General features: G+C 43.0%; 2 protein-coding genes and 1 non-coding gene across 6 annotated transcripts in view; all 3 read left to right on the forward strand.

Annotated features, from left to right (window-relative positions):
- Positions 1–4,811, forward strand: part of cyldl (cylindromatosis (turban tumor syndrome), like) — a 12,016-nt gene extending 7,205 nt beyond the window's left edge. For 3 of the 4 annotated variants that reach the window (XM_029707858.1, XM_029707860.1, XM_029707862.1), the window contains exons 14-15: positions 1–134; positions 1,469–1,735. The exon at positions 1–134 is cut by the window's left edge and continues 92 nt beyond it. In XM_029707858.1, the coding sequence (XP_029563718.1) occupies positions 1–134; positions 1,469–1,653 (319 nt within the window). In that variant the 3' untranslated portion in view covers positions 1,654–1,735. Of the gene's footprint in view, positions 135–1,468; positions 1,736–4,222 lie in introns of those variants that run through there. The other variant, XM_029707859.1, reaches the window with a different exon arrangement.
- A 14,598-nt stretch (positions 4,812–19,409) lies between these two features.
- On the forward strand, positions 19,410–19,462 carry LOC115159024 (U7 small nuclear RNA). Its single transcript, XR_003868819.1, has one exon. It is a non-coding gene; the product is annotated as a U7 small nuclear RNA (small nuclear RNA).
- A 26,576-nt stretch (positions 19,463–46,038) lies between these two features.
- On the forward strand, positions 46,039–109,738 carry LOC115158669 (pituitary adenylate cyclase-activating polypeptide type I receptor). Its single transcript, XM_029707865.1, has 13 exons — positions 46,039–46,428; positions 52,537–52,645; positions 87,324–87,428; positions 98,897–98,997; positions 100,277–100,374; positions 100,565–100,697; positions 106,765–106,918; positions 107,067–107,127; positions 107,270–107,339; positions 107,582–107,673; positions 107,958–108,087; positions 108,297–108,338; positions 108,678–109,738. The coding sequence occupies exons 1-13, from the start codon at positions 46,348–46,350 to the stop codon at positions 109,011–109,013; spliced, it is 1,512 nt and encodes a 503-aa protein (XP_029563725.1). The 5' UTR covers positions 46,039–46,347; the 3' UTR covers positions 109,014–109,738.
- The last annotated feature ends 9,711 nt before the right edge of the window (positions 109,739–119,449 follow it).

The raw sequence follows: 119,449 nt of genomic DNA on the forward strand, positions 1-119,449 counted from the left end.
CCCTGCCCCACCCAGAGAGAGACTGGAGCTGTTTGCAGTGCTGTGCATAGAGACCAGTCACTATGTCTCCTTCATCAAACACGGCCCAAACAGCACAGACTGGATCTTCTTTGACAGCATGGCTGACCGACACGGTGAGGTTGTGTGGAATATGCTGTAAACCGTCCTTGTTTCCTCCAATCCTTTCAAAACTCATTGGAGGTCAGAAGGAAGCACCTTGGATCCGTTCCTCCAATATGCATTGAGAGGAATAGAGGAAACAAGGATGGCGGAAGCAAGGATTTGACGGCTAGTAAAGTTTTCAGACACCAACAGTGGGTTTGTATTTTCTCTGTCTCATTCTCTGTCTCATTCTGTATCATTCTCTCTCATTCTGTCTCATTCTCTCTCTGTCTTTGTCTCATTCTCTGTCTCATTCTCTCATTCTCTGTCTCATTCTCTGTCTCATTCCATCTCTGTCTTTGTCTCATTCTGTCTCATTCTCTGTCTCATTCCATCTGTCTTTGTCTCATTCTCTGTCTCATTCTTTGTCTTATTCTCTGTCTCATTCTGTCTCATTTTCTGTCTGTCTTTGTCTCATTCTCTGTCTCATTCCATCTCTGTCTTTGTCTCATTCTCTGTCTCATTCTGTCTCATTCTCTGTCTCATTCCATCTCTGTCTTTGTCTCATTCTCTGTCTCATTCTCTGTCTCATTCTCTCTCTGTCTTTGTCTCATTCTCTGTCTCATTCTCTCATTCTCTGTCTCATTCTCTGTCTCATTCTCTGTCTCATTCCATCTGTCTTTGTCTCATTCTCTGTCTCATTCTTTGTCTTATTCTCTGTCTCATTCTGTCTCATTCTCTGTCTGTCTTTGTCTCATTCTCTGTCTCATTCTCTGTCTCATTCTCTGTCTCTGTCTCATTCTTTGTCTTATTCTCTGTCTCATTCTTTCTCATTCTCTGTCTCATTCTGTCTCATTCTCTCTCTGTCTTTGTCTCATTCTCTGTCTCATTCCATCTCTGTCTTTGTCTCATTCTCTGTCTCATTCTGTCTCATTCTCTCTCTGTCTCTGTCTCATTCTCTGTCTCATTCTCTGTCTCATTCTCTTTCTCATTCTCTCTCTGTCTTTGTCTCATTCTCTGTCTCATTCTCTGTCTCTGCCTCATTCTCTGTCTCATTCTCTCTCTGTCTCTCTCATTCTCTGTCTCATTCTCTCTCTGTCTTTGTCTCATTCTCTGTCTCATTCTCTCTCTGTCTTTGTCTCATTCTCTGTCTCATTCTCTGTCTTTGTCTCATTCTCTGTCTCATTCTCTGTCTCTCTCATTCTTTGTCTTATTCTCTGTCTCATTCTTTCTCGTTCTCTCGCTCTCTCTGTCTCATTCTCTCTCTGTCTCATTCTCTCTCTGTCTCATTCTCTCTCTGTCTCATTCTTACTCTCATTCTCTGTCTTTCTTTCTCTCTCTTTCTCTCTTTCTGTGTGTGTTTCAGGAGAGAGGGATGGCTTCAACATTCCCCAGGTGCAGGCATGTCCAGAGGTTGGCATGTACCTGGTCATGTCACCCGCCGAGCTGGCCAACCAGGTGCCTCGGGACATGAAGGGCGTGGCTAAGCGTCTGTTCTGTGATGCCTACATGTACCTGTACCAGAGTACCAGCATGAGCCTCTACCGCTGACAGAAGCGGGACCACATGGGTAATTCCACACCTAAAATTTGAGAGTTGTACAAGTATTGTACTACTTGTCTGTAAGTAAAAATGGATGGGACCTCTGTTCAATGCTTATACTGTCCAAATGGCCCAAATGTTATAGTGCCTTATGATATTGTGTGTGTGTGTGTGTGTGTGTGTGTGTGTGTGTGTGTGTGTGTGTGTGTGTGTGTGTGTGTGTGATATATATATGTGTGTGTGTTTGGACAAACCTACTCATTCAAGGGTTTTTATTTTTTATGTTCTACATTGTAGAATAATAGTGAAGACATCAACACAATAAAATAACACATGGAATCATGTAGTAACCAAAAAAGTGTTAAACAAATCAAAATATATTTGAGATTCTTAAAAGTAGCCACCCTTTGCCTTGATGAAAGCATTCACCTGGAATGCTTTTCCAACAGTCTTGAAGGAGTTCCCTGCTTTTCCTTCACTCTGCGGTCCACCTCATCCCAAACCATCTCAATAGGGTTGAGGTCGGGTGATTGTAGAGGCCAGGTCATCTGATGCAGCACTCCATCACACTACTTCTTGGTCAAAACGTCCTTACACAGCCTGGAGGTGTGTTGGGTTATTGTCCCGTTGAAAAACAATTGATAGTCCCACTGAGCGCAAACCAGATGGGATGGCGTATCGCTGCAGAATGCTGTGGTAGCTTTGCTGGTTAAGTGTGCCTTGAATTCTAAATAAATCACTGACAGTGTCACCAGCAAAGCACCCCCACACCATCATCATACCACCTCCTCCATGCTTCACGGTGGGAACCACACATGCGGAGATCATCCGTTCACCTACTCTGCGTCTCACAATGACACGGCGGTTGGAACCAAAAATCTCAAATTTGGACTCATCAGACCAAAGGACTGATTTTCACCGGTCTAATGTCCATTGCTCATGTTTCTTGGCCCAAGCCAGTCTCTTCTTATTATTGGTGTCCTTTAGTAGTGGTTTCTTCGCAGCAATTCGACCATGAAGGCCTGATTCACACAGTCTCCTCTGAACAGTTGATGTTGAGATGTGTCTATTACTTGAACTCTGAAGCATTTATTTGGGCTGCAATCTGAGGTGTTGTTAACTCTAAAGAACTTATCCTCTGCAGCAGAGGTAACTCTGGGTCTTCCTTTCCTGTGGCGGTCCTCATGAGAGCCAGTTTCATCATAGCGCTTGATGGTTTTTGCGACTGCACTTGAAGAAACTTTCAAAGTTCTTAAATGTCCGTGTTGACTGACCTTCATGTCTTAAAGTAATGATGGACTGTTGTTTCTCTTTGCTTATTTGAGCTGTTCTTGCCATAATATGGACTTGGTCTTTTACCAAATAGGGCTGTCTTCTGTATACCACCCCTACCTTGTCACAACACAACTGATTGGCTCAAATGCATTAAGAATTCCACAATTTAAATTTTAACAAGGCACACCTGTTAATTGAAATGCATTCCAGGTGACTACCTCATAAAGCTGGTTGAAAGAATGCCAAGAGTTTGCAAAGCGGTCATCGAGGCAAAGGGTGGCTACTTTGAAGAATCTAAAATATATTTTGATTTGTTTAACACTTTTTTTGGTTACTACATGATTCCATATGTGTTATTTCATAGTTTTGATGTCTTCACTATTATTCTACAATGTAGAAAATTGTAAAAATAAAGAAAAACCCTTGAATGAGTAGGTGTGTCTAAACTGGTACTGTATATATAAAAAAATGGAAACGTATGACTTCCAGAGGCCTTCTAAAAGCCAAAGATATGTTCACTTTATGTAAAAAGTCTTGGGGTGAATTAGTGCCCTTTCTCCTCTTGTAAATGCATCCAAATAATCAGAAAATATATAATGATTTGTACTTTCTGATAAAGTGCCTTATCAAAGTCAAGAATTCCAACTTTTTTCAAATAAATGTGTACCTCACCCCTCTGTACTTTTGTTATACTGTACAATATCATGGGGATCCAGGGTTAATGGGTAGGACTACTGATCAGATAGGGAAAGGGGGTTGCAGCTGGTCAGTTAGATTACTTTTGACCTCTCTGCGTTTGTTTTTATTTGCACTGGGTGACTTGTTTTGGATGTAGAACGTTTGACTTTATAATTTTTTTGACGTTACTATTCCAGGGGAGGTTATGCTGTTTATACAATCATTTGGATAATTGTAAATGTAATACTTGGAAGTTGGAATGTATAGGAATCTATCTTAATATTTACCGCTGACTGTCTTTAAGAAGGAAAAGGTTGGATCCTTTTGTAGAACTTGACAATGTGATTATTTGCACTTTACTGACTTTATTTGTTGTTTTACTATAATTTTTTGAACTATGCCTTCGTATTGGTAGCTATGCGTAATATTTGCAAAAAAGGCTAAAATAAATGAGAATGAATTTGAATATTTGCATGTGTACGCTATGAAATGCTACACTATATGCAAGTGTGTTAGTGCAAGTATGTCCTTACATATGTATGTTTGTAGGTCACTGTCCCTTTCACTATCTGAATGGGCACAGAATTATTCTCTCATCCTTTTCTCTTTTCCATCTTTCACTTAGCATCGGGCAGAAAAGGGCGCGCCTCAAAGCTGAATAAATCAACAGTGATAACATCTTCTCACCACTTCATATTCCTAATGTGATCAGAGGGAGATGAGACAGGGTCAGAGAGAGAATCGCATAGAGGTAGAGTCAGAGGGACAGAGGCTGGGGGCATTGCTTTTTCTTTAGGAAGTGGGTTAACTAAGGAGAGAATTTGGTCTCATAAACATTAACACAGGAGCAGCATACTATTTAGCCTCGATCTATATGAAATAATAAACATGTTTGTTACATCTCTGTGCTCAAAAGTTTATTCTGAGGTGAGCCTCTGGCGTACGACTGGGCTACATCCCAAATGGCTCCCTGTTTCGTATATAGTGCACTACTTTTGACCAGAGCACTACATACTGTAGGGAATGGGGTGTGATTTGGGATACATCTGGGCTTACACAAGGCAGGTATTGATGTACAGAAAATCACATCTCTGTGACATTTATAGAGCCAATTTATATGAAATTGCCAATTTTCTAACTTCCCCCTTTTCTACTTTGTCTGTGAGGTCATTATGGTGCAAACTGAAAGAAATTAAACCTTTTTTTTCAAAAAATTTTGTAACTCTTCTGACTGCACAGGCTTCTTCTATTTGCTTCCTATTTCCTTGTGTTCTCTCTCTTTTCCTATCTCGGTAAACTTTGATAGACCTGTCTATTAGTTGGCAGCGTTTATCTTCGTAGGGCACATGCCAACTCTCCCCCACCCCCTCACCTTCAGAACAAACAGAACAGCATTTGGACTGCACTCAAATCCTCAATTCCTGACCTGAAAATTGTTTTCTGTGCCCAGTTCAGACATATCACATGATGGGTCCTGGTGTTTTACTTGACTATTTATATTTTTGACAACTTTTACTTTTACTCCACTACATTCCTAAAGAAAATAATGTTCTTTCTACCCAAAAGTATTCGTTACATTTTGAATGCTTAGCAGGACAGGAAAATGGTCTAATTCACGCACTTAAAGAGAAAATCCCTGATCATCCCTACTGCTTCTGATCTTGCGGACTCACTCAACACAAATGCTTTGTTTGTAAATTATGTCTGAATGTTGGAGTGTGCCCCTGGCTGTCCATAAATTAAAACAAGAAGAAAGTCATGCCGTCTGGTTTGCTTACTATAAGGAACTTTAAATGATTACTACTTTTACTTTTGATACTTAAGAATAGTTTAGCAATTACATTTACTTTTGCTATTTAAGTATATTTAAAACCAAATAATTTCTGACTTTTACTCAAGTAGGATTTTACTGGGTGACTTTTCACTTTTACATGAGTCATTTTCTATTAAGGTATCTTTACTTTTACTCAAGTATGACAATTGGGTACTTTTTATACCACTGGATGTGGCTGACCCTGAGCAAGTAGTTAGTACAGTAGGTCTCCATAGCTCATATGAACCCTCTGATGCTATTGAGTTCTGACAGGTAAGGCCTTTCAGCTTTCATACAGTTTCTCTAACTTGGTCCCAGATCCATTTGTGGTATCGCCAACTCCTTTTCACTCATTGACACATCAAACATAAATCAAATCAAATTTTATTTGTCACATACACATCGTTAGCAGATGTTAATGCGAGTGTAGCGAAATGCTTGTGCTTCTAGTTCCGACCATGCAGTAATATCTAACAAGTAATCTAACAATTCCACAACAACTACCTTTTACACACAAGTGTAAAGGAATGAATAAGAATAGGTACATATAAATATATGGATGAGCGATGGCTGAACGGCATAGGCAAGATGCAGTAGATGGTATAGAGTACAGTATATACATATGAGATGAGTAATGTGGGGTATGTAAACATTATATAAAGTGGCATTGTTTAAAGTGACTAGTGATACATTTATTACATCCAATTTGTATTATTAAAGTGGCTAGGGATGAGTCAGTATGTTGGCAGCAGCCACTCGGTGTTAGTGATGGCTGTTTAACAGTCTGATGGCCTTGAGATCGAGGCCATCAGGGGTCTCTCGGTCCCCACTTTGATGTACCTGTACTGACCTGGATGATAGCGGGGTGAACAGGCAGTGGCTCGGGTGGTTGTTGTCCTTGATTATCTTTTTGGCCTTCCTGTGACATCGGGTGGTGTAGGTGACCTGGAGGGCAGGTAGTTTGCACCCGGTGATGCGTTGTGCAAACCTCACTACCCTCTGGAGAGCCTTACGGTTATGGGCGGAGCAGTTGCCGTACCAGGCGGTGATACAGCCCGACAGGATGCTCTCAATTGTGCATCTGTAAAAGTGTGTGAGTGTTTTTGGTGACAAGCTGAATTTCTTCAGCCTCCTGAGGTTGAAGAGGCGCTGCTGCGCCTTCTTCACTACGCTGTCTGTGTGGGTGGACCATTTCAGTTTGTCCGTGATGTGTACGCCGAGGAACTTAAAACTTTCCACCTTCTCCACTACTGTCCCATTGATGTGGATTGGGGGGTGCTCACTCTGCTGTTTCCTGAAGTCCACGATCATCTCCTTTGTTTTGCTGACGTTGAGTGTGAGGTTATTTTCCTGAATACCACACTCCGAGAACCCTCACCACCTCCCTGTAGGCCGTCTTGTCGTTGTTGGTAATCAAGCCTACCACTGTAGTGCCGTCTGCAAACTTGATGATTGAGTTGGAGGCGTGCATGGCCACGCAGTCATGGGTGAACAGGGAGTACAGGAGAGGGCTGAGAACGCACCCTTGTGGGGCCCCAGTGTTGAGGATCAGCGGGGTGGAGATGTTGTTTCCTACCCTCACCACCTGTGTGCGGCCCGTCAGAAAGTCCAGGACTCAGTTGCACCGGGCGGGGTCAAGACCCAGGGTCTCGAGCTTAATGACAAGTTTGGAGGGTACCGTAGTGTTAAATGCTGAGCTGTAGTCAATGAACAGCATTCTTACCAAGTTATTCTTCTTGTCCAGATGGGATAGTGCAGTGTGATTGCGATTGTGTCGTCTATGGACCTATTGGGGCGGTAAGCAAATTGGAGTGGGTCTAGGGTGTCAGGTAGGGTGGAGGTGATATTGTCCTTGACTAGTCTCTCAAAGCACTTCATGATGACGGAAGTGAGTGCTACGGGGCGATAGTCATTTAGCTCAGTTACCTTAGCTTTCTTGGGAACAGGAACAATGGTGGCCCTCTTGAAACATGTGGGAACAGCAGACTGGGATAAGGATTGATTGAATATGTCCGTAAACACACCAGCCAGCTGGTCTGCGCATGCTCTGAGGACGTGGCTAGGGATGCCGTCTGGGCCGGCAGCCTTGCTAATGTTTTACTCACGTTGGCTGCAGTGAAGGAGAGCCCGCAGGTTTTGGTAGCCGGCCGTGTCGGGGGCACTGTATTGTCCTCAAAGCGAGCAAAGAAGTTGTTTAGTTTGTCTGGGAGCAAGACATCGGTGTCCACGACACGGGGCTCATTTTCTTTTTGTAGTCTGTTATTGACTGTAGACCCTGCCACATACCTCTCGTGTCTGTGCCGTTGCATTGCGACTCTACTTTGTCTCTATACTGACGCTTAGCTTGTTTGATTGCCTTGCGGAGGGAATAGCTTCACTGTTTGTATTTGGTCATGTTTCCGGTCGCCTTGCCCTGATTAAAAGCAGTGGTTTACGCTTTCAGTTATGCGTGAATGCTGCCATCAATCCACGGTTTCTGGTTGGGGAAGGTTTTAATAGTCGCTGTGGGTACAACATCACCGATGCACTTGCTAATAAACTCGCTCACTGAATCAGTGTATTCTTCAATGTTATTGTCCGATGCTATGCGGAACATATCCCAGTCCACGGGATCGAAGCAATCTTGAAGCGTGGAATCAGATTGGTCGGACCAGCGTTGAACAGACCTGAGCACGAGCGTTTCCTGTTTTAGTTTCTGTCTATAGGCTGGGAGCAACAAAATGGAGTCATGGTCAGATTTTCCGAAATGAGGGCGGGGGAGGGCTTTGTATGCATTGCAGAAGTTAGAATAACAATGATCCAGGGTTTTGCCAGCCCGGGTCGCGCATTCCATGTTTCCGTGAAACAGAGAATGTTACAATCTCTGATGTCTCTCTGGAAGGCAACCCTTGCTCGGATTTCGTCTACCTTGTTGTCAAGAGACTGGACATTGGCGAGTAGTATGCTCGGGAGCGGTGTGCGATGTGCCCGTCTACGGAGCCTGACCAGAAGACCGCTCTGTCTGCCCCTTCTGCGGCGCCGTTGTTTTGGGTCGCCTGCTGGGATCCAATCCATTGTCCTGGGTGGTGGACCAAACAGAGGGTCCGCTTCGGGAAAGTCATATTCCTGGTCGTAATGTTGGTAAGTTGACGTCGCTCTTATATCCAATAGTTCTTCCCGGCTGTATGTAATAAGACTTAAGATTTCCTGGAGTAACAATGTAAGAAATAACACATAAAAAACTAAATACTGCATAGTTTCCTAGGAACGCAAAGCGGCTATCTCTGTCAGCGCCGGAAGTTTACAATTCCATAATGAGTTGGCATGAGAGACTGGCACCCAAACTAGATTTATTCTCTTTTCTTCAATCTCTCTCTTAATCTGAGCTCGAACAGGCACTCTTATTAATCAGCCAATCAATGAATCAATAGGACCTTGTCCGTTTTCACAAACAGTACTAACAGTCTTGAATGAACCAATCTACTCTGGGACATTTGTTGTCGTCATGTAGGTATTGGCAAATGAGGGTTGCATCCCAAACAACACCCTATTCCCTACATAGTGCACTACTTTTGACCAGGGCCAAGTCAAAATAAATGCACTATGTAGGGAATAGGGTGCCATTTGGTACAAATACCCAGTTCTCTCTCCTGCTTCTCCGGGTACAGATGCTGCTCTTCAAGGGCCTGAAGATCTGATACACACAGAGACAGAAAGACAGAGATGGAGTGATGAAAGGAGGTTGTGAGTCGTGATGGAAGAGAAGAAAAGAGGAGATTAGAGAAGGGTATGAGAACTGTAGAGGGAGAGCAAACCGAGAGATTTCAGATATGCTGTGCCCCCCTATTCATACTTCTTGACTTATTCCAGATTTAGTTGTTACAGCCTGAATTTAAAATGGATTAAAACTTTGTTTTTACTCACCCATCCACACACAATACCTCATAATGACAAAGTGCAAACATGGTTTTAGACATTTTTGCAAATGTATTGAAAATTAGATACAGAAAAATCTAATTTACATAAGTATTTACAACCCTGAGTCAATAGATGTTAGAATCACCTTTGGCAGTGACTACAGCTGTGAGTCTTTTTGGGTAAGTCTCTTAAGAGCTTTGCACACCTGGATTCTACAATATTTGCACATTATTCTTTTTAAAATTCATTAAGTTAATTGTTGATCATTGCTAGACAGCCATTTTCAAGTTTTGCTATAGATTTTGAACCCAAATTATGTCAAAAGTGTAACCAGGCCATTCAGGATCATTCAATGCCGTCTTGGTAAGCAACTCCAGTGTTTATTTGGCCTTGTGTTTTACGTAATTTTCCTGCTGAAAGGTGAATATGTCTCCCAGTTTCTGTTGGAAAGCAGACTGAACCAGGGTTTCCTCTAGCATTGTGCCTGTGCTTAGCTCTATTCCGTTTACTTTTATCCCAAAAGACTCCCTAGACCCATAACATGGTGCGGCCACCACCATGCTCCCGAGTGGCTTAGTGGTCTAAGACACTGCATCTCAGTGCAAGAGGTATCACTGCAGTACCTGGTTCGAATCCAGGCTGATTCCCGTAGGGCAGTTTTGGCCGGGGTAGGCCGTCATTGTAAATAAGAATTTGTTCTTAACTGACTTGACTAGTTAAATAAAGATTCAATAAAAAAGAAATGAAGAGTGGTACTCAGTGATGTATTGTGTTGGATTTGCCCTAAACATAACGCTTTGTATTCAGGACATAAAGTTAATTTCTTTCAGTTTTACTTTAATGCCTTATTACAAACAGGATGATGATGCATGTTTTGGAATATTTTATAGGCTTCCTTCTTTTCACAATGTTGTTGATCCATCCTCAGTTTTCTCCTATCACAGCCATTTAACTCTGTAACTGTTAAAAAGTGACCTTTGGCCTCATGGTGAAATCTCTGAGCGGTTTCCTTCCTCTCTGGCAACTGAGTCTGGAAGGACACCTGTATCTTTGTAGTGACTGGGTGTATTGATACACCATCCAAAGTGTAATGCATAACTTCGCCATGCTCAAAGGTATATTTAATGTCTGCTTTAAAAAAAATTTGCCCATCTACCAATAGGTGCCCTTTTTTGCGAGGCATTGGAAAACTTCCCTGGTCTTTGTGGTTGAATCTTTGTTTGAAATTCACTGCTCGACTAAGGGACCTTACAGATAATTGTATGTGTGGGGTACAGAGATGAGGTAGTCATTATAAAATCATGTTAAACACTGTTATTGTACACAGAGTGAGTCCATGCAACTCATTATATGACTTGTTAAGATCATTTTGACCTCTGAACTTATTTAGGCTTGCCATAACAAAGGGGTTGAATACTTATTGACTCAAGACATTTCAGTTTTTCATTTTTAATTAATTTGTAAATAATTAAATGTTGACATTATGGGGTATTGTGTGTAGGCCAGTGACACATATTTTCAATTTAATCAATTTTAAATTCAGGCTGTAACATAGCAAAATGTGGAAAGAGTCAAGGGGTGTGAATACTTTCTGAAGGCTCTGTAGACAGCAGTGGAGGCTGCTCAGGGAAGGACGGCTCATAATAATGGTTGGAATGGAGTCAATGGAATGGTATTAACCACATGGAAACAATGTGTTTGATGTGTTTGATACCAATCCATTGTCTCCATTCCAGCCATTAATATGAGCCGTCCTCCCCTCAGCAGCCTCCACTGGTAGACCACTATCAGAAGGGAGCAGATGGGAAAACGATCAGGGTTGGATTGCTGTGTGCACATGCGTTTTGTGAACCCAGAATGGCTCTTTGACCTTCATCATTATTTACATTGTGGAGATGGAGGTCGTGCCATTCACGTTCTAGCTATGCTGCTACCGATCAACTGTAAAGGAGAAAAGAGACAAATTGGTTTCAAATGTGGTAAACTCATGAACTGATGAGATTATAGAATGTTTTACTAAATGGGGCGGTTTCCCGGACACAGATTAAGCCTGGGCTCATAAGAAATTCCATTGAGCTAGCTTTTTAGTCCTGGACTAGGCTTAATCTGTGTCCTGGAAACCGCCCCTATGTGTCTGTGACGTGGCGCTCTTGGCGGTGGAGTTTTCAATTAGGTGGCACTCGCAGACGAGTTACTAGCAGTGCAATGTCCAGGATGAGAATTTTCATTTACCGGGAGGGTGGAAATATGCAGCAGAAGGTGTGTACAAAGTACAGCTGAAGTCAGAAGTTTACATACACTTAGGTTGGAGTCATTAAAACTCGTTTTTCAACCACTCCACACATTTCTTGTCAATAAACTATAGTTTTGGCAAGCCTGTTAGGACATCTACTTTGTCCATGACACAAGTCATTTTTCCAACAGTTGTTTACAGACAGATTATTTCACGTATAATTCACTGTATCACAATTCCAGTGGGTCAGAAGTTTACATACACTAAGTTGACTGTGCCTTTAAACAGCTTATAAAGTTCCAGAAAATGATGTCATGGCTTTAGAAGCTTCTGATAGGCTAATTGACATAATTTGAGTCAATTGGAGGTGTACCTGTGGATGTATTTCAAGGCCTACCTTCAAACTCAGTGCCTCTTTGCTTGACATCATGGGAAAATCAAAATAAATCAGCCAAGCCCTCAGAAAAGAGATTGTAGACCTCCACAAGTCTGGTTCATCCTTGGGAGCAATTTCCACCTGAAAGTACCACGTTCATCTGTACAAACAATAGTACGCAAGTGTTACGGATACAAGTGTGTATCCTGTGTATTTCTTTTCTCTCCTTCTCCCCTCACAGATGACAATCATCACTCCCCAATCAGTCATCAATCAGTCCCCAATCAGAAGACACCTATTCCTTTTCCCTCAACCTATCACAGTCCCTTTCCCTTGGTTTAAAACCCTAGTCAGTTGCAATCTCTCGCTAGCTCATTCTCACTCTGTGATCAATCTTTGTGCTCATTCTTTCTCAATCTCGCTCTATGTTCCCAGCTCTCTTTCTGTATTGATCTCTCTTTTGGTTTGCAACTACATGTCACTTTGTCCATCCCACCTGTGAGTATTGTTTTTGTTAAAGTGTTGACTGTTTGTTTGTTGGTGAGAAAAGGGGGTACCAAGACAAGTCGCCCATGGGCATACATTACCCGTAGGAATACTTTGTTTAAGTACCCTAGTTAGAACTGGGCGGACCACCCACTGTATTTTTGGTTAGTTAGCTAGCTGTTATTGAGGTAGGCTAGTCTAGCTTAGGGGTGTTTTTGGATTATTGTTTCTTTGCTTGGGTCCAGCTCAGCCCCTTTTCTCACACCCCATTACCGTGTGTTTATAAATAAACCATTAGAGTTTGACGGTAGATTGTAGTTGTCTGTGGTTATTGGTTCTCACTTTCTTATCACTATTATAATTTGCATGATTTATGTTACGGTCTCGTTGCCATCCCCCCCTAGACTGCAGGGCCAAAGGGATTCGTAACAGCAAGTATAAACACCATGGGACCACGCAGCCGTCATACCGCTCAGGAAGGAGACGCGTTCTGTCTCCTAGATATGAACGTACTTTGGTGCGAAAAGTGCAAATCAATCCCAAAACAACAGCAAAGGACTTTGTGAATATGCTGGAGGAAACAGGTACAAAAGTATCTATGTCCACAGTAAAATAAGTCCGATATCAACATAACCTGAAAGGCCACTCAGCAAGGAAGAAGCCACTGCTCCAAAACTGTCCTAAAAAAGCCAGACTACAGTTTGCAACTGCACATGGGGACAAAGATCGTACTTTTTGGAGAAATGCCCTCTGGTCTCATGAAACAAAAATAGAACTGTTTGGCCATAATGACCATCGTTATGTTTGGAGGAAAAAGGGAGGCATGCAAGCCAAAGACCACCATCCCAACCGTGAAGCATGGGGGTGGCAGCATCATGTTGTGGGGGTGCTTTGCTGCAGGAGGGACTGGTGCACTTCACAAAATAGATGGCATCATGAGGAAAAATTATGTGGATATATTGAAGCAACATCTCAAGACATCAGTCAGGAAGTTAAAGCTTGGTCGCAAATGGGTCTTCCAAATGGACAGTGACCCCAAGCATACTTCCAAAGCTGTGTCAAATTGGCTTAAGGACAACAAAGTCAAGGTATTGCAGTGGCCATCACAAAGCCCTGACCTCAATCACATAGAAAATGTGTGGGCAGAACTGAAAAAGCGTGTGCGAGCAAGGAGGCCTACAACCTGACTCAGTTACACCAGCTCTGTCAGGGGGAATGGGCCAAAATTTACCTAACTTATTTTGGGAAGCTTGTGGAAGTCTACCCAAAACGTTTGACCCAAGTTAAACAATTTAAAGGCAATGCTACCAAATACTAATTGAGTGTATGTAAACTTCTGACCCACTGGGAATGTGATGAAAGAAATAAAACATGAAATAAGTCATTCTCTCTACTATTATTCTGATAAAGTGGTGATCCTAACTGACCTAAGGAATTTTTACTAGGATTAAATGTCAGGAATTGAGAAACTGAGTTTTTAAATGTATTTGGCTAAGGTGTATGTGTAACGATTGGCGTCGGGTGATGAAGAAGCGGACCAAAACGCAGCTGGGAGCGAACACGTGTTTATTCTTACACTGAATAAAACACGTACACAAAACCAAGAAAATGCCTGATCATTAACTGCTCAACAAAAAGAGACAACAACCCACAAACATCGTGGGGGGAAAGGAACTTAAATGTGATTCCCAATCAGACATAACTAGCGACAGCTGTCTGATTGGAAATCACCCCCGAGCCCAACATAGAAATAAACCACAAAGAAAGGCTTTAACAAAACATAGAAAATAAACCATAGAAATACCACACCCTGACCAAAATAGCAGAGTTCCCCTGGTCAGGGCGTGACAGTACCCCCCCCCCCTCCAACGGTGCGTACTCCCGGCGCACCAACCTAAAGTCTATTAGGGGGGGGACCCGGGTGGGCGCCTCACCCTCGGTGGAGGCTCTGGCCCCGGGCGTGTTTCTCCCCCTGCCTCCACCCTAGCCCTACCCCTCTGGCCCGGACTGGACCACGGTGGAGCGGCATGCTCAGGCTCCGGAGCGGAGCCGCCGACCGGAACAGGACTGGTCACCGGTGGACCGGACACAGGCCGTGCCGGACTGTGGACACGCGCCGTGGGCCTGGTGCGGGGAACAGGGACGGGCCGGACAGGACTGGGGACACGCACCACCAACCTGGTGCGGGGAGCAGGGACGGGCCGGACTGGCCTGGGGACACGCACCAGCAACCTGGTGCGGGTAGCAGGGACGGGCCGGACTGGACTAGGGACACGCACCCCCGGCTTGGTGCGGGGAGCAGGGATGGGCCGGACAGGACTGGGGACACGCACCACTAACCTGGTGCGGGGAGCAGGGACGGGACGGACTGGACTGGGGACACGCACCACTGGCTTGGTGCGGGGAGCAGGGATGGGCTAGACAGGACTGGGGACACGCACCACTGGCTTGGTGCGGGGAGCAGGGATGGGCCGGACAGGACTGGGGACACGCACCACTGGCTTGGTGCGGGGAGCAGGGATGGGCCGGACAGGACTGGGGACACGCACCACTAACCTGGTGCGGGGAGCAGGGACGGGCTGGACTGGACTGGGGACACGCACCACTGGCTTGGTGCGGGGAGCAGGGATGGGCCGGACAGGACTGGGGACACGCACCACTGGCTTGGTGCGGGGAGCAGGGATGGACCGGACTGGACTGTGGACACGCACCACATTCGCCCGGCAAGGGCGAGGTGCTGGCACAGGACGTGCTGGACCGTGACCGCACACCGGCGACACAGTGCGCATAAGTGGCGCCGGATATCCTGGACCGAGGAGGCGCACTGGAGGTCTGGAGTGCACAGCTGACATCACCCGTTCTGGCTCAACGCCCACCTTAGCCTGGCAAGTGTGGAGCGCTGGCACAGAACGCACTGGGCTGTGCAGCCGTACCGGAGACACAGTGCGCGTCCTCGGCGCAGGATACATCGGACCGAGAAGGGGCACCGGAGGCCAGGAGCGCTGAGCCGGCACAACACATCCTCGCTGAACACTCCCCCTAGCCCGGCAAATGCGGGGCGCTGGCACAGAGCGCACTGGGCTGTGCAGGCGCACTGGCGATACCGTGCGCACCTCTGCCACCCAAGGCTCTTCCTCCACGCTGTCCCTACGCAGGTCCTCCAGGACCTGCCACATCTCTGCCTCCTCCTTTGCCGTTATCCCCCACGAGAGCAGTGGTCTGGGCTCTTCCTCTGCCCTTCCGGACCACCCCATTAGCCCCCCCAAAAACATTTCTTGGGGGTGTCTTCCGGGCCTCCTCGACCGCCGCCTGCGACTCCTTCAACCGGCTGGCATCACCTCCTCGACCTGGGAATCCTTCCGCCAGGGTCCTTTCCCCGACATGATCTCCTCCCAGGTCCAGAACTCCTTTCCCTCGCGAGCTCATCTCTCGCGCTCCTTTTCCTCCCGCTGCTTGGTCCTGGTTCGGTGGGTTGTTCTGTAACGATTGGCGTCGGGTGATGAAGAAGCGGACCAAAACGCAGCTGGGAGCGAACACATGTTTATTCTTACACTGAATAAAACACGTACACAAAACCAAGAAAATGCCTGATCATTAACTGCTCAACAAAAAGAGACAACAACCCACAAACATCATGGGGGGAAAGGAACTTAAATGTGATTCCCAATCAGACATAACTAGCGACAGCTGTCTGATTGGAAATCACCCCCGAGCCCAACATAGAAATAAACCACAAAGAAAGGCTATAACAAAACATAGAAAATAAACCATAGAAATACCACACCCTGACCAAAATAGCAGAGTTCCCCTGGTCAGGGCGTGACAGTATGTAAACTTCCGATTTCAACTGTATATCATAGTTTGACTAAAACGATGACTTATTGACTTACATCGCTGTGCAACATCAGGGGTAACCTCTGGTCATCCTCTTTCAGCTCTAAATTTGTTATTTTTTTCCTGGTGTGGGAGTAATGACCTCATAAACATTTATGCGCCATGTTGGTGGACTATGACTGGAAGTGGCATTTCTGGCAGCGTGAAAAAGGCCATATGCCCAGTGAGTGTTAAATAAACCTCGCAATAATGTGACAAGGCAGCATTGATAACTGATGCAGTATCTGTCAGTAATCAGTTCTTGACTTGGACTGAAATATGTGCCAGTACTCATTTTGGGTGCCATTACTGTTTATATTTAGGTGAGGAACTTTTGAGCTAATATTCTGTAAGAGTTGCGGAAACTCAAGCAGTAGAACATTTGAGGTGTCGGTACTCAGTTCTGGTGTGCTCCTGCCCAAGTCGACTGGCAGTAGGGTTGCTTAGTATCTGAAAATAGATATGAACAGATACTTCACTCTGGCCTTATTCTCATTTAGTATACAACGCTGCATACTTGGATCAGGCACACTCCACTGACCAGGCCATATGTGGAATTAAAAGATGTTAGGGATTTAGAACTGTTTCAATAATGCTTGTCAATGCCAGTGGAAAGCTTCACCTCACCATGCAATGTTCAATGGCACTCCAGACTGCTGTGACACAGAGCAGACACAGCAAGAGCAGTGCACTTGGCACACTGGGAAGCTTAGCTTAGCTTTCTCCCCTATAAAACCTCACTGTCACACTGTTATACAGTCTGCCTAAACAAAGCATGCGAGAGGAACAAATGATTAGATAGAACAGACATCTATGACCACGGGAACAATTGAAGCCTTCACTGAAGTGATGGAGACACAAAACAACACAGAGGGTGTTTCAGTTCAGACCCTGTTCTTTTTTAAATATCATGAATACAATAGTGGCTTATGAATAAAAGATCAATGGTGGCGTGGGATTTGCTGGTCGGAGAAAATGTCATGTTGGTTTAATGGTGGAGGGAGAAAGGTCTGACTGGCTGCACAGGGCTACGGAAGACCTGTGTGTGTGTCTGTGTGTGCATGTGTGCTTTCATTTTAGTGAGGAGCTTAAAAGCCAGTTCCATTTCCTCATCTGAAATGTTACCCTTCACCCTGTTATGAGAAGTTGCCATTTTAACTTTCTTTCGGAGGCGACTGGAAAATGTAAAAACGTCATCGGACCAGACCACAAGCACATCAAAAAATACTACAGTTTACTATATCATTCTACAGTACTTACTATATAATTCTGTAGTGATTTTTATTTTACCTTTATTTAACTCGGCAAGTCAGTTAAGAACACATTCTTATTTTTAATGACGGCCTAGGAACAGTGGGTTAACTGCCTTGTTCAGGGGCAGAACGACAGATTTTTACCTCGTCAACTCAGGGATTTGATCTTGCAACCTTTCAGTTACCCGTCCAATGCTCTAACCACTAGGCTACCTGCCGCCCCAGTAAACTGTAGTATGCTGTAGAATACCGTATTACACACTGTAGTATCCCTCGATCATGTGTATTACTTACTATAGAATGTTGTAGTATACCATAGTAAATACTACAGTATTATCCGTTTTTTTTATTTTTATGAATACTACAGTACATTGCCGTGGGAAGATGTGTGGGGGTGCTTTGATAAAAAAAGTAAACACTACAGTCCGCAGAAACATGACACTTTACCATACTAAATAAATATTTACTACAGTATTTAATTTGCATATACAGTGCCTTCAGAAAGTATTCACACGCCTTGACTTTTTCAAAATTTTGCTGTGATACAGCCTGAATTTAAAATGTGTTTTTGTCACTTCTACACAAAATACCTCAATGTAAAATTAGAATTGTTTTTCGAAATATTACAAATTGATTAAAAGCTGAAATGTCTTGAGTCAATATGTATTCAATGCCTTTGTTATGCCAAGCCTAAATAAGTTCAGAAGATAACATTTCTTAACAAGTCACAGAAGTTGCATGGACTCTGTGTGCAATAATAGTGTTTAACATGATTTTTGGATGACTACCTCATCTCTGTACCACACACATACGATTATCTGTAAGGTCTCTCAGTCGAGCAGTAAATTTCAAACACAGATTCAACCACAAAGACCAGGCCTCGCAAAGAAGGGCACCTATTGGTCGATGGGTAACAACAAAGCAGTAATTGAATATCCCTTTGAGCATGGTGAAGTTATTAACTACACTTTAGATGGTGTATCAATACACCCAGTCACTACAAAGAGACAGCTGTAAAAAATGTGGCAAAGCAATTCACGTTTTTGTCCTGAATAGAGTGTAATGCTTGGGACAAATTCTATACAACACATTATGGTTATGCTTGTAATCCTTAACAACGGGGGAGTTTTTCAGGATAAAAAAGAAACGGTATGGAACTAAGCACAGGCAAAATCCTAAAGAAAACCTGGTTCAATTTGCTTTCAACCAGACAATGGAAGAGAAAATCATCTTTCAGCAGGAATATAACCTAAAACACAAGGCCAAATCCACGCTGGAATGAGTGACTGAGTTAGTTTGGATTTAAATCTACTTGAAAATCTATGGCAAGACCTGAAAATGGTTGTCTAGCAATGATCAACAACCAATTTCACATTGCTTGAAGAATTTTGAAAAGATAATGGTCAAATGTTGTACAATCCAGGTGTGGAAAGCTCTTTGCGACTTTTTCAGAAAGACACAGCTGTAATCGCTGCCAAAAGTCCTTCTACAAAATATTGATTTAGAGGTGTGAATACTTATGTAAATGCGATATTTCTCTATTTAATTTTCGAGAAATTTGCAAAAATTTCTAAAAACACAGTTTTACTCATTACTCATTATGGAGTATTGTGTGTAGATGGGTGAGAATTGCATTTTATTTAATCAATTTTGAATTCAGGCTATAACACAACAAAATGCGGAATAAGTCAAGGGGTATGAATATTTTCTGAAGGCACTGTACCCTTCCCATTCCCCTCCCCCATATCCCAATTTGTGCCACACATATGTGAAAAACCTACATGTCAGGTATAGAACATATTGTCTTCCATACAGGTTATAGAAAAGAGCATGAGCTCTGAACTATCTGTTCAGACCCCAGTCCTACCTACAGGTTATGGAAAATGTTATCTTTTAGTGTTTCTCCAGTAGGTTTCCTCAGGGAGAAAGCCTCCACATGGAAAAGATAATAAAACAAAACACAAGTGTAAATACTACGGTAATGTCCTCAAAAACACTACAGTAAATATTACAGTATATACTACAGTTTTCTTTCACTATAGTATTTATACCCTGCTCAAAAAAATAAAAGGAACACTTAATAAACAACACAATGTAACTCCAAGTCAATCACACTTCTGTGAAATCAAACTGTCCACTTAGGAAGCAACACTGATTGACAATAAATTTCACATGCTGTTGTGTAAATGGAATAGACAACAGGTGGAAATTATAGGCAATTAGCAAGACACCCCCAATAAAGGGGTGGTTCTGCAGGTGGGGACCACAGACCACTTCTCAGTTCCTATGCTTCCTGGCTGATGTTTTGGTCACTTTTGAATGCTGGCGGTGCTTTCACTCAAGTGGCTCAGGTAGTGCAGCTCATCCAGGATGGCACATCAATGCGAGCTGTGGCAAGAAGGTTTGCTGTGTCTGTCAGCGTAGTGTCCAGAGCATGGAGGCGCTACCAGGAGACAGGCCAGTACATCAGGAGACGTGGAGGAGGCCGTAGGAGGGCAACAACCCAGCAGCAGGACCACTACCTCCGCCTTTGTGCAAGGAGGAGCAGGAGAAGCACTGCCAGAGCCCTGCAAAATGACCTCCAGCAGGCCACAAATGTGCATGTGTCTGCTCAAACGGTCAGAAACAGACTCCATGAGGGTGGTATGAGGGCCCGACGTCCACAGGTGGGGGTTGTGCTTACAGCCCAACACCGTGCAGGACGTTTGGCATTTGCCAGAGAACACCAAGATTGGCAAATTTGCCACTGGCGCCCTGTGCTCTTCACAGATGAAAGCAGGTTCACACTGAGCACGTGACAGAGGTGACAGAGTCTGGAGACGCTGTGGAGAACGTTCTGCTGCCTGCAACATCCTCCAGCATGACCGGTTTGGCGGTGGGTCAGTCATGGTGTGGGGTGGCATTTCTTTGGGGGGCCGCACAGCCCTCCATGTGCTCGCCAGAGGTAGCCTGACTGCCATTAGGTACCGAGATGAGATCCTCAGACCCCTTGTGAGACCATATGCTGGTGCGGTTGGTCCTGGGTTCCTCCTAATGCAAGACAATGCAAGACAATGCTAGACCTCATGTGGCTGGAGTGTGTCAGCAGTTCCTGCAAGAGGAAGGCATTGATGCTATGGACTGGCCCGCCCGTTCCCCAGACCTGAATCCAATTGAGCACATCTGGGACATCATGTCTCGCTCCATCCACCAACGCCACGTTGCACCACAGACTGTCCAGGAGTTGGCGGATGCTTTAGTCCAGGTCTGGGAGGAGATCCCTCAGGAGACCATCCGCCACCTCATCAGGAGCATGCCCAGGCGTTGTAGGGAGGTCATACAGGCACGTGGAGGCCACACACACTACTGAGCCTCATTTTGACTTGTTTTAAGGACATTACATCAAAGTTGGATCAGCCTGTAGTGTGGTTTTCCACTTTAATTTTGAGTGTGACTCCAAATCCAGACCTCCATGGGTTGATAAATTGGATTTCCATTGATTATTTTTGTGTGATTTTGTTGTCAGCACATTCAACTATGTAAAGAAAAAAGTATTTAATAAGATTATTTCTTTCATTCAGATCTAGGATGTGTTGTTTAAGTGTTCCCTTTATTTTTTTGAGCAGTATACTATAGTTCAGTTTAAATACTACACTCAGGGTTGGGTAGGTTACTTTCTAAATGTAATCCATTACAGTTACTAGCTAACTGTCCAAAAACGTAATCAGTAATGTAACTTTTGGATTACATAAACTCAGTAACGAGGCATTAGAAGACAAAAATATATGTTACCAATTGATCGACATCTATTGCAGGATAAATCAATGTTAAAGTTTACATAGCTGGCCATATATGGCTGTTACATTTTACTTTATGGGTTGGTTATGTAGGCTTCTTCTAACCCATCACTTCTACTACATATAATAATACGATTAAATTATATCTTTACATTAATATATCTAATTTCTAAGTCCAAAAATGTATGTAGCAACTACAGATTGCCCCTTTAACTGTATCAAAAGTGTGCAAGTTTGAGCATGTGTCAATTTTTTTTATTTTTATAAGCATTAATTAGATTGAGCAATAAAAGCCCCACTCTTATTCCATAGGCTGTGATCTGCACTATTCAGCTGTTGCAAGAGAGCATTTTTCACTGGCTGTCCACCAGTTTCAAAAATAATGATTGATGGGCAGCTTAAACTTCTTGAATTCAAAAATATTTGGGTTCAAATACACATTTAGATTTGTGAACAGCCATCCACAACAACCACAATCTGTAAGGTGCAAATATTTAAATGAGAGAGCAGCAGTGTGATTCACATCAATGCGCTATGTAGATATCAATAATAAGTGATATGCGTATCGCCGTAGACTACACCACTGCTGCCATCCTTACCTCCAAGTATTTATTGAAGTTGTATAATCTTTGGATGTCGACAGCAGTCGCACCTTTGGAAGACATAGCTTGGACTGTAGCCTACAAAAGCTTATTCCTGCTCTTTTCCCACGATACATCAAACACATCTGGTGTGTCATCATAGTGGTCTCTGACTTGTGGTGAGACACGCTCAGGTGAAACAAATTTAAACATGCAACTTTTTGCGAACAACCTATATGAATTTAAAAGTAATCATCTAAGTAATCATCTATTTTTTCAAAAGTATCAGTAATCTGATTACAATATTTTTGCTGGTAACGTAATGGATTACAGTTAACGGTTTTGTAATCCCTTACATGTAATGGATTACATGTAATCTGTTACTCTCAACCCTGACTACAGTATATTACAGTAAATACAACAGTAAAGTTTGCAAAAAACCTGCAGTGAATACTATAGTATATAAATATAGTAATACTACAGCATTTAGACCATAGTATAATATAGTATTTTTTTGGTTTGGGATATAATTTGTGTACAGTTATAAAATAGGAATGAAGATGTTTCAGGGCATCCAAACCTACATCTCCATACATACCTCTAATGATGGTGGTAGCCTACAATCCATCAGATTCCTCATGATACAGACCAGACCATTATAAAAACAACAACTATTCAGAACCATGTTGTAAAAATGTTCTCAGGAGTAGGCTACGTTATAAATCAGGAGGAGAGAGTTTGGAAGCGAATGGAAAGGTATTTTATTACCTCTTGTCTTCTTCCCTTTTGAGAGAGAGAGAGAGAGAGAGAGAGAGAGAGAGAGAGAGAGAGAGAGAGAGAGAGAGAGAGAGAGAGAGAGAGAGAGAGAGAGAGAGAGAGACGCTAGCTGCTTTGAGTCTGAGACACGATCCACTCCCTACACTAATATCTGTGATAGGTCAACATTCTGAATGACGTCATCATGGCCCAACAATTACACAGTGACATCATGGGAACAGAACATATAGTGAGTCAGACAATCCATAGACTAGTATCAACACGGCCTCATTAGAATATGTCAAAGTGACATTTAACCACCTATGCTGACATATTAGTTATGCGACATATAGTAATTACAATGGTTAAATGTCAACAGTCTGACACATTTCTAATAAGAAATCAATTCTAGCTACTGTAGATGGTAGAGGCTACTTACAAAGCAAAAACTCAGGTCCCTCAGTTGACCAAAGATACAGATACAAACAGATCATAGATACAGGCCATTCAAGTGACGTGCAGTTCTGTAGGTTCTATCCATGCCCTTGACCGATTTATTTCATATTCTGTTTTATAATGCACACTGGATCAGAGCAAAACGTGAGCATGGGACTGGGCTTTGAGGTAAGACATCAACCATAACTTTGTTAACCTGGTATCGTCACTCTTTCTTTCTCTTTCTTTCATCTGTTTTTATAGCGGGGATTTCTAGGAGATTTTGTATTCTTCTATGATGGGGTTCTTTTGATCTTGCTGTCCGTTCTGTCGTGTCCCTCTCTCCTCTCCTCACCCTTTCTGTGATCAGCTCTACCACTGACCTCTACACTGGGGCTGCATCCCAAATAGCACCCTATTCCCTGTGTAGTGCACTATACTTTTGACCACGGCCCATAGTGCTTTGGTCAAACGTAGTGTACTATATAGGGAATAGGGTGCCATTTGGGATGTAACCTGGTGGTTGTGCTCTGGATGGGGATGTTTCCTCTCTCTGATGAGTGAGCACTAACTCATGGTTCTTTCATGTGCCTTACAGTCATGAGTCTTTCTTAATACACAGAACAGCACACTGCTGCTGCTCAACAAAGGAGCAAGAAGATACAGTGAGTGTTGGGAGGGGGGACTTTGTGTGTGTGTGCACTATTGGTGTGTCTGTGTCCTAAAGTTTGAATACACACAGACACACTACTAGCTCCTCCATACCCAATAAGCAGCCAATGACACCTTTCTCTCTCTGACTAAACCAGTGGTTCCCAAACTAGGGGTCGCGACCCCATGTGCGGTCTCCTGATATGAAAAAATGGGGTCGAGGGAGAATTTCCATAATCCTATAAAAAATAATAATTATACAATTTACAGTACCAGTCAAAAGTTTGGCCACACCTACTCATTCAAGGATTTTTCTTTATTTGTACTATTTTCTACATTGTACAATAATAGTGAAGACATCAAAACTATGAAATAACACATATGGAATCACATATTAACCAAAAAAGTGTTAATCAAATCAAAATATATTTGAGATTCTTAAAGTAGCCACCCTTTGTCTTGATGACAGCTTTGCATACTCTTGGAATGCATTTCAACTAACAGGTGTGCCTTGTTAAAAGTTAATTTGTGGAATTTCTTTCCTTCTTAATGCATTTGAGTTTGTGTTGTGACAATGTAGGGATAGCATACAGAAGATTGTCATATTTGGTAAAAGACCAAGTCCATATTATGGCAAGAACAGCTCAAATAAGCAAAGCCAAATGACAGTCCATCATTACTTTAAGACATGAAGGTCAGTCAATCCTGGAAATTTTCAAGAACTTTTAACGTTTATTGAAGTGCTGTTGCAAAAACCATCAAGCGCTATGATGAAACTGGCTCTCATGAGGACCACCACAGGAACGGAAGACCCAGAGTTACCCCTGCTGCAGAGGATAAGTTCATTAGAGTTACCAGCCTCAGAAATTGCAGCCCAAATAAATGCTTCACAGAGTTCAAGTGACAGACACATTTCAACATCAACTGTTCAATTGAGACTGTGAATCAGGCCTTCATGGTCAAATTGCTGCAAAGAAACCACTACTAAAGGACACCAATAATAAGAAGAGACTTGCTTGGGACAAGGAACATGAGCAATGAACATTAGACCAGTGGAAATCTGTCCTTTGGTCTGATGAGTCCAAATTTGAGATTTTTGGTTCCAACCGCTGTGTCTTTGTGAGACGCAGAGCAGGTAAACAGATGATCTACGCATGTGTGGTTCCCACCGTGAAGCATGGAGGAGGAGGTGTGATGATGGTGTGGCGGTGCTTTGCTGGTGACACTGTCTGTGATTTATTTAGAATTCAAGGCACACTTAACCAGCATGGCTACCACAGCATTCTGCAGCGATATGCAATCCCATCTGGTTTGCGCTTAGTGGGACAATCATTTGTTTTTCAACAGGACAATGACCCAACACACCTCCAGGCTATGAAAAGGCTATTTGACCAAGAAGTAGTGTGATGGAGTGCTGCATCAGACGACCTGGCCTCTACAATCACCTGACCTCAACCCAATTGAGATGGTTTGGGGTGAGTTGGACCGTAGAGTGAGGGAAATGCCTCCAACAAGTGCTCAGCATATGTGGGAACTCCTTTATTAAGACTCTTGGAAAAGCATTCCAGGTGAAGCTGGTTGAGATAATGCCTAGAGTGTGCAAAGCTGTCATCAAGGTAAAGGGTGGCTACTTTGAAGAATCTAAAATATATTTTGATTTGTTGAGCAGTTTTTTGGTTACTACATGATTCCATATGTGTTATTTCATAGTTTTGATGTCTTCATTATTATTCTACGATGTAGAAGATAGTAAAAATAAAAAACACCCTTGAATGAGTAGGTGTGTCCAAACGTTTGACTGGTATTGTATTTATTATAATATCGTCTTTGTATCTCAAAATCATTGTAATGTGGTTAACCTTAAAAATCTAAATGAAAATTATTCAAATCTAAAAGATAAAATTCAATCAGTGAGCGCCCTTTGATCATGGCAAAATGCCACCGTTGCACTTGAATCATTCCCACGGTGAATGGCTAGGCCCACTACACTATGAAACCACACGCTATTGAAGAGACTGATATTACTGGCCACCAAATATATAGTGAAAACAATGTGTGGGGTGGCAGAGGCACGGAAACTCACGTCAATACCTTTGTCAGATGACACTGTTAAACAAAGGACTCATGCTGTTGCTAGCAATCAAGAGGAAACTCTGACTGACTCAAAAACTCCCCAGCTTATGCTCTCCAAAGGGATGTTAGCTGTGAAGGGCGAGATACTCATGCATTGACTTTTGTTCGCTATCATGTCAGGGGATGCTATTCACGATGACATATTGTTCTGTCTCACGATTCCCGAGCATGAAACAGCATAGGGGATGTTCAGTGTGCTGCATGGCGACATTGACAAACTGATTCCATGGGATTGAATGGTGGGCTTTTGCACAGATGGGGCTCCATCTACTGTGCATTCGGAAAATATTCATACCTCATGACTTTTTCTACATTTTGTTACATTACAGCCTTATTCCAAAATGAATAAAAAAATGAATCTACACACAATACTCCCTAATGACAAAGCAAAAACATGTTTTTAGACATTTTAGCACATTTATATAAAATTCAAAAACAGAAATACCTTATTTACATAAGTATTCAGACCCTTTGTTATGAGATTTGAAATTGAGCTCAGGTGCATCCTGTTTCCATTGATCATCCTTAAGATGTTTCTACAACTTGATTGGAGTCCACCTCTGGTAAATTAAATTGATTGGACATGGAAATGTGCACACCTGTCTATAGAACATCCCATAGTTGACAGTGCATGTCCAAGCCATGAGGTCAAAGGAATTGTCAGTAGAGTCCCGAGACAGGATTGTGTCGAGGCACAGATCTGGGGAAGGGTACCGAAACAATTCTGCAGCATTGAAGGTCCCCAAGAACACAGTTTTCTTCATCATTCTTAAATGGAAGAAGTCTGGAACCACCAAGAATCTTCATAGAACTGTCCGCCCGGCCAAACTGAGCAATCAGGGGAGAATGGCCTTGGTCAGGGAGGTGACCAAGAACCAGATGGCCATTCTGACAGATCTCCAGAGTTCCTCTGTGGAGATGGGAGAACCTTCCATAAGGACAAACATCTCTGCAGCACTCCACCTATCAGACCTTTATGGTGGAGTGGCCAGGCGGAAGCAACTCCTGGGTAAAAGTCACATGGCATCCTGGTTGGCGTTTGCCAAAATGCACCTACAGTGGCAAGAAAAAGTATGTGAACTCTTTGGAATTACCTGGATTTCTGCATAAATTGGTCATCAAATTTGATCTGATCTTAATCTAAGTCACAACGATAGACAAACAGAGTGTACTTAAACTAATAACACAGAAATTATTGTATTTTTCTTGTCTATATTGAATACATCATTTAAACATTCACTGTGTAGGTTGGAAAAAGTATGTGAACCCCTAGGCTAATGACTCCTCCAAAAACGAATTGGAGTCAGGAGTCAGCTAACCTGGAGTCCAATCAATGAGACCAGATTGGAGATGTTGGTTAGAGCTGCCTTGCCCTATAAAAAACTGTCACAAAATTTGAGTTTGCTATTCACAAGAAGCATTGCCTGATGTGAACCATGCCTCGAACAAAAGAGATCTCAGAAGACCTAAGATTAAGACTAGTTGACTTGCATAAAGCTGGAAAGGGTTACAAAAGTATCTCTAAAAGCCTTGATGCTTATCAGTCCACGCTAAGACAAACTGTCTATAAATGGAGAAAGTTCAGCGCTGTTGCTACTCTCCCTAGGAGTGGCCGCCCTGCAAAGATGACTGCAAGAGCATAGCGCAGAATGCTCAATGAGGTTAAGAAGAATCCTAGAGTGTCAGCTAAAGACTTACAGAAATCTCTGGGACATGCTAACACTTCTGTTGACGAGTCTACGATACGTAAAACACGGGAGGACACCACGGAAGAAGTCACTGCTGTCCAAAAAAACATTGCGCAAATCTGTAGTTTGCCAAAGTGCACCTGGATGTTCTACAGCGCTACTGGCAAAATATTCTGTGGACAGATGAATCTACAATTGAGTTGTTTGGAAGGAACACACAACACTATGTGTCGAGAGAAAAAGGCACAACACACCAACATCAAAACCTCATCGCAACTGTACGTATGGTGGAGGGAGCATTATGGTTTGGGGCTGCTTTGATGCCCCAGGGCCTGGACAGCTTGCTATCATCGACGGAAAAATGAATTCCCAAGTTTATCAAGACATTTTGCAGGAGAATGTTAGGCTATCTGTCCTCCAATTGAAGCTCAACAGAAGTTGGGTGATGCAACAGGACAACGACCCAAAACACAGAAGTAAATCAACAACAAAATGGCTTCAACAGAAGAAAATACACCTTCTGGAGTGGCCCAGTCAGAGTCCTGACCAATTGAGATGCTTTGGCATGACCTCAAGTGAGCAGTTCACACCAGACATACCAAGAATATTGCTGAACTGAAACAGTTTTGTAAAGAGGAATGGTCCAAACCGTTGGGCAGGTCTTGCTGCCAAAGGAGGGTCAACCAGTTATTAAATCCAAGGGTTCACATACTTTTCCCACCCTGCACTGTGAATGTTTACACGGTGTGTTCAATAAAGACATGAAAACATATAATTGTTTGTGTGTTATTAGTTTAAGCAGACTGTGTTTGTCTATTGTTGTGACCTAGATGAAGATCAGATCAAATTTTATGACCAATGTATGCAGAAATTCAGGTATTTCCAAAGGGTTCACATACTTTTTCTTGCCAAGATTATCTTGTCTGATGAAACCAAGATTTAACTCTTTAGCCTGAATGCCAAGCGTCACATCTGGGGGAAACCTGACACCATTCCTACGGTGAAGCATGGTGCTGGCAGCATCATGCGGTGAGGATGTTTTTCTGCGGCAGAGACTGGGAGACTAGTCAGGATCAAGGGAAAGATGGAGCAAAGTACAGAGAGATCCGTAATGAAAACCTTTTCCAGAGCACTCAGGACCTCAGACTGGTGGTTCCCCTTCCAACAGGACAACGACCCTAAGCACACAGTCATGACAACGCAGGAGTGGCTTCGGGACAAGTCTTTGAACGTCCTTGAGTGGCCCAGCCAGAGCCCAAACTTAACTTGAACCCGATCTAACATCTCTGGAGAGACCTGAAAATAACTGTGCAGTGACACTTCCCATCCAACCTGACAGAGCTTGAGAGAATCTACAGAGAAGAATGGGAGAAACTCCCCAAATACAGGTGTGCCAATCTTGTAGCGTCATACCCAAGAAGACTCAAGGCTGTAATCGCTGCCAAAGGTGCTTCAACAAAGTACTAAGTAATACATTTACAAAAAAAAAACGTTTTTTGCTTTATTATTATGGGGTATTGTGTGTAGATTGAGGAGGGGAAAAACAATGTAATACATTCTATAATAAGGCTCTAACGTAACAAAATGTGGAAAAAGTCAAGGGGTCTGAATAATTTCCGCATGCACTGTGTGTATATATATATAAATATATTTGATTAAAAAAATGTCAGTCAATTTGATCAGTTTTATTCTTTGCCTTTCATATAAAAGCCGTGTGAACTGCAGAGGTTATTTAAGGGTGGCCCAACCAAGTGCTCAGACCAGCCACATAGCAGACATCTGTCCAACAATAAGTCAACGAACCTGGCATGCTGTAGTTTAGATAAATCCTCTGCCTTATTCAGGCCAAGCACATTACAGGTTGATGAAATAATCTCACAACAGCTCGCATTAAAACTCTTGATCTTTTCGCTCATTGTTTTTTTATTCACTTCATAAAAATTGAGGGATTATGTCTCGTTGTGGATTGAAAGAGCAAAGCTCAGGGTGATTTTGTTTGGGAGATTTCTCAATAATCTCATCCCCTATTTCCCATAGGAATGTTTTAACATTAGTTTTGCTCCGTCTCTACTCATGACATTGCAACAGCCTTTGATTGCAAGAAATGTAACTATGACCGTATTATGGGGATTTCTACTGTTTTACACTGATCCGAATGTGTGTGTGTTTGTGTGTGTGTCTGCATGTGTGTCTGTCTGTGTGTGTGTCTGTCTGTGCGTGTATGTCTGTGTGTGTGTCTGTGTTCTTTCTGTGCCTGTCTGTGTCTTTGTTGCGCCCTGACCTGAGAGAGCCATTTTTCACTGTTTGGTTAGGTCAGGGTGTGACATGGGGTGGGCATTCTATGTTTTCTATTCCTTTGTGTTTAGCCGAGTATGGTTCCTAATCAGAGGCAGCTGTCTATTGTTGTCTCTGATTGGGAATCATACTTAGGCAGCCCTTTTTCCCTCCTTCAGTTGTGGGATCTGGTTTTTGTACAGCTCAGTAAAGCCTGCAGAACGTGACGTTCGTTTTCCTTTGTTTGGTGTTCTGAGTTATAATAAATATTAATCATGAGCACTTACCACGCTGCACCTTGGTCTCCTCTCTACGACGATCGTCGCAATCTATGTACACTGTCCTTTTCAGCACTTTTATGTTTAACACTGCTCAGAGACAGTCCACTATGAAAATGTATTTTTGTAGGGAGACCAAAATGAGACAGAAAGGAACACTGTTTAGACAGTATGGACACATCATAATACAGTATATTTAAGCAATAAGGCCCAATGAGGTGTGGTATATGGCGAATATACAGTGAGGGAAAAAAGTATTTGATCCCCTGCTGATTTTGTACGTTTGCCCACTGACAAAGAAATGATCAGTCTATAATTTTAATGGTAGGTTTATTTGAACAGTGAGAGACAGAATAACAACAACAAAAAATCCAGAAAAACGCATGTCAAAAATGTTATAAAATGATTTGCATTTTAATGAGGGAAATAAGTATTTGACCCCTCTGCAAAACATGACTTAGTACATGGTGGCAAAACCCTTGTTAGCAATCACAGAGGTCAGACGTTTCTTGTAGTTGGCCACCAGGTTTGCACACATCTCAGAAGGGATTTTGTCCCACTCCTCTTTGCAGATCTTCTCCAAGTCATTAAGGTTTCGAGGCTGACGTTTGGCAACTCGAACCTTGAGCTCCCTCCACAGATTTTCTATGGGATTAAGGTCTGGAGACTGGCTAGCCACTCCAGGACCTTAATGTGCTTCTTCTTGAGCCACTCCTTTGTTGCCTTGGCCGTGTGTTTTGGGTCATTGTCATGCTGGAATACTCATCCACGACCCATTTTCAATGCCCTGGCTGAGGGAAGGAGGTTCTCACCCAAGATTTGACGGTACATGGCCCCATCCATCGTCCCTTTGATGCGGTGAAGTTGTCTTGTCCCCTTAGCAGAAAAAAAAACCCCAAAGCATAATGTTTCCACCTCCATGTTTGACAGTGGGGATATTGTTCTTGGGGTCATAGGCAGCATTCCTCCTCCTCCAAACACGGCGAGTTGAGTTGATGCCAAAGAGCTCCATTTTGGTCTCATCTGACCACAACACTTTCACCCAGTTGTCCTCTGAATCATTCAGATGTTCATTGGCAAACTTCAGACGGGCATGTATATGTGTTTTCTTGAGCAGGGGGACCTTGCGGGCGCTGCAGGATTTCAGTCCTTCACGGCGTAGTGTGTTACCAATTGTTTTCTTGGTGACTATGGTCCCAGCTGCCTTGAGATCATTGACAAGATCCTCCCGTGTAGTTCTGGGCTGATTCCTTACCGTTCTCATGATCATTGGAACTCCACGAGGTGAGATCTTGCATGGAGCCCCAGGCCGAGGGAGATTGACAGTTATTTTGTGTTTCTTCCATTTGCGAATAATCGCACCAACTGTTGTCACCTTCTCACCAAGCTGCTTGGCGATGGTCTTGTAGCCCATTCCAGCCTTGTGTAGGTCTACAATCTTGTCCCTGACATCCTTGGAGAGCTCTTTGGTCTTGGCCATGGTGGAGAGTTTGGAATCTGATTGATTGATTGCTTCTGTGGACAGGTGTCTTTTATACAGGTAACAAACTGAGATTAGGAGCACTCCCTTTAAGAGTGTGCTCCTAATCTCAGCTCGTTACCTGTATAAAAGACACCTGGGAGCCAGAAATCTTTCTGATTGAGAGGGGGTCAAATACTTATTTCCCTCATTAAAATGCAAATCAATTTATGACATTTTTGACATGCGTTTTTCTGGATTTTTTTGTTGTTTTTCTGTCTCTCACTGTTCAAATAAACCTACCATTAAAATTATAGACTGATCCTTTCTTTGTCAGTGGGCAAACATAGAAAATCAGCAGGGGATCAAATACTTTTTTCACTCACTGTACCACGGCTAAGGGCTGTTCTTATGCTTGACGCAATGCGGAGTGCTAGAACACAGCCCTTAGCCATGGTATATTGGCCACATATCACAAACCCCCGAGGTGCCTTATTGCTATTATAAACTGGTTACCAACGTAATTAGAGCAGTACAAATAAATGTTTTGTCATACCCGTGGTATACGGTCTGATACACCACGGCTGTGAGCCAATCAGCACTCAGGGCTGGAACCACCCAGTTTATAAAGACTTATTAATTCCTTTATTACACGGGTCCAGAGAAAGCATGGAAGGGTTCTCTTTTCCCACAAGTATACCTGTTGGGATTATTTAGGACTTTCATGTGACCCTCTGTCTTTTAATAACTTATCATTATTAGCATCCATAAATACATAATTAAAGCACTTGCACTGTCCAGCTGATACAGAGTCTTATCGTTATGTGTGTGGATGTGCTTGGTGTTCTTGTCTGTTGTAACTGCCATTGACAATGCAGTAATGGTCTGACATTGTTTATAGTGTGTGTGTGTGTGTGTGTGTGTGTGTGTGTGTGTGTGTGTGTGTGTGTGTGTGTGTGACCGCTACGCCTCCGTCTCACAAGTAATACAGTCATTCATAATCATGACTTTGCTGTGAACAGCCTTTGATATTGCTGTGAGTGCTCAGACTGATCCCTATCATGCAACCCCTATGGGAGAACAGAACACATCTGTCTGTCAACCTTCAGTCTATTTTAATACATAGAACAGAACAGCAGAGTGCTGCTGCAGCTCAACAATGGAGCTACACTTAAACGTAGCATGCTTCGCTCTGCAATCTGTAGAATATATGCATACTTATGAAAGAAAGTACAGTGTTTGTGTGTGTGTGCTTGTGCCACGTTGGAAAGACATATTAACCTCTGTCAGCTACGATAAACACAGGGAGAATATTCCTGCTTGGTCTTGATGACACAGCTGCATAATTTAACAGTATTAGGTCAAGCAAACTCCTTCATGTGAGCTCCCTTGAAATGACCTTCCAATTCAGCGTCCTTGTGTGGTACTGACATACGTGTTTTCAGCAGGCAAACTGACATGATGCCATCTCATTTACATGGTTTGTCTTACCTGTTGTTCAGTGAGACCCCAAGACTGTAATGAAAAATAGAAAATCTAATCTTATTTTTCATCTTCTTCTTTTGCCGAAAACATCTAGCTTTTAAGGTTAAAGTTTGTTTGATAGGAGCTATCTGAGGAGACTACCAGTGATTTCTCCATCTCAATAAACAGACAACTCTGTAGTCCCTTCAGAGGACTGTGTGACTTGGCTTTTAACTCACTCTTACAATCAATCCCCCACAGATGTTTATAATCACCACATCTCCCATTCATCGATATGAGATATACAAGACCTACTAAACCTATACAAGAGTGATTACCCACTGGGAACAGCCGTCAATTTAGCATCTATTCCATGTTGGTTCAAAGTCATTTCATTAAACAATGTTGATTTAACCAGTGTGTGCCCAGTGGGTAGGGATTCAGGGAGTACTTTAATATGAATCAGTATTTACTTGATAACTGTTAGTGCTGTCATTTTACATGACAGTGTTAAGACAAAAACTTCACTTCATCAAACAACAACTTGTTTTGGATCAAATAAAGTAAAGAGGAACAAACAAGCATAATAATGCAGATAAAATATTCTCAGGTGAATTCACCGTAGTAGATGGTACAAACACTACCACAGCGACAGTATCCATCCATACATACCGTAGCAGCATTATCCACATTACATAATAAAGACATGCACTTGAATCTGAAATCTCACCTGCGGCATCTGCTAAAAAATTAAAAGGCATCCTAATTGACTCCCATCCACCTTGCATGTCAAACAGTTTGTTTGTGGATTTGTTCTGGTATATTCCAGTAAAAATGATAGCTCATTAACACAGGGCTTGGATCGATCAATTAGAAACAGTCATTAGAGAAGCATGAAGTGCAGACTGCTTGGCACTCTGCTCATCAGATTAAAATGAGATCTTTCTGTACATACATACACACACACGCACACACGACACACATACACGACACACATACACACACGCACACCACACACGCACACCACACACACACACACACACACACACACACACACACACACACACACACACACACACACACACACACACACGGAGAGAGACACTGGACACCAGACTAAATGATTACAATATAATTCGGTGTCTGAATGACCTCCCTGGTTTCAAATGTGCTCATTAGATATAATATGGCAGAGGGAAGACAATATGTCACCTTGAAAGGATAAAGACAAGAGCAGGGACCCTTAGCTTAGATCAATACCTCAGCAACCAGCATCCAATAGGAATGTACTGACATTTGACACATTCTGTATCACCTTCCTGTCCACCAAGATGCTGTCCCATACATAAACACAACACAGACTACAGACCAATTCGTCTACAGTAACTCCTTAACAATGTGTAGGTTTGACATTCAAAAATTGTTGGTGCAGTTTGACATCGTACAACAAAAGGCTAACAAATAATTTATAGGTTAATTGCTTCTGAAGGGAACGTTCTTGTCCATTCTGTACATTCTAGTTCTATACATCTACACACGTCTTTGTGTTGTTTCCCATAAACAAAAGCCGTGGTTGTTCCTAGTTAGTACGCCCTCCACATGTTCACCTCTGACCCCTGCATAGCACAACATAACCACACTCCTGACCTGTACAGGTTGTCACCATACCTAGTTGTATGAGCCCGGACTGACCTCATTATGATTCTGACAGGTTTACATACATAACTGCTTTAGCTCTATTGACTACAGACCAATCACAAACACACTGATGAGAGAGGGAGAGAGAGAAATGGCGGGAGGGATAGAGAGAGAGGGGGGGAGAGGGAGAGAGAGAGAGGGGGAGAGAGAAAGAAACAGAGGGAGAGAGAGAGAGAGGGGGAGTGCGATTGTGAAAAAGAGCAAAAGAGAGATATTAGGAAAAAGGGAGAGAGAGACATAATGAGAGACAGAACAAGAGAACAAGAGAGATACAATTAATATTCTGACAGGATCACATCATGCTCCTGGGGACAGACAGAGGTCTGTTGTGTTGTGTCTCTGATTCATCCTTGTAAAACCGTCTAATCATACCTCTGTTAAATGATGTTGTTGAGGAAGTAATCGCATCATGGTCATAGGAGAGCTGTTATATTACAGCAGCTCTCACTGCAGAACAATGCAAGTATGAAAACGCATGGAGAAAGATTGATGGTTACATTAACCGTATAATAGAACCAGATTCAAATGTCCATGAATTTGGTATTCTGATCTTCTGTTAATGAATTCCAAATCATTTTTATGTACTGAATTGAATCCTAATTCAAAATCCACTCCTGCCCAGCCCCAACCCTATCTCTAGTACACACAGCATGCAGGGGGTTAGCACGGGGATATGGGGAGCATAGAGACGTTATTAGAAATACATCTTTGCTCTTTTTCCCCTCCCTCTGACTGTGTCTGGGTGTCAGGAGTTAGGCTACCTTCCTAGGAGGTCGAAGGTCAAACTCATTCCTACTCCTCACTGAGACGATGTAATGATTGTTGTTGAACAGAAACTACTCTGTGTCTATCCATTTGTAAACTAGAGAACCAAAGACATCATCGTTTGATATACTCTGAGTGCCGAGATGCATCACACAAGGAGAGAATATGTATTATATGCAAATATATTAAAATTCATGGAGTCGTCCCCCTCCCCAACAAAAACCCTGAACATCTTCCAGCAAGCGTCATAATTAAATCTGACCTTCGAACAGTGGTGTCCGCTCTATTTATATAAATTAGAAGCTAATTAACATATACGCTAAATGGCGTTGTCTATGCAGAGGCACGCAGAGGTTTAATGGCTATTAGAGAGAAGGCTATTTCAATTTAAAGTGCCTTCAGAAAGTATTCATACCCTTTGACTTATTGCACATTTTGTTGTGTTACAGCCTGAAATCAAAATGGATTACATAGATTTTTTTCCTCAACCATCTACACACAACACCCCATAATGACAAAGAGAAAACATGTTTTTAGACATTTTGCAAATTAAATACAGAATACTTTGTATTCAAGACAACAAGTTAATTGCTTTGCCACATTTTTTTGCAGTATTACTTTAGTGCTTTGTTGCAAACAGGACACATGTTTTGGAATATTTATATTCTGTACAGGCTTCCATCTTTTCACTCTGTCAATTAGGTTAGTATTGTGGAGTAACTACTAACTACAGTGTTGTTGATCCATCCTCACTTTTCTCCTATCACAGCCATGATGTTATTTATTTAACCAGGCAAGTCAGTTAACAACAAATTCTTATTTACAATGACAGCCTAGAAAGTGGGTTAACTGCCTTGTTCAGGGGCAGAATGCCACATTTTTACCTTGTCAGCTCCAGGATTCAATCTAGCAACCTTTCGGTTACTGGCCCAACACTCTAACCACTAGGCTAACTGCCGCCCCAATTAAACTATGTAATTGTTTTAATGTCACCATTGGCCTCATGGTGAAATCTCTAAGCACTTTCCTTCCTCTCAGGCAACTAAGTTAGGAAGGACGCCTGTATCTTTGTAGTGACTGGGTGTATTGATACACCATCCAAAGTGTAATTAATAACTTCACCATGCTCAAAGGGATACTTAAAGTCAGATTTATTTTTACCTATCTACCAATAGTTGGCCTTCTTTGCGAGGCATTGAAAAAACTCACTGGTCTTTGTGGTTGAATCTGTTTTAAATTCACTACTCGACTGTATGACCTTACAGATAATGATATGGGGTACAGAGATGACATAGTCATTCAAAAATCTAAATCACTTATTATATGACTTGTTAAGCACATTTTTACTCCTGAACTTATTTAGGCTTGCCATAACAAAGGGTTGAATACTTATAGACTCAAGACATTTCAGCTTTTCATTTTTTATTAATTTTTAAAAACAGACTAAAACATAATTCCACGTTGACATTATGGGGTATTGTGTGTAGGCCAGTGACAAAAACAAAATCTCAATTTAATCCATTTCATGTTCAGGCTGTAACACAACAAAATGTGGAAAAAGTCAAGGGGTGGGAATACTTGCTGAAGGCAGAAAGACTGACTTCTTCCATTTCCTCTTTAGCCCCTCAGACCCTCTCCTGCATTCTAGAAGACCATTTGCTAATTTTAGGGCAAATCCACAGAAAGATTTTCAGAGGACATGACACATAGAACGAGCCAGTAGGATAACACCAGCATGCCATTTTCCCAGCAGCATACGACCCTGCATTCCACGGCTGGCTTGCCTCTGAAGCTAAGCAGGATTGGTCCTGGTCAGTTGCTGGATGGGAGACCAGATGCTGCTGGAAGTGGTGTTGGAGGGCCAGTAGGAAGCACTCTTTCCTCTGATCTAAAAAAAATACCCCAAGGCAGTGATTGGGGACATTGCCCAGTCTAGGGTGCAGTCTTTTGGATGGGATGTTAAACGGGTGTCCTGAGTCTCTGTGGTCACTAAAGATCCCATGGCACTTATTGTAAGAGTAGGGATGTTAATCCCGGTGTCCTGGTGATATTCACAATTCAACCACCTAATCATCCCTAGCTTCCATTTGGCTCATTCATCCCCCATCCTCTCCCCTGTAACTATTCCCCAGGTAATTTCTGTTAATGAGAATGTGTTCTCAGTCAACTTACCTGGTAAAATAAGGGTAAAAAACTAAAACAAAGAGCCCCTAAGTGTCGATGTGCCCTTGAGCAAGGCACGTAACCCTAACTGTTCCTGTATGTCACTCTGGATAAGAGTGTCTGCTAAATGACTAAAATAATCATGCAAACGTGGGTCAGAATTGAAATGACAGTGTCCTTTATTTCATTAAAAAAAGTGGATTTATTTTCTCATTCAATTTCGACCGACTCTTTTCATGGTATTCTACCATTACATACTCCTACCGCTATAGAGATAGTTCTGTATGTCCCAGTCAAAGTTCAATTCATGTTTGATGAGCATTACGCTCATGTTGTGTAAGGTGATACCCCTGACGCACATATAGTGTTCACGTTACTCTCAAAGGGTCCATCAAATGTGTTCCCTCAGCATTCCAAGCCACACTGTCACATTGTCAGAAAGTCAGTTCTGACAGTGTGACAGCCAAAGGTTCACAGCCAAAGGTTCCTGTCCATGTAAGACTTGGAAGTTCACTGTCTGACTGTGAGACATGGGTGTGAAACCCTTTGAGTGCCTTAACAAAGGATGACAGAGTAGAATAGAGTTCACAGCTAGAGGAGAGAGAGAGAGAGAGAGAGAGAGAGAGAGAGAGAGAGAAACAATAAGTGTGCGATTAAAATTGGCAGAAAACACACACATTTCTTTCCACAGGGCCATGGGGTGAGACAGGGATGCAGCTTGAGCCCCACCCTCTTCAACATATACATCAATGGATTGGCGAGGGCACTTGAACAGTCTGCAGTACCCGGCCTCACCCTGCTAGAATCTGAAGTCAAATGTCTACTGTTTGCTGATAATCTGGCGCTTCTGTCCCCAAGCAAGGAGGGCCTACAGCAGCACCTAGATCTTCTGCACAGGTTCTGTCAGACCTGGGCCCTGACAGTAAATCTCAGTAAGACAAAAATAATGGTGTTCCAAAAGCAGTTCAGCTGCCAGGACCACAAATACAAATTCCATCTAGACACCGTTGCCCTAGAGCACACAAAAAACGATATACACTTCGGCCTAAACATCAGCACCACCGCTAACTTCCACAAAGATGTGAACAATCTGCGAGACAAGGCATGAAGGCCTTCTACGCCATCAAAAGGAACATAAAATTTGACATGCCAATTAGGATCTGGCTAAAAATACTTGAATCAGTTATAGAACCAATTATCCTTTATGGTTGTGAGGTTTGGGGTCCACTCACCAACCAAGAATTCACAAAATGGGACAAATACCAAATTAAGACTGCATGCAGAATTCTGCAAAAACATCCTCCGTGTATAACGTAAAACACCAAATAATGCATTCAGAGCAGCATTAGGCCGATTCTCGCTAAATATCAAAATCCAGAAAACAGCTTTTAAATTCTACAACCACCTAAAAGTAGTGATTCCCAAACCTTCCATAACAAAGCCGTCACCTACATAGAGATTAATCTAGAGAAGAGTCCCCTAAGCAAGTTGACCCCACAGAGCCCCAGGACAGCAACACAATTAGACACAACCAAATCATGAGAAAACAAAAATATAATTATTTGACACATTGGAAAAAATTTACCAAGAAACAGAGCGAACAGGAATTATTTTTGGCCCTAAACAGAGAGTACAGAGTGGTAGAATACCTGACCACTGTGACTGACCCAAAATTATTGAAAGCTTTGACTATGTACAGACTCAGTAACATGACCTTGCTATTGAGAGAGGCTACCGTAGGCGGACCTGGCTCTCAAGAGAAAACAGGCTATGTGCACACTGCCCACAAACACCATTGTTAATACAACCCATATTTATGTTTATTTATTTTCTCTTTTGGACTTTAACTATTTGCACATCATTATAACACTGTACATGGCCATAATATGACATTTGAAATCTGTATATGCCAAAAAAAGCCCTTTGAATTGAATTGAATTAAGAGAGAGAACAAGAACGAGAGGGAGATGGAGAGAAATGAGAGAAAGAAAGAACCGAGATAGATAAAGAAAGATAACAATCTCTCTATTTCTCTTCGTTTGTCTCTCTTTTTCAGTGTCTCTCTCTATCTCTATTTTTCTTTCACTGCAGTAAAATGTGTTTTGCTGAAATCAATAGAATTGACCATGTATCTCTAGTAAACAAATTCACCACCGAACAAAACAAGAAGGACACAACAGAAACTTCCTCTAAAGATTTTTGGAGGAGTGATTTTTAGTCTTCAGATTCTTTGGATTTTTCAAAAACAACAAAAAGCCTAAGCTGGACAAATAAGTGAATCAAACTCATGAACTCTTAAAGTCATGTTCGTTATGTTAAAAAACATTTATTGAGGTCCATTTTCTGAACCATTAATTAATATCTATGTGTATGTGATGATTCAGTGGCTGAGGGCGTCACAGGACACGGTGCTAGCACCGCCAAGGATGTGGCTTCAATTCCTGACATGATCACCTACACTCACTATACTGTAAGTTACTTTGCATAAAAGAGACAGACATACCTGCAGTAGTGTGGGTGCTCTGATGAGGGGAGGGACCAGGAAGGGATGGGAGGAGTCTAGTTAAGGGCATGACAATGACACATCTGGAACTATATATCTGGCTTGCTTTGTCCCTTCAACTTCTGGCTTGCTCTGTCTCTTCAACTTCTGGTTTGCTCTGTCCCTTCAACTTCTGGCTTGCTCTGTCCCTTCAACTTCTAGCTTGCTCTGTCCCTTGAAGTTTTGGCTTACTCTGTCCCTTCAATGTCTTCTCTGACTGCTTCATTCCTCTGTATCCATCTCTCTGTGGACACAGCTGTTAGCCCAAGCTGGAATAACATCTCCTGTGGACAGACACACAGGGGACTACCGGGGACAGCCAGTCACTCAGGGGACATTCAGTCAATCACGTGCTGTTTGAAGGTCCACGCTGCATGCCTCACAAAGGGATATAAAGTTGGGAAAACAGATGAAGAGGTCCTAGTGGTCTCATACCACATCTGATGTGGCTGCACTGCAGGGGTCCTGTTCACATCACATGATGGGGTCCTTCCCTGACCTGAGGGTATCCTCACCACTGCCTGTCTGATCGTTTACTCCTCCTGGTTCTCACTTTAGGGCTCTTTATCAGTTAATTTTTCCTCGATTTCCTCGCCTCCTCAGACTGCATTGGAGAAGAAGGTCTGACGGGACGACTTTGGACCTTCTCCTCCTATACGGTTTGAGAAGGGGACAAGGAGATGGGATGCAAGGAATTGCTGAAAGGTAAACTGACGTAGAGCCTAGGACACTTGTCTACTGTGTAAACTATGACACTGTCTGGTGTTATTGTAGAGATGCTGGTTGTGTTGAGGTTGTTTTGTCACCCTGCTGAGACAGTTGTTTATTAAAAGCACAGTTGGGTTTGAAATCCCTGTGATGGTTATTGATGTTTTCAAGTTTATGGAAATTCAAGTAGGAAAACAACCAGACAATAACGGAATCTAAGAACAGCACGATACAAGACAACAGTGGTATCTTGCTGCACCAGTTAATGCAATAGGCTATGTTGAACAGAAGTTACATACATTAAGTGACAGGGTTAAAATATGAGCTAAACATGGTAGATGATGAAAGAATCAGACTGTGTGGAAACATCATGAATAAACATTAAGTCAACCTTTTATTACGTCGAGATACATTTGTAACGACAATGTATGATATTTTACGATAAGTGACATTTGTTAAAGCTAAAGTGAATGGGAAAAGCTTGTGAAGCTGTGATGATATGATGTGGAAAAATTGTATTCCGAGAGGTTGAGGATTTTGAGGAAATTATCCATTCCCCAGAGGCAAATTTAAGCACCTCTCCTTGTAGATATATTTTCCTCTTGACGTAAATTTTTCCGGAACAAGGAGTGATGGTTGTTGATAATGGGCCTGTCACGGATCCCCCCGGTACTGCTGCTCATTATGTTCACCAGTTCCGGAGGTCTACGTCACCGGCTTTTTAGGCTTCACTGAACGGGATTCATTATCATCAACCCCGGACTGTCTTGTCTGATTACACACACCTGGTTCCCATTTCCCCTGATTAGTATGTTATGTATGTGCCCTCTGTTCCCTCTGTCTTTGTCGGTTATTGTTCCCATGTCTGTTGGTCGTGTGAGTACCTATGCGTTGGTGCAGCTGTTATGCTGCGTGCTTTATATATTGTGTATTACGGGTATCATCCTGTGTCGTTCAACAAGGTTTACCCTCGCTCTTTTGTTTGGGTACAGCCCAGTGTTTTTGTATACGTGCTTGTTTTGGGTGTATTAAGAACCCCTATTGTGTATTCCTGCTCCTGTCTCCAAATCCTTTTATTCCAGCGTGACAGGGCCTCTGTATGCCTATGTAGATGTTTCATTAAAAATCAGCCGTTTCCAGCTACAATAGTCATTTACAACATTAACAATGTCTATACTGTATTTCTGATCAATTTGATGCATTTCTAATGGACAAAAAATGTTTTTGAAAGAAAAGCACAAGGAAATTTCAAAGTGACCCCAAACTTTTGAACGGTAGTGTGTGTGTGTGTGTGTGTGTGTGTGTATATATATATTTGACCCAGAGTCATGAAATTTGGCACACATGCTCAGGAATGTAAGACTAGCTAACTTGTAGCTGTTGGATAAGAAAACTATTCATGCAAGGTCATTGACTTTTAGAGGCCATATTGTTTGAGCTAGTCTTGGAAACTTTTAAAGTAGTCAACAACATATTTTTTTCCCAATATACCACTGAGCAAAGATGTCAACACAATATGCAAAAATGTCAATTATTTTACTGAGTTACAGTTCATATCAGTTAATTGAAATGAATGTATTAGGCCCTAATCTGTGGATTTCACATGACTGGGAATACAGGTATGCATCTGTTGGTCACAGATACCTTCAAAAAAAGGTAGGGTCATTGATCGCACAACCAGTCAGTATCTGGTGTGACCACCATTTGCCTCATGCATCACGACACATCTCCTTCGAATAGAGTTCATCAGGCTATTGATTGTGGCCTGTGGAATGTTGTCCCACTCCTCTTCAATAGCTGTGCGAAGTTGCTGGATATTGGTGGGAACTGGAACACGCTGTCGTACATGTTGATTCAGAGCATCCCAAACATGCTCAACGGGTGACATGTCTGGTGAGTATGCAGGCCATGGAAGAGCTGGGACATTTTCAGCTTCCAGGAATTGTGTACAGATCCTTGCGACATGGGGCCGTGCATTATCATGCTGAAAAATGAGGTGATGGCGGTGGATGAATGGCTTGTCAATGGGCCTCAGGATCTCGTCACGGTATCTCTGTGCATTCAAATGCCATAGATAAATGCAACTTCGTTCGTTGTCCGTAGCTTATGCCTGCCCATATCATAACCCCACCGCCACCATGGGGCACTCTGTTCACAACATTGACATTGCCCACACAACGTCTGTCATCTGCCCGGTACAGTTGAAACCGGGATTCATCCGTGAACAGCACACTTCGCCACACTCGCAATAACATCTGCTAACCATGTGTATGTGACCAATAACATTTAATTTGACTTCTTCAGCATGTCAGTGTCTATCGAAGGTGAGCATTTGCCCACTGAAGTGGGTTACAACACCGGACTGCAGTCTGGTCAAGCCCCTGGTGAGGACCACCAGCAGATGAGACAGTTTCTGACAGTTTGTGCAAACCCACTATTTCATAAGCTGTCCGGGTGGCTGGTCTCAGATGATCCCGCAGCTGAAGAAGCCGGATGTGGAGGTCCTGGGCTGGCATGGTTACACATGGTCTGCGGTTGTGAGGCCGGTTGAATGTACTGCCAAATTCTCTAAAACAACGTTGGAGGTGGCTTATGGTAGAGAAATAAACATTCACTTCTCTAGCAACAGCTCTGGTGGACATTTCTGCCGTCAGCATGCCAATTACACGCTCCCTCAAAACATGAGACATCTGTGGCATTGAAATTGTGTGACCAAACTACACATTTTAGAGTGGGCTTTTGTTGTCCCCAGCACAGGTTTCTTGATATACCACACCAGTCAGGTGGATGTATTATCTTGGCAAATGACAAATGCTCACTAAAAGGGATGCAAACTAGTTTGTACACAAAATTTGAGAGAAATAAGCTTTTTGTGTGTATGGAACATTTCTGGGATCTTTTATTTCAGCTCATGAAACATGGGACCAACACTTTACATGTTGCGTTCATATTTTTATTCAGTGTAGATAAAGGGCCTCATTGCCAAAATCCTGAAGTATCCCTTTAACGGTGGATATAGTAAATATTTATAATATAAGAAGCCAGTGGACAAACTACGGTTGTTCTTTATCTCGAAGGAGGACAAGCCAAGGGCAGAATTGTGGTGTAGATATTGGGGGGTACGAACAGACGGGGGTCTGGGGTGACCTGCAATAAGTAACTTTTTTGGGCGACCCAACCAAATTCACGTAGAAAAGTGTGTTATAGATCTGTCATTCTCATTGAAAGCAAGTCTAAGAAGCTGTAGATATATTTTATGTGTGCTCTTTCTATGCTTCCCATTCTCAAGGTTCGTTTTTGTGTCTTTTACTTATGTACACCAGCTTCAAACAGCTTAAAATACAATATTCCACAGCGGTGTAGATGGTAAAATGATTATCTACACTATACTTGCTTGTTTTGTCACATAAACTGAAATAAGGTGGACTATTAGAAATTTTGCCACCATGAAATGGCGGAGCTGTCCAGTGAAGATCTGTCCAGTGAAAATCTCACTTTTAAAAGTTTATATTCTATTAACTCATACCAAATAATGTTGGTGTTTCATTCTATACTCTTGCATCTTTCCCCTGCAATTCTACACAGTTTGACATTACTTATTATACATCTATTGAGGGGTATATAGATGGGGATTTTGAAAACATAGTATAAGTTGAAGGTTAACCCCCTAACCCCCCCAAAAATTAAAAAGAAAACAGCTAACTTCCTGCATTTCAACACATTTTGCCATAGGGCAGAGAGAAACATGCAGTTTTATATTGCTATTCTACACATTTTGTCTTGAGTCTGATATAAAATGTTGCAGTTTTAAAGCAAATTTCCGACAATACTTCACATTTTGCCATGGGGCAGAGAGAAAGTTTTGCATTTTCAAAGCTAATTTCCTGCAATTCTACACATATTGCTATTGGGCAGAGAGAAACATGTGCTATTTTATAGCTCATCTCATGCTATTCTTCACATTTTTCCATGACGCTGAGAAAATGTTGCAGTTTTAAAGTAACTGTCCAGTGAAAATCTCACTTTTAAAAATGTATATTCTGTTATCTCATAAACCAAATAATGTTGTTGATTCATCCTATACTCGTATTTTAGGCCAAAGCATAAACTGGAGAAAAAATGCTTTAAAAACCCCACATCAAACTTGTATCTCAAACAGACCATTTTAAAAATGCTTGCTGTTTCCTCATAGAGGATGATGTCATCCCCCTGAGGAGGATGAGCTGGCCAATCAACGGCCAATATTTTAATGACTGAGATATGACCCCACACCATTCTGTTTTTGGGGTACACCTGCACCATTCCAACACAGAATAACTGCTTTTTAACATACTTAATTACCATTCTTTGGAAGGAAAACTATTTCACTCATATTGTAATTAATTATAGGTCATATTTAATAGAAATCTGGAAACACACAAAAATAATGGATTTAAACTGTATAACTGATCAATGCACCATCATAATAGGTAATTTATTGCATAAAAAATGGATGAATAAGATATTTGATTAATAAGATATTTGGCTTCAGAAGTGCCATTTCTTACCGATCTCTACAGCTTCCATCCAAAAACAAGCCCTATGAAATGACACCAATACATAGTGGAAGAGTTAGTGGCTAGCTACAGTGGCTAGCTACAGTGGCTAGCTACAGGTGGCTAGCTACAGTGGCTAGCTACAGTGGCTAGCTACAGGTGGCTAGCTACAGTGGCTAGCTACAGTGGCTAGCTACAGTGGCTAGCTTAGCTAATGAAATAGCTACGTCGGTCGCGACACGCATAACCAGAATGACACATGATGAACCAGCAAAGGCACACCCCATGTTTGTTAGATAATTGAGAAAGAGAAGAAGTTATACCGTTTTTCGTGAACAAAGTTGACCTTAATGCTAATTTCCTCTCCCCCATTTTTCCATTGCTTATGACGTGTTCATATGCTATCTGGATGGCCCCTGACCTCCAGGGGGCCCCGAACCAACATGTTTTTATTTTATTTAATTTTTAAAATAAATGATTGGGGGTGAGGGACGAATCAACCTGTTCTGAATATCCCCCATGACAGTTTCGCCTATGGGACAAGCACATATGCTATACTGAGAGAGCGTGTCTGCGCTGCGCAGTCCGCTCTAGCTGGCTTTTGAGGAAGAGGCGCGCACGTTATTCACTCAGTCGAGTCCTGTCTCTTGTACATGCATGGTGAAGTCTTGCCAAGCCATACCTGCGCTGCAGAAACCCGCCCAACTTCTGATAACGGCGACAAGAAAGGATGACCTCCAGTTTTCCAGGCAAATGCAAAATATGTGGATAATAGCTTAGTGTGGAAGAGCATCAGGCAATACTAGTTAAAAAAATATATATAATTAGGATACTTATTTAGGGTTATGTCAATGCAATTGACTATTATTTGAACCATTTGTTCTAGAAAGAAAAGGGTACATGCTAAAGGACAATGTTACTCACTAAAACGTCATCGTTGAGATGGATACGCGCGTTATTTGCAATATGGCTGCATCTGACTGTGTGGGAAACGGTAAGTGGATGCTTTCATAACAAAAACATTATTTTAACTTGTCTTTTACTACCCCAATCTATCTAATCATCAATTAAAATGACATGCCTTATGGAATGCTATAGCCTATGCATTATCCAAACTAAATATAATTTTTCCAGGCTAAAGACATTACATAAAAAGTTTGGGACTGGATGTCCTTATAGGCTGCTACACTGACATTTTTCCTATCCAGGCTAGATTTCATCATTGTCCTCCGAGTTGTCATCATCATAGCCCCATGCTTCGGCTGGCTACTCTTAGGTTAATTTCCGTTGAGAAAGGATCACGCTGCGTTATAGTGAATTCAAGGTTTAAAAAGGCTTTTAAAGTTTGTAATTTCCACTTAAAATTGAAGACTTGATTTATCCTAACAAGAAATGTATCAACCCCTACAAAAATCACCATTAATTATAATCCACATAATAATTCACATGCAGGATTATTTTAATGTTGTGAGAAACTATTCAAATGAAGATATTACATCTAAAAGAAAGGAGGACCAAGGCACTCTTCATATAATGAATTAAAATGCCTCGTGATGAAGGCCATGCAGCTGAAGCACGTCTGAGTTTTAAAAGTTTGAATTCATTGAACATGCCATACAAATAAAGGCATTTTAGTTAATTATATGAAGAGTGCCTTGGTCCTCCTTTCTTTTTGATGACCAATTTACCCCTTTTGCCAAAGAGCACCTTCTGTCCACCAAAATCTATTGTGTACCTTAGCAGCGCTTCCCTTCCTCCTTTGTTTCTATCTCTTCCATTAGGTATAGGTGCATAATTGTACCCTTGCAGTTCATACTTTAAAGCTGCAATATGTACATTTTTGGGTGACCCACCAAATGCACGTAGAAATGTGAGTTATAGATCTGTCATTCCTAAACTCGGTCCTGGGGCCTACCTTGGGGGGCCCCCAGGACCGGGTTTGAGAAGCCTCGCCTTACAGGGTACAACTACAGTGACAAGCGTTTGTATGGTACCTTTTTTTCTGCGAGTGTAGTTTTAATTCTATAGGTGTGGCTGAAGTTTTATCTTGAGGAAAATTAGAATTTCAGTTTATTTCCTGAATTAAATGGAATTAACGCCAACACCAATGTCCTCAAAGCTAATGTGCACAATAGCCCATTAGTGGGATAAACAGTTAGATTGTTATCTATATTCATGTATGTGAGGTGAGAGAGGAGAATGGGAGAATGGTGAAGGTCTTTGGCCCAGAGCTACAGCTGCCCTATGTTAATAGAATGGTTAATAACACTACTATTGACTTTATGGCATATTTTAAACTACTATTGAATTAAAATAGAACCATTGTGGCATAACCAGGTACCATTATGATCGTTAGGGAGGGAGAGGTGGGTTTAAGAGAAAAGGTTGTTTCTGGTCACATGCTCGCCCATACGCAAACACACGTGCACACACACACTGGGGTGCTGTCTGTCTGTCTGCCATTGTGCCATGGGGTAGTGGATTAATGGATTAAACAGATGTGTTTTTCATGGACACACACACACACACACACACACACACACACACACACACACACACACACACACACACACACACACACACACACACACACACTGAAGCCAAACACTCGCTGGCATGATGTGGCATCAGGAGTGCCCATGATGATACTTGACTGAGTCCGTATCGTTTCATATCGTTGTCCTCGTCTGTCTGTCGACAGGAGAATATAGCGTGACAACTCCACACCCTACTGTTACCGCGTTCCAACACGTTGGCTTTCTGTTTCATAGTTGTAACAAAGGCACTCCACGAATACAATTGATTGGACACTTGAATTTTTTTTTTTACATATATGAATTATTAGTTTTTACATATATCCTACAGTAACATAAACTAATGAAGATGATTTTGTTATAAAAAAAGTATTGTAATGTTACCTAACACCTTCATAAAGACAACCAAATTATTATTTTAGCGATAGCATATATGAAACCTATTAATTACACTTTTAGAATGTTCCAGTCAGAATTACTGCTCATTAGCTTGAAGCTGTGTCCCTTGACGCCCAGCGGTTCCATTGCTTTGTTCGTGCAGCGTGTGCACACATAGGTCTCATGAAAAAACATGCCCCCCCATGGAAATCAAATGCCCTTCCAACTGATTCGTTCTGGCGCCAGCCCTGCACCATAGACATGCTGTACATACATCATTGGTGCCAACTCTACAGCATTGGCAGACCATCTCAAACAGAGAACTGGAGCCAAGTTTCTCCTCCATTTACACTAATGTAACTAGACTGCCCCTGCGTTATTACATGGATGGAGGCAAAAAGAGAGGTTGAGGTTTTATCATGCTTTATTTGTTACTGTAGCCTTTCCTGTATAATGTAGTAAAGTAGTTGAATGCTAGTTGAACCGTGTCATTTTGTCCTTCGAGGTAGGCTACTTGGACATGATGAGAGTAGGAGATTGACCAGGAAGACAAAGAGGCTTAGAGGATTTGAACAGTGGCTGGTCAATGGGGTGTTATATTGTGTTGTATTATGACTGGTTTATTGACTGCTGCTGTTGTAACACCCAGAGACCTGCAGTCACATCTGGTGGCGGATGTAAAATATGATGTGAGAAATATGAGGGAAGGAAACATAACATGCTTTATAACATTGTGTGTCATGGTTGTATTGGCATTTTCATGACATATCTTTTTTCTGTTTGCTGATTTAGAATGTAAACTTGATACATTTTAGTATTTTTATGACAGCAATTTTTCTTTCTGGTGATTTGGGATTTAAACTAGACACATTTAGTCATTTAATGACATAGACTTTTCTTTGTGGTGAGTTAGCATGTAAAATAGATGTTTAGTACTTGGAGAAGGATGCTTCACAAAGTGCCCGTGGGCTTCAAAATGATCTTATATAGAAGAAAAGGCCATTTCACCATTCCTCTCACTCTCACCAGCAACATTTACTCTGAGCAGTGTGTGACCCTTTTCTTGGGATAATGTCAGACACACACACGCACGCACACACACACACACACACACACACACACACACACACACACACACACACACACACACACACACACACACACACACACACACACACACACACACACACACACACACACACGTCTTAGGTTTTTTTCAGTAACGTCCGGCAGCTTTTCAGAGGTTTTATTCTCACAGTAGAGAGAAACCAGCACAGACAGGAGAGTAGAGGGTGGACGTTTAACCTTTACTCCTTGTTTGTCTGCAGTTACTTAAGAGCAGTTTTTTTTAATGTCAGTTTTTGTCAGTTTAGCTCAACTCACATAGGAGAATCTCAACTGTGTTTCTCATCCTCTTCTCATAGCAGAGCTCTCACACACGACTGAATGCCTAAAGCAGCATACACGTGTAGCATTCACGCACACACACAGATGTACACACAGTCATACCTCTGTTTCTGTTTTTAGAGGCTTGATGCTTCTCTTGCTGTGTTAGTGTCCTCAAATTGTCCAAAACCCTGTGTTCTATTGCTTTGTTAGTGTCCTCAAACTGTCCAAAACCCTATGTTCTCTTGCTGTGTTAGTGTCCTCAGACTGTCCAAATCCCTGTGTTCTCTTGCTGTGTTAGTGTCCTCAAACTGTCCAAAACCCTGTGTTCTCTTGCTGTGTTAGTGTCCTCAAACTGTCCAAATCCCTGTGTTCTCTTGCTGTGTTAGTGTCCTCAAACTGTCCAAAACCCTGTGTTCTCTTGCTGTGTTAGTGTCCTCAAACTGTCCAAAACCCTGTGTTCTCTTGCTGTGTTAGTGTCCTCAAACTGTCCAAAACCCTGTGTTCTCTTGCTGTGTTAGTGTCCTCAAACTGTCCAAAACCCTGTGTTCTCTTGCTGTGTTAGTGTCCTCAAACTGTCCAAAACCCTGTGTTCTCTTGCTGTGTTAGTGTCCTCAAACTGTCCAAATCCCTGTGTTCTCTTGCTGTGTTAGTGTCCTCAAACTGTCCAAAACCCTGTGTTCTCTTGCTGTGTTAGTGTCCTCAAACTGTCCAAAACCCTGTGTTCTCTTGCTGTGTTAGTGTCCTCAAACTGTCCAAAACCCTGTGTTCTCTTGCTGTGTTAGTGTCCTCAAACTGTCCAAATCCCTGTGTTCTCTTGCTGTGTTAGTGTCCTCAAACTGTCCAAAACCCTGTGTTCTCTTGCTGTGTTAGTGTCCTCAAACTGTCCAAATCCCTGTGTTCTCTTGCTGTGTTAGTGTCCTCAAACTGTCCAAAACCCTGTGTTCTCTTGCTGTGTTAGTGTCCTCAAACTGTCCAAATCCCTGTGTTCTCTTGCTGTGTTAGTGTCCTCAAACTGTCCAAAACCCTGTGTTCTCTTGCTGTGTTAGTGTCCTCAAACTGTCCAAAACCCTGTGTTCTCTTGCTGTGTTAGTGTCCTCAAACTGTCCAAATCCCTGTGTTCTCTTGCTGTGTTAGTGTCCTCAAACTGTCCAAAACCCTGTGTTCTCTTGCTGTGTTAGTGTCCTCAAACTGTCCAAAACCCTGTGTTCTCTTGCTGTGTTAGTGTCCTCAAACTGTCCAAAACCCTGTGTTCTCTTGCTGTGTTAGTGTCCTCAAACTGTCCAAAACCCTGTGTTCTCTTGCTGTGTTAGTGTCCTCAAACTGTCCAAAACCCTGTGTTCTCTTGCTGTGTTAGTGTCCTCAAACTGTCCAAATCCCTGTGTTCTCTTGCTGTGTTAGTGTCCTCAAACTGTCCAAAACCCTGTGTTCTCTTGCTGTGTTAGTGTCCTCAAACTGTCCAAAACCCTGTGTTCTCTTGCTGTGTTAGTGTCCTCAAACTGTCCAAATCCCTGTGTTCTCTTGCTGTGTTAGTGTCCTCAAACTGTCCAAAACCCTGTGTTCTCTTGCTGTGTTAGTGTCCTCAAACTGTCCAAAACCCTGTGTTCTCGAGCCTCAAGCTACCTCTCAGACAGGAGCTGAGTTGGAGTTTTCGAGAATATTTCTTTGCTTTCAACCCTGGACCCCACTTCCCTTCTCCCAAAGTGACTTTGATATGAAAGTGAAGAGGAGGCAGGGGGGAGCCAGCTGGTGTACAGTAATAACTGAGGTTTACCTACAGCTGGCTATATACTACACAGTGCTGCTGCCTGCTTAGTGAGGGGGTTGTAAGGGGGAACAGTTTGAACATAGAAGTAGATGATGTAGAACATGCAGAGAGAGCACATCTGGATGGTGATTGTGAAGCTGGTAAAGTGTAGGTTATTTTATTAAATTCATTCTTCCTACATGCAGTAGCCATGCAGCTGAAGAAGGGATATGTGATACGATGAGGATGTAGAGTTATAGTATTTCTCTGCAGTGCTAATTGGCATGTAGGTACTTCTGTTGTAAGGTGCATCTCAAGCTTCCCATTACATTCCCATAATAACCCAATATCGCTCTGTTATCCTCCTCGCATGCCCAAACCCAGCTGTTAGTGCTATCCTGTCTGTGCAAAGTGAAAGGAGAGACGGCTGCCAGGTATGTAGTTGTAGAAAAAGCTACAGAAGCTAGATAGCGAGAAGCGCCCATTTTTAGCCTTACTGAGGGGGTTAATTATAGATACTGTCAGTCTCTGGAGAGCTCGCACCTTCTCCTAATGCTGTTAGGTGCAGCGGCAAAGACCCAGCTGAGGTGTGTGTGTGTGTGTGTGTGTGTGTGTGTGTGTGTGTGTGTGTGTGTGTGTGTGTGTGTGTGTGTGTGTGTGTGTGTGTGTGTGTGTGTGTGTGTGTGTGTGTGGAGTAAACAAAGCCATAACTCAAACTGCATCAGCAGCAGACTGCCTCTAAAATGTGGGTAAATAAGGGGGTGTTTCAAAGGAAGATGCTGTTTTGCTGTGAGTAGTTTTAGTGGCCTACAAATAGGACAGGAGGGTGGGTGATAATGAGTGTCTTACTCTCTGTGTTGAATAATGTAATAGTACAGTGTGCGTAAAGGGACAATGTTATACGGTGGCACGTGTAGTCCCAGTAAATAACAAAATAAAACACTTCAAATGTGTAATGTGACAACTTTTCCTGCATTTTAAGTTCTGTGCTTTTTCATAGCTAAATAAAGTCATCACCCTCTCCCTCTCCCTCTCCCTCATCCTTCTTGCACCCCAGATGGAGGCTATCCATCCAGACTGTGCCCTGGTCTCTCATCACATGAAGGCCCAGGAGAGCTGTATCCACACACGCAGACAGGAAGGCCGGAACCGCTCTGCCAGGACAGGTATGTGGGTGTGGTGTGGTATGGTGTGTTTAGAGTATCATTCAGGGATTTTTTGTAATATATTGTAAGACATCTAGTGGCCCTTTTGAGTACTTCAGATTATCACTGGCATCTGTAATGATCTCTGGCCCTTTAATTATTATTATTATAAAAAAAATGTATTATTTATTTGCACAAAGAAAACAAGTGCTAAACAAAAAAAAATTGGTGTCAAAGTGTGGTTGGAAGCCCAAGGGCTTATTTGAAAACCACACCACAAAAAAACAAAGCTTTGTGTGGCCACGTAAAATAAATGAAATCATTAAATCTGATGATTTTTAAGTAAAAAATTGAAAAACAAAGCTGTAAAATATTATCCTAAATATAAACCATCAGCTTAGTGAATACCATTGGTGTTTAATATGAGGGTTTCAGCATGACATATCCTTTAGACTTTTTCCCACACACATTTCTTTATTTTCCTATGTAAGTTTGTATTTGTTGGCAATTTGATGTTTTGACGTCAGTCTGGTGGCAGTTGTTAAAAATGTAAAGAGTTGGAAAAGTTGCAGAGTTAATTTAAAATAATGATTAGATGCTTTTTTCATTAATTTTGTCACGTTCGTCGTAAAGATGGGACCAAGGCGCAGCGGGAATGTGTATGCTCATCTTCTTGTTTATTGAGAAGAAAATGAAACAAAACACTTAATCAAAACAAGAACGATAAAAAAACAGTCCTGTGAGACATACAGCTACACATGGAACAACTACCCACAAAAAACCATGGAAAAACACCCCTACTAAATAGGACCTTAAATTAGAGGCAACGAGAAACAGCTGCCTCCAATTGAAGGTCAAACCAATAAACTAAGCATAGAAATAGATAAACTAGACACATACATAGAAATAGACTAACATAGAACATTGCCCAACAAACCCCAAAACACATTATACAAACACCCCCTGCCACGTCCTGACCAAACTACAATAACAAATAACCTCTTTACTGCTCAGGACGTGACAAATTTGGCTATTTTCTGTTGAACCATACGGTCTATCTACTAGAATCTCATGGACAATATGGACACAGATATAAAACATTTATTCTATATATGAATAATAATAAAAAAAAGTTATTCAAGTATCGTTCAAATATTTTTTATTGAACACATACACAAGAATGGTGTATAGGTATAAAAGACAAGTTTACAGTTCTTATCTAAACATAAGAGAACAGACATTAACCACAAGGCCCAGAGTTCTGGGCACAAAACAAATATTACAAAACAAGACATACAGAACAAGGACAGGTAGAAAGAAAAAGGGTAGATGTAACCCCACTTATACACCCCTTTATCCCCCCCTTATTCCACCCTATTCCCCTCCCAACTGCTCGGGTGGCGGGTCCAGCACATGCTGCCCAAAGGTAGATTACCATATGACAATTGAGAGTGCGTTAAAAAGTGCAAATTCACAGCGCCGACTGGTCCAAGTAAGAGAGGAAAGGCTGCCAGATTTGATCAAATGTTGATAATTTATTGTTCAGAAAATATCTAATTCTTTCTAAGTGTACAGTGTTTGCCAATTCGCTGAGCCATAATTTGGTAGAGGGCGCTTCCCTCCTTTTCCAAAACAACAAGATTAATTTTTTTGCCGAAATGAGACTAAGAGATGAGTTGTTTTTGGGAGTTGGTTAATCCGTTTAGGGAATCGGACACTCCCAGGATTATCAGAAGCAGGTCTGGGTCTATTGAAGTCTCCAGAACTTCAGAGAGGACCCCAAAAATTCCACACCAATACCCATACAAGTTAGAGCATATGGCAAAGCAGTGGAGTAGTGTACCCTGCTCAGCCTGACATTTATCACACATAGGGGATGTATCAGGAAATATCCTATGCAGTTTGGTTTTGGAATAGTGTAATCTGTGTAATACCTTGAATTGTATGAGACGATGTCTGGAGTTAATGGAGCAGGGGTAGATATATTCCAAGCTATCTTCCCAGTCTGCCACCGAAATATCAGTCCCTAGTTCTTCCTCACATTTTGCCTTAATGGCATCAGTAGAGGTTGCGCTAACAGATTGAAAAGCGTCATATTTACGAGATATCAGTTTGTCTGAGGTGGGGCATATTTTTATGCATCCGTCAAACATGGAAGGTTTAGCATTCCCAAATGTTGGGAGGTGTTTTCTAACATAGTCTCTAATCTGTAGGTATCTGAACAAGTTACTTCTGGGAAGATTATAAGTTTCCCTCAGTGATTCAAAGGAAGCAAAGGTCCCTCCTATATATAAATCCCCTACGGTACTTATCCCCAACTCTCCCCATCGCTCAAAGGTGTTATCAAGGTTAGAGGGGGCGAAGGAGGGATTACTGGCAACAGGAAGCATGAATGATATTGGTCTAAGCTCAAAGTGGACTTTAATTTGCTTCCAGATTCGGACTGTGCTATGTATAGTAGGATTGTTACGGTAAAGTGACATCTCCAGATTGACAGGTGACAAAATCACAGCACCAATAGAGAAGGGGTGACACGCCTCACGCTCCATACTAAGCCAGCTGGGTGGCGGGTGTGCGTCATCCAGCAAAAACGTAACAGCGCGGAGGTTGGCGGCCCAGTAGTAAAATATAAAGTTTTGGAGAGACAATCCTCCTTCCATCTTGGATTTACAGATGTGTTTTTTGCCTATCCTGTGTGTTTTATAATCCCAGATGAAATGATTGATAATAGAGTCCAGTTGTTTATGAAAGGATTTAGGTATGAATATTGGGATGTTCTGGTATAGGTAGAGCAGTTGTGGGAGGAAGACCATTTTAATGGCATTAATTCTTCCGAGCAGAGAAATTGGGAGTTCTCCAAAATTGTATGTTTGCCTTGAGTTTTTGCATCAGAGAGGGGAAATTCTCTTTAAATAGTAAGGAGTATTGTTTGGTAACTACAATTCCAAGGTAGGTACATTTTTCTGAAGATAGCTTAACTGGAAGATGTTCTAGCCAGGAGGTGTTTTGCAACCGTATGGGCATTAATTCACTCTTCTTCCAATTTATTCTGTATCCCGAGAAGGTACCAAACAAATGAATCACCTCAAGAATAGCTGGAATACTATCTTGGGGTTCTGTTACATAGAGGAGAATGTCATCTGCGTATAGGGAAATCTTATTTAGAGTATCTTTAGTATTATAGCCGTGTATTGCTGCATGAGATCTGATCGCTTGAGCGAGAGGCTCAATAATTAGGGCGAAGAGCATAGGCGACAGCGCACAACCCTGCCTTGTCCCTCTGTAAAGGTTAAATCGGGGCGACAATGATTGGTTAGTGAGTATTCTCGCACAGGGGTTCCTATATAAAAGCTGGATCCAATTTATGAACCCATCTCAATATTACATTTCTGTAGGACCTTGAATAGATAGGGCCACTCAACTTGGTCAAAGGCCTTTTCTGCGTCAAGAGATATAACGGCAAGGTCCATGTTAGGTAACCTCTAAGAATACATAATGTTGAATAGGTGGCTGAGATTGACGAATGAGTTTCTGTTAGAGATAAAGCCGGTCTGGTCCGAATGGACCAATTTGCCAATTAAAGTGCTAAGCCTGTTAGCCAAAGTTTTTGCTAAAATCTTTTGGTCTGTATTAAGGAGAGATATTGGTCTGTATGACCCTACCTCTTCCGGATCTTTACCCTTCTTATGTATAAGTGTAATAAACGCCTCATCCAAAGTGGATGGGAGAGCTCCATCCTCATTGGCCTGAACCAACATTTTGTGTTGGTAGGGAGAGAGCATGTTGCTGAATGTTTTATAGAATTCACCAGGGTATCCATCTGGGCCCGGGGTCTTGCCACTCTTTAGAGATTTTATTGTTTCTCTAATTTCTTCAAGAAATATTTCCTTATTCAGGAAGTTAGAGTCTTCCTGGTTCAGGGCAGGAAGATTACAGTCCTCCAAAATGTTTTGCATAATTAAGGGGTTAGGATCCGCTTTAGATGTATATAAAGTCTCATAAAACTGATGGAATCTGTCATTGATGTCTTTGGGGGAAGAGAGTAGTTCCCCAGATGCAGATTTAACTTTGTGAATCATTCGGTCACTCACATTTTTTCGAAGTTGTCTGGCGAGTAATTTGTGTGGTTTGTCACCAAACTCAAGATATTTTTGCTTGGCATAGAGAAAAGATTTTTCAATTTTAGCAGAGAGGATCTGATTATATTTAAATTTTAAAGACATAATTTTTTTATGTTTCTCCCTAGATGGGGTTCTAGCATTCTCCCTATCCAGTAAGTGAATTTGTCCCTCCAGTTCTACCAATTCTCTTCTGTTTTGCCTATTCCTGGCAGTCTGAATGGAGATGATACAGCCTCTCAAATAAGCCTTCAGCGTTTCCCACAGCAATGTAATTTGGTCTTTAAGATGTTCACAGAATGTTGGTTCTGTGAGGAGCTGAGGATTCAACCTCCAGACCCTCTCGTTTGGTACGATGTCACCCAATCTCAGGGAGAAGGTGAGTGGACTGTGGTCAGAGATTATAATATCATGATATCTCACATTACAGGTATAGAGGAGTAGTTTAGCATCAACCAAAAAGTAGTCAATTCGAGTATAAACATTGTGAACATGAGAGTAAAAGGAGTATTCCCTACCCGTAGGGTTAGAGATCCTCCATATATCAAATAAGTTAGAATTTTTTATGTAGGTATTCAAGAATTCTCTTGAATAGGAGGTAGGGGTTCGCCGGGTAGAGGATCTATCCAAATATTGGTCTAGTACACAGTTGAGGTCTCCTCCAATGACCAGGTTAGTATGGGAGATATCTGGAATCAGGGCAAGGACTCTTTTGAAAAAAGAGGGGTTATCAATGTTTGGCCCATAGATATTTAGTAGAGTTACAGAAGTAGAGTAGATCTCTCCTATTACGATCACATAACGACCCTCTTTGTCCACAATAGTGGTTTTATGTTGAAAGGGAATTCCTTTCCGTACCAGAATCGCTGTGCCTCTCGTTTTGGCAGAGAAGTTAGAGTGATACACTTGCCCCACCCACTTACATTTAAGTCTGTTATGAGAATTGTTTTTCAGATGGGTTTCTTGCAAAAATATAATATCAGACGAGAGTGCTTTCAAGTGGGCTAGGACCTTGCCTCTCTTAATTGGTTCGTTTAAACCCTTGACATTCCAGGAAGTGAATGTAAGCCCCGCCCTCCTCTCATTTGTAGTTCCTATGGTGGCCTGCATAACATGTAAGTCACTAAAAAGGTAAGAAAGTGCACCAAACCATCACGATCAGCATATGTAGCACCGAGCAGTATCCAACCCACCCCTCCCCCCCTGCAAGCACCTTTACTCTCCACCCTGTTCCCCTACTTTCCCCAACATTTACCCCTCCCATCAACCCACATTTAACAGGCATACACAAATAGGAGAGAAAAAAATATGAAAATAAAAATAATAAACACATTGTCTGGCCGATGCCAAAAAAGCACGGCGCGACCTCAAACAAGAGGTAAAACAAAAATAAAATCCCAACTATACGTTCACCTCTCATTATCCTAGAACTTCTACTAACATATGAACTGAGGAGGCTCCCGCGATTAAAGTGTTCAATTAGCATCTATTAAACCTAAACAGAATAAGTTGCAACTTAAACATATTGTGCACTTAAGCTTCATCTTGGGTCAATCCCTGAGAACAGCAAGATGTAGCATCACAAGATTATATTGCTAAGCAATGCTGGTCTAAACATAAACCATCAGCAACCGACATAGACAGCAGTACAATTACATATTGTGGGTTAGGAGATGGGAACAAGGATTTTGATAAATTGAACGTACCCCCCCAAAAAAATAAAAAATAAAATAATAATAAATCATTTGTAAAATAATTAAAAAAAATAGTGATCTACACATACACACACATACACACACATCCACACACACAACATATATACACATGTGCATACCTACATACATACACACACACACACATACACACATGCGTGTATTCATACACACACACACACGTCCGCATGTATATACGCGCATACCCACATACATACACACGTGCATACACACACACACATATATACATACACACATACATTTACGCACATACACAACTACGTACACATACATACACATGTATACACACACATACAAAAAAATATACTTATAAAAATAAATATTTGTAAATATATACAGATACATACACACACACACACACACACACACACACACACACACACACACACACACACATACAGTGGGGCAAAAAAGTATTTAGTCAGCCACCAATTGTGCAAGTTCTCCCACTTAAAAAGATGAGAGAGGCCTGTAATTTTCATCATAGGTACACTTCAACTATGACAGACAAAATGAGAAGAAAAAAAATCCAGACAATCACATTGTAGGATTTTTAATGAATTTATTTGCAAATTATGGTGGAAAATAAGTATTTGGTCAATAACAAAAGTTTATCTCAATACTTTGTTATATACCCTTTGTTGACAATGACACAGGTCAAACGTTTTCTGTAAGTCTTCACAAGGTTTTCACACACTGTTGCTGGTATTTTGGCCCATTCCTCCATGCAGATCTCCTCTAGAGCAGTGATGTTTTGGGGCTGTCGCTGGGCAACACGGACTTTCAACTCCCTCCAAAGATTTTCTATGGGGTTGAGATCTGGAGACTGGCTAGGCCACTCCAGGACCTTGAAATGCTTCTTACGAAGCCACTCCTTCGTTGCCCGGGCGGTGTGTTTGGGATCATTGTCATGCTGAAAGACCCAGCCACGTTTCATCTTCAATGCCCTTGCTGATGGAAGGAGGTTTTCACTCAAAATCTCACGATACATGGCCCCATTCATTCTTTCCTTTACACGGATCAGTCGTCCTGGTCCCTTTGCAGAAAAACAGCCCCAAAGCATGATGTTTCCACCCCCATGCTTCACAGTAGGTATGGTGGTCTTTGGATGCAACTCAGCATTCTTTGTCCTCCAAACACGACGAGTTGAGTTTTTACCAAAAAGTTATAATTTGGTTTCATCTGACCATATGACATTCTCCCAATCCTCTTCTGGATCATCCAAATGCTCTCTAGCAAACTTCAGACGGGCCTGGACATGTACTGGCTTAAGCAGGGGGACACGTCTAGCACTGCAGGATTTGAGTCCCTGGCGGCGTAGTGTGTTACTGATGGTAGGCTTTGTTACTTTGGTCCCAGCTCTCTGCAGGTCATTCACTAGGTCCACCCATGTGGTTCTGGGATTTTTGCTCACCATTCTTGTGATCATTTTGACCCCACGGGGTGAGATCTTGCGTGGAGCCCCAGATCGAGGGAGATTATCAGTGTTCTTGTATGTCTTCCATTTCCTAATAATTGCTCCCACAGTTGATTTCTTCAAACCAAGCTGCTTACCTATTGCAGATTCAGTCTTCCCAGCCTGGTGCAGGTCTACAATTTTGTTTCTGGTGTCCTTTGACAGCTCTTTGGTCTTGGCCATAGTGGAGTTTGGAGTGTGACTGTTTGAGGTTGTGGACAGATGTCTTTTATACTGATAACAAGTGCAAACAAGTGCCATTAATACAGGTAATGGGTGGAGGACAGAGGAGCCTCTTAAAGAAGAAGTTACAGGTCTCTGAGAGCCAGAAATCTTGCTTGTTTGTAGGTGACCAAATACTTATTTTCCACCATAATTTGCAAATAAATTCATTAAAAATCCTACAATGTGATTTTCTGGATTTTTTTTCTCATTTTGTCTGTCATAGTTGACGTGTACCTATGATGAAAATTACAGGCCTCTCTCATCTTTTTAAGTGGGAGAACTTGCACAATTGGTGGCTGACTAAATACTTTTTTGCCCCACTGTACATACACCCATACACACACATCTACATACACACCCCAGAATAATAATCTACACTAATTTAAAATATACACATACCTAATACTAAAATGCTAAGAGAAAATAATAATAAAGTACAAATAATAATTATATGTACGCACACCTACACAAGCACCACGGAGGGTAGGTGGGAATCTAATCGTGAGAGCGGGCCAGGCTATGACAAAGGCAGAACAGGCACAAGACATTAACTTGCTATAAAGGTGTCTGCGTCTGCCCCTTCCCAGCCATCACCCCCAGACCCCCGCAAGCAATAAATAAATGGTATGGTAATAGGAATAATGTAAGAATTGAAAAATAAATAACGAAAGAAAACAAAAATGGGGGAATATAAGTATATCCATCCGAAAGTGTCAATGATCAGACCTGGAAGGCCTCCCAAACAGGCATCACCCTGAACCCAGTCGGAATGAAAGTGAAATTAACGTTAAATGAGAGCTCTAACCGCCCTCCATTGGTCAGCTCAGCGTGTTACATGTTCGGTAGCCCTTGTTGAGACCGTTTAGTACGGTTTCACCCGTTATGGTATAGTATGGGTTCGAGTCCATGAGCAGACCCTAACACACAATGACAAGGCACTCTAACCTGTACGGGGTATTGGCGTATATTCCCGGATAAACTTCTCTGCGTCCAAAACCGAGGAGAGCCAAATCTTCTCCCCGGAAGGCGGGGTAATTCTTAGTCTTGCAGGGAAGAGCAAGGCTGGGCAAAGATGGAGTTTGTAGAGTTTGGTCATGACATCTCTGTAGCCGGAGCGGTGCTTTGCCACATCGGGTGCACAATCCTCATATACACGGAAGGGGTGCCCTTTATGTAACAGGTTGCCCCTCATTTGAGCCTCGCGAAGGATAAGATCCTTGGTCTTGAAACTGTGACAGCAGATGATTACTGGGCGAGGACGTTGGCCCGGTCGAGGCACTGGGACAAGGGCGCGATGTGCACGGTCCAGTTGGGGATCTGAAGCCAAAACATCTGTTCCCATTACATCCTTCGATAGCTTGGCGAAGAAGTCGTTGGGGCGAGAGCCCGCCTCCACCCCCTCTGCCAAACCAACAACGCGAAGGTTATGACGTCTGGATCGGCCCTCTAGGTCGACCACTTTCACAGAAAGCCTCTGCACACTATCCTGCAATGACGTGCATAGCTTCTCTAACTCGTCGATCCTACCAGCGTTGAATTCAGAAGCTTTCTCATGGTCCACAATAATCTGGCTCTGCGAGGCGACCGTTCGAATGGTGCTCTCAATTTTAGTGTCCAGTTCAGCAATAGTAGCCTTAAGATCCTCAGCTATAGCAACACGTAGTTCTCCCAAAGCCCGGGTAAGTTCTGTAAGTGTCACGTTGTTACCTGTGCCTTCCGCCATGTCTGTCTCGTTGTTTGGTGGGGAGTAGGCCTCCGAAGTGAATCTATTGTCCTTTGGTCGTTTATTACCAGGCATTTTCACATCGAAAGTTACAATATTGTATTAGAAAGAGACGTTTGTTGTAAAAAGTGCCATAAAGTAGGTTAGGTTAGATTATTTCGCAAAAAAGTTGCAGGAGCCTCTCACACACAGCCGTTCACTCCAACATGCTAGCTCCGCCCCCCAAGTTATTCAAGTATAAATTACCAAAGTAACAATAGATTGCCATAGATTTTCTGTTAATTACCAAAATGACGGAAGCTTCTGGTATCGTTGGTAAACTACCGGTAGCTTTGCAACCCTAGGTGTGTGTGTGTATGTATTTGTGTGTGTGTGTGGACATTATACGTCTGGAGGGTACGCAATTTATTGCAAATATAAACAGACTAGCGTATAAAAGCTCACAGGACAATCACTCATGAAACATTTCTGCTACCTTAAAACCTCTTACATCTAGATGTTCCGCTAGCGGAACACCTGCTCCAATATCCAATGATAGGCGTGGCGCGAATTACAAATTCCTCAAAAATACAAAAACTTCAATTTTTGAAACATATGACTATTTTACACCATTTTAAAGACAAGACTCTCCTTTATCTAACCACACTGTCCGATTTCAAAAAGGCTTTACAGCAAAAACAAAACATTAGATTATGTCAGCAGAGTACCCAGCCAGAAATAATCAGACACCCATTTTTCAAGCTAGCATATAATGTCACAAAAAACAAAACCACAGCTAAATGCAGCACTAACCTTTGATGATCTTCATCAGATGACACGCCTAGGACATTATGTTATACAATACATGCATGTTTTGTTCAATCAAGTTCATATTTATATCAAAAAACAGCTTTTTACATTAGCATGTGACGTTCAGAACTAGCATTCCCACCGAACACTTCCGGTGAATTTACTAAATTACTCACGATAAACGTTCACAAAAAACATAACAATTATTTTAAGAATTATAGATACAGAACTCCTTTATGCACTCGCTATGTCCGATTTTAAAATAGCTTTTCGGTAAAAGCACATTTTGCAATATTCTGAGTAGATAGCACGCCATCACAGGCTAGCTATTTTGACACCCACCAAGTTTGACCCTCACCAAACTCCGATTTACTATTAGAAAAGTTTGCTTACCTTTCCTGAACTTCGTCAGAATGCACTCCCAGGACTTCTACTTCAATAACAAATGTTGGTTTGGTTCCAAATAATCCATAGTTATATCCAAATAGCGGCGTTTTGTTCATGCGTTCAAGACACTATCCAAGGGTGACGAAGGGTTACGCGCCCGACGCGTTTCGTGACAAAAAATGTGTAAATATTCCATTACCGTACTTCGAAGCATGTCAACCGCTGTTTAAAATCAATTTTTATGCCATTTTTCTCGTAAAAAAAGCGATAATATTCCGACCGGGAGTGGTTGTTTTCGTTCAAAGAGAGAGAAAGTAAATATGGAGTCGACGTGTGCACGCGCCCCAGTCTCATAGTACTCTGACCGACCACTACCCAAACGCGCTAATGTTTTTCAGCCAGGGCCTGCAAAGCCACCATTCAGCTTTTTGCCGCCTTCTGAGAGCCCATGGGAGCCGTAGGAAGTATCACGTAACAGCAGAGATCCCCTGTTTTGGATAGAGATGATCAAGAAGGCCAAGAAATAGTCAGACAGGGTACTTCCTGTACAGAATCTTCTCAGGTTTTGGCCTGCCAAATGAGTTCTGTTCTACTCACAGACACCATTCAAACAGTTTTAGAAACTTTGGAGTGTTTTCTATCCAAAGCTAATAATTATATGCATATTCTAGTTCCTGGGCAGGAGTAATAATCAGATTAAATCGGGTACGTTTTTTATCCGGCCGTGAAAATACTGCCCCCTATCCATAACAGGTTAACAAGAGGCGACTGACTCCATCCTCAATCAAGCTTCTGTATGTGCCATTCATTGGGAATCGAAAATAGGTAGAAAGAGGAAAACACATTTCTAAACACATTGTCCTTCAGCGATGTAGGCCAGAGCAGCCGACAGCCAATCAAGGGAGGTAATCAGGTGTGGAGGTTCCTCAGATTAAAGGATCTAGTTTGTTAGTCCTTTCTAACTTAAGCAGCCCCCCACCCCCCCACCCTCTCTCTTCAAGTGGCTTCATTGGCATGGGAAACATATGTTTACATTGCCAAAGCAAGTTAAATGGATAAACAAAAGTGAAATATACAATGAAAAGTGAAGAGTAAACATTACACTCGCACAAGTTCCAAAATAATAGAGACATTTCAAATGTCTTATTATGTCTATATACAGTGTTGTAATGATGTGCAAATAGTTAAAGTCGCTGTCCCTCTTCCCCTTTCTCTCTCTCTCGCTCTCTTTCTCTCTCAATTCGGTTAAATTCAATTCAAAGGGCTTTATTGGCATGGGAAACATATGTTTACATTGCCAAAGCAATTGGAATAGACCATAAACAAAAGGGAAATTAACAAGGGAAACATTAGTGAACATCTCTCTCTCTCTCTCTTTCTTTTCATCTCTTTCTCGCTCACCCCTCTCTTTCTCTTTCTCGCTCACCCCTCTCTCTCTCTTTCCCTTCTCTTTCTCTTTCTCGCTCTCCCTCTTTCTCTTTTTCTCTCTCCCTCTTTCTTTCTTTTTCTTTCTCTCTCTTTCTCTTTCTCTTTCTCTCTCTCTCTCTTCTCTTTCTCTTTCTCTTTCTCTTTCTCTTTCTCTCTCTTCCTCTCTCATCCCTCTCCCTCGTAGTACAACTGGAGCTACTCTCTCGCTCAGTGCCCTCTCTCATCTCTTTCTCTCTCCCCTTCCCCCTCTCTCTTTCTCTCTCATCCCTCTCCCTCGTAGTACAACTGGAGCTACTCTCTCGCTCAGTGCCCTCTCTCATCTCTTTCTCTCTCCCCTTCCCCCTCTCTCTTTCTCTCTCATCCCTCTCCCTCGTAGTACAACTGGAGCTACTCTCTCGCTCAGTGCCCTCTCTCATCTCTTTCTCTCTCATCCCTCTCTCTCTTAGTTAGTCCAACTGGAGCGACTTCCATCTCTGCTCCTGATGAAAAAGGCGAGGCGAGAGAATCAATGGGAACTCATTCATTATGGTTTCCTCTCTCTTTTCACTCTCTAAATAAATCTTGCATTACAAACAGCTTGTCCTCTCCACAAACTGGGCCAAGCGTCTTCTCCCATCAGGGATGGATATCTAAAAACAGCATGCAGTGTTCCAAAATGATCTGCGTTTGTTTGTATGAGCTTTGTGAGACTGAGACATGTGGTTGGGTCATCCCAGTGGCGTAGTCTCCTTTGTCACCCATCTTCGAAAAGGGGAACATGAACGGTAGATTCTTCATAAGGCAGCCATCTGGTTCTCTATGGGGAAATGCTTTAGTTCCAAAATAACCACTCTTTGTTTTTATAGAGCTTTGTGAGTCTTTATGAAAGGGTTTAAGGGTCATCACTCTCCTCTAGTTTCCTTTGACAGCCATCTTGGAAAAGGTGAGAATTAAAGGAAGCTTCTCTGTGAGGTAGCAGTCTGTTTGTCTATGGGGACCTGCACCACAGCTGTTGTCACTCAAAATTAATTGCATCATTTGTCAGCTGTTTATTCTGTGATGAAACAAAAACAAAGACATGCTGGTAATTATCATTTGGAGTGGCAGGTATAAGCTTCCTTGATCAGGTTACAGTGGATGTGTGTGTGTGGCTTCTCCTGGCTGGCTCACCGTTACAGACACCCAGAGGGAGATGGAGCCTGAGCTCCAGCTGGTCCTTGGTCTCCTAAGTGCCCTCATATCTCCTCTAGAGTAGGGATGAAAGAAAGTACCATCAAGCTCAACCAACATAGAAAACATAAACATGATCTGAGATTGGTGCATAAAAATGAATAAAGATTCAGTCAAAAAGAGGGCGGTTCACAGTTCACACACAAACCCGATTTATTTTGTGACTAAATGTGTTTCTTTTATTGCTTGGAGGAGCAGGGGAAAGTATACTTAGACACACAGGCATTTCAGTCTAAGCCTTGTTCAATGTGTGTGAAGGAGGGCTCAGCCAGGGAGAGGCAGTCGGACTTGTGTGTGTGTGCGTGTGTGTGTGTGTGTGTGTGTGTGTGTGAGCATGCGCAGTGTTGTCAGTGGCCTTAGTTGGCAGAGTGAGGAGATTGGCGGTCTGGGAAGTGGCCTGGATGAAAACATGTCAAGCGCACTCACACAACCTAACGTTATGATGTTAATTAAACCAGCCATCTGATTAACATTAGCATTAGCACAGTCCAGCCTCTCCCAGACCTGGGTTCAAACAGTATTTTAAATCTTAAAATATTTTAGCAACACTTGACTGTGAAAGTACAAACCCTGCATATCTGGTGCTCCTTCAGGCAGGCTGAATAAAACGCTCAAAGTAATAAAAAAATGTCAAATACTGTTTGTGTGTCCATAAGAGAGGAGGATGTTTGGGGTTGGAAATTAGATTCCTCTCAGTCCAGTGGCCACAGTCTGTCTCAGTGGGTCCTGAATGTGTCCTGGGGAGGGTGTTGATTGGATGTCATCTATCAGGGGTGGACTTAACAATTTGGGGGTCCATTTAAAAATGTCTTTGAGCTCCCCCCTGGGACCTTTTGTCTGAGCAGCTGGGGCCTGTTTCAATTGAAACCTATGAAGCAGAGCAAAGTCTTCCTCTGTCTTCCATCGATGTCTGTGTTCCCAATCAGAGCTGAGAGGGTGATCCAATTCAATGGTCCTCAAAGCTGCCCGTAGGCAGTTTTTAATATGTACTAATCGCTTAATCAATTTCCAACAGATCATTAATTCACGATGAGGATATCAAATCAAATCAAATCAAATGTTGTTGGTCACATACACATGGTTAGCAGATGTTAATGCGAATGTAGCGAAATGAGAGGGAGGTAGGGATATTTCGAAGGGAAGTAGTGATGGCGTCAGAGCTGGGGTTTAGTAAAGAGATAGAGGTAAAAGGGATTAGGTGTAGAGGTGGAGAGGTAATAGGAAGGATAGAGTGGAGGTATGGGGAGATAGAGCGGTAATGCAGGGGAAGGTAGAGGCTAAGGGCTTGGGAGCAGTAGCTGGGTAGAGGTACATTATGGTGATGGGGGAGGGTAAGGGAGCTGTAGCTGGGTGGAGGTACACTGTAGTGATGGGGGAGGGTAAGGGAGCTGTAGCTGGGTAGAGGTACATTATGGTGATGGGGGAGGGTAAGGGAGCTGTAGCTGGGTAGAGGTACATTATGGTGATGGGGGGAGGGTAAGGGAGCAGTAGCTGGGTAGAGGTACATTATGGTGATGGGGGGAGGGTAAGGGAGCTGTAGCTGGGTAGAGGTACATTATGGTGATGGGGGAGGGTAAGGGAGCTGTAGCTGGGTAGAGGTACACTGTAGTGATGGGGGAGGGTAAGGGAACAGTAGCTGGGTAGAGGTACATTATGGTGATGGGGGAGGGTAAGGGAACAGTAGCTGGGTAGAGGTACATTATGGTGATGGGAGAGGGTAAGGGAGCTCTAGCTGGGTAGAGGTACATTATGGTGATGGGGGAGGGTAAGGGAACAGTAGCTGGGTAGAGGTACATTATGGTGATGGGGGGAGGGTAAGGGAGCTGTAGCTGGGTGGAGGTACATTATGGTGATGGGGGAGGGTAAGGGAACAGTAGCTGGGTAGAGGTACACTGTAGTGATGGGGGAGGGTAAGGGAACAGTAGCTGGGTAGAGGTACATTATGGTGATGGGGGGAGGGTAAGGGAGCTGTAGCTGGGTAGAGGTACATTATGGTGATGGGGGGAGGGTAAGGGAGCTGTAGCTGGGTGGAGGTACATTATGGTGATGGGGGAGGGTAAGGGAGCTGTAGCTGGGTAGAGGTACATTATGGTGATGGGGGAGGGTAAGGGAGCTGTAGCTGGGTAGAGGTACATTATGGTGATGGGAGGAGGGTAAGAGAGCTGTAGCTGGGTAGAGGTACATTATGGTGATGGGAGGAGGGTAAGGGAACAGTAGCTGGGTAGAGGTACATTATGGTGATGGGAGGAGGGTAAGGGAACAGTAGCTGGGTAGAGGTACATTATGGTGATGGGAGAGGGTAAGGGAACAGTAGCTGGGTAGAGGTACATTATGGTGATGGGGGAGGGTAAGGGAACAGTAGCTGGGTAGAGGTACATTATGGTGATGGGGGAGGGTAAGGGAGCTGTAGCTGGGTAGAGGTACATTATGGTGATGGGAGAGGGTAAGGGAGCTGTAGCTGGGTAGAGGTACATTATGGTGATGGGGGAGGGTAAGGGAGCTGTAGCTGGGTGGAGGTACATTATGGTGATGGGGGAGGGTAAGGGAGCTGTAGCTGGGTAGAGGTACATTATGGTGATGGGGGGAGGGTAAGGGAGCAGTAGCTGGGTAGAGGTACATTATGGTGATGGGGGAGGGTAAGGGAGCTGTAGCTGGGTAGAGGTACACTGTAGTGATGGGGGAGGGTAAGGGAGCTGTAGCTGGGTAGAGGTACATTATGGTGATGGGGAGGGTAAGGGAACAGTAGCTGGGTAGAGGTACATTATGGTGATGGGAGGAGGGTAAGGGAGCTGTAGTTGGGTAAAGGTACATTATGGTGATGGGGGGAGGGTAAGGGAGCTGTAGCTGGGTAGAGGTACACTGTAGTGATGGGGGGAGGGTAAGGGAACAGTAGCTGGGTAGAGGTACATTATGGTGATGGGGGAGGGTAAGGGAGCTGTAGCTGGGTAGAGGTACATTATGGTGATGGGGGAGGGTAAGGGAGCTGTAGCTGGGTAGAGGTACACTGTAGTGATGGGGGAGGGTAAGGGAGCTGTAGCTGGGTAGAGGTACACTGTAGTGATGGGGGAGGGTAAGGGAGCTGTAGCTGGGTAGAGGTACATTATGGTGATGGGGGAGGGTAAGGGAACAGTAGCTGGGTAGAGGTACATTATGGTGATGGGAGGAGGGTAAGGGAGCTGTAGCTGGGTAGAGGTACACTGTAGTGATGGGGGAGGGTAAGGGAACAGTAGCTGGGTAGAGGTACATTATGGTGATGGGGGAGGGTAGGGGAGCTGTAGCTGGGTAGAGGTACATTATGGTGATGGGGGAGGATAAGGGAACAGTAGCTGGGTAGAGGTACATTATGGTGATGGGGGAGGGTAAGGGAGCTGTAGCTGGGTAGAGGTACATTATGGTGATGGGGGAGGGTAAGGGAACAGTAGCTGGGTAGAGGTACATTATGGTGATGGGGGGAGGGTAATGGAGCTGTAGCTGGGTAGAGGTACATTATGGTGATGGGGGAGGGTAAGGGAGCTGTAGCTGGGTAGAGGTACATTATGGTGATGGGGGAGGGTAATGGAGCTGTAGCTGGGTAGAGGTACATTATGGTGATGGGGGGAGGGTAAGGGAACAGTAGCTGGGTAGAGGTACATTATGGTGATGGGGGAGGGTAAGGGAACAGTAGCTGGGTAGAGGTACATTATGGTGATGGGGGAGGGTAAGGGAACAGTAGCTGGGTAGAGGTACATTATGGTGATGGGGGAGGGTAATGGAGCTGTAGCTGGGTAGAGGTACATTATGGTGATGGGGGAGGGTAAGGGAGCTGTAGCTGGGTAGAGGTACATTATGGTGATGGGGAGGGTAAGGGAACAGTAGCTGGGTAGAGGTACATTATGGTGATGGGGGGAGGTTAATGGAGCTGTAGCTGGGTAGAGGTACATTATGGTGATGGGGGAGGGTAAGGGAGCTGTAGCTGGGTAGAGGTACATTATGGTGATGGGGGAGGGTAAGGGAGCTGTAGCTGGGTAGAGGTACATTATGGTGATGGGGAGGGTAAGGGAACAGTAGCTGGGTAGAGGTACATTATGGTGATGGGGGAGGGTAAGGGAGCTGTAGCTGGGTAGAGGTACATTATGGTGATGGGGGGAGGTTAATGGAGCTGTAGCTGGGTAGAGGTACATTATGGTGATGGGGGAGGGTAAGGGAGCTGTAGCTGGGTAGAGGTACATTATGGTGATGGGGGAGGGTAAGGGAGCTGTAGCTGGGTAGAGGTACATTATGGTGATGGGGGAGGGTAAGGGAGCTGTAGCTGGGTAGAGGTCCATTATGGTGATGGGGGAGGGTAAGGGAGCTGTAGCTGGGTAGAGGTACATTATAGTGATGGGGGGAGGGTAAGGGAGCTGTAGCTGGGTAGAGGTACACTGTAGTGATGGGAGGAGGGTAAGGGAGCTGTAGCTGGGTAGAGGTACATTATGGTGATGGGAGGAGGGTAAGGGAGCTGTAGCTGGGTAGAGGTACACTGTAGTGATGGGAGGAGGGTAAGGGAGCTGTAGCTGGGTAGAGGTACACTGTAGTGATGGGGGGAGGGTAAGGGAGCTGTAGCTGGGTAGAGGTACACTGTAGTGATGGGAGGAGGGTAAGGGAGCTGTAGCTGGGTAGAGGTACACTGTAGTGATGGGAGGAGGGTAAGGGAGCTGTAGCTGTGTAGAGGTACATTATGGTGATGGGGGAGGGTAAGGGAACAGTAGCTGGGTAGAGGTACATTATGGTGATGGGGGAGGGTAAGGGAGCTGTAGCTGGGTAGAGGTACACTGTAGTGATGGGGGAGGGTAAGGGAGCTGTAGCTGGGTAGAGGTACACTGTAGTGATGGGAGGAGGGTAAGGGAGCTGTAGCTGGGTAGAGGTACATTATGGTGATGGGGGAGGGTAAGGGAGCTGTAGCTGGGTAGAGGTACACTGTAGTGATGGGAGAGGGTAAGGGAGCTGTAGCTGGGTAGAGGTACATTATGGTGATGGGAGAGGGTAAGGGAGCTGTAGCTGGGTAGAGGTACATTATGGTGATGGGGGAGGATAAGGGAGCTGTAGCTGGGTAGAGGTACATTATGGTGATGGGAGAGGGTAAGGGAGCTGTAGCTGGGTAGAGGTACATTATGGTGATGGGGGAGGGTAAGGGAGCTGTAGCTGGGTAGAGGTACACTGTAGTGATGGGAGGAGGGTAAGGGAGCTGTAGCTGGGTAGAGGTGGTTGTTGGGGGTGATTAGGTGACAGCTAGACATGGTTGAGCCTAGAGCTGAACATGGCTGAGCCCTGAAACTCTAATTAACAGCCAGCTAATGGAGGCGACAAAGAGGAGAGGAGAGGAGGGAAGTGGGGGAGAGGAGGGAAGGGAAGGGAAGGAGGAGATCAGGCTCCACGTCTACACCTTATTCATTACCATTTCACCACCTCCGCCTCAGAACCCTATTGTCGAATGATGGATGGAGCATGAGTGAGTGAGATAGCAAAAAATAGAAACAGTGGAACTATCTACAGGATTCTATTAAGGAAAATGTATACCCATAATAGAAAAGCTATAATCATGAATAATATCCAGTTCTTCTGTGTGGATATGACTGTGTGTATATACTGTATGTGTTTGTGCGGCCGTGTATCTGAATGGAGATTTGTCTTTCACGCTCTGCTCTTGGCATTTGCACGGCACATTGCCCACCATGATACCCCTGCCTCTCTGCCTTGTTTCCGCATCATCACAGTTATACTTCCACTGACATGATCTCTCTCAGAGCTGCAAGGACACGTCGGAAACCACACAACAACCACACGGCAACCAGTTAGGCACAGATGATGGTAGAGTAAACTTGAAATACTTTGTGTCCTCTTTCCACTCTAAATCAAGCGTACATTGTTTCTGTATCTCTCTGCATACCTTTACTGTCCTCCCTAGCCTGATCCAACCACATCTATCACTAGGACACGATCACGCGAGATAGAATGGGGAGAGGGAGTGAGAGAGAGATAGAAGGGGGAGAGGGAGAGAAAGATAGAAGAGGGAGCGGGAGAGGGAGAGAGATAGAAGGGGGAGAGGGAGAGAAAGATAGAAGAGGGAGCGGGAGAGAGAGACAGATAGGAGGAGAGGGAGAAAGAGAGAGATACACATAGAAGGGGGAGAGAGCAATACAGATAGAAGGGGGAGAGAGAGATACAGAGAGAAACAGAGGGAGGGAGAGAGATACAGGGCAGTGGAAAAGAGGCATGAGAGACCAGTCTAAATATTAAGGTCTCCTTCAACATATTACCAAATCAATCTGATCCACTACACAAGCTGTCAGGTTTCCTCAAACTCGCTTCCTTACTTGTAGCTAACGGGCCTTAGTGTTTATGCTATCATCATGATATGCTATTGGTGTGGTAGACAAGGCAAGACTTGTCCTGACTACTTCTAGGTATATACAGTATCTGGCGTAACACTTTATTTGGTTAGTCCCATTTAGATGGTTTGTAGATGTTCAGTAGACGTTTAATAACTGTCAACAAGATTTGAACTATCTACTAACCCTAACCCTAGCGATAACCCTAACCTTAACCCTGATCCTAACCCTAAACTTAACCCTTACCTTAACCTAACCCTAACCGTAACCTTTGCAAGTAGTTGCTTATCAACCAGGGTTTGGAACTGGTTCAGGGAACAGAACCGAGAAGTGGAAAATAATGCATTTTCTCAAGGAACAGAAACAGATCCTGGAACAAAAGTGATCCATACTGTTCCAGAACAGAACCATTATTTTAAAATCAAATTAAAATCAAATTTTATTGGTCACATACACATGGTTAGCAGATGTTAATGCGAGTGTAGCGAAATGCTTGTGCTTCAAGCTCCGACAGTGCAGTAATATCTAACAAGTAATCTCACAATTCCCCAACAACTACCTAATACACACAAATCTAAAGGGGTGAATGAGAATATGTACATGTAAGTATATGGATGAGCGATGGCCGAGCGGCATAGACAAGGTGCAATAGATGGTATAAAATACAGTATATACATGTGATAAGAGTAATGTAAGATATGTAAACATTATTAAAGTGGCATTATTTAGAGTGCATTGTATAAAGTGACTAGTGATCCATTTATTAAAGTGGCCAGTGATTGGGTCTCAATGTAAGCAGCAGCCTCTCTGAGTTAGTGATTGCTGTTTAGCAGTCTGATGGCCTTGAGATAGAAGCTGTTTTTCAGTCTCTCGGGTCTCAGCTTTGATGCACCTGTACTGACCTCGCCTTCTGGATGACAGCGGGGTGAACAGGCAGTGGCTCAGGTGGTTGATGTCCTTGATGATCTTTTTGGCCTTCCTGTGACATCGGGTGCTGTAGGTGTCATGGAGGGCAGTGCAGTTGTGGTTGAGGGCGGTGCAGTTGCTGTACCAGGCTGTGATACAACCACATTAGGATGCTCTCGATTGTGCATCTGTAAAAGTTTGTCAGGGTTTTGGGTGACAAGCCAAATTTCTTCAGCCTCCTGACGTTGAAGAGGCTCTGTTGCGCCTTCTTCACCACACTGTCTGTGTGAGTGGACCATTTCAGTTTGTCTGTGATGTGTACACCTAGGAACTTAAAACTTTCCACCTTCTCCACTACTGTCCCGTTGATGTGGATAGGGGGCTGCTCCCTCTGCTGTTTCCTGAAGTCCACAATCATCTCTTTTGTTTTGTTGACGTTGAGTGAGAGGTTGTTTTCCTGACACCACACTCCGAGGGCCCTCACCTCCTCCCTGTAGGCTGTCTCGTCGTTGTTGGGAATCAAGCCCACCACTGTAGTGTTGTCTGCAAACTTGATGATTGAGTTGGAGGCGTGCATGGCCACGCAGTCATGGGTGAACAGGGAGTACAGGAGGGGGCTGAGCACGCACCCTTGTGGGGCCCCAGTGTTGCGGATCAGCGAAGTGATGTTGTTTCCAACCTTCACCACCTGGGGGCGGCCCGTCAGGAAGTCCAGGACCCAATTGCACAGGGCCGGGTTGAGACCCAGGGCCTCCAGCTTGATGATGAGCTTGGAGGATACTAGGGTGTTGAATGTTAAGCTGTAGTCAATGAACAGCATACTTACATAGGTATTCCTTTTGTCCAGATGGGATAGGGCAGTGTGCAGTGTGATGGTGATTGCGTCGTGTGGCGGATGAATCAGAATTAGTTGGGTAACATAGATAATTAAGATGTTTTATTTGCATAATATGCTTATGTGAGATACTTGTCATATGTGAATGTATCTGTTAAACCATGTGAAGGGATGGCGTGATTAATGGGGAACCAATTATTTGTCTCCACAATGTCTGTGCGCAAGTCACTCCCCTCAGTGAGCTTGTCCAGGAATGGGATCAAGAGGGGGTTTACTTGAGATGGGAGTATCTAGAGTTGACAATTGATATATGCCATTGGATGAGATGGTGTTTTTGTACTATGAAGTACCAGGAACGAGATTAGAACCTCGTCATTAGGGACCAAACTGAACGATAATTTATAGCGAATGTTATCTGGCTAAGGGATACTCCTTTCTAAAGTATAAGGTCCCTTTGTGAACAGTTCCTAGGATCTGTTGTTTGTCATGTACGTTGAGAGGGGTGGATCTTGGGTATAAAAGCTTTTTGTACTTATGTGTAGTCACTTTTCAATGGTTCATTAGAGATAGCGCTTCATTGAAAGTCAAGTGCTTTTGCAAAAGCATCTTAATTAATAAAGATGTAGTTTTAAGTATAACTCTGACTGGTGTGTGAAGTGTGTAACTCTCCTCATTTGGTAATGCAGAAATTGGCCACCACAGTCGTCTGTGGACCTGTTGGGGCAGTATGCAAACTGTAGTGGGTCTATGGTGGCCGATAAGGTGGAGGTGATATGATCCTTGACTAGTCTCTCAAAGCACTTCATGATGACAGAAGTGAGTGCTACGGGGCGATAGTCATTTAGTTCAGTTATCTTTGCCTTCTTCGGTACAGGAACAATGGTAACCATCTTGAAGCATGTGGGTACAACAGACTGGGATAAGGAGCGATTGAATATGTCTGTAAACACAGCAGCCAGCTGTCTGTGCATGCTTTGTGGATGTTGCTAGGCCTGGGCCAGCAGCCTTGCGAGGGTTAACACGTTTAAATGTTTTACTCACGTCAGCCACGGAGAAGGAGGGGGGGGACACAGTCCTTGTTAGCGGGCCGCAACGGTGGCACTGTATTATCCTCAAAGCGGGCAAAGAAGGTGTTTAGTTTGTCTGGAAGTGTGACATCGGTGTCCGTGACGTGGCTGGATTTGCTTTTGTAGTCCGTGATTTCCTGTAGACCCTACCACATACGTCTCATGTCTGAGCTGTTGAATTGCAACTCCACCTTGTCCCTGTACTGGCATTTTACTTGTTTGAATGCCTTGCGGAGGGAGTTTGTTTATATTCAGACATACTCCCAGACCTCTTTCCATGGTTAAATGCGAATGGATCGCACTTTCAGTTTTGTGCGAATGCCGCCATCCACGGTTTCTGGTTAGGGTAGGTTTTAATAGTCACGGTGTGTACAACATCTCCAATGCACTTCTTTATAAATGCACTCACCAAGTCAGCGTATAGGTTGATGTTGTTCTCTGAGGCTGACCGGAACGTATTCCAGTCCTCGTGATCAAAAAAATCTTGACGCGTGGCTTCCGATTGGTCGGACCAGCATTGAATGGTTCCCGTCACTGGTACATCCTGTTTGAGTTTTTGCCTATAAGAAGGAGCAATATGGCGTCATGGTCGGATTTGCCGAAGGGATGGCAGGGAGGGCAGGGAGGGCTTTGTATGCATCCCGGAAGTTAGAGTAGCAGTGGTCGAGGGTATTGCGCATGTGCGAAGCGCAATCACTATGCTGGAAGAATTTAGGTAGGCTTGTTCTCAAATTTGCTTTGTTAAAATCCCCAGCTACAATACATTTAGCCTCAGGATGTATGGTTTCCAGTTTGCATATAGTCCAGTGAAGTTCCTTGATGGCCATCTTGGTGTCTGCTTGAGGGGGAATGTACACAGCTGTAACTATAACTTCTCTTGAAAGGTAAAATGGCCGGCACTTGATTGTAAGGAATTCTAGATTGGGTGAGCAGAAGGACTTGAGTTCCTGTATGTAGTTATGATTACACCATGAGTCATTGATCATAAAGCATACACCCCCACTCTTCCCTTTCCCAGAGAGGTGTTTATCTCTGTCGGCTCGATGCAACATATCCCGAGAGAGCCATGTTTCCGTGAAACAGAAAATGTTACAATCGCCGATGTCTCTCTGGAAGGCAAACCTTGCTTGAATTTCATCTACCTTGTTGTCAAGAGACTGAACATTGGCTAGTAGTATACTCTGGAGCGGTGGGCGACGTGCACATCTACGGGGCCTGGCCAGGTGGCAGCTTTGTCTGCCCCTTCTACGGCATCGTTGTTTTGGATCGCCTACTAGAATTAACTCCATTGTCCTGGGTGGTGGTCCGAACAGAGGATCCACTTCGGGAAAGTCGTATTCCTGGTTGTAATGTTAGTAAGTTGATGTTGCTCTTATATCTAATAGTTCTTCCCGGCTGTATGTAATAAGAATTAAGATTTCCTGGAGTAACAATGTAAGAAATAATACATAAAAAAACGAAATACTACATAGTTTCCTAAGAACTCGAAGCGAGCATGGGAACCAGTTAATAATGTTTTTTTTAGGTTACAGGAATGTTTTTCTAGTCACACAAAAATAAATGCAACAAAGCACCTATGCAAAGGCCTGATGTTGTCACTCATAAACTTATTCCAGTGTCTGCCTGTAAGCTGAAAATCTTTGCCAGTGCATGTTTAGGTTACCTGCCCCTCCCCTCTCTGAACCATAGGCTACTGTACTGACGTTACCATAGGCTACTGTACTGACGTTACCATAGGCTACTGTACTGACCTTACAAGCTTGATTCAGAAGATAGGGAGAGATTTTTTATTAGCTAGAGAAGAAGGGATTAACTTTTTCAATGCTAGTTAAGCATTCCATAGGCCTAGTTATCACGTTTCACATTGGATTTATTAACTACAAAAAGGTAAGACGTGTTTTTAATTCTGGTGCCGCTTTGCACACACAAGCTTGTTAGCTATCTAGCTCAAAGGACATTCAAAGTTCCTCCATAGAAGCAGCTCCTCCTAGGTGTAATTCTGTGGAACTAATTCATATGATCCATAACAAGATGCCCAGCGTTTCAAGCCTCCTTCTCAACCCACTCTCTCTCTCTCTCTCGCTCTCTCTCTCTCCACCCGTAAAACTTCAGTCGCATCTTGCGCCATAGGGTACATTTAAAAAATTAAATGTTAGGGGTTAGATCAGATTTAATATTACAGATAAATTGTGGCTTCCATCATTGTAATTGTCTGCATCATTTCCATAGGCTACAATTGTTTATCCATCACGCATGTAAACAACTAGCTTGCCTGCTCAATCATCACTGATTGGTGAAACTGTTGATTTCACAGGTTATAAAAGGAACAGAAAGGAATGATATAAACCTGTACTTTTTGGGGGTTTAAACTGATTCCGAACTTTATTTTGCTGGTCGGCACAGTGGAACAGAACTAAAAAATGGTGGTTCGAAACTATTGGAATTATTTTTGGGTTCCAACACGTTATCCACATATAGCTTGTTGATAGTATGACCATCTATACAGCATCTATACGGTACGATCCAAATAAAGTGTGACCGTATCTTGCCCCCCCTTTCCCTCTCTCCATCATCTCTTTTGTTTCCCTCCCTTCTGACCAGATGACCACTACAATACAGCATATTGTATCACATCATGTCCTTTCTGGAATGCAATCAGTGCAGAGATATCATATATCCAGACTGAACGTTTTGAGGGAACAATATTGTAAACAGCATTACAACAAAACCGAGAGCTATCTGTGTATGAAAATGGAGAAATGGAAGACAAATGCAGCCACTAAACATCTGAAAGTGAGGCCCGAGGGGAAGAGAGGAAGAGTGAAGGTCAGAGAGGAGTGAGAGAAGGAAAGATTGAAAATAAGAAGAGCACACCTAGCTCTTTCCCCAATCTAATTCCAGCCCTCTCACAAACCAGATCAGGTGTGTACCTCTGACAATACAAACCATGTCCCTGTATTTGTACCGCCCCTCACGGGGATCATAAACTCACATTAATGTTCAGCTGATCGATTCCTGGGTCTGAGGTATGGGTGGTCTGGGTGATGTAATAGTGTACACAGGTCACCATGTGACCAGACTTTGGCCTTTAAAACAAGAAGGAACAGGCTGTAGTCGAATACCCTGCCTCAGCCACTAACGGTTAAGCTATGTACTATATACATGATGTTTACTATAAGATAAGTATCTCAGCAGTCTTGGAGTCTCCCCATAGATTTTATATAGTATCTCATGTTGTAAATCCGATGGTGATGGTGAGATATCTACTGTATAGTAAAGCTGTCACTATCACCTGTAAGTAATGGTCTCCTCCCTACAGGAGACACTTTATAATCTATAATCACTGGTACTAAACACAGATACACGCTTGGAAATACTGTATCCACCCAACCTTACATGTGAAGTCTTCATGCTTAATTTTTCAGTGCCTTCAGCAACATTGTGTGTGTGTTGTGTTGTAAAGACTATGAATGAAGAGAGAGAGAGAGAGAGAGAGAGAGAGAGAGAAGGAGTCAGAGAGGAAGAGAGAGAGAGACAGATAGTATCATGACACAAGGCGAGACCCAGATGCCAACACAGGAGGCAGATGGTTGGAGTCTTACAATATTTATTCATCCAATACGGTAAGGCAAGAGAATGGTCGTGGACAGGCAAAAGGGTCAAAACCAGTTCATAGTTCAAAAGGTACCGAAGGGCAGGCAGAATCAAGGTCAGGCCAGGCAGGATGATCAGGCTGGCGGGAAAGTAGTGCAGAGTCAGGCAGGGGTCAAAACTGGGAAGAATAGCAAAAAGAGAATAGCAAAAGGAGTACGGGAAAAACACGCTGGTTGACTTGACTAAACATACAAGACGAACTGGCACAGAGAGACAGGAAACACAGGGATAAATACACTGGGGGAAAAAAGCGACACTTGGAGGGGGTGGAGACAATCACAGGAATAGGTAAAACAGATCAGGGCGTGACAGACAGGGAAAGACAGGGAGAGAGAGAGGCAGAGAGAGAGAGAGAGACTGAGATGGAGAGAGAGGCAGAGAGACTGAGAGGGAGAGAAATAATGACTGGGAGGGAGAGAGAGGGAGAGAGAGAGACATAGGGAGAGAGAGAGACTGAGAGGGAGATAGGGAGAGAGAGAGACTGAGAGGGAGAGAGAGATGGAGAGAGGGAGAGAGAGAGACTGAGAGGGAGAGAGAGAGGGAGAAAGAGAAAAAGAGAAAGTATCACTTTATTCGTCTATCCCTCCATCCTCCTCCACTGATACAGAGCAGAGTGCTAATAGCACTGATTACACAAGCGACCATCAGAGTATCACACACACACACACACACACACACACACACACACACACACACACACACACACACACACACACACACCCCTTTCACAAAACATTATTGTATACAGACAGGCTGAGTGCCTTTTCATTACTGTAGGTGGGGTGCAATTAGCACAATGCTAAATATCTGGCTTATTAGAACATGAGGTCCTCAATCCAGCCTAAAGTAGAAATAGCACAAGGCAGCCGCATGCTATCCACAGTATTCTCTAAGGTTTCAGTACAGAAATGGCACCAGCATGTCATGTTCTCATCTTGTTGCAATACACAAGTCAGGGTGACCCATATAATGAGGAATTAGGATCTCCATGAGGTGACCAGACCAGGTTTTAAAACAATATATCAGGCCAGTTGGATCCTCTGCATGACAAACAGACATGACTCTTCATAACCATGAAATAGCCACTGTTTGTTACATCAATCAGAAAGTGTTGTGACATCACAGCTGTGGCAACAGGTCCTGAAAAGAAGCTATATAGTGTTTTATTATGAACGAGATGTGAAGTCGTCCGTCTTTGAGCCTGTTTTAATTGACGACAGGCTGCAGGCCTTTGATGTAGAGACTGTAGAAAGAGACAGTGAGAGAGAGAGAGAGAGAGGGAGAGAGAGAGAGAGGGAGAGAGATAGAGAGAGAGAGGGAGAGAGAGAGAGAGAGAGAGAGAGAGAGGGAGAGAGGGAGAGAGAGAGAGAGAGAGAGAGAGAGGGAGAGAGAGAGAGGGAGAGAGAGTTGATCCTCTCTCTCATTAGTGATCTCTTCCATATACCTCCTCTGGTTTGGAGCAACTGTAGACCCACAAGGACAGCTCCTGACAGCCATGTGAGGGGAATAACAGACAGAGACATATGTGTAAGCAGCGGTCAAGGGACAGAGCTTCAAACGTCACCAACTGTTTTCAGGGCCCGAGGAAAAGCTTTTTTACTCAGTTGATGACTTACTGAGCTAGTGCCTGAGAAAGAGACCCCCAGGTTCGCTGGAGTTCTGTTCAATACAAAGGATAAATAATTACACAAGTTGTATAAAATTATGAAGGTTAACAAAACACATTAAAGAAGACATTTGTTTGTATCATTCAGATAACAATCTTGGCTGCCTTTCAACAACAGTGAAAGGGTTCTGAAACAGAGAAAGAGAGAGGAAGATAGAAGGAGATATAGAAAGACGAGCCAGGAACCTCCCAGTGTTCATAACCATTCTGAATAGATTATCTGGTCTTGTAGACCTCCCACTAATAGCAGGCATCTCCTGCTGCCTACTCAATCAGAATTACACTGATGTCTATAATCAGTAGCACAGACTCGTATCTGCTTGTCTTCTCATTTAAACAGATGAATGCATCACATTCATGTCCCTCTCTAACCCTAGGCATAGATTTAGTACAGTTACTGTAACAGGTACCGTAATCTCACTTTGTGTATGCTGTTCATTATTTTCCTAGAGGCCCCCACACCGGCCCATTTTCTTCCTAGAGGCCCCCACACTGACCCATTTTCTTCCTCGAGGCCCCCACACCGGCCCATTTTCTTCCTAGAGGCCCCCACACTGACCCATTTTCTTCCTCGAGGCCCCCACACCGGCCCATTTTCTTCCTAGAGGCCCCCACACCGGCCCATTTTCTCCCTAGAGGCCCCCACACCGACCAATTTTCTTCGTAGAGGCCCCCACACCGGCCCATTTTTATCCAAATAATGATCATTTTGTGGGCAGGCCCACTGGGATAAAAATGGACCAGCCTATCTCTTGTGTAGCTCAGATGGTAGAGCATGGTGCTGTGTAGCTCAGTTGGTAGAGCATGGTCCTGTGTAGCTCAGTTGGTAGAGCATGGTCCTGTGTAGCTCAGTTGGTAGAGCATGGTGCTGTGTGGCTCAGTTGGTAGAGCATGGTCCTGTGTAGATCAGTTGGTAGAGCATGGTCCTGTGTGGCTCAGTTGGTAGAGCATGGTCCTGTGTGGCTCAGTTGGTAGAGCATGGTCCTGTGTGGCTCAGTTGGTAGAGCATGGTCCTGTGTAGATCAGTTGGTAGAGCATGGTGCTGTGTAGATCAGTTGATAGAGCATGGTGCTGTGTAGCTCAGTTGGTAGAGCATGGTCCTGTGTGGCTCAGTTGGTAGAGCATGGTGCTGTGTAGATCAGTTGATAGAGCATGGTGCTGTGTAGATTAGTTGGTAGAGCATGGTGCTGTGTAGCTCAGTTGGTAGAGCATGGTCCTGTGTGGCTCAGTTGGTAGAGCATGGTGCTGTGTAGCTCAGTTGGTAGAGCATGGTGCTGTGTATCTCAGTTGGTAGAGCATGGTCGTGTGTAGCTCAGTTGGTAGAGCATGGTCCTGTGTAGCTCAGTTGGTAGAGCATGGTCCTGTGTGGCTCAGATGGTAGAGCATGGTCCTGTGTAGCTCAGTTGGTAGAGCATGGTCCTGTGTAGCTCAGTTGGTAGAGCATGGTCCTGTCTGGCTCAGTTGGTAGAGCATGGTGCTGTGTAGCTCAGTTGGTAGAGCATGGTCCTGTGTAGCTCAGTTGGTAGAGCATGGTCCTGTGTAGCTCAGTTGGTAGAGCATGGTGCTGTGTGGCTCAGTTGGTAGAGCATGGTCCTGTGTAGCTCAGTTGGTAGAGCATGGTCCTGTGTAGCTCAGTTGGTAGAGCATGGTCCTGTGTGGCTCAGTTGGTAGAGCATGGTCCTGTGGGGCTCAGTTGGTAGAGCATGGTCCTGTGTAGCTCAGTTGGTAGAGCATGGTCCTGTGTGGCTCAGTTGGTAGGGCATGGTGCTGTGTAGATCAGTTGGTAGAGCATGGTCCTGTGTAGCTCAGTTGGTAGAGCATGGTCCTGTGTAGATCAGTTGGTAGAGCATGGTGCTGTGTAGCTCAGTTGGTAGAGCATGGTCCTGTGTAGCTCAGTTGGTAGAGCATGGTCCTGTGTAGCTCAGTTGGTAGAGCATGGTCCTGTGTGGCTCAGTTGGTAGAGCATGGTCCTGTGGGGCTCAGTTGGTAGAGCATGGTCCTGTGGGGCTCAGTTGGTAGAGCATGGTCCTGTGGGGCTCAGTTGGTAGAGCATGGTCCTGTGTAGCTCAGTTGGTAGAGCATGGTCCTGTGGGGCTCAGTTGGTAGAGCATGGTCCTGTGTGGCTCAGTTGGTAGAGCATGGTCCTGTGGGGCTCAGTTGGTAGAGCATGGTCCTGTGTGGCTCAGTTGGTAGAGCATGGTCCTGTGGGGCTCAGTTGGTAGAGCATGGTCCTGTGTAGCTCAGTTGGTAGAGCATGGTCCTGTGTGGCTCAGTTGGTAGGGCATGGTGCTGTGTAGATCAGTTGGTAGAGCATGGTCCTGTGTAGCTCAGTTGGTAGAGCATGGTCCTGTGTGGCTCAGTTGGTAGAGCATGGTCCTGTGGGGCTCAGTTGGTAGAGCATGGTCCTGTGTAGCTCAGTTGGTAGAGCATGGTCCTGTGTGGCTCAGTTGGTAGGGCATGGTGCTGTGTAGATCAGTTGGTAGAGCATGGTCCTGTGTAGCTCAGTTGGTAGAGCATGGTCCTGTGTAGATCAGTTGGTAGAGCATGGTGCTGTGTAGCTCAGTTGGTAGAGCATGGTCCTGTGTAGCTCAGTTGGTAGAGCATGGTCCTGTGTAGCTCAGATGGTAGAGCATGGTCCTGTGTGGCTCAGTTGGTAGAGCATGGTCCTGTGTGGCTCAGATGGTAGAGCATGGTCCTGTGTAGATCAGTTGGTAGAGCATGGTCCTGTGTATCTCAGTTGGTAGAGCATGGTCCTGTGTAGCTCAGTTGGTAGAGCATGGTCCTGTGTAGATCAGTTGGTAGAGCATGGTCCTGTCTGGCTCAGTTGGTAGAGCATGGTCCTGTGTAGCTCAGTTGGTAGAGCATGGTCCTGTGTAGCTCAGTTGATAGAGCATGGTCCTGTGTAGCTCAGTTGGTAGAGCATGGTGCTGTGTTGCTCAGTTGGTAGAGCATGGTCCTGTGTGGCTCAGATGGTAGAGCATGGTCCTGTGTGGCTCAGTTGGTAGAGCATGGTCCTGTGTGGCTCAGTTGGTAGAGCATGGTGCTGTGTGGCTCAGATGGTAGAGCATGGTCCTGTGTGGCTCAGATGGTAGAGCATGGTCCTGTGTGGCTCAGATGGTAGAGCATGGTGCTGTGTGGCTCAGATGGTAGAGCATGGTGCTTGCAACACCAGGGTTGTGTGTTCTATTCCAACTGAGGACAGGTATGAAAATGTAGGCACTCATTGCTCTGGATAAGAATGTCTGCTAAAATGAATGGCATTTCTGTAAATTTGCCAGAAATGAAGTTCATTTTTTGATCATTGAAAAGCAATGAACATGAGAGAGTACACAGCACAGTGCACATTCAGTCAAGTGTCTTCTCACCTTAGCCGTTCATGAATGACAACCCACAAGTGACCAGCTATGTAGAGGGGATACTTCCAAGAGAGCTACTGTATGTTTGTGGGTATGAATTATAAGTGAGTCCAACAGAGAAACAATTCTCAGGGATAACCACCCTCCTCCACCCTCTATCCCTCCACCCCCCCGTGCTCTCATTATACTAACAACAGTCTATACTTTATATTCTCTCTCTCTCTCTCTCTCTCTCTCTCTCTCTCTCTCTCTCTCTCCTGTCACACGCATAGGCATACAGAGGATCATCTTCCTACTCCCTGATCTTGACCTCTTTGGAGTCTCCATTAAACTTCATCTAAGAAATGGCAGAAGTAGATGGAATGGAAATAGTCTATTCAACTTTGACCATTACATTGTGTTACTGGCTACAGATTTGACAAACACATTAACCTTTTCAATGACCTTTCAGGCCTTATTCATTATAAAAAAATGTTTCTGTTCTGTTCTCAAAAGAGACGCTGTGCCCTGTTGCCAGGAGGTGATAACCATATAGATGAATAGATCTCAACATTGCATCTGTGCCATTATGTCTGTGACATTTTACATGAACATTTCTGTCATTTAGCAGATGGTCCTATCCAGAGCAACTCACACTTAGTGCATTTATCTTAAGATAGCTAGGTGGGACAACCACATATCACAGTCATAGTAAGTAAATTGTTCCTCAATAAAGAAGCAAAGTCAGAGCTAGTCAGGGGGAAAAAGTCAAGTGCGAGTGTTAGTTCACAAAAGGCTTTTATTCAATGTTTTTTTCGGGGTGGTGGGAGGGGGTGTGTAAAGCTAATACTGGTGATTTACTGCCCCCTACAGTGCTGGAGTATTGAACCAAATCTTGTGTGTCATTCATTTATTGATGACAGTGATAGCTTAAAGCCATTTACAAACTAGGCAAAACAATATGAAGAAGACAATGCTCTGATCATTAGCTGATTACTCCCAACCAGTGTTGGGGGTAACGTGTTACAAAATTAATGAGTTACATAGCCAGATTACTTTTATGATTAACGGAGTATAGTAGAGTGTTACTTTTTCACATTGGGTAATATTATTACAGTTACTTTGTCAAACAACACGTACGCTACTTTCAGAATTATATCTCTACCGGGCGCATTTCCATGATCCAATCTCAACTTGTTTCCTCATTTAGTTCTCGAGCACGTGGAGAAAGGCTGTTCGGAGAAATGTCATGACAGCTCTCCATAGAAATGTATAGAGGGCGCACCTCTGATCTTTGCCATTGATCACTTCTGTGATAGTAAAGCCCATAGAGGGCTTCACCTTCTAGTGGCAAGTGTGCCATCTATACATATCTATGGGATTTTGAATGAAAAGATAGAAAATCTGTACAGATGTTTGGCTTACACTATATATGGCTAATTGAGCAGTCCGTATGATAGATCAGCACTTGTAGACTAGCACAGGAAAGCAGCGTCACAGATGAAAGGCGAAACTAGTGATCAAACCTGAGGTAGTAAGTAGCCTCTCTTTGGTAGAGCGCATGTGGCTCGCCTTGCTCCCAGCGACAGTCAAACCAAAGTAACGCAAAATAATATAACTAGTAATATAACTAGTAATTTAACGCGTTACATTCCACACAAAGTAATATTGTAATGCAGTGGTCACCAACCTTTTCTGAGTCAAGTCCATTTTTTAATCAAAATGCATGCCGAGATCTACTGCTTCAATTTTTTACGTAAGTCTATGCAACATTAACCTATTAATAACAGTTCTGTAGCAATGAAGTTTGTAGTAGGCTATATGCCCAATATGTTATCACTGCATATCTGCTATGCTTGAATTTCCCTGCCAATGTTGTTCTTCTCAGACCATTTTGAAATGATATAACAAAAAATGCAGGTAGCCTGTATGATCATTTGTCAAATTACTTTTCAGGCACAGCTGAGTAAGCATAATAATGAACTATTTGTATTAATTTACTGGACTGATCTGATGGTCAGTTTGAGAGAAGGGAGAGAGCAGGGGTGAGGCTGCCTCTCAACCGACTCACAGTCTCTCCCTCTCTCCGCTCTCCTTGTCTCCGCTCTCCCTCTCTTCGCTCTCCCTCTCTCCGTTCTCCCTCTCTCCGCTCTCCCTCTCTCCGCTCTCCCTCTCTTCACTCTCCCTCTCTCCGCTCTCAATCTCTTCACTCTCCCTCTCTCCGCTCTCCCTCTCTCCGCTCTCCTTGTCTCCGCTCTCCCTCTCTTCGCTCTTCCTCTCTCCTTGTCTCCGCTCTCCCTCTCTCCGCTCTCCCTCTCTTCACTCTCCCTCTCTTCACTCTCCCTCTCTCCGCTCTCCCTCTCTCCGCTCTCCTTGTCTCCGCTCTCCCTCTCTCCGCTCTCCCTCTCTCCGCTCTCCTTGTCTCCGCTCTCCCTCTCTCCGCTCACCCTCTCCTCACTCTCCCTCTCTTCACTCTCCCTCTCTCCGCTCTCCCTCTCTTCACTCTCCCTCCCTCCGCATAGAAAAGGGGACACTGTCTTCCAGCTGACAGCACCAATTCATGTTGTTAATCCGATGTCCAGATAAAGGGAAATATTCCTCAATATAAAAGTGACAAGCACCTAATAATAACATCACAATATGAAAACACTTAGCTATAGGCTACTCATTCATTGCAGCTGATTGTAGCTCATTTTATGGCTTATAAAAGTGTTGAACAACGTGTTGGCAGTACTGAAAAACTATTTTCATGAACTTACTCATAAAAACACTAGTGTTTTGCTGTATTCGTTCAGTCTCTCTCTAGTCATGGTTTTAAAAAAGTTGAAATCTCACAGTATCAACTTTGCTGTGCGCTCAAGCCTTCTTTTTACAGTCTACGGCTCAAGTAAACTGTGGACACATTGTGATCTGAGCTATCTGATTAGCCAGTGGTGGGCCTGTAGGTGCACTTGATTTGCTCCCTGTGCCTGCCGGTAGGCGGAATTCTATCTTCAGACATATGAAATGGATCAAAATGGGACACTTTGCCTTCCCGGCACTAGGGCTGCTGAATAAAGTGTACCTACAACTAACAACACAAAACTATATATATTTTTTGGGAAAGCAAGGCTTTATCCAGCGTTGTTTTTACATAAATGTTTGGTGATCGACTAGGAATGCCTTGGAGATCAACCAGTCGATCCCGATCGACGGGTTGGTGACCACTGTTGTAAAGTAACAAGGTATTTTTGTTAACTCTAACGAGTAATATGTAATATATAACTTTTTAAAGTAACTAATACCCAACATTCCTCCCAAACAATAGGACTCCCCACCCATAGGAATTCCCACCCAGTTGATTACTTTAAAATTGTGGAAGCCCTCAATGGCAATTTCCATGCAAAAACTGCTTATTTCCAAGTAATGATCTCTATACATTTTCTCTATGATGATGACACACTGTCATTTATTTCCCTGTTCCTCCAATTCTACTGTGATCTACTGTCTGTTCACAGTGGACCCATCAAACACGGCACAAATCCGCCATTCGTCTAGCTTGCTTACAGAAAGTGGCACACTGTGTTAACATCCGCTCTTTCTGCCTCCTGTGTGTGTTGCACGTACATCCATGCGTGCGTGTGAGTATCTCATGGTGTCTTATGGAGTGGGATGAGATCAGGTGCTAAGATCCAGTGTGTGTGTGTGTGTGTGTGTGTGTGTGTGTGTGTGTGTGTGTGTGTGTGTGTGTGTGTGTGTGTGTGTGTGTGTGTGTGTGTGTGTGTGTGTGTGTGTGTGCGTGCGTGCGTGCCTGCGTGCGTGCGTACCTGTGTGTGTGCCAGGGTGTCGTACAGAGTGGGATGAGATCAGATGCTGGTCACGGGCTGAGGTGGGCCAGATTGTCAACGTCTCCTGCTCAGACGTCTCCCAGCTCTTCGCCAACAAAGGTAATGTAACATCTCACCTTTAACCTTTAACTTGACCTTTGACCCTTTGAAATATGAGTGGTTTGTTCCTGGGCATGCCTCTGCTTCTGCTTCTGCTTGCTGCTTCTGCTTGCTCTTTGCTGATGTAAAAAGTGCTTTGTAAATAAATGTGATTGATTTATTGATTGACCTTTGAACCTAGCCTAAACCCACTCAGCTCAGTGGGGAGAAGTTTATATAGCCAGAACCACTCAAGCTTCTGAAGAGGTGAAAGGGAGGGAGGACGTCAGTGTGGGTTTTTCCTGTTCAATACATTGATGTATGTGGAAGGATCAGAGGGGAAAGCTTCTACAGTTTAGTGTTGCTATTAAAGTTGCTATTTTGGGTCATTTATAAAGCATACAAACACAGTAGAAACTATTCTATCAGCTAAAGAATAACACAACTGAGTAGTCAAGTGTTTGGTAAGTATCCCTGGGGATCTATGTTATGGTCTTAGAAACTAGAAGTCATTCTAAGATCATTCAAGACAGAGGATTACATTAATTCCTCCCCATCCTGAAGGAAACTTGGCATGTTTATATAGGCTATGACCATCCTCCTCTCCTCCTTAGCCCCAGCCATAGCCAGCTGGCTACCCTAAAGAAAACATACACAGTTATAGCCTCTCTCATGGCTCGTAAAATGGTTGACATTAGATAAGGCGTGTAAATGAGACATGTTCATCACACTCACAGAGACACATAGCTGTGTTCGTGTGTTTTATGTTCTTAAAATGAGAGAGAGAGAGAGAGAGAGAGAGAGAGAGAGAGAGAGAGAGAGGTGCAGAATATTAATTGAGTGTACAAACCATTAGGAAAACCTTCCTAATATTGAGATGCACCCCCCTTTGCCCTCAGGACAGCCTCAAGTTGTAGGGGCATGGACTACAAGTTGTGGAAAGCTTTTCACAGGGTGGTGGACCATTCTTGATACACACAGGAAACTGTTGAGCGTGAAAAATTCAGCAGCGTTGCAGTTCTTGACACACTCAAACCGTTGCGCTTGGCACCTACTACCATACCCCGTTCAAAGGCACTTAAAGTCTTGCCCATTCACCCTCTGAATGGCACAAATACACAATACATAGCATACTAAACTACATGGAATTGTTTTAAGAAGGTCATACCAAGGATCATTTAGCTATTTGATTTTCAATTTGAATATATATTTATATATATATATATATATATATATATATATATATATATATATATATATATATATATATATATACACACACACACTATTTTAAGTCCCCATGAAGTAACAAAGAAATACACTACTGTTCAAAAGTTTGGAGCCACTTAGAAATGTCCTTGTTTTTGAAAGAAAAGCACATTTTTTGTCCATTAAAATAACATAAAATTGGTCATAAATACAGTGTAGACGTTGTTAATGTTGTAAATAACTATTGTAGCTGGAAACGGCAGATTTTTTAAATGGAATATCTACATAGGCCCATTATCAGAGGCCCATTATCAGCAACCATCACTCCTTTGTTCCAATGGCACGTTGTGTTAGCCAATCCAAGTTTATCAGGCTAATTGATCATTAAAATACCCTTTTGCAATTATGTTAGCACAGCTGAAAACTGGTGTTCTGATTAAAGAAGCAATAAAACTGGCCTTCTTTAGGCTAGTTGAGTATCTGGAGCATCAGCATTTGTGGGTTCGATTACACACTCAAAATGGCCAGAAACAAAGAACTTTCTTCTGAAACTCGTCAGTCTATTCTTGTTTTGAGAAATGGCTATTTCATGCGAGAAATTGCCAAGAAACTGAGTTCTGGTACAACGCTGTGTACTACTCCCTTTACAGAACTGGCTCTAACCAGAATAGAAAGAGGACAAGTACATTAGTTTGAGAAACAGACGCCTCACAAGTCCTCATCTGGCAGCTTCATTAAATAGTACCCGCAAAACACCAGTCTCAACATCAACAGTGACTCCGGGATGCTGGTCTTCTAGGCAGAGTTCCTCTGTCCAGGGTCTGTGTTTTTTAGCCCATCTTAATCTTTTCTTTTTATTGGCCAGTCTGAGATTCTACAAGATGGCGCCGACAGAGATGGTCGTGTCACTTCGCGTTCTTAGGAAACTATGCAGTATTTAATTTTTTTATTATTTCTTACATTGTTACCCCAGTAAGTCTTATTACATACAGCCCAGGAAGAAAAACTGGATATAAGAGCAACGTCAACTTATCAACATTACAACCAGGAATATGACTTTCCCGAAGTGGAGCCTCTGTTCGGACCACCACCCAGCACAACGGATCTGATCCCAGTAGGCGACCCAAAACAACAGTGCCGCAGAAGGGGCAGACAAAGCGGTCTTCTGGTCAGGCTCCGTAGATGGGCACATCGCTCACCGCTCCCGAGTATACTACTCGCCAATGTCCAGTCTCTTGACAACAAGGTATACAACATTTGAGTAAGGGTTGCCTTCCAGAGAGACATCAGAGATTGTAACATTCAGCTACACAAACAGTGTAGCTATTCACTCTGCAAGATAATCAAACAAGCTAAGTGTCAGTATAGAGACAAAGTAGAGTCGCAATTCCTCGGCTCAAGTTCGAGACGTTTGTGGCAGGATCTACAGTCAATCACAGATTACAAAAAGAAAACCAGCCCCGTCGCGAACCCCGTCGTCTTGCTCCCAGACAAATGAAACAACTTCTTTGCTCGCTTTGAGGACAATGCAGTGCCACTGACACGGCCCGCTTCCTTCACCGTGGCCAACGTGAGTAAAACATTTAAATGTGATAACCCTCGCAAGGCTGCCGGCCCAGACGGCATCCCTAGCCGTGTCCTCTGAGCATGCGCAGACCAGCTGGCTGGTGTGTTTACGGACATATTCAATCAATATCTATCCCAGTCTGCTGTGCCCACATGCTTCCAGAGGGCCACCATTGTTCCTGTTCCCAAGAAAGCTAATGTGTCTGAGCTAAACGACTATCGCCCCGTAGCACTCACCTCCGTCATCATGAAGTGCTTTGAGAGACTGGTCAAGGAATAATTTCACCTCCACCCTACCTGATAACCTAGACCCACTCAAATTTGCTTACCGCCCCAATAGGTCCACAGACGACGCTATCGCCATCACACTGTTCACTGCCTTAACCCATCTGGACAAGAGGAATACCTATGTAAGAATGCTGTTCATCAACTACAGCTCAGCATTTAACACCATAGTACCCTCCAAACTCGTCATTAAGCCCGAGACCCTGGGTCTTGACCCCGTCCTGTGCAACTGGGTCCTGGACTTTCTGACGGGCCGCCCCCAGGTGGTGAGGGTAGGAAACAACACCTCCACCCCGCTGATCCTCAACACTGGGGCCCCACAAGGGTGCGTTCTCAACCCTCTCCTGTACTCCCTGTTCATAGATGACTGTGTGGCCATGCACACCTCCAACTAAATCATCAAGTTTGCAGACGGCACTACAGTGGTAGGCTTGATTACCACCAGTGACGAGACGGCCTACAAGGAGGAGGTGAGGGCCCTCGGAGTGTGGTGTCAGGAAAATAACCTCACACTTAACATCAACAAAACAAAGGAGATGATCGTGGACTTCAGGAAACAGCAGAGTGAGCACCCCCCTATCCACTTCGACGGGACAGTAGTGGAGAAGGTGGAAAGTTTAAGTTCCTAGGTGTACACACCACGGACAAACTGAAATGGTCCACCCACACAGACAGTGTGGTGAAGAAGGCGCAACAGCGCCTCTTCAACCTCAGAAGGCTGAAGAAATTTGGCTTGTCACCCAACACACTGACAAACTTTTACAGATGCACAATCGAGAGCATCCTGTTGGGCTGTATCACCGCCTGGTACGGCAACTGCTCCGCCCACAACCGTAAGGCTTTCCAGACGGTGGTGCGGTCTGCACAACGCATCACCGGGGGCAAACTACCTGCCCTCCAGGACACCTACATCACCCGATGTCACAGGAAGGCCAAAAAGATCATCAAGGTCATCAACCACCCGAGCCACTGCCTGTTCACCCCGCTGTCATTCAGAAGGCGAGGTCAGTACAGGTGCATCAAAGCTGGGACCGAGAGACTGAAAAACAGCTTCTATCTCAAGGCCATCAGACTGTACACACACACACACACACACACACACACACACACACACACACACACACACACACACACACACACACACACACACACACACACACACACACACACACACACACACACACACACTTATGTTCCCTCACACACATTCTCCTCTCAACTTTGTGACCTCGTACTTTGAGTCATTGTAGGTATGCGACTGTGAGTGTATTAAGTCATCCATCCACACTCCAGGCTGGTTGGAGAGAGAACACCATCCTCTGTTGCTTTTCTGCCCTACTCTTCTGTTCCATCTTATTCATCTCATTTATATTCATCACAGCCATTTGGTGATTTGCCCATCACATCGGACTGACTGGAGTGGACAGGGGGAAGTTTTTCCAATGTTGTAAAATGTCATGTCGGATTCAATGACTCACTGTCATTGTACTAATGCATAGCATAAACAACAGCACGCACATACGTGAACGCACACGTGTGAACTCACACAGACACAGACATACACACACATACTCAGTTGCCTTCTCTACCTTCCTGTCTGATAAAGGGATGTGATAGTCTAAATGACCTCTCATTAGTATAATGGGGATTCTGTGGGAAGTGATCCAGCAAAACATCTACGTCTACACCCTGTTCAATGACTATCTCAGGAAGCTGCTGCGTTGATATACTACTGAGCTGTTATGATGGTGTCATTAGTGCATAGTAATATACAGTACCAGTCAAAAGTTTGGACACACCTACTCATTCAAGGGTTTTTCTTTATTTTTACTATTTTCTACATTGTAGAATAATAGGAAAGCCCTCAAAACTATGAAATAGCACATATGGAATCATGTAGTAAATATATTATACAAAATATATTTTATATTTGACATTCTTCACACTCTTGGCATTCTCTCAACCAGCTTCATGAGGTAGTCACCTGGAATGCATTTCAACTGACAGGTGTGCCTTGTTCAAAGTTCATTTGTGGAATTTCTTTCCTTCTTAATGCATTTGAGCCAATCAGTTGTGTTGTGACAAGGTAGAGGTCGTATACAGAAGATAGCCCACCACAGGAAAGGAAGATCCAGAGTTACATCTGCTACAGAGGAAACGTTTATTAAAGTTAACTGCACCTCAAATTGTAGCTCAAATAAATACTTCACAGAGTTCAAGTAACAGACACATCTCAACACCAACTGTTCAGAGGAGACTGCTTGAATCAGTCCTTCATGGTCGAATTGCTGTAAAGAAACCACTACTAAAGGACACCAATAATAAGAAGAGACTTTCTTGGGCCAAAAAACATGAGCAATCGACATTAGACCAATGGAAATTTGTCCAAATTTGAGATTTTTGGTTCCAACCGCCGTGTCTTTGTGAGACACAGAGTAGGTGAATGGAAGATCTCTGCATGTGTGTGTAATGCCCTTGTTAAAACCAGTTATAGAGTTTATTTGCTATAATTAATTGGTATTAGATTTAAAAGGTGATCAAATTGCTCCTGAATTTTTATGTTGTTAATGCGTTTCTTTTGAAGAAATATTTCTTTAATGTACAAGTGAATAGGTTGGTATACTTTTAGGTTTAAGTTTTGACCAATAAGGTAGCTTGTTAAGCTGTGGCCAATGGGAGAGCAGACCTGGTTAACAGGAGGCCTGGGAAAAAGGAGACGTTGGAAAAAGAGGGAGAGACGTTGAAAAGTATGGAAATACATTATCAGTGTTGGTGAAGAAAAATAGAACAAAACATATACCTGCCGAGTTTTGAAGGGAAATGCTGATTTGATTTTATAAGAGAGTTATTATTATTTTGTTAAAATCTTCAGGCTAGGGTCTATTTTTCTCCACTTCCTGTCTGACTGACGTGCCCAAAGTAAACTGCCTGTTACTCAGGTCCAGAAGCCAGGATATGCATATAATTGGTACCATTGGAAAGAAAACACTTTGATGTTAGTAGAAATGTTAAAATAATGTATGAGACTATAACACAATTGATATGGTAGGAGGAAATCCAAAGGAAAACCAACCGGAAATTGTTTATTTTTGAGAGCCCATGCTCTTACAATGGAAAGCTATGCAATTCCAGCTCCCAAATTGCAATTCCTATGGCTTCCACTAGATGTCAACAGTCTTTGTTCAAGGTTTCAGGCTTGTTTCTTCCTAAACGAGGAAGAATTTTGAGTTTTCGTACTGGGAGTCAGAGTTGGAAATCAGTCTGTGCGGACGCGCACCTGCTTATTTAGCTTTTCTATTGAACATACTTCTTTCCGTATGAAATATTATAGTTTAATTACATTTTAGGGCACCTGAGGATTAAATAGAAATGTATTTTGACTAAAATGTAATCAAACTATAATATTTCTTATGAAAAGAAGTATGTTCAATAGGAAACCGGTTTTAGCAGGTGCGTCTTGTCTTCATCGCGTGCCCAAACACGAATTTCCAAGACTGTGTCCCTGTACTAAAACTGATATTTGTTATTCGTTTTGGAAGTTACAAGCCTGAAACCTTGAACATAGACTGCTGACACCCTGTGGAAGCCATAGGAATTGCATCCTGGGAGCTAGAATTCAGTTTGCCCCTATATATTCCATTGTAAGAGCATGATCTCCAAAAAAAACTCAGGTTGGTTTTTCTTTGGATTTTCTCCTACCATATCTATTGTGTTATAGTCTCCTACATTATTTTACATTATTTTATGTTACTCCTACATTTCTACAAACTTCAAAGTGTTTTCTTTCCAATGGTACCAATTATATGCATATCCTGGCTTCAGGGCCTGAGCAACAGGCAGTTTACTTTGGGCTCGTCAGTCAGGCGGAAATTGAGAAAAAATGGGCCTAGCCCTAAGAAGTTATTAAAGCTGGTTGAGGGAATGCCAAAAGTGTGCAATACTGTCAGCATGTCAAAGGGTGGCTACTTTCAAGAATATAAAATCTAAACTATATTTTGATTTGTTTAACACTTTTTTGGTTATTACATGATTCCATATGTGCTATTTCATAGTTTTGATGTCTTCACGATTATTCTACAATGTAGAAAATAGTAAAAATAAAGAAAAACCCTTGAATGAGTAGGTGTGTCCAAACTTCTGACTGGTAATGTACATCTCCTACAGTGGCGAGACAGGAGACAGGAGGCAGGAACAGGAGGCAGGAGACAGGAGGCAGGAGGCAGGAGAAGTGACATAGAGAGAGTAGTGAAAGATGCTTCGACTGCAAAGTCAAGTCATCATGGAGATACACAACACCTATTCTGGAAGCCATAATCAAATCTCATGCAGCTAGCTGGCTCCAGACTACATAACAGCCCGTCTCCTACATAGTTGAGCCTGATGAGTTGTCAGTTCTCCCCAAATCAACTCATCAGTATACAGAGTATAACAGCCTATCCCCTTGAGGCTGAGTTATTAGCTCCCTGTTGTCCCCACCCTGCACCCTGCTGGTGACATCAATGTGACCCTTGGTGGAGGATGCAGGTATTAGCTCCCTGTTGTCCCCACCCTGCGCCCTGCTGGTGACATCAAGATGACCCTTGGTGGAGGATGCAGGTATTAGCTCCCTGTTGTCCCCACCCTGCACCCTGCTGGTGACATCAAGATGACCCTTGGTGGAGGATGCAGGTATTAGCTCCCTGATGTACAAGCTCCCTGTTGGGTTTGTATGTACTCTAGTGACAGAGAGAGTTATCAGTCTCTCCAGAGGACAGAGGGAAGTGCGTCTCCATATCTCCTCCCACCTATCTTGGGGCGGCAGCGTAGCCTAGTGGTTAGAGCGTTGGAATAGTAACTCAAAGGTTGCAAGTTCAAATCTCTGAGTTGAGTCAGTTAACCCACTGTTCCTAGGCTGTCATTGAAAATAAGAATTTGTTCTTAACTGACTTGCCTAGTTAAATAAAGGTAAAATAAAATACAAAATCTTACTAAGAAGAAGATGGAATTATGGTCTGATCCATTAAATCCTAATGAACTGAGCAGGAGGGCTATTTCTCCTGTGATGGACTGACACCCCTCCTCCATTGTGCTGTGTGCACATGTGTGTTTGATGGAGTTGCCTTGTCTGTCATTGTGATGGCCTAGTTATGTCAGTAGATCTGACTACCAGGAAACTGTTCTAGTCCACTATGGAATATTCTCACTAATATTCTCACTAATTTCAACAGCAAACTGATCGGTTATCAGTGCCTGTTTTAACCTCTCTCAATTCAATGTAAGGGCTTTATTGGCATGGGAAACATGTTTACATTGCCAAAGTAAGTGAAATAGGTAATAAACAAAAGTGAAATAAACAATAAAAAAAACAGTAAACATTTCACTCACAAAAATTCCAAAATAATAAAGATATTTCAAATGTCATATTATGTCTATATATATATATATATATACAGTATTGTAATGAGGTGCAAAAGGGCAAATAAATAAACATAAATATAGGTTGTATTTACGATGGTGTTTGTTCTTCACTGGTTACCCTTCTCTTCTGGCAACAGGTCACAAATCTTGCTGAATCTCTCTCTCTCTCTCTCTCCGTCTCTCTCTGTGTGTGTCTATCTCTCTCTCTATCTCTCTCTCGCTCTCTCTCTGTCTCTGTCTTTCTCAGCTGTTCTTTTCCTGCTCTTCTCTCTTATCCTCATCCTCCTCTCCTCTCTTATCCTCATCCTCCTCTCCTCTCTTATCCTCATCCTCCTCTCCTCTCTTATCCTCATCCTCCTCTCCTTGCTTATCCTCATCCTCCTCTCCTCTCTTATCCTCATCCTCCTCTCCTCTCTTATCCTCATCCTCCTCTCCTCTCTTATCCTCATCCTCCTCTCCTTGCTTATCATCATCCTCCTCTACTCTCTTATCCTCATCCTCCTCTCCTCTCTTATCCTCATCCTCCTCTCCTCTCTTATCCTCATCCTCCTCTCCTCTCTTATCCTCATCCTCCTCTCCTCTCTTATCATCATCCTCCTCTACTCTCTTATCCTCATCCTCCTCTCCTCTCTTATCCTCATCCTCCTCTCCTCTCTTATCCTCATCCTCCTCTCCTCTCTTATCCTCATCCTCCTCTCCTTGCTTGCTTATCATCATCCTCCTCTCCTCTCTTATCCTCATCCTCCTCTCCTCTCTTATCCTCATCCTCCTCTCCTCTCTTATCCTCATCCTCCTCTCCTCTCTTATCCTCATCCTCCTTTTCTCTCTTATCCTCATCCTCCTCTCCTCTCTTATCATCATCCTCCTCTACTCTCTTATCCTCATCCTCCTCTCCTCTCTTATCCTCATCCTCCTCTCCTCTCTTATCCTCATCCTCCTCTCCTCTCTTATCCTCATCCTCTCCTCTCTTATCCTCATCCTCCTCTCCTCTCTTATCCTCATCCTCCTCTCCTCTCTTATCCTCATCCTCCTCTCCTCTCTTATCCTCATCCTCCTTTTCTCTCTTATCCTCATCCTCCTCTCCTCTCTTATCCTCATCCTCCTCTCCTCTCTTATCCTCCTCCTCTCCTCTCTTATCCTCATCCTCCTCTCCTCTCTTATCCTCATCCTCCTCTCCTCTCTTATCATCATCCTCCTCTCCTCTCTTATCCTCATCCTCCTCTACTCTCTTATCCTCATCCTCCTCTCCTCTCTTATCCTCATCCTCCTCTCCTCTCTTATCCTCATCCTCCTCTCCTCTCTTATCCTCATCCTCCTCTCCTCTCTTATCCTCATCCTCCTCTCCTCTCTTATCCTCATCCTCCTCTCCTCTCTTATCCTCATCCTCCTCTCCTCTCTTATCCTCATCCTCCTCTCCTCTCTTATCCTCATCCTCCTTTTCTCTCTTATCCTCATCCTCCTCTCCTCTCTTATCCTCATCCTCCTCTCCTCTCTTATCCTCATCCTCCTCTCCTCTCTTATCCTCATCCTCCTCTCCTCTCTTATCCTCATCCTCCTCTCCTCTCTTATCTTCATCCTCCTTTTCTCTCTTATCCTCATTACATGCTTTTTCATAGGATTTCTCTTGGTTTCTCCCTCATGCTTTTTTGTCTTTCTATGTAAGTTCTCTCTGTCAATTTATTGTCTCCATTTTCTCTGCTGCTGAAATACATAATGACATCTCTCTCTTTCCCTACCCTCTGTCAGTGTTTGTTTCCATCTCTTCCCCTCTTCTCTCTCTCTCTCTGTGTGGTGTGTTTCTAGCTGTTCATTGTTTCCTGCCTCTAAGATCTCTTTTGTCGTTGCCCTCTGTGGTTCATCTAATCCTCTATCTAATCAGTTTGTAGAAATAATTACACAGCCCTCTCTGATCCCTTAACCCCTATCAACATGAAAACAACATGCACACGCACACAGGAACATACGCACGCACACAGGAACATACGCACGCACACAGGAACACACGCACGCACACAGGAACATACGCACGCACACAGGAACACACGCACGCACACAGGAACACACGCACGCACACTGGAACACGCACGCACACAGGAACATACGCACGCACACAGGAACATACGCACGCACACAGGAACATACGCACGCACACAGGAACATACGCACGCACACAGGAACACACGCACGCACACAGGAACATACGCACGCACACAGGAACACACACATTCACACAGGAACACACGCACGCACACTGGAACACACGCACGCACACAGGAACACACACATTCACACAGGAACACACGCATGCATGCACACACACCACACACACACACACACATACGCATGCACACACACACCACACACACACACACACACACACACACACACACACACACACAGACACACACACAGACACACACACACACGTCAACATGACAACAGCACCAAAATGACACAGGCAATCATATAGAGTACATGATGAGTGTGATTATAAAGAGATATACAGTACATGATGAGTATGATTATAAAGAGATATACAGTACATGATGAGTATGATTATAAAGAGATATACAGTACATGATGAGTGTGATTATAAAGAGATATACAGTACATGATGAGTATGATTATAAAGAGATATGCAGTACATGATGAGTATGATTATAAAGAGATATACAGTATATGATGAGTGTGATTATAAAGAGATATACAGTACATGATGAGTGTGATTATAAAGAGATATATTGTGCATAGAGAATACAGTTCTCTACGTAATTAATGTGCCTGCTGCATTCTGTATTACAGTATTTCACTGTCTAGTATTGTACATTATTGAACAGTGTTGTACTGTAAAACTCTATGGATTTCATTTTTTTGTCTATCTCATGAATGCATCCTTCTGTATAACTGAAGGAGCAATGCTGTAGTTCTGTCTTGTTATTCTATGTGAGGTGAGAATGAACAGGCAACCCTCCTGAGTTTAGTCCCGGGATTAGACCTGCAGTCTACCTCTGATTGGTTGATCTGTTTACCAGGCTACATCTTCAGGAACTGTACGAAGGATGGCTGGACAGAGCTGTACCCTACGTATGAGGAGGCCTGTGAGTTCGCAGATGAGTCAGAGACAGGATCAGAGGTTAGAGACACCACATCACTCACGCCGAGTACCTTCTCTTTTACTTACTCACTCATATAATCACTCATCGGAATTGTCCTTGTTCATTTTTCTTCTCAGGTGAGATGGAATGGGATTGGTTGAGGGGAGAATTTGTCACATTTCAAAATGTAACAACTCCACTGAGCCATTAATTCATGTACTTATTCAGTCATGTACTTATTCAGTCATGTACTTATTCAGTCATGTACTTATTCAGTCATGTACTTATTCAGTCAGGTACTTATTCAACCATCTACTTATTCAGTCTGAATTACCTATCTCACTTTATAGGCCTACTCTTTTTTCTCCTCTCTCTCTCTCTCTGTCTCTCCCTCTCCCTCTCTCTCTCTCTCTGTCTCTCCCTCTCCCTCTCTCTCTGTCTCTCCCTCTCCCTCTCTCTCTCTCTCTCTCATTCGCATGCTGGAAGCATTGTTGAACGTCGGTTGTGTTACTTTGTTGTGTTACTAACAGGTCGGCCAGCCAGCCAGCCAAACAATAACATTACTATCTCTCGTTACATCACTACGATGGATATTTGAGTAATCATTTTTTTACATTTACATTTTAGTCATTTAGCAGATGCTCTTATCCAGAGCGGCTTACAGTAGTGAATGGATACATTTCATACATTATTTTTTTCCCGTACTGGTCCCCCGTGGGAAAGCGCTGGCTGTTTCTGCAGGCTATTCACGCTAACCATCTGGCAACACATACATTTAGACAAATCACAAGTTTGAAAGGAAAGGCAAAGAGAAAAGAAAAGAAATGGTAGGACAGACAGAGTGAGACATGAGAAGGATAGATAAACATCCCAGACTTCCTAGCGGCCATAGCTGAGTGCTCAGAGGGCTCACCTCATCCCCCTGTCACATCCCTCCCTCTGTCTCATTCCCAACCACTCCCCATATACACACGTATCTCCACACACCCTCTCTCACGTACACCTAGAAGACACAGACACACACACACTTCCCAAGGCCATGAGGAAGGTGTGTGATCGTGCTGTGCATCTGAAAACGCTTATTAAGTAGTGTAACTCCCTAGACAGAAACACAACAGTATCTTTCCTGGCCCGATATGTTCATTCACTACACTTGTACTGTTTTGTCAGTATATGTAATGACATTATTATATGATTCAGTATATGAGGGACATAGAGGGCAGCCTACTGATGGTATTTGAAGTCCTCTCAGTTATAAAACTGAGGCTAAGCCTGCACTATATGTTTCTTTTTGACCTCTGACCTGTTGCTTTCCAGACAACATACTTCTCCACCATCAGTCAGGTGTACACCGCTGGATATGCCACCTCCCTCGTCTCCCTCATATCAGCCATCTTTGTCTTCACTGTGTTCAGGTAACACTAGGACATACTCAGTCCAATATTTATTCCTTAGATACACACAGATACATGATAAAGCTGTGATGATAAATAGATAACACTTGAAGACTGGATTGTGGTCATATAGGCATTATAGTTCATTATGGACCCTCTAACATGACAGGAAATGAGGTCAGTCTAACAGGAAGTTGACTCTCCTGTACAGGAAGTTCCACTGTACCAGGAACTACATCCACATCAACCTGTTTTCCTCATTCATCCTGAGAGCCAGTGCCGTCTTCATCAAGGACGGAGTTCTGTTCGCTGATGAGAACCTGGACCACTGCTTCATGTCCACGGTGAGTGTCATGCTGTCATCAACAAGCGACACAAACTATACTGGACTTACTGTCTTAATACTGTTTGTAACTCCCTGTCACACTTTCACCTGTTATGCCACCATATATTTAGATATTCGATACCATATCTATATTACTGTCATGTAAGTTCATATAGTGTATACCACCGATGTCTACTAAGTTCCTGTGGCTTTATAGGTCTGTCTTCATCCGTGCACTTTCCTCTTTTGAATGTCATTGCCTTCAGATGTATGACTCATCTTGTTGTATGGGAAAAGCATTAGAGGGTGCTGTGAACGCTATCTGACTAGAGCACATTTTAGCTCATTGAAATGAATCTGTGAGAGACAGCGAGTCGAGACTTTCTCCTCCAAATACTTTTATGCTAAAACATTGGCCTGCTTCTAAAAAGAGTGAGTCCAGTCGACTTTGGTCCTTTTCTGTGGCAGTGAGGCCATTGGATCAGAAGATCAGTGGTGACTCATTAAGAGTGATGAGAGAGAGAGAGACTGATAAGAGAGAGAATGATGAGAGAGTGACAAAGAGAGAGGGGAGGGGAGAGAGACAGATAAGAGAAGATAGAGAGAGAAATAGAAAGGGGGGAGAGAGAGAGAGAGAGAGGGAGAGAGAGGTCTCTTGCACCCCAACAGGACACCAGGTTCTATATTAAGAAGCTAAATCCACAGCACAGAGAGGAGATAGGGGATTACAGAGACTACTGCAGAAGTAGAGAAGGGTGGCAGTGTGATTGTGGCTCAGGGAGTCACCAGAGGGGTACAGGGGAGAGGTGGAGGTGGCAGTGTGATTGTAGCTCAGGGAGTCACCAGAGGGGTACAGGGGAGGGGTGGAGGTGGCAGTGTGATTGTGGCTCAGGGAGTCACCAGAGGGGTACAGGGGAGGGGTGGAGGTGGAAGTGTGATTGTAGCTCAGGGAGTCACCAGAGGGGTACAGGGGAGGGGTGGAGGTGGCAGTGTGATTGTGGCTCAGGGAGTCACCAGAGGGGTACAGGGGAGGGGTGGAGGTGGCAGTGTGATTGTGGCTCAGGGAGTCACCAGAAGGGTACAGGGGAGGAGTGGTGGTGGCAGTGTGTGTGTGTTTGGGGAGTGATGTGGGGTTAAATAATTGAGGAGTGGTGCTCCTGGCTGATAGCTGTCCCTCCTGACCCTCACCCCCATATCGACCGAAACCTGAATGGGCCCAACCTCACACAAGAGGACATATTGAGTCTGACCCTGATTAGAGTGTAATTACAACTCTCATAGACAAGCACACACACACACAATTTTAGGCAAAAAAAATGATTGTTGTCTATCAACAATGACAAGCCACCGTGGTCTGACAACTTGGATGGAAAATTACTGAGGATAATAGTGGATGATATTGCCACTCCTATTTACCATGTTTTCAATTTAAGCCCACTAGAAAGTGTGTGCCCCCAGGCTTGGAGGGAAGTAAAAGTCATTCCACTACCTAAGCCCCCTTTACTGGCTCAAATATCTGACCAATCAGCCTGTTACCAACACTTAGTAAACTTTTGGAAAAAATGGTGTTTGACCAGATACAATAATAATAAACACATTGACAAAAAACTTTCAGCATGCTTATCGGGAAGGATATTCAACAAGCACAGCACTTACACAAATGACTGGTGTTTGCCTGATAGAAATTGATGATAAGAAGATTGTCGGGCTGTTTTGTTAGACTTCAGTGAGGCTTTTGACATTATCGATCATAGTCTGCTGCTGGAAAAGCATATATATTATGGCTTTACACCCCCTGCTATATTGTATATAAAGAGTTATCTGTCTAACAGAACACAGAGGGTGTTCTTTAATGGAAGCCTCTCCAACATAACCCAGATAGAATCAGGAATTCCCCAGGGCAGCTGTCTAGGCCCATTACTTTTTTCAATCTTTACTAATGAGATGCCACTGGCTTTGACTAAAGTGTCTAAGTATGCGTAAAAAGTTAGTCCTAACTGCAACTCTTAACAAAGAAATGCAGTTAGTTTCAGAGTGGGTGGCAAGGAATAATTCAGTCCTAAGTATTTCTAAAACTAAAAGCATTGTATTTGGGACAAATCATTCACTAAACCCTAAACCTCAACTAAATCTTGAAATAAATCATGTGTAAATTGAGCAAGTTGAGGTGACTAAACTGCTTGGAGTAACCCTGGATTGTAAAATGTCATGGTCAAAACATGTTGATACAATAGTAGCTAAGATTGTCACGACTTCCGCCGAAGTCGGCTCCTCTCCTTGTTCGGGCGCCGTTTGGCGGTTGACGTCACCGGCTTTGTAGCCATTGCCACTCCATTTTTCATTGTTCCATTTGTTTTGTCTTGTTCCCTACACACCTGGTTTTCATTCCTTAATCACACTGCATGTATTTATTCCTCTGTTCCCCTCCATGTCTTTGTGTGAAATTGTTTGTTGTTATGTGGTTATTGTGACGTGCCAGGCTGTGTTTCCATGTTCCGTGTTCGTGCACGTTGTATGTTCATTTGGTACATTAGCTTTGGTGAGTGTTTTTTCGCGCCTTGCACTTTTACCTTTTTGCTGGAGGTTTTGACGCAGTTTGCGTCCGTCTGTTTGTTCACTCCAGCCTGAATAAAGTGTGCGCCTGTTCACAACTCTCTGCTCTCCTGCACCTGACTTCACCACCAGTACACACACCCTTGACAAAGATGGGGAGAAGTATGTCCATAATAAATCACTGCTCTGTCTTCTTAACAACACTATCAACAAGGCAGGTCCTACAGGCCCTAGTTTTGTCACACCTGGACTACTGTTCAGTCGTGTAGTCTGGTGCCACAAAAAGTGACTTTTTTTTGTTGAAAATTGCAATTGGCTCAGAACAGGGCAGCACAGCTGGCCCTTGGATGTACACAGAGAGTTAATATTAATAATATGCATGTCAATCTCTCCTGGCTCAAAGTGGAGGAGAGATTGACTTCATTACTACTTGTATTTATGAGAGTTATTGACATGTTGAATGCCCTGAGCTGTCTGTCTAAACTACTGGCACACAGCTCAGACACCCATGCATAACCCACAAGACATGCCACAAGAGGTCTCTTCACAGTCTCCAAGTCCAGAACAGACTATGGGAGGCGCACAGTACTACAAAGAGCCATGACTACATGGAACTCTATTCAACATAAAGTAACTGATGCAAGCAGTACAATTAGATTTAAAAAACAGATAAAAATACACCTTATGGAACAGCGAGGACTGTGAAGCAACACAAACATTGGCACAGACACATGCATACACACACACACACACACACACACACGATAACATACGCACTATACACACACGTACACATGGATTTTGTAGTGTAGATATATGGTAGTGGTGGAGTAGGGGCCTGAGGGCACACAGTATTTTGTGAAGTCTGTGAATGTATTGTAATGTTTTAAAAATTGTAGAAAATGCCTTAATTTTCCTGGACCCCAGGAAGAGTAGCTGCTGCCTTGGCAGGAACTAATGGGGGTCCATAATAAATACAAATACAAAATTTACTGTCTGACTGTCTGATTGAGAGCAGAGGGCTTTGTCCTAGATGAAAGGTGGGGGATAAATACACTTCAAATCAAATCAAATCAAACTTTATTCATCACATGCGCCGAATACAACAAGTGTAGACCTTACAGTGAAATGCTTACTTACAAGCCCAACAGTGCAGTTCGAGAAGAGTTAAGAATATATTTACCAAATAAAATAACAAAAAGTAACACAATAAAATATTAATAACGTGGCTATACACAGAGGGTACCGGTACCGAGTCAGTGTGCGGGGTTACAGGTTAGTTGAGGTAATTTATACATGTAGGTAGGGATGAATAGATGATAAACAGCGAGTAGCAGCAAAACAAACAAATGGAGGGGGGGGGGGGGTCAATGTGAATGTTCCGGTGGCCATTTGATTAATTGTTCAGCAGTCTTATGGCTTGGGTGTAGAAGCTGTTAAGGAGCCTTTTGGTCCTAGACTTGCCGCTCCGGTACCGCTTGCCGTGCGGTATCAGAGATAACATTCTATGACTTGGGTGATTGGAGTCTCTGACAATTTTATGTGCTTTCCTCTGACACCACCTATTATATATGTCCTGGATGGCAGGAAGCTTGGCCCCAGTGATGTACTGAGCCGTACGCACTACCCTCTGTAACGCCTTAGGGTCAGATGCTGAGCAGTTGCCATACCAGGCGTTGATGCACCCGGTCAGGATGCTCTCGATGGTGCAGCTGTAGAACTTTTCGCAGTAATGACAGTAGAGCAAAAGGAGAGAAGTTACCTCGACATCACCTTACAGATTAACATTAGTTGATGTACATTAGTGATGTAGTTCACACTGTACATTAGTGATGTATACACACTGTACATTAGTGATGTAATTCACACTGTACATTAGTGATGTAATTTACACTGTACATTGGTGATTTAATTCACACTGTACATTAGTGATGTAATTCACACTGTACATTAGTGATGTAATTCACACTGTACATTAGTGGTGTAATTCACACTGTACATTAGTGATGTAATTTACACTGTACATTGGTGATTTAATTCACACTGTACATTAGTGATGTAATTCACACTGTACATTGGTGATTTAATTCACACTGTACATTAGTGATGTAATTCACACTGTACATTAGTGATGTAATTCACACTGTACATTAGTGGTGTAATTTACACTGCACATTAGTGATGTAATTTACACTGTACATTAGTGAAGTAATTCACACTGTACATTAGTGATGTAATTCACACTGTACATTAGTGATGTAATTCACACTGTACATTAGTGATGTAATTTACACTGTACATTGGTGATTTAATTCACACTGTACATTAGTGATGTAATTTACACTGTACATTAGTGATGTAATTCACACTGTACATTAGTGATGTAATTCACACTGTACATTAGTGATGTAATTTACACTGTACATTGGTGATTTAATTCACACTGTACATTAGTGATGTAATTCACACTGTACATTGGTGATGTAATTCACACTGTACATTAGTGATGTAATTCACACTGTACATTAGTGGTGTAATTCACACTGTACATTAGTGATGTAATTTACACTACATTAGTGGTGTAATTCACACTGTACATTACTGGTGTAATTCACACTGTACATTAGTGATGTAATTTACACTACATTAGTGGTGTAATTCACACTGTATATTAGTGGTGTAATTCACACTGTACATTAGTGATGTAATTCACACTGTACATTAGTGGTGTAATTCACACTGTACATTAGTGATGTAATTTACACTGTACATTAGTGATGTAATTCACACTGTACATTAGTGATGCAATTCACACTGTACATTAGTGATGTAATTCACACTGTACATTAGTGATGTAATTCACACTGTACATTAGTGATGTAATTTACACTGTACATTAGTGAAGTAATTCACACTGTACATTAGTGATGTAATTCACACTGTACATTAGTGATGTAATTCACACTGTACATTAGTGATGTAATTCACACTGTACATTGGTGATTTAATTTACACTGTACATTAGTGATGTAACTTACACTGTACATTAGTGATGTAATTCACACTGTACATTAGTGATGCAATTCACACTGTACATTTGTGGTGTAATTCACACTGTACATTGGTGATTTAATTTACACTGTACATTAGTGATGTAACTTACACTGTACATTAGTGGTGTAATTCAGAGAAACTTGCAATCAATGCATAAGGTGAGCTTTTCTTTTCCGATGGGACGTTAAACAGGTGTCCTGACTCTCTGTGGTCACTAAAGATCCCATGGCACTTGTCGTAAGAGTAGGGGTGTTAACCCGTGTCCTGGCGAAAATCCCAATCTGGTCCCCTAAATATCCCCAGCGTCCAATTGGCTCACTCATCCCCTCTCCTCTCCCCTGTAACTATTCCCCAGGTCGTTGCTGTAAATGAGAATGTGTTCTTCGTCAACTTGCCTGGTAAAATAAGGGTTAAATAAAAATAAAAGAGCTGAGAAAACTCTGATATTGATGTTGCTATATGGTGTGTGTGTACTGTAGATGGCGTGTAAGTCAGCGGTGGCCTTCTTCCAGTTTAGTATCCTGGCTAACTACTTCTGGTTGCTGGTGGAGGGCATGTACCTCCAGACCCTCCTGTCCCTCACCTTCGTCTCACACAAGAAGTACTTCTGGTGGTACACACTCATCGGCTGGGGTAGGTGACCTTCTCTTTTTATCTCTCTCCATGTCCTCCTCTCCTTCCCTCTGTCCTTCTCTTTTTACGTCTTTCCCTCTCCTCAGCAACTCAAAGAGGAATGGTTTAGTAAGAACACCTGGCTGATATTGTCCTCTGCATCTGTTAGGTCTCCCAACTACAATACTGTTGGTGTGGGTTCTGACACGCAACTTCTATGATAACCGGGGGTAAGGATAGAAACTTATGTTTACTATAATCTTACTCTGAATTGATATTGTCATGTGGCCTATATACATGAATACTAATGTATTGTTGGCGGATGGAATAATACTGTACTGTATAATATCATGTGGTTCTGTCCTGATGTAGTTGCTGGGACGACACTGATGTGGCCTTTATCTGGTGGATCATCAAAGGGCCAATAACAGCATCACTACTGGTGATTGGCCTAACCCTAACCTAACCCTAACCTAACCCTAACCCTAACCTAACCCTAACCCTAACCTAACCCTAACCCTAACCTAACCCTAACCTAACCCTAACCCTAACCCTAACCTAACCCTAACCCTGGTTTCATGTCCACATCCCAGTTCTTCCTAACCCAACTCCAACCCAAATCCTAACTCCACTCTAACCCTAATCCACCCAGCCCTAACGCCTCCTCTTCCTCCACTGCTCCAGGTCAACTTCATCATCTTCATCAATGTGATCCGTATTCTGGTACAGAAGCTCAAGTCTCCAGGCGTGGGGGGCCACGACACTGGCCACTCCATGTGAGTCTCAGAGAAACACACGCATGCACGCACGCACGCACGCACACACACACACACACACACACACACACACACACACGCACATGCACATGCATGAACACACACACACACACGTGTAAAGGTGGTTTGGTGAGCCAGACACAAAGACATTATTGTGACTCTTATCTGTTCTCTCTCTCTCTGTGTGTGTGTGTGTGTGTGTGTGTGTGTGTGTGTGTGTGTGTGTGTGTGTGTGTGTGTGTGTGTGTGTGTGTGTGTGTGTGTGTGTGTGCGTGTGTGTGCAGGAGGCTGGCTAAATCCAGTCTGTTCCTGATCCCTCTGTTTGGGATGCACTACATGGTGTTTGCCTTCCTACCAGAGAACACAGGAGAGGAGGCCCGTATCTTCATAGAGCTGGGCCTGGGATCCTTTCAGGTAGGGGCGTGGTAGGGTCGTGGTAGGGGTGTGCCTGCGTGCTTGTGTGCCTGCGTGCCTGCACACGTGGTTTGGGTGTGACACTACTGCATAGGGAATGTGTGTTACAAAGTCAGGTACATTTGACATCCAGTAGTATATTATTTTGTAATAATGTAGCTAGTTAATATAACTGGAAAACTCACTTTCTATTCCTTCTTCTTCCCCAGGGCTTTGTGGTGGCTCTGCTCTACTGTTTCCTAAATGGAGAAGTAAGCAGTAACCAACACAATTACAATGACAGAATTAGAATCTAGAATTACAGTGATTTTGATTGAATAACTCGCAGTGTTCTTACTGCAGAGACATAGAGGAAAATCCAAAATCGTTTCTGATTGACTGCTATCTCAAGTCTCTGATGTCAAGATTATTTTATGTACTGAACGCTGTGTACAGACCTCTCGATGTGCTTTCAAATGACAGGATGCTCTCTCTCTTTCTCTCTCTCTGTGTGTGTGTGTGTTTGTGCCTGTGTTCGTGCATGCGTATGCATGTGTGTGTGTGTGTGTGTGCGTGCATATGCATGTGTGTACGTGCATTCGTGTGTCCAGGTGCAGGCAGAGCTGAAGAAGCGTCTATGGAAGTGGCAGATCCAAGGTTATCTGAGCTACAGTAGGAGAAGACGTACCCTCTTCACAGAGAGCTCCACTGTCACACAGATCTCTGTTCTGGAGAAGTCCTCCCCCAAGGAGCTGCCCTGCACACACACACTCACGCACATCGACAAACATACACTCACACACACTTCTGTCCCGAGCTATACTGACACACAAACACTCACACACACTGACACACAAACACTCACAAACAGCTCTGTCTCAATCTGTGATGACACAAACACCCTCACACACAACACCGACTCACTCACACACAACTCAACAGTCTGAGAGAACAAAACATCACGCTCTCTCTCTCTCTATTCCCAATCCTTCCTCTTCTTTTCTTCCTCCCCTCTCTCAAGTATGGTCTACACCTTGACTCTATAGTGCCCAAATCTCAGATAGGCCTGTCTCAGTCTAGAGAGATCTAAATGTTGTTCCATAGACTGAGCTGTCTGTTGTGTTGACTCACTGGCTTGGCTGTGTGGTTCCATAGACTGAGCTGTCTGTTGTGTTGACTCACTGGCTTGGCTGTGTGGCTCCATAGACTGAGGAAGAGTTATACAGAAAAAATAGCAAATTATCGCAATGGCCACAGATTGACCAGATTCCCAAATGAAGCAAGCTTTATAGTGTCTACAATATACTGTATCTTCCATAGTACAAGTAAATACACAGCCTTGTCTATCAGGGCTTTCTAAATGGACTGTGCTGTGTTTGGGTCGGTTGCTGCTATTGTTGCCAGACATGGACTTGCTGGCTGTGTGGTCTGGTCACTAGACACTAGTGGACTCTAGTGGATGCTAGTGGACTCTAGTGGACTGCGCTTGTGTCCAGAGTAGAAATGGACTGGCCCCGGTGTGTTTGAAATGCAGAGTAGTGATAAATTGAACATATTGATTGAGAGGAAGAGGTTCAACTGACCTCTCTCCCCTCATCAACCTGAAGGAAGAGGTTCAACTGACCTCTCGCCTCTCATCAACCTGTAGGAAGAGGTTCAACTGACCTCTCTCCCCTCATCAACCTGATAGAAGAGGTTCAACTGACCTCTCTCCCCTCATCAACCTGATAGAAGAGGTTCAACTGATCTCTCTCATCAACCTGAAGGAAGAGGTTCAACTGACCTCTCTCCCCTCATCAACCTGGAGGAAGAGGTTCAACTGACCTCTCCCCTCATCAACCTGATAGAAGAGGTTCAACTGACCTCTCTCCCCTCATCAACCTGGAGGAAGAGGTTCAATGGACCTCTCTCCCCTAATCAACCTGAAGGAAGAGGTTCAACTGACCTCTCTCCCCTCATCAACCTTAAGGAAGAGGTTCAACTGACCTCTCTCCCCTCATCAACCTGATAGAAGAGGTTCAACTGACCTCTCCCCTCATCAACCTGATAGAAGAGGTTCAACTGATCTCTCTCATCAACCTGAAGGAAGAGGTTCAACTGACCTCTCTCCCCTCATCAACCCGAAGGAAGAGGTTCAACTGACCTCTCTCCCCTCATCAACCTGGAGGAAGAGGTTCAATGGACCTCTCTCCCCTAATCAACCTGAAGGAAGAGGTTCAACTGACCTCTCTCCCCTCATCAACCTTAAGGAAGAGGTTCAACTGACCTCTCTCCCCTCATCAACCTGGAGGAAGAGGTTCAACTGACCTCTCCCCTCATCAACCTGATAGAAGAGGTTCAACTGACCTCTCTCCCCTCATCAACCTGGAGGAAGAGGTTCAATGGACCTCTCTCCCCTAATCAACCTGAAGGAAGAGGTTCAACTGACCTCTCTCCCCTCATCAACCTTAAGGAAGAGGTTCAACTGACCTCTCTCCCCTCATCAACCTGATAGAAGAGGTTCAACTGACCTCTCCCCTCATCAACCTGATAGAAGAGGTTCAACTGATCTCTCTCATCAACCTGAAGGAAGAGGTTCAACTGACCTCTCTCCCCTCATCAACCCGAAGGAAGAGGTTCAACTGACCTCTCTCCCCTCATCAACCTGGAGGAAGAGGTTCAATGGACCTCTCTCCCCTAATCAACCTGAAGGAAGAGGTTCAACTGACCTCTCTCCCCTCATCAACCTTAAGGAAGAGGTTCAACTGACCTCTCTCCCCTCATCAACCTGATAGAAGAGGTTCAACTGATCTCTTCTCCTCAACCCGAAGGAAGAGGTTCAACTGACCTCTCTCCCCTCATCAACCTGAAGGAAGAGGTTCAACTGACCTCTCTCCCCTCATCAACCTGATAGAAGAGGTTCAACTGACCTCTCTCCCCTCATCAACCTGATAGAAGAGGTTCAACTGATCTCTTCTCCTCAACCCGAAGGAAGAGGTTCAACTGACCTCTCTCCCCTCATCAACCTGAAGGAAGAGGTTCAACTGACCTCTCTCCCCTCATCAACCTTAAGGAAGAGGTTCAACTGACCTCTCTCCCCTCATCAACCTGATAGAAGAGGTTCAACTGATCTCTTCTCCTCAACCCGAAGGAAGAGGTTCAACTGACCTCTCTCCCCTCATCAACCTGAAGGAAGAGGTTCAACTGACCTCTCTCCCCTCATCAACCTGGAGGAAGAGGTTCAACTGACCTCTCTTCCCTCATCAACCCGAAGGAAGAGGTTTAACTGAGCTCTCTCTTCTCATCAACCTGAAGGAAGAGGTTCAACTGATCTCTCTCTTCTCAACAACCTGAAGGAAGAGGTTCAACTGACCTCTCTCCTCTCATCAACCTGAAGAGGTTCAACTGTCCTCTCTCTTCTCATCAACCTGAAGGGTACAGAGAAGAACACTTCTACCTTATGGATTGTAATGCAACATGTTGCACAGTGCACTAGCATGTATGGAGCACTACACTGTAAAGATTATTATTTATATAGACCTTAATTGTCTTAAAACCAGTTGAGCTGACAGCCGTTGTGTACTGTTTCGCTATGGCTTTAGTCATCCATCTAGCAAGAGGGCAATATTTTAATAATGTAGTGTTGTTCCCCCCCAGAAAGCTATGACCTTTGGCTTTCACCTGGAATTGTTTATCTATGTCTGAGAAAAAAAAAACTACTTTTCAACCCATATGATCTAGTACACAGTAAAGGTATACTAAAACAAATACAAAAATGATGATATGATAAAATAACATACAGTTGGGAATGAATAAGCCTTTTCATACTTTATAATATGTTCATATATAGTTAATCTGTTTTCGGAACATCTACCCAAAATATTTCACATTCTTTATTACTTTACCAAACATACAGTGCCTTCGGAAAGTACTTTCTCCACATTTTGTTACATTACTACTTTATTCTAAAATGGATTAAATGAAACTAAATCCTCAGCAATCTACACACAATACCCTTTAATGACAGAGCAAAAACAGATTTTTAGACATTTAGCAAATTTATAAAAATGTTTAAATAGAAATACCTGATTTACATAGGTATCCAGACCCTTCGCTAAGAGATTTGAAATTGAGCTCAGGTGCATCCTGTTTCCATTGATCATCCTTGAGATGTTTCTACAACTTGATTTGAGTCCACCTGTGGTAAATTCAATTGATTGGACATGATTTGGAAAGGCACACACCTGTCTATATAAGGTCCCACAGTTGACAGTGCATGTCAGAGCAAAAACAAAGCCATGAGGTCGAAGGAATTGTCCGTGGAGCGCAGAGACAGGATTGTGTCGAGGCACAGATCTGGGGAAGGGTGACAAAAAATGTCTGCAGCATTGATGGTCCCCAAGAACTCAGTGAAGTTTGGAATTGCCAAGACTCTTCGTAGAGCTGGCCGCCCGGCCAAACTGAGCAATCAGAGAGAAGGTGTCAATGTCGTGTGTGTAGGTGGCAGGGAAGTCAGGCGCAGGAGAAACCAACTTGGTGTAACTGGAGTAGTTTAATTAAGATAAAACTAACTCCAAAAACCAATGTACATAAATAAAATAGCATGGGTAAAATAACCCATCGCGCACCAATACAAATCCACGACCACATAACAACAAACAATTTCTGACAAGGACATGAGGGGAAACAGAGGGTTAAATACACAACATGTAATGAATGGGATTGGAACCAGGTGTGTAGGAAGACAAGACAAAACCAATGGAAAATGAAAAATGGATCAATGATGGCTAGAAGACCGGTGATGTCGACCGCCGAGCACCACCCGAACAAGGAGGGGCATCGACTTCGGCAGAAGTCGTGACAGAAGGGCCTTGGTCAGGGAGGTGACCAAGAACCAAATGGTCACTCTGACAGAGCTCTAGAGTTCCTCTGTGGAGATGGGAGAACCTTCCAGGAGGACGACCATCTCTGCAGCACTCCACCAATCAGACCTTTATGGTAGAGTGGCCAGACGGAAGCCACTCCTCAGTAAAAGGCACATGACAGCCCACTTGGAGTTTGCCAAAAGGCACCTAAAGACTCTCAGACCATGAGAAACAAAATTCTCTGGTCTGATGAAACCAAGATTGAATACTTTGACCTGAATGTCAAGCGTCACGTCTGGAGGAAATCTGGCACCATCCCTATGGTGAAGCATGGTGATGGCAGAATTATGCTGTGGGGATGTTTTTCAGCGGCAGGGACTGAGAGACTAGTCAGAATCGAGGGAAAGATGAACGGAGCAAAGTACAGAGAGATCCTTGATGAAAACCTGCTCCAGAGCTCTCAGGACCTCAGACTGGGGCGAAGGTTCACCTTCCAACAGGACAACAACACTAAGCACACAGCCAAGACAAGGCAGGAGTGGCTTTGGGACAAGTCTTTGAGTGGCCCAGCCAGAGCCCGGACTTAAACCTGATTGAACATCTCTGGAGAGACCTGAAAATAGCTGTGCAGCAACGCTCCCCATCCAACCTGACATATCTAGAGAGGATCTGCAGAGAAGTATGGTGTGCCAAGCTTGTAGCGTCATACCCAAGAAGACTGTAGTCGCTGCCAAAAGTGCTTCAACAAAGTACTGAGAAATGGTATGAATACTTATATAAATGTAATATTTCAGTTTTTTTTAAATAAATTAGCAAACATTTCTAAAAACCTGTTCATGCTTTGTCAAAATAGGGTATTGTGTGTAGATTGATGAGGGAAAAAAACAATTTAATCAATTTTAGATTAAGGCTGTAACGTAACAAAATGTGGAAAAAGTCAAGGGGTCTGAATACTTTTCCGAAGGCACTATCTTGACATTAGTGACAGTCAAAATCTGTTACATTTGTGAACGTCTCAATCAACATTTGGGCCATTTAAACAGCGTGCGTCCCTCTTATAGACAAGGGGAGAAGGGCTATGTAAAGGCATCAATTATGTCGCTCTGACCATATGCAATGTGTCTGCCTCCAAAATAAAACAAATGTTTGACTTCCACACAAAATTACTTCTTAACTAATTTTAGGTTTAAGGAAGTGTGTAGATTGCATTCTTTATTGAAGAGCTATGTTGTATTTAGATCCGCCTGCTCGAGACAAATTCAGCGATTGCTTTGCCATGCCTGTGCTGTGAAGCAGTCGAGCTGGATAAATGTTTTTCTAAGGACCGCCCCTTTGATGTCACATTGCAGTGAAGTGATATAAATTGATGTAATGATGAAACCGACGACCAGAGGGAGGCAAATACAAGTTTATTCGACAGAGGAAGGTCTGCATTGCTGTCTTCTGACATAAAACAGTGGGAAGTCAATAAAATAAGGTAAACATTTACATATTTTTAAGGTAATTCTAGTGCACATTTTCAGGGACTGTCAGTTTAAAAGGTTTTAATGTAGAAGTGTACATAGACATGAATGAATGAGATTATAGATTGTTGATAAGAGATTATAGATTATAGAGATGTATAGATTATAGAGATAATAGAAATTATAGAGATGATAGATTAGATAATAGAGATGATCGATTATAGAGATTAGAGATAATAGAAATTATAGAGATGATAGATTATAGATAGTCTAGATTGGTTTTACTTTTGAAATTTTGTACTCCTGTTTTCTTGGATTACATTGCATTTATTTAGAGATTTTATTAACACCAAAGTCAGCGTATATATATCAAAACTGTTTCAAAGTGTTCTATATTTCTGAGCAATCTGTACAACATATTCCCATTACACATCTTAATTATTTAATTTTGAACATGTTAATATTTTGTATCATATACACACATATATGTAGGTACTAGGTTTACGGTGTAACAACATTTAGTTATATAATAAAATGAGTAAATTAATAAAATATATTACAGCTTGCTTTTCAAAAGAATTATATAAATTGTATATCAATTTATTGACAAATTGCAAAAACGTGTACTATCAATACTTTTTAGGGAAAGAAAAATGTATTGACAGATGGATTTGTCATGAGGTTGTAACTGTACAGTATGTGTATGTTTTCAGATATTTGTATTGTGTAGTTGGGAAAATGTACAGGTTTTGGATTATCTTGTCTGTTTATTTCTTGGTGTCAATAATTGCATCTCTCCACAAGGGAGCACTGTAGAATCATATTTTTGGGGGGCCATTTTAGTACCTTTCCAGAAGATAAACAAATCAGAAGTAAATGGTTACTGTACATGGTTAAAGTATTCGGTGTATATATACATGAAACACTGTATTAAAAAGCCATTCATGCTTTGGAGCTTGTGACCTGCTATGTGAATCTGTGATTGTGGGAAAAGGAAGTTATGGCTCAGACGATGACCTCTGGTACATTTACCATGTACTACTGGTCTGTGTTGCTCATATATGCATCTGACATGTAAGGCAATCATCCCGTGTATTCATATCATGAATTAAATCAATTATAATATGTCATTTTTTGTGGAATATGATAAGCATACTATGCTAACATATACTGCACTTTGATTGATTTGAAATATAAAAAAGCTGTATACTCTATTATAACATGGGCAGCATAATATAATTGTGTGCATGCTTCTTTGTTGGGTTCAAATTGTGACAAGAACATGGAACTGATCTGAACTGAACAAGACTTTTATTGACTGTGAGACTGTAAGCTACTGAAAGGATCAATGGATGAGCACTGACTTGTAAACAACTTTTGTGGTATTGTGGAGTTGAGATGGTGTAATATTCACATCTGTGTGCGAACTGTGTTCCCTCTCTTCTGAAGCTGTAAAAAGCTGAGAGCTCTTTCCCCTCTAACAGGTTCCTGGCTACAACATTACTGAACACTTCTGATGTGATGCTGTTTATTTAGAGGGCTAGCCTGGTGCCTGATCTGTTTGTGCTGTTTTGCCAACTCCTATCGTCATGTCATGTTTGGCATGACATTGGACATACGAGCTGGCAAAAAAGCACAATCAGATCTGGCACCAGGCTAATACAGGGCTGTACTATAAGTCCAAAACACAAACACACATACACAACATCAATGCGTCAACAAGTCCAAAACATTTATTACGACTTAAAGTCAATAATTCAATAATAATGTACAAAACCTCTTTATTACAGGGATAGGCAACTCTGCACCTGATGTGCCACAGGCACTTCATGTTTTTGATTTAACCAACCTGGAAGACCAGGTGTGTTGAATTTAGGCAATCATTGAACTGATCAATAAGCTCAGTTGGTCCAGCAGGGTGCCTAGATGGATCAAAATCCTGCTGTACCTGCGGCACACCAAGAACAGGGTTTCCTACCCCTGTTTTAATATATACATCAAAACTAGAAGACATTTATACAGCGCAGCGGTGAAACAGAAGATCAAATGAAAACATGACTTTAAAAACAGACTGAAGCAGGCAGCGGTCAGATCACCAGAATTGTCGCAAATTCCATTTAAATTCAAACTGAAATTCATAATTCCATTTGTTTTCCATTAAAAAGCATTGAGAAAATGTTTTGTTTACTTCCGGCATTGACTGAATTGAAATGTAATTGAGCCCAACCCTTCAGACCACAGATACAACAGTTACATTACATTCAGCCATCAGTGTACAGTACCTTGTCCTGGGCTATGTTAGGTAGGCAAATGTGGAACGTTGCAGATAGAAATGTCATGAATAGAGCTTACATTTCAGAGTGACATGTTTGTTCTACATTATGTATTTCTGTCTGAGTGTTCCACAACATGGTGCCCTGCTGAACACAGACCTGTTGTCTCTTTTCCATCCAAAACAGAGCCAGCTTTCTAAATGTCATCTTGCTATGGGTGGAAACTATAAAAGGTATTGGCTATTCATTTAGAAATGTAGTATGGCAATTACCCTCATGTCAAAGGACTCTGAAACGTATTAACATTCAATAGAAATTGAATGAACAGGGGACCGGTGGTTCTGACTAGCCCCGATCATAGATGTTTTAAAATGCCCCTTCTTAATGACAATTGACCAGCAACTCTGTTTTCAAACAGAAAAATATTATTCACATTTTAGTGGATGGCTTTCTAACCCTATGCCCCTTTCTGGTTAAATAGTTTAAAAAAATTATTCACTATTGAACACCATTGTATTTTCCTTCCTTGGAGCTGCTTTTTCCTTGAAATAGCTGACTACATGATCAGAATGCAGTAAAACGAATGTCACACTTAGAATTCCCTCAGGATTCTGTGAACTGTTAAAAACATGTCTAGAAAAGGTTCCATCATCTCCCAGTAAGATTTCATCTGCAGAATAATCAACACAGCTTGGTGAAAGGGATCAAACCATCAGGAGATGCATGCATCAGTCTACAATAGATTATAGGCAGCAATACAATATGCTTCATATTTGAACAATCACTATCACCAGAAATAATACTAAAATGATAACAACCACGGAGCAAAATTCGAATGACTGCTAATATGCACTTTGCACCACGGACGACTCCATCTACAAGATACTGTCTTACACAATGAAACGGCAGAATTCAGTTTGACCATTTATAAGCCACAATGGTAGACTACACATATTTGTAAAACACAGTCTCCATCCCAAATGGCACCCAATTTCCTATTTAGTGCATAACCTTTCCCTATGGGCCCTGGTCTAAAGTAGTACACTATACAAGGATTAGAGAAAAGGGTGCAAATGGGACACATCTAAACTACTGTACATGTATGTAGATAAGTACTTCATTATTCATTATAACAACAGATTTAATAAACCATATACTGTATTCTTAGAATGATTACATCTCTAATTGACATCACATTGACCGGCGATATAAGGCTATGTATATTTCATAACATAAATACTCTTGAAAATGTATTCATACTCTTAAAATTGGCTCATGACATGCTGAGACTGTCATTATGGTTTTAATAAGGAACTCCTGCTAAACATTCAACTTGGTGTGGAAACCAAAAGCAGATGATCTTTTTCTGATTGTCCAACCTGTTTCACAGTGAAACAGGGACACCTTTTGGCCATCTGTATTCGCACACGCATGGATGGACCCATATTAAAGGCCAGTGTAAAGCGTCTCAAGAGTAGGAGTGCTAAAGACAGGTCCAGACTTAAGAAAAACACAGCACATTACTGCTTTCTGTCTGCCCTCCTTGTCATTCTTCTTCATCTGAACCAGCCTCTATATGATTCTTTAATGAACAATGGGAAACTATTCCTAACAGGAAGTTTTGTGTTTCTGATCAGATAGTACTGTTAAAGAGCTGTGCTTTTTCTGGTGGGCTGGGGAGCTGTGGAGTCATCAACTGTTCATCAAACGTTTGACACGCTAACACACTGTTTACAGATATGCATTGTTGCATTATCTATAGTTTATACTATACATCGACAAGTAAATAAAATAATATGACAAAACTTTTTTTCCCCCGTTTCAGTTTGAGAATAAAGGCAATTATTTGTACTGTACGTGACCAAACCAAATTGAGAATATATATATATATATATATTCTCAATTTGGTTTGGTCACGTACAGTACAAATAAAGACAAATAATTGCCTTTATTCTCAAACTGAAACGGGGAAAAAAAAGTTGTCATATTATTTCATTTACTTGTCGATATATATTTGTCTTTCTCTCCAGTTAAAAAGCACAGCATTTGCCTGCAGTCACAAACGGTGCACAGTCACTTAATTAAATCAACCAGTGTCCCATTATTTTGATATACAAAAAATATTATGAGTATAAAGGACTGAATGCTGCAAAATAGAACAGAGTCAATCAATCATACCTATTATTGTGTATATGATATAGATAGACCATAGTAGATATTTACTCAAAATAAAAGTGGCTTATTTCAAAAGGTAATCGGTCATAGGTTATAGGTCGTAGGTTAAAGTTCATAGGTTACGCCCATCTTAAACCAGAAATGAGCTCTAGATACTTCAAAGGCCTCCAGGTTAATAAAATACTGATTCAGTGTAACATCATAAAAGCACTTTTGTTGACCACATGTTTTTACATACTTTGCAGTTTCGTTTAAAAAATAATGTCTAAAAAAATCTCTCAGATTAACAGAAATACTTGCCGTTTTGTGCATAAAGGCACTTTGGAGACTAAAGTATACTAGGAGAGATTAACATGGGATTAGGATTAACATGGGATTAGAATATATAATAATAATAGTTAAATCAGACCAAAGGATCAAATCTGTAGTGACATCAGTTGCAAAGCTTTTACTCAGCCTTTGCAAATGTATACGGCCGTGCAAACTCAGTGTGGAGTCTATTGTTCATCTTTGGAATGAGAGAAATACCCCAAAATAATACTTTTTTTAAAACACAATTCAGGAAGGTGTTTATCAAAACTCAATGTGGTAAAATACTTTGTCGGTCTAAGTTATCTATTTTGTTAAA

Source organism: Salmo trutta, chromosome 22 (assembly GCF_901001165.1).
Source record: "Salmo trutta chromosome 22, fSalTru1.1, whole genome shotgun sequence".
NCBI classification, from domain to species: domain Eukaryota; kingdom Metazoa; phylum Chordata; class Actinopteri; order Salmoniformes; family Salmonidae; genus Salmo; species Salmo trutta.

Bases quoted from the DNA above. Each gene is read 5' to 3' on its own strand.
- LOC115158669 (XM_029707865.1), top strand. From the start codon at position 46,348: ATGTTACTCACTAAAACGTCATCGTTGAGATGGATACGCGCGTTATTT. The intron at 46,429-52,536 runs GTAAGTGGATGC...CTTGCACCCCAG, and splicing joins ATCTGACTGTGTGGGAAACG to ATGGAGGCTATCCATCCAGA. The intron at 108,088-108,296 runs GTAGGGGCGTGG...CTTCTTCCCCAG, and splicing joins TGGGCCTGGGATCCTTTCAG to GGCTTTGTGGTGGCTCTGCT.